Consider the following 119232-nt stretch of genomic DNA (forward strand, 5'->3'; position numbering starts at 1 on the left):
TTTGCCTCTACATCCAAGAAGTAATCTTAATGGTACGTTAGGGACAAAGTAGCATACTATGATTTTTTTTTTTTTTACAGTGTCAAGTACCTCCTTCGAATCTGCTTGATTTTTTTTTCACCCACCCATCACATCTGAAAATCATCTATTCTTGTCCTTATATATTACAAATAGAATTATTTTTTTTCTCCTCATTGAGGCATCAAAGACCCCTTTGCCTCTCCTATATTCAGTTTGGTATCGAACCCATTGGCCTGACTTAGGGGATAAATGCGGGACCATTTAAGCTTGAAAGGAATGGGAAAACAGATTGTTCTTATATGCCTCTATCTTTATCAATGTTACAAATGCTTTACACTCACATTTATTGATGTGGTGCAATAACTTCATGAATTGTTAATAAATGGGAGTAAGTCTTATATACTTCATATAAGCCAGTGTTTTTCAAACTTGGCAACTTTAAGATGTGCTAATTTCAACTCCAGGAATTCCTCAGCCAGCATGGTGGCTGGGGAATTCTGGGAGTTGAAGTCTACATATCTTAAAGTTGCCAAGTATGAACAACAATGACACAAGCTAATGTATTTGGTGTTTGAATTCTTGCAAGCATCTTGGAATATTAAACCAAGAAAAAAAATAATTATAGCTGTAAATATTTCAAATGGTTTATTCCAGATCTGTGTGCATGTGTGTGTCTGTGTGTGTGCATGTGTGCCTTCAAGGCAGTCTGTACTCCTTGTGACTACATTAACAAGTTCTTGCAGTTCTCTTGGCAAGATTTCAGAAGTGGTTTGCTATTGCTTGCTTCTTAGACAGACAGAACGACTGGCCAAAGGACATGCAACAGGCTTCATGCCTAAAACTGGACTAGAACTCATGCTTTTCAGGAGAAAGATAAATGTTATAAAAATAAATACCACATCAAAGGGCATGTGTGTATAAACACACATACCAATATAAACACATATATTTTGGACAGATGTAAATATCTTTAAGGTATGTACATATGTATCAGTTCTGCCATCCTTGGTGGGGGAGCACAAATGGGCAATAAACATGTATGGAGATGTGATGGGAAATAAGGAGGGGGGATGGATGGCAGCTTGACGAAGACCAGGGAGGCATGGAATCAGTTTGTGCCAGTACTCAAGGCCACGTGCCCTGAGAATGGAATGTGGATTGCCCCAGACATCTCAGTGATTCTCAAAACACCTATGTAATAATAATAATAATAATAATAAAAAAAATAATAATAATAAGTCTGGATAGTGGACGTGGCAGTGCCTGGAGACAGCAGAATAGAAGAGAAAGAACTGGAGAAGATAACAAAATACAAAGACCTACAAATAGAAATAGAAAGACTGTGGCAAAAGCAAGCAAGGGTAGTACCAATAGTCATAGGCTCCTTGGGCGCAATCCCAACTGGAGCACCACTTGAACACCATTGGCATTGACAAATTTGCTATTAGTCAATTGCAAAAGGCGGCCTTATAGGAACTGCTTCCATCCTGCGACGATATCTGTAATACCATCAAACATCCACATCTGCCTATCCCAGGTCCTGGGTAAGGACTCGATAGGTAGACAAAATGCCAAATCCAGTCTGAACATCTGGCTGACTGTGCGATGATTTAATAATAATAATAATAATAATAATAATAATAATAATAATAATAATAATATAAAGTTGGAAGGGACCTTGGAGGTCATCTAGTCCAACCCCCTGCTTGGGCAGGAAACCCTACACCATTTCGGACAAATGGCTGTCCAGTCTCTTCTTAAAAACTTCCAGTGTTGGAGCATTTACTGCTTCTGGAGGCAGCTGTTCCACTGATTAATTGTTCTCACTGTCAGGAAGTTTCTCCTTAGTTCTAGGTTGCTTCTCTCCTTGATTAGTTTCCACCCGTTGCTTCTTGTCCTGCCTTCAGGTGCTTTGGAAAATAGCTTAATTCCCTCTTCTTTATGGCAGCCCCTGAGATATTGGAATACTGCTATCATGTCCCCCCTTGTCCTTCTCTTCGTTAAACTAGACATACCCAATTCTAGCAACCGTTCCTTATATGTTTTAGCCTCCAGTCCCCTAATCATCTTTGTTGCTCTTCTCTGTACTCTTTCTAGAGTCTCAACATCTTTTTTACATCGTGGTGACCAAAACTGGATGCAGTATTCCAAGTGTGGCCTTACCAAGGCATTGAAGAGTGGTATTAATACTTCACGTGATCTTGATTCTATCCCTCTGTTAATGGAGCCTAGCACTGTGTTGGCCTTTTTGGCAGCTGCAGCACACTGCTGGCTCATATTTAAGTGATTGTCTACTAGGACTCCGAGGTCCCTCTCACAGTTACTACTAAGACGAACTGGTCATGAGGGGAGGGCTGGGATGAGGGGAAAAATTTGTAACTTTTCACACAGAAAACTTAGTTCTATCCTGACTTTATAGCAACTTTTAGTAAAAGAACCTATCACTTCACACAAATGGAGTCAATGGTCTTTCTTTCCTAAGGGATCTGACTGAGGCAGGTCTGACAATATGTATGTATGCATGCATGTATTTATTTATTTAATAGATTTATATCCCATCTTTGAGCAGTGTGGTGACTTACAGGTTATTATAGTATATCTAGCTTTACGTACTGAGAAATAATTGCAACATACTCTGAAATAAGTACTATTTTGATTCTTATTCTTATCTGCAATACACTATGAAAGCCTGCAGTAGACAAATTGCAGGTAAATCATTTTTTTAATTCATAGTCTCATAAGTATGTTAATATTTTAGAACAGCTTATTTCCTATTAAAATTTTAAACTATAATAGTTGAATTCTTGCAAAAACCATTTGAATTGTCTAAAACTGTAGAAAGGCAATATATTTAGCTTTTTGATTTCACAATTTCTTGTAGATATATTAGCAACATCTAAAACTCCAGAATGACTACTGACACTGATATTTATTTTGGACAATCCTAAATCAACAGTTTTCTTATAGATGAATAAACAGTATCATTTATTTGTAAGGATTTTGGAAAAAGAATTGTAATATCCCACAGTAACATATCAATGCTTGACGATCTTAAAGCATATTAAGTGTGTTTCTTATGATTTTAAGATGAACGTAACTGAGCGGTTAAAAAGGCTGGCAGTGAACTTCATGATGCTAGAAGCATGAAATAATGGGTGGCTGGATGGTAGGATAATTATATACATTATATGAGAGATGCTTACACCACAGCCATCTGAATTTTGTTTAAGCTTCCTAGCATTGTTTTGGGAAGAGATACAGTTTAGGGGTGTGAATGATTTTGGATCATTTACTAATTACATAGATAAAGAACTATGAGTTTATTGAGAATGGATGAACCAGAAAAGATGGAAAGACATTATAGACCAAGATATTCAATCTTGTGTCAGAAGCATCGAGGTGCTTCCAGGTTGAACGGATTAGCCAGTGACATCACCCTTGCCCAGTTGCAGGCTCCTTTCATGTCCCCAGCAGGAGCTGTAGGGAAGGATGAGAGCTCAACCCCACCCCATAGCTGATCTCTGGTCTTGAACGCGGTCTTGGTTAGCAAGACCGCGTCCTGTCCAACCACTCAAGTCGCCACACTCCTCTCTTGGGTTGATGACATATACAGTATTTACTGTCTACTTACAAGCTAGCCCTTATTATCAAGGTAGAAAAAAGATGGAACAAAGACCACTTGCTCTGTGGTTAATGTGTAATGCTTGCCTTTAAAACTTTTAATGTTTTATACGTATTTTGTCTCTTTTTTTCTTTTCTTTCCTTTCTTTTATTCTGCCTAGCAAACAAATCATGATAATAACAACAGCAATAAGTACTACTACTATTACTACTACTACTACTACTACTACTACTACTATACTATATCCACCAGATCTGGGTTGCAAAATAAAGACAGTCAGTAAGTGATAGTAAAGAGTTAGATTCTTCTGTATCTTTTTGCTACCACCTAATGGGCATCCTAATTTGTGCAGCTTAGTTTTGGTAGTTGTGAAGATTTTTTTTTTTTAATGATGGGGGAGGATGGGAGAGTTAAGGCTTTATTTATAAAACTGTAGGAAAAAATAGCAAATGGAACAAGAAAGAAAAGGGAAAAAAGAAGGCTGTACAACACTACATATATAGAAGTATATTTCTCATATACATACATAGATACATACTCTATAATGAATTGAGTATCATTTGAAAAGAGATTCCTAGTGTATGACCTTGTTTCTTTCTTTCTGGAGAAATCAATGCCACTTCTTGCAATGCTGTTGGTGTTGGGACCACATGAACCATAGCCACACGAAGGAGGCTATTATTCTCCTTTGCCAGGGACATTTTTCTTGGCTAGAAAAGTCCTTCATCTGGAGCTAACTGCATCAAAGCAAAACCAATAAAGACACTATCATAAAGCTAAGCTATCTTTTCATTGCTACTGACAACATTTTCACTAACATTATTGATGAGTGGGCAACTACAGATTTTGTCTGAGGTTTTTTTCTGCAAACACTTCAGGATGGTCTGAAAATGGGTTGAACAGAATGGAACATGTTGTACTCCAGTCAAGGACCCATTATGACCAGTGGGGTTTCTACAGTTTATGTCAATTACTGCCCTGTGACCTGATCAAGTGTTTGGTGGAAGCTTATATATATTGACTTTCTGTATATGTATCTGTTTTCTTTGCTTGAAGAATGGTATATAGAGTAGTTTATTATTGGCAAACAATTTCAAAACAATTTCCATAATGATGGTGTTCAGTGATATTTAGCAGTTGTGTTCCTCCAAGTCAGGCATGTGTCTTTAATTCACAAAAGCACAGTGCAAGAAAATCGGATACAGAAGAATTTAACAAAGTGTTATATATGCTATAGATTACATTTCTAGATCCTGAAATCCTGGATCATAACAGCTATTTTAACCAGAATAATGTTTTAGGTTTACAAAAATACCCCAACATTTGCCTATATGACATAATGTCTAATATAATCAGTTTTTCATTGTTCATATTATGGCAGCATACAAATTGATTGACAGGCAATGCAGGTGAGATTATTTCAAGGAGGTATATACTGCAACAAATAAATAAATTTCAAAACTTGGGGGGATGGAAGCAGAGAATATATAACTTTCAGCCATATTTCTGGGCAGCACCTTCCATGACTTCAGCAACAAAATAATGCCCTAATTAACAGGGGCAGGTAAGAACAGGGGCAACACTCAGGCAGGCAGAGGGGAAGAAAAGGATAGCTTGTATTTCTTACAGCAGCCATCTGCCCATCCCACTGTCATAAGGACAACCACTTCTCCAGACAATGCCTATGAGACACGCCCATCAGAGATTATACAGCAGATTCTTAGGAATTCAGATTTGAGAGGGAGGATGAGGATGAGGATATGCAGGGGGTCTGCATACTAGGGCAGTTATCTGTATATGTTATGATACAATCTGATTCTTCACATTCAATGAGCTTGGGCAGTTCCCTCAAAGTACCCTAAGAAGTATAGATCTTTCGCTATTTGTCTGGTGTCAATTATATAGGACTACTGTATCTTGGCTGTTAAATCTGAGTGACAAATAGACAGTAGCCTAGAGATGCAGAAAACACCAATTCTTTTCTATCTTATGTTATCTCATAAATTTTGCAGTGGAGATATAGCTACACTATAAACATGGCTGCTCAGCTGATACTTAACAAATACAGCCTTCAAATGTTCTAAGTAGAGCATACTGGACAGCCATAGCAATGACAGTCTTAGAGGATATATTACAATTAATTCACTAAAGTAAATGTCTGCCCTGTTATGTTAATGCCTGCAAAATGTCATAAGCTGTTTTCAAATTCTGGAGTTTTACCTTTGTCCACCCTACTCAGCCCCATCTTTATGCATTTGTGCAGATACAGCACATGGGGTACTTATGTGTCTGCTCTACTATGATCTACAGTACTGTATCTCATTTAACTCTGTACCCTTTTAATTCAACTCTGTCGTAAGACTTGAGGGTCCCAAACCAGCCAGACCAGCCTTTAAGGAAGTAGCTGACTGTAAAAGTTCAAATAGAAATGTAAATAAATTCAACAATGGCTAGTCCAAGGCATTGTCTCACAATACACACACATACAAACGCCCTACTGTGTGTTTATTTCCCTCCTCATCTCCTCCTTTCCTATGGCCAGGAACTCACTGGCTTGAAAGCTGAGAGCCGTGGGACAGTCTGGCTCCAGATGGATCATTTGCTTAAGTTGACCATAAAATTGTCTCTGTTTCAAAGGACGCCATTGTGTCGCTGGAGGCAGCCGAGCCTATTCCAGCTGTTTGGCAAGAGGATGGAAAGGCCATGTGAGATGCCAAGGCAGGCCTCCCCAGAGAGTAACCATGCTTCAAATTCCTCCTTGAAGCCTGTGGCATGGATATGTCCTCTGAAAAGAACAATTGGTATCACCACAGAATGAGAAAGAGCTCTTACTGCTTTGATAGGATAATCATTTGAACAGTTCCTTCATTCCTGTAGCGGGCCTTGCTCTTTAACAAAGGCTCTGGAAAGATGCCGAGGCCTCCCAGTTTCCTCGGTTGGTGGTTTGGGACTCGGTCTGTCTGCAGCCAGCCCAGGGCTCTGACCAGAAATGGCTTCTGCCGTTTGAGCAGAAGGATAAAGGATTATTATAGTCAGCACTGAGGTGGTCTAGGCTAAATAAGGTAGTGGATGATTTTGCCAATTTGCTCTACTAAGAGAAAGCAAACAAACCAAGACAGAATTCCTACACAAAAGCTTCTGTGGTCTTGCATACTTCTTTTTATTTCCATCTTTTATGTTCTTATAGAATTTGGTTTTGCTTTCATAATGGGTTTGGAAATGGTAGGTTTCTCCCATCTTTAGAGACGTTGCCATGACTTCCTATTACTCTGGTCCTTCCTCCCAAGTAAATCCTGTCCTAGTGGATGGAATAAGCTCTTTGCTCACACAGCTACTCTTTTTCTTGGCTACTTAGCATTTCACAGCTTTTTTCCTATCAAGAGTAACTCAGAAGTATTTTTTAGGAATAGTACAGAATTCTTCCTTGATGGGATGCTGCCATCTGTTTTCATTATGAAGGTGAACCAAGGTGAACCAGGATATCTTTATTTTTTTATTGTATCCTTTTGAGTTTGTAGCTTATGGGGACAAACACGAGTTCTGAATTTTATTCTCATCTGGTATTCAGGGATTATGCCTAAACAGCAGATTAGTCCATATTTTAATTCAAATATAATTTAAACTTAGATTATTTTTAGATGACCAGGAACTCTGCTACAATAAGTGGCACTATTGAAATCTCTTGCAGTGCAGAACTTTATTAACCCTCACACATACTTGTCACCAAATCACAATCAAAAATAGATTATTTTAATGTGCCTCACCAAGCAAACATGACCCTCCACTCCGTACTTTCTGGACACCTTTACTATTTAACAAACCAAAAGTTTTCTTATCTGCCAATTTCTAACTATGTGAATTTCAACTCTCAGAATTCCCCTGCCAGCATAACCTTTGCTGAGCATTCTGGGAGTTGGAAGTCCATAATATGGTTGTTGCAGCAGTTTGGGAAGACTGCCCTAGAGAGGCAGTCTTATATACGCCCAAACCAAATCAGAAATTTACATGATGATTTTTGTTCAGCTCATTTTATTTATAAAAGAGGTAAAGAATGATTTGCACTCCATTTCCATGAAAGGCTTCAAAGTCACATTACAATTTTGATGCAGTCAAAATCATTACAATCACAACACTCCAAAAAAAGCAAGGCATCAGTTGCATTGACCTAACTTAGCCTGGGCAGCAATTGAAGAAGCATGTTGCTGACTTGACAGTCTCAACTGAAGCAGTCAGTGTGGCTTATGCTCAGTATGCACATCCATTATTGCAGCCTCTTTAAAAAGAATTAAATAATACAACTTTCCCCACAAAAAACACAGCACTAGGTCCTTGCTGGTCTTTTTACTGGCCAGTAAAAAACCATATTTGAAACTCTTTGAATTGCTATTTGCACAATGCGGTCCTACACTTTGTTGCATTCTTAAGCAGAATAATACAAGCAGAAGCAGCTTTACAAGAGCAACATTTTTCCCATAATCTTAACCATATAATTAATAATCATATAATCAAACTCTGATCAGGAAAATCATGTTTATAAGTTGCATCCTGTGTTGCATGCACGTTTTTACCAAAGATCTAAATCTGCGTATAAGTGAATAATTTTTTTTTTTTAAAATAATCACTCAAAATTGTTCCAGCAATAAATCTGGGCTGCAAAGTCCAAGAGGCAAAGAAGTTATTGGGCCATAAACTGCAATTAACCATGAGCAACTTGTCTTTGTCCTTAATTGGCTGCAAGAAGGAGCAGACTCCTGGCCAAATTGCAACCACGAACCAAGCATTACTCAGAAGAAGCCCTGTAGAGGAGACAACCAAGCAAAGTAAAAGCAAAAACAAGATGGAGCTCTTCGAATACAGCACAATTATTGTTTTCAGTTGTTTTGAGGGCAGTGTTCTCTTGTGGGACTATAATCCAAAAATGTGTGGTAGTCTTGGGAAAATTGTAATATTTGGTAGATGTGCCAGTGCTATCATCTTCCATATCCACCAGCTTCTTCCCTATTCCTTCCTGGCCAGGACAAAGAATTTTCATTCCTCTCCCTGTTGGAGAAGGGCACCAGTTCTTAGTTCGGCTTTCCAGCCAAATCTGTGAAGGGGCAAGGGGCTGATTTAGAAATCTTGCGTCATCTAAAGCCGTGGTGCATTCAGCAGAGCTACTGAGCATGTTAGATCTAAGTGTGTAATTCTAAGAGAGGTCCTCCTCCAGCCTTTCTTCAAACACAACAGTAAATTGATTACTCAGCAACAGGTGTATTTATTTACCAGTACTGCCTCAGTTAATATGTTTATGCTTGTGGTTATATATTAATAAAGCAGCAGGCACTTAAACTGAATCCCATCCCTAGTATTGTGGGCAACCCCTTACCTGGCCGAAAAGGCAGGTTAATGTGCATTCAGTAGCAATTTGCAGTTGTTTTGCTGCCTTTAGTCCAATAGTAAGTCATTCCTTCTAGTGTCCGTAGTTAAGGCTAACAGCTAGGTTACAGCAATTCTGACAATCATTAGATAATGCCACAAAGTTATTTTCTATATGTCTTTGCTCTCTGGATTCTAATAGCCCAGATTTGGTAATCCTATCTAAAAGAATTGAAGAGGTATCTGACCAATATAAACAGATGTTGAAATTGTGTGAGATTCTTGTATGGTTTGAATGGAATTATGTGAATTTTTTATATGGTTTTGTTGATTAGATGCTAGTTAGTAATGCCATGTAGGATTTACAAACTTTGCCATCTCCAGAAAAAAAAAAAATCCAAGGAAGACTGTTTAGGAGTTCTTGACTGGAAATCAAATCAGTGTACATAAATGGGCAGAAGCATAAAAACTGATTATCTTTTGTGCTCCATCACTAGATGGCAGCAAGAGTACCACTTTCCGAAATAATATTTCGGTACTGCACCTCATTCTGAGATACTAAAAGTGGATTTGCCTGGTTTTCATAGTGTATGATGTGATTGTGATTGAAGATGGTGAATGTAGCAAACAGATGCCTTTTGTCTGCCCCTTCCAAAAGTTGTTTGCTTTGTCGTGTATTGAAGGAATTTTATTAATTTGGTACACTGACAATTGACTGTAGAGAAAAAATACTAATGAACTATTAACTGCCTGCATTCCCAAATAATGAAAACTAAAATACTTCTTGCTATCTTCCTCCCCACCATTTCAAATTTAATTTATTACTGTTATGTTAGAGCGTGCACAATCTTATTGTGCAAGGTAACCCAGGAGTAAACACAGTAAACAGTGGTCTATATTAAATGGTGGTTTATCTTACACTATCTAAATATCATACACCAGGAACAATATACATACAGGTGCTAATACAGCAGGATCCAACAAACCACAGTTACAGCAGGAAATGGAAGAGAGAGAACACATCAGCAGAGCCTTCCCTTTATACAAAGGCTCTTAAAATGATACAGACCTTGCTGAGTCATTCCCATCATTACATCTTAAATCTTACATTTCATAAGCTGGTTAGCTGTTAAATCAATACCTTGACATGTTATTATATTTATTGTTGCAATGCTTTATGGCTTTTAATGTTTCCAAGCTGCCCAGAGATGCCTTGAGGTGAGATGATGGCAAATAAGTCTAATAAATAAATTGAAAAGTTCACAGATAAAAGTTTGTCTATAGATCCAACTACAACTTTATTTACTTTTCCTGTTTCTGGAGTCAACCATTGCATCTATCATAACTCTTGACTTTTCTCTACATACTGATGGCCTGCTGGAACTGGCCTTGCAAGTAATACATTAGAGCTGAGGATTATTTTTTAACTATGTGACTCTGGAATAAAGCTGAGAGGCAACAGCTCATGGAGTTCAAATGTATCTGGGGTTAGCGTTTCTATTTTTCCTTTATCAATAGATGTTCAGCTTCTATTGCTATTTGTCTGGAGAAAGTAAATTTTGCAAGAGGAGGAACACAGTATCAATAGCTATTTTATTCTTCCTAACTTCTTTCACGGGTATAGGAGACCTCTTCTTATGGTATCTAGCAGCTTATGCTAATCTATTGCTGCTTCAGGTTGACAAGCTAACATGGACTATAGCAGGTATTGTAAATAACTGTGGTAAATTGCTCTTGTTTTGTAATGCTTTATTCAGTCTCCAGAAGTACATGCAAGTCATCAACATGTTTGACTTCTAAATGATAAGGAAATTCTTGGTTGGTACCATACAATATTTTGTGTTTGTGTAAGACTGAAGCTTATCGTTAACCAGTTTGAAGAGACAACATCCAACAACATCCACTCACAGAATAGACAGAAATTCTGAGGTGGTGTGCAATACACTGGTTCCAACAGAAGCACTGAAATAAAAATTCAGAGAGGCATACTACTTCCCAGATGTTTCCTTATGATAACTAGCAAAAACCAAGTATTATTGTCCCAACTTACGCTTGATTAGTCCAGTGTTATGAAGCTTTCAGAGAAATTCCCCAGTTGACAAAAACTTATACCTGGATTTGTTTTTAATAAACTAGTCATAAAGCAGAAGAAACCCCAAATATGTAGACATTTTTATATATGATTCCTAGACATTGGGAAGGACAGCAGAATATTTATTTATTTGTATCCCGCCTTTATTATTTTTACAAATAACTTAAGGTGGTGTATTTATCCAACACACCTTTCTCTTCCTATTTTCCGCACAATAACAACCCTGTGAGATGGATTAACCTGAGAGACAGTGACTGCCCCAAAGTCACCCAGCTGGCTTTCATGGCTAAGATGGAACTTGAACTCACAATCTCCCACTTTCTAGCCTGCTGCCTTAACCAATAGACCAAACTGTCTCTCACAGTGGCCCTCACTAGCAATCATCTTTCTTCCTCTAAGAGTGGCAGAATCCTAAAAGATGGCGCTTGGCATATGGAACCGAGTGAAAGACATACTTTACACTATCCTACCGGTTAGTTGTCGGAGCAGTAATTGTTGCAGGGAATCATTGGTCTATCCTCAGCCCTTTGAAATTGGCAGAGGTGAATATGATCACAGGACGGGGGGGGGGCTCCAAGCAGTGGTAGGGTGGAAGAGCTCTTTTGAAATAAAAAGCGATTTAGGGCCAAAATACTGGATCCAGATAAGGTGTAAAATGAATGTCAAGGGATATCTATGGGCTATGCACCATTTAAAGGCTGCAAGAATTTTATTTTAGAATGTACAGTTATTCCTTCATAGCTATTTCTGGTTTTTGTGATCCTTTTTTGACTTAAACTTGAATATATCCAGACACAGTCCCTTACATCTCTGTGTGAATGTTACTTCCAACCTCACCATCTAATGAAGCCTGAATGCTGCCTCTGCTATTTCATGTGATTTGGAATGAAAAAAAGAATATACTTTGTCCAAGGCAAGAGATGAAAGCCTTGGCCCCTTAAATGTTTCTTGGAGATCTCATTCTCTGGCCGAACTCTAGCGTACAAGGCAAAATCTTTAGTGTGCAACTTTCTGGCTACTGCCTGCACCACTGTTTTCATATGTCTCTTTCCCCGGTACTCAGGAAGAATATAGCCGTGTGTCAGGCATCCAAGAGCATCACTTAGGCTCCAGGCAACCAGCTGCCCTTTCTGATCTAGGAGACAAGCATTTGGGAAGTTCTCAACCAGACTCCTTAGGTAGCGCAGGCTCTGATCGTTGCCTCCAAATTCATAGGTGTCATTGAGTTGGGCTGCATGGGATGGGTTGAGCATTCCCAAGTGGAAGGGGTCACTTTTCAACCTGAAAGGAAAGAGCAGGTGGCAGTGAAGACAGAACAAAAGGAGGGCATCCCACCATGTTGGAAAAAAGCTTTGCTCACACCCAAAGCTAAAACACTGATAGGATATTTCAAGGAGAATCATGGTCTCAGAGTTACTCAGTAGCGGAAGAATGAAAACCCCAGTTACTCTGAAATATCCCCTTAACAGTCTCTTGAAATGCAATAATCAATTTTAGGATCCTTTTGTGTTTTGTTTTACTTTAAATATCATTAATATTTCCAAAGCCATTTTCTTTTGGAGAAGCCAATTGAGCAGTTACATTTAGGGAATTCTTCCAACTCTCTGTTAACTGTTGTCCATTCCACATCTTCCAAGTTGGCAGCAAAACAGGGAGCTTATTTGTAAACCTGTCTCTTTTTTACAAATAGGACAAACAACATATTCCTAGCTTACTACAGCAGATAGGAATTAGTTATGGAAATACCAGAGGTCCTTGGTTTCATTACTGAATTGCAGAACATTGCATGGAATCAAATCCATTTAACAGATCCCCGAAACTGTCCCTCAGAAAGAGAGCACGATCACTCACTCGTTCTGACATAACGTGGCTGCATCTGGGTGCAGTGCTGCCTGGTAGAAATAGGGCTCCATGTGGACAGGTCTAGCCTCTGCCATGACTTTCACAGCATGATAGAGACCATCCTGAAGACCTGCATAGAATAGAAATATCATAGGAAAACAGCCTGAGAGTCAGAATGAAATGTTAACTTCTCTCTCCTCCTAATCTCTAAAACTGGGTGGCACAGAGACATTTCCCAGTCAGAGGAAAATGGTGGGGCTGAATAGAATAGAATAGAATAGAATCAGAGTTGGAAGGAACCCTGTAGGTCATCTAGTCCAACCCCCTGTCTAAGCAGGAGACACTACTCCATTTCTGACAAGTGGCAGTCCTGTCTCTTCTTGAAAGCGTCCAGTGATGAAGCACCAATAACATCTGAGGCAGTCTGCTCCACTGGTTGATTGTTCTCAGTGTCAGAAAATTTCTTCTTATTTCCAGGTTGAATTTCTCCTTGGTCAGTTTCCATTCGTTATTCCTTGTCTGGCCTTCAGGTGCTTTGGAAAATGGGTTGACCCCCTCCTCTCTGTGACAGCCCCTCAAATATTGGAACACTGCTTTCATGTCTCCCCTGGTCTTTCTCTTCATTAGACTAGCCATGCCCAGTTCCTGTAACCGTTCTTCATAATATGTAGCAAGGAATGGCCCACTAGGACAAATGTCTTCTATCATGGCAAACTCTAGATTGAATTATCTGGAATTATAAAATAAAAGAGCACAAGGATTTTGCATGATGCAGAACTTCTGAGTTTAAAGGCCAAATAGCAGTTCTACTGGTTCCTCTGTAGATTTTATGTATCAGGCCAAAAGGAAGGTGACATATTCAGGATTATTAATTCTATGCATCATTTGATTTTCTTCTATGTTATGTAGTTAGCTATTAAAAAAGACATTGGTCTAAAGAACATTGAGAATAGGGTTTGTATCTCTCATAAGGCAATGTGACTGATGCTTTGACTGGTAATTTCACTTCAATTATAGAGGTAAAATGCATTTATATTGATTTTTGCAAAAATTAAGACAAATTTCTTAATGATTTAATCTGTTCATCTGCTTGCATTGACACCATTAAACTCAGTGGATCCCATAATTCTGGTGGATAGCTCCAAGGTTCCATAGCATGTAAAGCAAAATATAAAGAAGTTTTTCCCTTCTGTGATTCTCCTGTTGAAAACATTAATTGCAAAGTTACTCAATTTATAATTATTTTAAATGATAACTGAGACTATTTTCTAAGCCATATGTTTAATTTTTCATACTGTGAATGTTTCTCTACGTGTGTGTATGCATGAATGTATGTATAAACACATACACAGAGAGAGAGAGAGAGCGAGAGAGAGAGCGAGAGAGAGAGACACACAGAGAGAGAAAGACAGAGAGAAACAGTGAGAGAGAAATAGAGAGATTTGTAGATATTTATTTAATCCAATTTTGGGACTGCCCAATTCCTAAATAACTCTGGGTGGCTTGCAAATAAATAAAAAAAACAGGATAGCTGACCAGAAAAACAAGCACTCTGTCTTAAACTAAACAAAACTAAGCTAAACTAAACGGAGTTCCACAACTATGTTATCCTGAGAGTTGGGAGAACAGCCAGGCTTTTAGCACTTTCCAAAATCTCTGAAGGTGGAGAAGAAATTGCCAGAGCCCAGGCCTTGCCTTGTAGCTGGAAAGCTTTGTCCCAATCTACAGCATCTTTGTTTTCTAGGAGCCTCCTACAGGCATCTTCCTCCCGGTAGAAAGCAGCATGGAGGTTGGCATAATAATCCCTGTTGTCCTTCACCACCTGCAGGAAGTGGCACAGAGACACTCAGGGCACTGGGGATAGAGCAGATGGCAGAGATCATGCAGAGGAGTTGGTGAGGTCAGGTTAACTTGAAAGAGGGATATAAAAAAAACAAGGAAAAGGAAAAGTGCTACAGCACCTCCTAAATGGTTTTTGTGCCCTAGAGATATCTATGTTTCTTTTTTTTTTCCCCTCCAATTTTTTGATAGGACGCTGTGGGAAAAACCCGTTGTGTTGTAATTTCTTACCTCTTTCCGTGGTCGGGTAAGAACAACTTTAAATTCTGGCCAAGAGTCCACCACGACTTCGTGCTGAGCTGGGTTTCCACGGTTGATGTGCATCACTGCCCCACAGACCTTAAATTAAAAAGAGGACCGGGAAGATCCAGTCTGGAAGAGATTCTGCCGTTCCTGTCATAGCAAAGATTTTCCGTAGCAGGAGAAATCAGCAAAGAGAGATTCTCTTGCTTCTGCTGTTGCAGGTGCACTTATATTTTGGACATTATTGGCTTTGCATTTGCAGATGTGACTAAAGGAAAAGTAGACTTGAACGTGAAATAACTGCATGGCTGGTATCAGATGTTATTACGCATTTAGAAAAAAACATGCAGTTTTTTTTTCCAAATTCACAGTAAATGGGGAAACAATCAGCTCTTACTGTATATTCACTTTGAGAGAAGAGAGTACTAAATAGGTGATTACCAGCAGCGTTTCGGGGAGGCCCTTTCGCAACACACTCTCCAGCAGCTGCAGCTTGGAAGAGCAGGTCAGGATCAGCATGGCTGGTCAGGTAGGTCCCGGTAAAATGTCCTTTGGTGAGCAAATCTGAAGGGAGCAAAGAGGCAGAATTGCATCAATTGTTTATGAACCAACTTGCCTGCTTGCTGGAGACTTAGCAAATGTGCTGAAAGGGTGATGCAGACTGTGAACTTTCAGGGGGAAAAAAAGTCTTCTTGATCAAATATGGACTGAACAAATCCCGAGTTAGACAGTATGTGAGCTGGAACGCACCCTGCCCAACCTTCAGTCAGAGTATGTGATATCCTTGAAGATATTTATAGCTTAGCTCCTTTAATCATTCTTCATAGGAAATGGTTTCCAGATCCCTCCCCAGCCTAGGAGTTCTCCTCTGACCCTGGTTCTCCTCCTTCTTTTAAAAAGCAATGCCCTGAATCTGTCACGGACCTTCAAGGGCACCCTAGTCTGTGTAGGATATAACAGGACTCTTTTCTCCTATATGCTGGATACATTGGTTCCCTTTTAGGCAGCCCAGTCCTCTACTGGCTTTCTGGGTGCTGCATCCCAGTGTTTGCTCTTATCTATCCCATTACCTGCTTGGCCTCCTAGATCTTTTTCATGATCTCTGCTGTCATGCCAAACTTTCCCAATCCTCTGTCCGTGTGTTTCATTTTTCCCACTAGAGATAGGACCTTACATTTGTCCCAGATGAATAACCATCTTGTTAGATTTGGCAAGGTTAGATTGAGAGAGAGAGAGAGAGAGAGAGAGAGAGAGAGAGAGAGAGAGAGAGAGAGAGAGAGAGAGAGAGAGAGAGAGAGAATAGTAGATAGATAGATAGATAGACAGACAGACAGACAGACAGACAGATAGATAGCAAGATAGTGAGAGAGATAGAGATAGAAATAGAGATAGACAAACAGGATATTAAGAAAATATCAACCAATACAAGTTTATATAAAATAAGAAAAAAATAAAAAAATTAAAGAGAAAGCTAAAAGTGCAGGAAAGGGAAAAATAAAAGAAGGAAAGAAAAGGAAAGGAAAGGAGGAAGGAAGGAAGAAAAAGAAAGAAAGAAAGAAAGAAAGAAAGAAAGAAAGAAAGAAAGAAAGAAAGAAAGAAAGCTTCCAATTAATGCTGTTTCTCTAGTTAATGCAGTCAATTTGGCCATCTCAGCAAATTCCATCAGCTTCATCATCCATTCCTCCATTGTGGGTAAAGTTAAAACTTTTCATCTTTGTGCTTATAATAGTCTTGCTGCAGTCGTATATAAAAACAAGGTTCCATAATTTTTTTTCTAGCTGCTTATCCATCAATTTCAAAAGAAAATTCTTTGATTTTAATTGTAGATGAGTTTTTTAAATCTTCTGTGTGTAATTGAGTCTAAAATTTTCTGGGTTTTTTACATGACCACCAAACATGATAAAATATCTCATTTACATTTCCAACCTATGTTTGAAGAACGTTTATACAAATTAGCCAATTTTTCTGGTGATCTGTATCAAAAAGGTATAAAATTATACATCATCTTTATCAAAAAAATCTTTTAAGACTATACAAATCATAAATCCTCTCTCACTGATGGATCTCCCACTGATCCATATATGTATATAACATTCCAAACAAGATGTGCTGACATCTTAGAACCAGAACTTCTGAACAGACTTGTGCTTGTGTTTTAGCTGATTCGCATGCTATACTGCCGCTTTGATCAGATGTATCTTTTTTTTTTCAACATTGAAAATATATGCAGAATAGGGTAGATTACCTTGACAGAGATTGGGTATTTGGGAGACTGAAATTTCTATGCACAAACTAGGTATCTCTGTCAGTTTTTTGTCATTTTATCAGTGTTGCATTTTTCCCTTTTCCTTCCGAAGTTAGTCGGGCATAAAATCTGAGAGGTTTTGTTGCATCTAAGGACTAAGCTAGATATCTGCAGGAATTGCTAGCTTCATCTAAGAGACAAGTTGTTGTGATGCAAAATTGTATCACCACATAGATTTCTCCTACCAACCATTTTTGGAAGACTTTTGGGAATGTCTAGATACTAGAATTCTGTGCAAGTGAAATAAATAATTAAATTAGAATATGATGTTGCTTCCCTGCAATAAAATTACCAATAACAATGTTTACTCACTACTAACTCAACTTTTTTTAAGCACTTGAAAAGGCAAATGAAACATTTCAATTTAAAAACCTATAAGGCAGCGATCTTTTCAAATAATGATGAAAAATTCAGGAGTTTCACAAAATGAGATCATAGTGATTCTAGGAACATTATTCTTTTGTTATTAAGGAGATTTTAAAAAATATTTTAATATTTAATATTTTAATGATAATTTTTCAATATAGTAAAATTGTTATACCATTTTTGTTATGTTTTGCCCTCACAATAATTTGTATCTGAATGCTGGAATTCAAGTATTCCTGCATGTTCATTCAGCCGGAGTAATTTTAAAGTCATGGGTAAATTTATGCAAAATTCCAGACAATTAGTTGAATTTATTAATGGGAATAAAACTTGCTGTTAACCAGTCTGTAGATACAATAATTGCATCTTGCACCATGACATGAGACATGATAACAAAATCTTTAATATGAGACAATATCCTAGTAAATGTGTAGATTACGGTCAACACTGATAGTTGCACTTTCAGAAGCTGGTGGGAGCAATAATGGCTTTAGAGATTCACTGACCTATTTTATTCTCTGTCTTTGAAGCAGGCAGAAGTGAAGATGATTGTAGGATGGAAGACTCAGAGTAGTGATGGGGTATGCTCCCGCATATAAAAAAGATTCAGTGCCAAAGTGCTAGAGACTGATACAGTAAAATGTATGCTTAGAGGAAGCTATGGGAAATGTATTATTTAAAGCAGTGATGGCAAACCTACGACATACCATTTTGGGAGACGTTCATTCACCAATACCTGACTACTATTCTTGAAAGCATGTCCCATTCTTGTATGATTTTTGGAAGCCGTGGACGCCTCATGAGAACAGGGTATGCTTTTGTGAGGCCTACAAACATTTAATGAGAATGGGGCGTACTTGTCAACCATCCTACAGAGTTCATTCACCAAATAAAGACTCCTGGACCAGTTTCATTTTCCAAGAGTACAATTTACTGAGCTGTCATGGATACAGAAGTAGCAATGCTAATTTCTAGCAGGTTCCCGTGCAAACAGCATAATTAAACATCCTCTTCCCCCCCCCCCCGTTGTCCCACAGTCACTTTATTTCCTCCAATCTATTATGTTCATTTTGTTTGGATAATGGACTTGGCTTTCCCAGCTGATTCAATTTGAGGTGTTGGCATAGCTGGAAGCTTCCAGTTGGCTCTCTTGCATTCCTTTGGTCCCATCCCAATACCTCCCTTACATTCCAATCATTCACTCCCTCTGTTGCTTCCTATCTGGCTGTGAGCGAGGTTTGCACTGCGAGCTGTGCTTCAGCCATGACAGTAGTTTTGCATTGTTTTCAGAGGTGGCAGAAGCCACAGAGGTTTATTCTCTGAAGCCTCTTCAAGAACAAAGGCCTCAGGTTAGCTGCATGGGCCTGTCAAAAGAAAGAGAGCAGCATCTGAAGGTAAACGGAATATGGCAGGCCCAGGTAAGTCCTGGGTCACTGGGGCAAGCACACCGTTCTCTAAGGCTTGAAATACTTTGGGGAATGGTGCAAGGTGACCATTTTCACTGGCAGCAATGGTGATAGGGTTGAGGCTGAGGTTCAGGCTCTACTTCCAGCCAGCATTGGCTGCCATTGAGTGCTGCCGTTCAGGGTGGCCTAGATGGAGGAGGGAATACAGAATTGTTCCTCTTTTGTTGGTGGGAAGGTGACACACCAGCAGAATCAAGTTAGGCACTTTCCAAATGTTTGACATACTGAGCTCAAAAGGTTCGCCATCACTGTTTCCAAGAGTTCTGTTTTAGAATGCACATTCACTGAGATCCGTTCTTGGTTCTTGTGATTCTTTTCAGATTTAATCTTGAATATATACAAAGAGGCAGTCCCTTAAATCTAAGGTTCAAATTTACTCCCAACCTCTTAGTCTAATGAAGCCAGCAGTGGTGCTACTGATTCAAGGAGGAAAAATGCACTAGGCTATTTCATGTGATTTGGAGTGAATAAAAGAACGTGTTTTATCAAAGGCAAGAGCTCAAAGCCCTGACTAAATAAAAATTTCTTGGAGGCCTTGTTCTCTGGCAGAACTCCCCCATATGCGACAAAGTCCTTAGCATGCAACTTTCTGGCTAGTGCCTGAAATACTGTTTTCATATGACCCTTTTCCCGATATTTGGGAAGGGTATAGGCATGTGTCATACTCCCAATGGCATCACTTAGGCACCAGGCAACTGGCTGGCTTTCCTCATCTAAGAGACAAGCATTTGGGAAGTTCTCGGTCAGGCTTCTGAGATAGCGCAGGCTCCAATCGTTGCTTGCAAAAGCCCAGGTGTCATTGAGCAGGGCTGCATGAGATGGGCTGAGGGTCCCCAGGTGGAGGGGCTCACTTCTGAGCCTGAAAGGAAAGAGAAGGTAGTCGTGAAGGTGGAGCAAAAGGAGAACATCCCACCATAATGGAAAAAAATCTTTGCTCATTCCCAGGAAGACTAAAAGTCTAATTGGATATTTCAAGAGAATCTCACTTATTCTGAAATATCCCCGTAACAGTTTCCTGAAAGTGCAGCCATCTATTGGGGATCCTGTTTTTTGGTTTAAATCATAATTTATGCTTTTGGAGAACCCAATGGAGCAGTTGTATTCAGTGAATTTTTCCAAGTCTAATAATATTGTCCTTTCCACGTCTTCCAATTTGGCAAAAAATAATAAATTCCGCACTATAACCACTGGGGCCGTATATGTAAATCTATCTCTCTTTTACATATAGCAGAAACAACATCTTGCTCTTGGTTGTCTTGACTTGGATGTTTTTTAATGTTCGTAACTGTTTTTACTCTTTTTACTGTTTTAAAATGTTTTTACATTTTTAATTGTAATATATTTTGTAAACCATAAGCCACTCAGAGTCATTGACTGAGATGGGCTGCCATAGAAATTGAAAACAAACAAACAAACAAAATAAAACATACTCCTAGTTTTCTACAGAGGATATGATTAGTTATAATTTAAAGCTGCCAGAAGTCCTTGGTTTCATTATTGAATTCCAAGTAATTGAATGGAATCGAATCCATTTAACAGATTTCCAAACAGTTCCCTCAGAAAGAGCACGATCACTCACTGGTTCTGACAAAACGAGGCTGCGTCTGGGTGCAGTGTTGCCTGGTAGAAATAGGGCTCCATGTGGACACGTCTAGCCTCTGCCATGACTTTCACAGCATGATAAAGACCATCCTGAAGACCTGCATAGAATAGAAATATGACAGGAAAACAGCCTGAGGTTCAGAGTGTAATATTATCTTTTCTCTGCTCCTAATTCTCTGCAACTGGGTGGCACAGAGACATTTCCCCAGACACAAAGAAATGTTGGTGGTGGCTGGAATGGGGTGTGGCATAAGGCTATAAATTTCTTCAGGGTTTTTTTTGTCATAGAATGCCCAGTACGGAGTTCCGGCACCTTTTTTGCATGGAAGGCGGGTTGTATGACATGTGTGAGTTAATAATAATAATAGTAATAAAGTTGGAAGGGACCTTGGAGGTCATCTAGTCCAACCTCCTGCTCAAGCAGGAAACCCTACACCATTTCGGACAAATGGCTGTCCAGTCTCTTCTTAAAAACTTCCAGTGTTGGAGCATTTACTGCTTCTGGAGGCAGGTTGTTCCACTGATTAATTGTTCTCACTGTCAGGAAGTTTCTCCTTAGTTCTAGGTTGCTTCTCTCCTTGATTAGTTTCCACCCGTTGCTTCTTGTCCTGCCTTCAGGTGCTTTGGAAAATAGCTTAATTCCCTCTTCTTTATGGCAGCCCCTGAGATATTGGAATACTGCTATCATGTCCCCCCTTGTCCTTCTCTTCGTTAAACTAGACATACCCAATTCTAGCAACCGTTCCTTATATGTTTTAGCCTCCAGTCCCCTAATCATCTTTGTTGCTCTTCTCTGTACTCTTTCTAGAGTCTCAACATCTTTTTTACATCGTGGTGACCAAAACTGGATGCAATATTCCAAATGTGGCCTTACCAAGGCATTGTAGAGTGGTATTAATACTTCACGTGAATTAATACTTCATGTGGCACCTTTTTTTTTTTAACAAAAAAAGCACTGAATTTCCTGTCTTTGGTTACAGTTGGGGGAACAACCAGGTTTTTAACACTTTTCACAATCTCCTAAGGATGGAGAAGAAATTGCCAGAGCCCAGGCCTTGCCTTGCAGCTGGAAGGCTTTGTCCCAATCTACGGCATCTTTGTTTTCCAGGAGCCTCCTACAGGCATCTTCCTCCCGATAGAAAGCAGCATGGAGGTTGGCATAATAATCCCTGTTGTCCTTCACCACCTGCAGGAAGTGGCACAGAGACACTCAGGGCACTGGGGATAGAGCAGATGGCAGAGATCATGCAGAGGAGTTGGTGAGGTCAGGCTAACTTGAAAGAGGGATATAAAAAAAACAAGGAAAAGGAAAAGTGCTACAGCACCTCCTAAATGGTTTTTGTGCCCTAGAGATATCTATGTTTCTTTTTTTTTTCCTCCAATTTTTTGATAGGACGCTGTGGGAAAACCCCATTGTGTTGTAATTTCTTACCTCCTTCTGTGGTCGGGTAAGAACAACTTTAAATTCTGGCCAAGAGTCCACCACGACTTCGTGCTGAGCTGGGTTTCCACGGTTGATGTGCATCACTGCCCCACAGACCTTAAATTAAAAAGAGGGACAGGAAGATCTAGTCCAGGAGATATTCTGCTTTTTCTCTTATGTAATGCATGAAAAGGTTTGGATAGGAGTGGATCTGGGTACAGAAGTGAGCTGTCTCTGATTGGCTGAATCAGAAGCCACCCAAAGCCTTTTGAGGGCCAAATGCTAAGATGGGCGAGTTGTAGGAATTCACTGTCTTACTGAAAGGCCAAGTGGTTTTTGGATTTTCTGTAACGGGAAAAATTAGCAAAGAGAGATTCTCCTGCTTCTGCTGTTGCTGGTGCACTTATATTTTGGACATTATTGGCTTTGCATTTGCAAATGTGACTAAAGGAAAAGTAGACTTGAACGTGAAATAACTGCATGGCTGGTATCAAATTTAGAAATTTAACAGATGCGGTTTTTTCCAAATTCACAGTAAACAGGGAAACAATCGGCTCTTACTGTATATTCACATTGAGAGAAGAGGAGCAACTAAATAGGTGATTACCAGCAGCGTTTCAGGGAGGCCCTTTCGTAATACACTCTCCAGCAGCTGCAACTTGGAAGAGCAGGTCAGGATCAGCATGGCTGGCCAGGTAGAAGGTGCCCCGCAGGTCCCAGAAAAATGTCTTCTGGTGAGCAAACCTGAAGAGAGCAAAGAGGCAGAATTGCATCAATTGTTTATGAACCAACTTGCCTGCCTGCTGGAGACCAAGAAGATGTGCTCAAAAGGTCTCTGTCAGTGATGCAGATTCTGAACTCAGAAAATGCCTTTGTGGTCAAATAATGGTTGAACGGATCATGAGACATATAATTATATAGTGTGTGAACTGGAAAGAACTCTGCCCTAGCTTTGATTAAAAAAAGATCATACTCTATGTGAAAGCCTTGCAATATTTATAGCTTAGCTCCTTTAATCATTTCTCAGGGTTAATGTTTTCCAGACCCCTCCCCAGTCCAGGAGGTCTTCTCTGAACTCTCTCCCATTTCTCCCTCCTCCTTTTAAAAAAAAACAGTGTCCAGAACCTCAAGTGCAGCCTTGTCATTGCAGGATATAATGGAATGGTTTTCTTCTATGCGTTGGGCACATTGATTCCTTTTTAGGAGTCCAAACCTCCATTGGCTTGTCTGGGTGTTGCATCCCAGCATTTGCTTATGTCCAGCCAGTTGTCTGTTTGGTCCCCTAGATCAGGGGTGCCCAACCCCTGCTCTGTGGACCAGTACCGGGCACTCTCCGGTTCACAGAAAAACTTTTCTCCATGGTACTGGTCCCTGGTGCCCAAAAATTTGAGGACCTCTGCCCTAGATCCTTGTCACAAGCTGTGCTGCTGTGCCAGGCTTTCCCTGTCCTCTGCCCATGTGTTTCATTTTTCCCATCAGAGATAGGACCTTACATTTGTCATGGATGAATAACAATCCTCTTAGATTTGACAGGGTTTCAGCTTTTTTTTCCATGTAATATTGAACTGTGATTTTTGTCCTGTGATTCGCTATTGAACCACCTCCTAGTTCATGTCCTTAAAAAAAAAAATCTGACCAATATCTTCCTCCTCCCCTCACCTTGCACCCTCTCAATCATTGATCAATTTGTTAACTAGGGCTGGCTCTGAGAATCCATTTGAAATTTCCTTTAATGTTGATGCAGAGGAGAAGGCCGACTTCAATTATGAAGAGATTCAGAGTGCGGATGACACCATTACTGCTTGGCTATCCAGTCAATCCATCTTTTATTCCTGAAAAATGAATCATTAATAAGATAGTACCTTTGTCCTCTGTACTGGAGGCCTGGAAAAAAGAATGGGCATAATTGAGCTGGCAAATAATTTTGCCTTGTTTCAATCTGGTTATAAACCAGAGGAAAATAGAGCTCAAACACTTTGGCTTATTTTTCTATGACCAATGATCACAACCCATCTTTTCACTTAGCTTCTACTATACAGAGAGTTCTTAACGTACAACCACAATTGAGTCCAAAATTTATGTTGCCAAGCAAGACATTTGTTAAGTGAGTTTTGCCCCATTTTATAACATTTCCTGCCACAGTTGTTAAACGAATCACTGCAGTTACTAAGTTAGTAACATGGTTGTTCAGTGTAACTGGCTTCTCCCTTGACTTTGCTTGGGAGAAGTTTGCAAAAGGGATCACCTGACCCCTGGACACTGCAACATCATAAATATGACTCAGTTGTCAAGCAGCTGAATTTTGATCACGTGACCCCAGGTGCAATTGTCATAAATATGAAAAACAATCGTAAGTCACTTTTTCCTGTGCTGTTGTAACTTCGAACGATCACTAAATGGATGGTTGTAAGTCAAGGATGATCTATATATTTTTTTTTTACTATAATGTTTTTCACAAGCTAGAGTGGCTGTGACTGAATAGAAAGACAGAAAGCCATTTTGAATAGCAATGTTTAATAATAAGTAATCATATCTGCTAATGAATTTGTCCCCAATTACTTCTTAGAATACTGTATGTGGCATCCAAGATGCACTCCTTAGTTCTCAGATGTTCTTTTTGTACAGAATATATTATGATTGGAATAGAGGTGATTTGGTCATTCCTTTCACCGTATTTTGGGGATCAGGAAAACCTCTTGGACCAGTTTTCAAGGTTAACCCCCTCCCCCCCCCCGTATTTAGGACAAATGTGAATCATTCCTTGTGATAATGTCTATTTTTCAACTAAAGAAGTTTGATTTAAGTATATTCCCTCAATACATGTACATTGCCTTGTGCAGCAGGGGATTTTGGTCTAGGATTACAAAATTTAGTATTTTCCCCATTCATAGTGTGACAAAGAAGTATTATATTAGTTAAATGTGTAAACTACAGAGGAAGCAATTCCAAAGCAACAACTCTTGTTATCATTTTAGCCATTGTCTATCCATTGCAGAATGAAGGCTTCTTCTACATGTTTCCAACCAGTACGGTCCTGAGCTTTCCTTTGCCAATTGGGCCCGCAATACTTGCAGATGTCGTTGCTCCATCTTGTTTTAAGTCTCTTTTGTGGATGCTTTTTATCAAGTAAGATCCATTCTATGACTGCCATGGTCCATCTGCCATCAGTTCTTCTTATTATGTGACCAGCCCATTTCTATTTCAATTGTCTTACTCTCTTGATGATATAGTATACTTTCGTTTGTCCCCTAATCCATGTGCGGGTCCTTCTATCTTGTCTTGTGATGCCGAGCATGTATCTTTCCATGGCTCTTTGCACTACTCATAGCTTTTATATTTATTGTGAGGTTAGTGTCCATGTTTTGCTGGCATATGTTAGGACAGGTAACACGACTGATCGAAAACTTTTCTTTTCAGGCATAGGAGGACGTTGTTCTTGAAAATTACACTTAACTTGTCGAATGCCTGCCAACCACATTTAACATGCCATTCAATTTTGTTTTTTGTATCGCCTTCCATTGAGATCCGTTGGCCAAGGTATGTGCAGTGGTCTATTATGCCTAGTTCTTCTCCAGATATATAAAAAATTATAAATAAATTGTGAATTTATTAAACATAACTTGGCTCTTTTTCAGGTTTATTTTTAAGCCAAATGGTTCTTCTGCTTTGTTCAATTCTTCTATATGTCTTTGTAACTCTTATGGATCTTGTGAGAAGAGAACAACATCATCTGCAAATCTTAAGTGATTTAAATATGCGCCATTGATTTTTATTCCATCTTTTATCCAGCCTAATTTGCAAAATACTTCTTCAAAGCAGGCTGAGAAAAGGATAGATGTTATTGTATCAGCTTGTCGTATACCTCATTCTATGTTGATTTCCACTTTAAGATCATTAAGGCAAATTGTCACTATTGTTTTTTTATATTTTGACTGTGGTAAGTTTATGTAAGCAGTGTCTATGCCTTGGTTGAGCAATGCATTGATTATTGCTTGCTGGAATACTGAGTCAAATACCTTTCCGTAGTCAATGAAAGCCATGCACTTCTAATTCTGTTTTAGCAAAAAAAAACTCAGGCCTTTGGTGAAGAAGGATGAACCAGTCAGAAAGACAATCCACTCTTTCTTATCTCTCTTCTGCAGCTGAATTTGGTAATTAGCCAGAACAAGTCAGACTCAGAGAGAAATGGCAACAGCAGCGCACATTCTGAGGGTTGGAGCAGAGCTGACATGTACAACATTTGGGCTATCAAATCTAGGTACAAACTCTAAGTGACCACTGGGAACAGCAAAGGCCTTTTTGATATAGGTTTGCACCATGCTTCATATGCTGACTGGTGTGTTCATCCACCGCCTAATGTCTAGATTCCTCACAGAAGTGGCCTTTTGAAAAAATGTGGGTCTGATTTTGTTCCCTATGCTCATAGGTCCCCAGGTGGTAGCAACCCCTACTTTACTGTATTTATCTACCAAAAGATGAGCTGCTTAGAAATTACCTTTGGTTGGCTGAGAAGATAATTCTTTTTTAAATGACAGCACTAAGTATCATTTTTAGGAGCTTTGGTGGTGCAGTCATTAGAATGCAGTATTGCAGGCTAACTCTATTCACTGCCAGGAGTTTGATTCTGACCCACTCAAGGTTGACTCATCCTTCCATCCTTCTGAAGTTGGTTAAATGAGGACCCAGATTGTTGGGGGCAATATGCTGACATTGTAAACCACACACAGAGTTCTGTAAAGCACCACAGGGCAGTATATAAATCTAAGTGCTATTGCTATTTGTCAGATCTGCATATATTTCAAAGAGCCTGTACTGTAGATCTTAATAACAAAGTCCAGTATCTTCTTCCCTACCAAAAGACAGGCAGATAACAAGCAAAGATCAGGGTTTGGAATCGAGTCCTGAAGCATTGCATTTTTCAAATGTGACAGTGGGAATAGCATTGGCAATGTCAAGAGAATTTCCTGAAGGTCAGTCCCACTAGAGCAGGGGTGTCAAACTGCCGGCCCACAGGCCAGATACATCATGCCGAAACCGCACCCACCCCATTGCCGGCAATGGAAAAAGTCGCGATACATTGCGACACATTACATGACATTGCGAGTTTGATACCCCTGCACTACAGCCTCTTTCAGGAGTTAACACCTGATGAAACAGGGCCTAAAGAGCTATGGACAAATAGAGTTAATTTGGGAAAGGTAGCAGCTGTTGCACTGAATGGATTTGTGTAAGTCATAACATGAAATCCAGAGAGCAAATAAAGTCAGGGAATATTCCTAGATCATGATCCTGCTCTTTGTGTGGAATGCAATCTCTTATGAAACACAGAAATAAATTTAAAGCCCGAACTTTATATTGATCCAAAGCAGCTTTTTTTTGTAAGAATTTTATTTTAGTTTGCGCCTCTTCGTGCAGAATATTATAACCAATATAGCACACCAAGGTATTGACTACCTGCTCAGGAGTACAAACAGGAAAAGAACTGAATCTGGCCAGCAGTTGATACCTTCCCAAAGGGCCTCCAACAGCTATAGGAAGCCTATAGAGAACTTGGGAATGAGATAGAATTCAAATCCTAAATATTATCTTAAATCAACGAATGAGACATTAAAGAATAGGCCTGGCCACCAAACCAACATTGGCTGAAGACAATCAAAGAAATTTCAGAGAAATATTCTTCATAAGCCTGATCCTCCCCGGGGATCTGGGAGATGTCCAATAGTTACAAATAGCATGTAAGTATCTCTCAGAGTTCAGGGAGCAGGTGACAAAAATCTGGTTAAACCAAGGAAAATAGCCTCTCTCCTCACTCTGTTCTGCTAACTGGTGTAATGAAAGCACAGGTAGCTCAGCTCAGATAATTTCTGATATCCTCCCTTTTCCATCACAGTCTGCATATTGTTATTATCTAATACAACAAAACCATATATAGGATAACCAGCATTATAGGCCTGCATAGAAAGCGCCTTAGCTGTTATAGTAAAATATCCCTTTCCACGGAATGATGGGAGGGTGTACCCATTTGTTTGTGTGCCAAAAAGATTCATCATCGACCAGCTGACAAGGTGACCCTCCTGGTTCAGAATGCCAGTACTGGGGAAATGCTGTATCATTTTGGCCAGATACCTGCGGCTTTGTTCATTGCCCCCATAGGCCCAGTTTTCATTCACTAGATCAACATTGGAACTATTCAAGGAGGAAAGTCTGAAGCCGGGCTCAAGCCTGGAAAAGGGGAAAGGCAAAAAGAACAAAATCAAAGAGATGAGAACAGAAAATTAAACTGTTAGTTTATCTATTAAGTCCAGAAGTGGGACACGATGGCCCTTTTATGACTTGCTGGCTCAGGAATTCTAGGAGTTGAAGTCCACAGGTCATAAAGAGGTCATCTTTCCCCACTTTTTAGTCCAAAACTGGCCAGCCAGACAAGTGTGAACTGTTCCCAGAAAGGATAGCGGCTTACCCTGATAATTCTGTTTCTGTAAAAATGCAGACTCATGAATTGATTCCATTTTTCTCTATGAAAGTGCAGAATTCTATTTTTGGTTACCATATTGCTTTTTTAAAAAATGCGACCCATGATGATGGGAAAGCATTTCCAGTGTCTCATGTATTATAAAGCAATAAAGAATAAGATGCAAATATTCCATTTTTATGAAATGGGAGTTTCAGATAGTCTTTCCCCACTTATAACAGAATAGAATAGTACAGTTGGAAGGGATATTGGAAGTCTTCTAGTCCAGGGGTCTACCACCTTGACAGCTTTAAGACTTGTGGACTTCAACTCCCAGAATTCCTCAGCCAGCACAGAGGAATTCTGGGAACTGAAGTCCACAAGTCTTAAATTTGTCAAGGTGGCAGACCCCTGTTCTAATCTAACCCATGCTCAGGCAGGAGACCCTATACCAGGGGAAGGCAAGCTTGGCTCTTTTATGACTTGTGGACTTCAACTTCCAGAATTCCTGAGCCACGAGTCATAAAAGAGCCAAGGTTGCCTACCCCTGCCCTATACCATTTCAGACAAATGGTTATCTGATCTCTTCTTAAAAACTCCCCACGTTGGAACATCCACAAATTCTGGCGGCAAGTTGTTCCACTGGTTAATTGTTCTAACTGCCAGGAAACTTCACCATCTACAAATTTAGCACAATACTGTTATTAAGCAATTTTGTTCCTAGAGGAATCACAAAGCCAAATGCCCAGATTGTGTTTGAAGTTTGACACAACCTCTTCTGCTCCAGCTTTCTCCTTCTCTTACTAAAACCTACTTGGTCTTAGTCCTAAAGTCTACAAAAAAAATGAGAAACCTAAAATAGGTTTGCCCCACAGGCCATACTAACTAAGCTTTGGATAGGCAAAAAATAAAAATTAAAATGAAACGAGGACATGTAATTCTGTATCATGGTCTTTGCTAATGGATAATCTTTCACTTTGCGAAATTTGCAATCAGTCTACAAAACGTACTGATTCTGTATTACAGTGCTTGAAACTGCTAATCAGATTTGTTTTAGCATTATTGTATTCCACATCCCATTTTCTCTAATATTCTGCCTTTGGAAAGGCAAGCATTCAAAAAGGGCCATCATGTCTGTTACTGGTTTTACTGTTTTTTTCCTGTTTTCTAGGCAGGCTTCCTGTTACATTTCTCCTCCTCTGTGACTTTGTCTCTCTGTCCCTGGAGGAATCAATGTGTCGTATACGAATCCTGTTGATTTTGGCACCTGACTGACCCATAAGCAACGTGATTGCAGATTTCAAGGATGTACAGCACCCATTTCTGTGGGAGCCTGATCATTAACAAAATCTTCAGAATGCCTTAACAGTTCTGCATCAGGCCTCAACATTATAACAGTGGTGACGGCCAACAGGGTGGTCACTCACCTACCAGTGTGCAATTTATTTGGATCAGAAAGTTCATAGAGGAAGTGAGGAACTACAGATAACTCTTTTTGTTTAGCAGCTGCTGCATCCTGAGTAGCTTCGGGGATCCCTTCTTGAGTCCCTGGAAAAATAATAAAGCATTCATTTGCCAGGGAAAGACTGTGTGCACAAGTTGGAAGTACAAACCGGCAAGATATCAGAGTTGTACATGACCCCCGGACATTGCAACTGTCATAAATATGAGTCAGTTGCCAAGCATCTGAATTTTGATAACACGACCCATGTCTACAATGGTTGTAAATGTGAAAAGCCTACTTAGATTTTCACACATGGCTTCTCCATTTTGGCTTTCTTTTTGTAAAAATAAATGATGACATGGTGTAATACCTTATGCGTTGTTGTTCACCTGAGGTTGTATTTACCTACTTTTAAGAACTGCTAAAGACCAGATTATTTTTTACTATGTTTTGACAGGTAAAACCATAGGACTCTAAGAGCGTGTACTTTCTTTTTCACATGACTGTAGTCTGGATCAATCCAAACTATCATTCCTGTAGTTTACTCTAGATGTGGGTCATGTTTAATCTGAGAGTCATACAACCTGCTGAGATCAATTCAGTTCACATTGGGAGAGGAATAGGCAAAGAATTAAAACTACATCAAGAAAATATTGCCAGAAGGTGACAACATCATTGTACACTTAGTGGTTGGAATAATGTGAGAAGGGAACATGCAGTTATTATCTTCTTTTGGGGGGGGGGCTTCAGTGGTTAGAATGTTTGAGCCATTTTCATTCTGATGCCACTGCATATATACTGTAATAGAAAACCTATCGATACAATGCCTTTTCTTCACTCCTTCAAAAAGGACCATTACCAAAGAGATGGAAGGTGTGGGCCCAGTTCACAGCATCTGTATCCTTTACAAGCCTCCGATACGCATCCAGATCCTGATAAAATGCTGCATACGCATTGGCATATTGATCTGAGGGATCTGTGGCAATCTAGAAGAAAGGCATGGAGCTTATATATAATCTTCTGATTCACCTCTTCCTCATATCTCTCACATCAACTATTTGCCAAGCAATTTTTTTTAATGTGGAGATGAAATGATAGGAATAACTTCATTAATGTAATGCCTTCTTTTTTGGAAAGGCCGAAATGGTCTCATCCAAAAAAGCAGCAGTACCTTAAATTATCCATTAGAGGCTGGCTATGGACTCCTAGATATTCCTTCCTTCTTCCTTTGCTTTCCTTTCCTTTCCTTTGCTTTCCTTTCCTTTCCTTTCCTTTCCTCCCTGCCCCCCTCCATCAGAACCGACAAGGCTGTTTATTACCTCTTTGCCTGGTCTGGTGAGGACAACTTTGAACTCTGGCCAGGAATCCACAATCACCTCGTGACCAATTGGATTCCCCCGATTTATGTTCATGACTGCTCCATGGACCTGTCAAGAATCAAGTGTCAGTGTAGTTACGGGAGTGATCTGAGATCAATGTGGGAAGAAAAGTAGAGTAGCATTAATTTAGATTTGCTGCAATAACTTTCACCTAATGTTCTTCCACTCCCCCTTCCCCACATGTTGACGATGTTCCAGAATTACTTCTTTCTGTTGCTGAATAAGATTAAGGAATTTCAACCGTTATACAGAAAAATGCAGATTTGCCCTGCAACTCTCCATTCACCAGAGATCTATGCTCATTAGGCACATCTAGCTGAATCTTTCTTTTATATCTTTTATTTTATATCTTTATGATTCTACAACATATGGTATATTACATGGATCATGTTTTAGATATAGGCATTTTCAAGGAATTGTTTCTTGCCATTATTGGTAAAAAAAAGCAAATAATAATAATAATATACTTTATTCATCCTGAGTGCCAAATATTAAATTCTAGAAAATGAGGTTATTGTCAAGAATCTACGCCCACGTTTTAGTAAATGTTTCAGAATTACCACAAGTGTCTGAGGGAGACTCTTCCTCAGCATTCCCTCCAACAAGCGCAGTTTGTAAGGACAGGAAAGGACCAACATAGTTTTGGGGATTGAAGCTGATGGGTAGAACAAAGACATAGTAAATACCTGAATGAGAGTCCACTTCCCCATACCTTCCTGTCACTCCCAAACTGGAATGCTCTCTATCTCAACAAAACAACAAATTTATCCAAGATCCCTGTCAAGAGAAGGCACAAAACAATGCAGCTTCTCCACTTCCCACTGTAACTTTCCTTCCCTTTCAGCTCACATTTCAACATAACCCAGGACTTTCCTTTAGGAATTACCAATATTGCTCACCTTAGCAAGCCAGGTTTTTGTCAGGGCAGTTCCACAATTTCTCTCTTCCTATTTCAGTCTTCTGTCCAGTCTGGTCTTTTTAATACTTGCTTTGCTGTCGAGATCAGATTTATACTACAGCAGATTAACTATTAACAAATACTGTATGGATGTAGAGGTTTCTGATGAAGAGTTGTTAAAGGTTGCTCAGTAATAATTGGCCAACTCTCTGAACCCCAGGACAGGTTTCTTCATAAGTGGGATGATGATGGCATTGTAAGTAGCAGAAGCTTCTCAGGTTACAAGTTCAGGTCACACAAACAGACCAGGGTAGCAGATGTGCTTAAGCTGGAACAGAAAATATAAGCAAAATACTTTGTGTTCAAGTTTCCAGAAGTATGCATGTCTTAACATTCATATGAGAAACAGCTACAATGATTCTTCAATAAAAATAAGAAAAAGGACAAGTAATTTTAAAACCCAGGGTCATCCATTAAAGGTCAACAGAGGGACATGCAGGTTAGGTAAAAAGAAGATTGTTTTTACTGGTTGTCACAGAGGATGTTCCAATAGCTATTGTGTGAAGTGAGTAATTAATTGTATTTAGCTGATTTTTATTTTCTAGATATGCATTTATTTGGATACATTTTAGGGTTGTGCAAATCCTTAGAAAGACGTGCTTTGGAACAAGCAGGAGGCCCAAAGCATTCCATTTTTAATATAAAAGCTTATTTCTTTCAAGCTTACCTGTCAAAGCTGCTCCCTGCCAGCCTTGGTAGTGTATTTGCGTACTGTGTGCACACACATGCAAAGAAAACAGGGAGCAACTTCTGAAGTAGCCAAGTGAAGCACACCCTGACAACGAAGTTCCATGCAATACTTCGCTCAATGAATGTTCTCCTGGACATCAGATTTTATTTAATCTGTTCTGTTCCATTGGAATAAGCACAATCTTGAATTTTTAATGCCTTTCTAGAGAATGACCTGCTTTGAGATAATGGGGAATAGGGAATATGAAAAATAGATTCTGGTAGAAATCTAATTCATGTGGAAAGCTCTAATAAGGAGGATCTTGCCATAGACAACGTGTGACCCATTAGGCCATCCTTTCAGAGATAGTTGCTTAATTAAATAAAGAAGCAGAATGACTGCAGAAGAGCAAAAAAAAATATTGGACATATCAATTATGTTCCACCATAATGGTTTCAAGGCAGCAAGAACCTATCACTGCCAAGATGAAGTAGTAAACAATTGTAGATTGCACATTTTTATAAAAATCCAGGCATTTGCTCAAATCCATCTTCATCCTTAGGCATATTTTTGCCGCATTGCTTTATGGAGAACAGAAAATAAATTTCACTTTTCATATTTACAAAGCAAAACTGAATTTAGTTTTTATACTAGAAGTCAAGGAAAAGCCAAATATAATAGATTTATTTAGTGATAGATAACTCTCAGAAAATGAAGCTGCAACATCAGGATGTAGCAAATCTTACCCACGAGGAATGCCAAATGCCTTGCATTTTAGGAGGAACAAAAAAAGACCTCAACTGAAAAGCAGTTCAGTACTTGGGGGCATATCATCATTTTCCTAGCTAAAAGTCTAAGATAGTTTTAAGGCAGAAGAGTCAGAAAGTCATTCAAAAGAAGGAAGTGTGATATGGATGGATAATTTTTAATAATTTTCATATACGCTCAGTGATGGGATTCAAATATGTGAACAATAGGTTCTCTGTATGAATGCCGCTTCCGGAAGTCCATTCTGGGCCTGGACAACAAACAATTAGCTACCAGTTCTGCCAAAGTGGTGTGAATTGGCTGAATCCTACCACTGCATACGCTGTATATTAGGCAAGGACATCACATTACCTCACCCAGCACATTTTGAGATGACCTAGTAGTGGCAACACCTCTGAACTCTAAAACTAAGCACAATTGGATCTGGTCAGAAAACTCCAGGAAATATTATGGCCAAAGACTAGGAAAAGGGCAACAGCAAACCATTTCTGTATTGTTGCCCTGAAGGCACATGGCATGAGAGTATCAGACTCAGATTTGTGCCTTTGAGCCTGGGCTATAGATCCTGCAGGGATATAGAATTGGTACAGCTAGTTTTAGCCAGAGAAACCCCATTTTGTTGAAAAACCTTCATTTTGCTCTAGATGTTTTACTTTTGAGGGCCTCTCATTCTTGGGCTTCCTATCCTAAAATTTCTGGAAAGCTAGTGATATCCTTATCAAAGAGCTGGAAGCAGGCCAACAGCTTATTCAGGGTTAACTTCCCCTTTCCTGTTGTAGATAAATTAGCTAAAACGTTTTGCACATTTAATTACTCACCTTATCAGTTAGGGACAGGAGGGACAGAGCTGCAAAATTTTAGCAATGAACCCAGTCTATGGGAAAGTCACTCTCTACCAGGGGAATGAATACTTTTTGTCACTTGTTGCCTATTGCTTGATCATGTGCCCTTGTTTTCCAAAAGTGTATAAAAACTGTGCTAATTTGGATATTGAGGGTTTTTGATTTGTGGTATAGTCCAAGAGCACACCTTTTTGCCCTGTACACAATAAACGAAGTCAGGCCTTGTGTGATAATTAGCTACTTCACACCAGGGAAAAAACAAATTCTCATTTAGTTGGGCCAATCTATGGTTTGGCCAACAGGGCAACATTTTTGGAAGTAGCAATATCAAACCACTCTTGGGCTAAGAGAAAGTGACTGGCCCAAGATCACTCAGCTGGCTTTGCCCCTGAGACGAAACTACAAATTATAGTCCCTCAATTTCTAGCCTGGTGCCTTAACCGCTACACCAAACTAGCTCTGAATAATCATTTTTAATAAAGTTAATTATGGACGTAAACTTTCAGTGATTTTTGAATTTAATGCCTGAAAGACCTCTCTCTTTCTTTCGTAGTAGGTGCCCCTTTCCACAGATCTCTCAGAGCAACTAGCATCTTTTATAAAAGGAAGCTGCGATAAGTCTCCGTTTGGGAAATTTCCCTGGCATCAGCAGAGGCCTTCCTTCCCGTTCCTTCCAAGGCAAAACGAAAGCAGCTCCGCCATTGGCTGAGCCAAAGCAACAGTAACTATACGCCAACCCGGACTATTCCGGGTTGTCGGGCGACAAGCTTCTAAGCTAGGCCGCCCTATCCGATCCTGCGTTCACACGAGACGTTCCGGGCACGGCTTGGGCTCTGCGCGAGTCGTGAGGACGGCGACCGCCGCATTTCCCCGGGTTGGTTTCTCTTTCTCTTTCCCCAGTAGGAGAAAGCAGGAAAAAGGCGCCCAAATCGGGGAGGGGGAATCTAATTTCTCCTCGATGTTGCTTTTCTCTCCCTCGAGGAAGGGGGCGAGCGAGAAGTTGGATGGATCCGGGTCGTCTGGGAATAAAACCGAAGTAAAGCCTTTTTCTGGGCGGGAGGCGGGGAGGAAGAGCAGGTGATGGGGAGCGAAGACGCGGATGAAAGTGGGGGCGATCGGCCCATCTGCCTTTTTCCATCCTTCGCGTGGGATTTGTCTGCATTGTATGCTGGGGTTTGAGGGGCATACCGCTTATTTTCTCCCCCGCCCGAGGGAGAAGAAGACTTGGCGCTGCCCACGTCTCCCAGCCTTAATCTGGCAGTGCCAGGGCTTCGTTGAGGTGGTTATAAGGTGGGGGGGGGGGCGGAAGCCTTCCCCGCTGAAGAGGTGGGGAGTCGCTCTTGCAGATGGGAATGAGACCGGGAACCTCTGCTCGAAAGCGGGCAGTTGGGGGTGAAGCGCAGAGGCTTCTCGCCGATTCAGGAATTGGCGGGAGGGCGCTAGTCTAAGCGTGTCTGCTTCTCCTTTCACTTCATTGGGAGCAGCCGGGAGATGCTCGGGACTTCACATGGAGCTATGGACAGGAAGCGACTCATCACCGATTCTTTCCAAGTGGTGAAAAAGAAACGAGGCAGGAAAGAAAGAAAAGAGGCTCAGAGCCCACCGCAGGGTAAGCACTTCTATGGGCTCTTCCCCCATCTCGCCTTTTTAGGTTCCATCTCCTTCCCCTGCTTGGGCCTTTGGAATGGCCTGGTGTTGTGGTGAGCCCAAAGAGACTTCTTCTCCTAGCATTTGGCTCTGCCAACCCCGTTAGGAGAGCTTCAACAAATCAGTAATGTTGCAGAATTCCAGTTCCAAAGTGGGAAAGCATGTTTGTTCTGGAGAGACACAGCGGATTGGGGAGGATTTATTTTTCTTTCGTTTTGTACCTGACATCCTGGAGGATGCCTCACCCGGCTAAATGTATTCAATTTCTATAGCTGCCGATCTCAAACAATGGACTCTACACAGTGAACAGTAATAAAATAATTAAAAGCACTTATATAGTACAAAATTAAATATATGTAGCAGCTGAGAAAATATATTATAGATGTCAGTAGTCAGGAAATGGGGCCCTTTACACACTTGGGAGCCCAGGTACAAAGCCAGGTCTTTGGCGCCTTACTACAGGCCAACAGTGTTAGGGTCATCCTCAACTCTTAAGGAGAGTATTCTGGAGGGCAGGGACTTTGGCAGAGAAGGCAGGTCTCCTAGTCCCCATCAACCAACGTTCCTTGGTTGACAGGGCCCTTAGCAAATTACAACTCCAAGCTAGTTCCGTTATTAAAAATAGAATAGTCACTCCAACATTCCCAACAGCTTCTGTGGAAACCTACATTTTTCTAGAATGTAGAGAGGATTAGGCCCTTGGCCAGTTCTTGGATAGCTCCAAAAGTGGGCAAGAGTTCATGCAGTTTTTGAGACCATATTTACCTCTGTTCTTGGTGGCCTGAAAAATGTTGGATGCTGCTTTGAGAGAAGATTTTGCAGTTTGTACAATAGAAACTGATACATATTGTACATACATACATACATACAATCTGGATAGTTATGAAATTCCATCTCCCATCTACTTTAGGCATGCGTAATAGGAAGCCCCCATGTTTAGCAATATTTTAATGATATTAATGCAATTCAGATCTTATTTGGACACCCCCCCCCTGCCCTGTATGAAAGTGGGGGAATTTGGGGAATTGACAACCACACATCTTAAAGTTGCCAAATTTGAGAAACACTGGTATAGATGGAGAGATGCAAACAGTATGGCTTTTGCCATTTAGATTTTGGAATTGGCTAAAGAGGTGGTAACACAATTGGTTAAGTGCCACCCTAAGCCCTTTATGCAAGGAAAAATACCAGCACTCCACCTATTAACGCTAATGGGTTGATTGCTTCTCAGACTTAGTTCAAGCAGAATCTCACCTACAAGATACTGCACCATCCGATCAGCTGGAAATACTGAAGCAGTTTGATCTCAGCTGGCAGTATGGTCCCTGCACTGGTAAGATTGTCTAGTTATCTATTGAAACAAAAGTCCATCTTGTAAAATAAGTAGATGTTTGCCTTTTCTTTGCTGTTGTTTCCTTACTGCCAAATTTTAAAATATAACCTTATTTTACACACTGTAAAGAAATGGTTCATCATATTGTGTTGCAGATGCATTGGATATTTGCAGTAGATCAGCAATTATTATTCCCAATTATTTATTGACACAATACAGCATTGATTTAATAATTATTGGCCAGGAGATAAGTCCACTAAAATTAAATAGCCACTCAATCCATATCTACATATTTTATGTTATTATCTTCCCTCCAAACCAAATAACTTTATTAATAAATTGTTATTATGCACATGCACTTAAATTGATGTAAATAATGACTTTATGTTGGTTGTCTGGACTGCTATAGAAACAGCAGTCTGATATTTGGAGGTGAAGTGCAACTAGAATTCTGTTGCATCCAAAATTTGCTGGATGGCATTTTGTAAAATTGAGGCTTTACTGTAGCAGCAACAAAATAACTACCCTACCCACTAAATTTACACTGTATAAATTAAGAGCAGTTGGACAAAAATTGATTGGATATTTATCAGAAAGAATTGTGTATATTCTATTGTGACCCAGAAAACAAGTTAATGTCTTCTTTACTTAGTTTTGAATGATGGATCCAAGTATTAAATAGAGCTTGCAAGTCAGAAATATATACACTTGTACTGTAAAATATCATGCATGATGATAATGCCAGACAAACAATAGTAACATAGAAAAAGGGAACTCATAAATCATCCTCAAGCTCTCATAACTACAGTTGTCTCAGCTAAACTGATTAGGAAGCTTCCTGCAGATATTACATTCTTGAATCGCTTTCTTCTGCTGACAGGAATTACCCGTATGCAGCGCTGGGAACGAGCCAAATTCTTAGGACTCAATCCCCCTACAACTGTGTGGGATTTGCTCCTGAAGTATAATAAGGACCCTTTTGTTATGAATAGGTCAGTATATTATGTTTCTACACTTTTCAATCCCTTGGGTTTTTTTTTTCAAAACCTATCAGTCAGAAAGAACAACATTATGAAAAATAATCATTAGGTTAAATTCTGGTGCTACATTTGTGTGAATAGGCTGTAACTACCTCTCTAAAGAGAAGACTCAAAATACATTCTAGAAAAGTGAGATACAGTATAAGATAAACCGGAAGAAAAATTCCAGCCGTTCACATTGAGAATATAGAATTTATGCAGGAACATTCTTTCCTTGAAGCTCAGGTATCTGTGGCTTGTATGATAGTAGAGTTGTTAGTAACGAAGACATATGCTGACCATGAGAAGAATATCAGTTTAGGATCAGCAAGGATAGAAGCCAGAACAAAGGCGGTACTTCAAGTATATCTTTTCTTCAAGACAATGTCTGTCACAAGCAATGTGAAATGTATTGGAGTAAGGAAGCTTAATTCCTTCCGTATTTATAGCCTTAACATTTATAGCCATGTACTTAACAGTAGTGAAGGAAAACCTATGATACACATGTCAAAGATGACATGCCACATTTTGGGTGACAAACTAGCATCACCAACATTCGTCAACAACTGTTCTTGAAAGCATGCTTCATACTTTTTGGAGCACAATTTTTGGAGCTTGTGGGGGCTGCATGAAAATGGGTGTGTTCTTGTGCAGCCACCGAACCCTCCAAAAATGAGTTTGTTTTCATTGTATTTCATTTTTGTAATTATTTAATGTTTCTTTATATAATACATAGCACCACGATCGGACTATATTTTTTTTTAAATAAATAAATATATACAGAATTGTTTCTCTTTTGTTGGGGGGAGGGGAAATGACACACCAGCAGAGTCAAGTTAGGCATTTTCCTAATTTTTGATACACCGAGCCCAAAAGGTTCACCATCACTGCTTTAGAACTATATTTTACAAAGCTAAAATGAGAGTAACAACGGAGCCTTTCATCCAAATACCGATTGGCTCCTAACTTTCCTAGCTGCTTCAGTGCTGTAGGAGTAAGTACACTGTCACCACTCAACATTAAGGAGACGATGACAAATTCAAGAAGTCCCAGATATGGTCTCCCTTTGCTTCCCTTCCGTGAGTTCATTCCTCTCCTCCTCGGCTTTGGCCAAGAACGTGCTAGCTTTGAAAGTTGAGAGCTGTGGGACAAGAGCGGACTCCGGATGGAATGTTTGCGTAAGTTGACCATTAAATAGTGTCTGCCACAAAGGATGCTGTTGTGCCACAGAAGACAGCCCAGCCCATTCCAGCTGCTTGGTAAGGGGATGGAGTGGCCATGTGAAAAATCAACCCAGTCCTCCCCTGACAGTAATGGTGCTCTGAATTTCTTTCTTGTAGCTTGTGGCATGAATATGCCCTCTGAAAAGAGCAACTGTTGCTACCTGAGGCTGTGAAAGAGCCCCTGCCATTATGTCACCATAATCATTTGGATGATTCCACCATTCCTGTAGAAAATGCTGCTTTGCAGTGGTGGTAAGGTTCTTATGAGGTGAGGAGGCCTTCTAGCTGATCTCCACTTGTGACTTTGGCCTCAACTTTTAGAAATGATCAATAAGAACTACATCAAAGCTGACATATACCAGTACTATCACACCAGGCCAAGTTCAGTATGGAATTGCAATCTGCCTTGTATTTTTCATGTTTCATTCAATTTTGAACCTAGTTTGATTTGGATAAGTGCTTGTGTACTTTAAGAGGTGCTGAAAGGCATAACAATTATGTCATCAGCATTTTTTGTCTCTGCATTATGAGCCACTTTTTTAAAAAATCAAGCTGTCTTTAGTAAAATTGCATCCCAAGTAAAAGCTTTGTGTTGGTTCCATAGTTTAAGGTTGTGGGGGACATCTTTAGTAAACATATAACATGCTGTAGTTAAAAGCTAGAGCTATTGAACTAAAGCTATAGGTAACTGAAGGTTCAGCTGGTGTCAGCATTGCCAAAATAAAACTAAAATCTGATTATTTGCTCAGATTCCTTAATTCTTAGTAATTATTTTGTTTTTAGTTTAATGTCGCTTTTTATCAGATTGACTGGTTTTATGGGTTGTACATATCCTGATATTTATATATCAAATCTTTCAAAATAATAAAACGCACTTTCTTGTACAATTTTTCACTCTTCTTCCTGGGACTGAGGAGGGGAAACAACAGTTTCAACCTTCCAAAGATATTATAATGAACTAGATAGAATTTCAGCATCACAAGAGCATACTGCCTGTACCATGAGCTATCAAACAACAGCATTTAATCTGTATCTGCAGAAGCACCAATGGACTGATATATTATAATCATTTCCCCAAAGTATTCTATTTCACCTAAATGCATAAAAAAACTTGATTAAAGTAATGGATAGGCCAATGGAAGGCATACCTGATAAGATAAATGGAGACAGGAGCTGAAAATTACAGAAACTATGTTTGATAAAATCATGATAAGACAGTCCTTTGTTTAAAACCTGTAACATAAGGGATAATTTAAAAATGCCTTTAATAATATATAACAATGTGATGCTGATTGTGTAGGTGTCTATATGTATTTATATAGAAATAATAGTGAAATATCAAGAAAATAACAAAAGGGAAAAGATAAAACTAAAAATACAAGTTTGGCATAAAAAAAAAAACAAGTTGCATCAGAGATGTAACTGAGACAAAGATAGCCTCTGAAATTACGAAATAAATTGTAATCATAAGACATCTGTAGTGGTTCATTAAAACTTCGTAAAACTGAAGAAATTTTCAGCTAGGAAAATCCAAGGCGACTGGAAAAAATTAAAACCTTGTTAGTATTTGTAGCCAAGGTAGGCAACAATTTACCTGCCTGCCCATCTATCATTTGGCAAGAGTTCAAAAGCGGTTGCCACTTCTCGCTTCTTAGGGCTGAGAGAGTGAGTGGACTGGCCCAAGAACACCCAATTGGTTTCAGACTTAATGCAGAATTAGAACTGAGTCTCCCAGTTTCTAGCCTGATGTCTTAACCACTACACCAGGGGTAGGCAACCTTGGCTTTTTTTATGACTCATGGACTTCAACTCCCAGAATTCCTGAGCCAGCATGGTTGAGTTGAAGTCCACGAGTCATAAAAAAGCCAAGGTTGCCTACCCCTTCACTACACCAAACTGGCGGTGATATCTTAAATTCCTCCTCCAAACATGAATGAAGGAGAATACAAATGGGCTACAGATCATATGACAACATGTATTAAAGAACAAGGAATATTTCAGTTCGTAATGAATTTTGCATATTTCTGCTTCCACAAAAATGTTGGACAATGGAATGTTATATTTTCACTAAATCTCTAAATCAACGGTTGTCTTTTTAAAATCAGTTTTCACTTTAGACCTGAGCATCACTTTGAGATGGTGGTAGATGTCCTAATGCCTATAAGCACCACATTGCCAATCCCTGCACCATACAATTATGCAATAGATATGGTCAATTTATTGTTCAGTTTTCACTTTTTATCAATATCAGCTGGCTTAAAGGCAGGAACAATTATAAGGACATAAGACTAATTTGCATGCTATCAGATAGAATAGATACCAACAGAATCTGAATACTTTGCTATGCGATGTCCTGATGTATGCTCTCTACAATGTCTTTACACTTTACACCAAGATGTAACTCCTTTAATCAAATGAGTATATTCCTTAAGGGAAGTTGTCTCCCATTTGATAATTTCACATAGAGGCAGCAGCATTGTGAAACGTTGTCCCTGGTAATGGATTCGGTATGCCATTATCTTCGAGAACATTTATTATTGAAACATTTATATAAAAAAGCTGTGCTACAAGACAGTATTTTAGAAAAGTTCCCTACACTTCCCAGGTATCTGAATTGCTGTATGGAAAGCATTAGTTGTAGTGTGTAAAATAATTAGGCAATAGTTGTATTTTCAGAACTAAGCAAAACTCTCCTTTGAACAAAGGGCACAGGATTGCACTGAAAATAACTCTGCTTCATCAAGTGATTGCTTTATTAAGAACCTGCTCATGTTCTTCAGAGGTTAGATATTTAGTTTTGATCTAAATATCGAGATATGATCTTTGGAGGTAGACAACCCCAAAGTAAACATCTTTGCTGGAAACCAGGTTCCATCCTCCTTAAGAAATTCAGGGCATGTCCAGAAAACGGTAGCTCTGCATAAAATGTCTGATCAGGAATGAAAGAGGTAAATTAGGCAAAGTGTATGTCAGCAACCATCCATGTGAAGCCTGCAATCAGCCTGTAGGACACCCAGTTTTTCAAGGCACGACCAGACCGGCAAGCAGGACGGTAGTCCATGAGTTATGACCAACATTTCCATCGCTAAGTGAGACAATTGTTAATTGAGTTTTGCCCCTTTTATAACCTTTCTTGGCACAGTTGAATGAATCACTGCAGTCCTTAAATTAGTAACAACAGCTGTTAAGTGAAGCTGACTTCCCCATTGACTTTGCTTGTCAAGTTGAAAAAAGGTAACCCTATGACCCTGGGACACTGCAACCCTCATAAATAGGAGTCAGCTGCCAAGTGGCTGAATGTTGATCACATGACCATTGGGATGCTGCAATGGTCATGCGAAAAATGATCATCGTAACTTTGCTCATTAAACAGATGGTTGTAAGTCAAGGACTACCTGTAATTAAGCACTCACATCAGGGACTGCCAGCCATAAACTTTCACATTTTGTGAGAAACTGAATCACGTTAAGTATCCTTACTGCCCCCTGGTGGGAAAACTGTGGAAATGGAGACCCACACTCTTCCCAGTTCTATAAAAATCTTGAAAGCCATGCCTGATGACTCCTTTCTACAATTGTAACTCCATACCTTGTCCAGTTCCCTCTACTCTTCCACTGTTCTGCCATGATAACCAGCACCAAAGGTGGTCCCCAGAGATTCCCTGCTGTGGAATAGCTAGCACCAATATTGTTACAATGTCCTTATTTCCATGATGAAGGGATTTCCTGAGTTAGAGGTTCTTATTCTGGATTCCTAGCAACCTCTGGGGGAAGGAAGCCAGATTTTCGTCCTAGTTGTTGCTCTTGCTCTGTGGAGAAGATACTGCCCGTAGAGCTTGTCCAGGCAGATGGCTTGGCTGAGTCAATATGGATGTGATTTTGCTCAGCTGCAGAAGAGAGCCAGAGATAGCTACAAAAAGGAAAAATAAACAAAAAACCCCAAAGTATTAATAAGAAATTAAGCTAGGTGCCTTTTCCTAATCCCTAGAAATGTGATCCTTGTGACTTGAGATGGAACAAAAGCCATAAGTAATATATGCTTTCCTTGCATAGCCATTATCTTGTGATAATTCTTGCCTTTCCTCTGCTCCAAATCTAGACATGGTTGTGCAGTTTTCATTCTCCTATTTTACACTTACATTTTGAGCTACATATTATGCTAGCAAAATCACAATAGGCAAGTTATAGAATTAAGATAAATCTTCCAATTCCTCCTTTCATTTTTTTCATGTCATACTAAGAAGAATTTAAAAAAACGTACATGGCTGCCTATCTCACATAATAACCCAAGGTGGTTCATAACAATCAATTAAAAAAAAACAATTGGCTGAAATAAAAGCAGAACAACCTTCACACTAGGGGCCAGAACAACCAAATATTTGACCACCTGACTCAACCCCACCCTAGCCCAATGATTGAAAGAGCCGCATCTTCATAGTCTTCTGAAGGCTAAAAGGGCAGGGGTAGCGCTTAAGATGCTATGTTTATTTCATGCTCTGAAGCAAAGGTACTCAAAGTCCTGTCTTAGATCAAGACCCACATAGGACCCTGGAATATTTCCTAGGTACTCGTTTGAAAAAAATCTGCCTGGACTCTTCAGCTTTCCTCACAATTCTAATTCGTCCTACCCAACTGTCAAACCATACCAGGGCGCAAGATGGGTAATGTGCAGTGCTGCTCCAACCAGTTCATCACTGATTGGCAGAAATCCTTGATGCTGCCCGTGTTCACCATTCTGGTATAGCTCTCAAACAGTGGCTTAATTATAATACTGAACTGCAAGTTGAAAAGAGTTAAGGATTCATTATAATCAACTTTTCTCATTTTAAATGTTGCTGAGGCAAATACATCAGATTTTATGCCCCCAATTTGTTCCTTTGCAGTAACCAAATAAACCCCACTTTGTTAGTTCCTAATGGATACAATCCAAAAACGCCAGTCCTCTAATGTGCGCTGACGTACATATTCTTCATAGAGTTCAGAAGCCTGATTTGATTGTGGAGGTAATACAGGAGCTCCACTAGGTGGAAGTTGGCGCTGGAATTTACTGCAAAAGAAAAGAAAAGAAAAAGTACAACTCAACAATATAAATTTCCTTTACTCAGATCAAGGGATAGCTCAACCATTCAGACCTACTATTCAACTTACTCAATGGCAGTGCTCAACTCTTCAATTTCTCCACGCAGTCTTTCTACCATTTCCTGATTTTGTCGGCGTTCTTGCTGTAGTCTTCCTACATATGCCACACTTTTCTGCAAGAGCAGCGCTTTGCTGAGCTGAGAATACATAAGGTTGAAGAGAACAAGGGAAGACAATTCCAAGAGGATCACAGGAGAAATGGGAAAGACAAAATAAATACTAACCTTCTTTCTTACAGGGAAAAGATATGTACCTTAGTGCTGGTTTGATCAGATCCTGACAGTACTAGACTGGCAAGAGTGTTAAAGCCTGAGCTAATGATCATACGACGGGCACAGTCAGCAGAAGTAAAACTTGATCGGCAGCTTCCCTGCAAGGGACAATTACATTCTGACAATTCTTAGCTTTGCAATTCATTCAGTTGGGATACACAAGATAAACCATTGTTTTTGATCTGCAGAAGACACATGGTACGGGAGGGTGGGATATGTGGGTGGAATCAGATGAGATTAATATATTTATTTAGTCAAAAAGAAGATGACTGAATTTAAGACAATTATCTTCACCCCAGGTGATTATAAATAATATTGCCACTTCCACTACCATATTCTAACTGATTCTGATACTCTTCAGATTTAAAAAACAACTTAGAAGAAATACGATCTTCCTTTCATATACAGTAGTGATCTTCTTACCTGAACAGGATTATGTTTGTATTTTTCCTGGTGACTACACAGATTCTTCTCCTTGACTATCTTCTGGTTTGAGGAACCTGGAACAATTTCCAAAATATAGGGGTAAATGGGCTTATATCCTGTTTTCATCAAAATATAATATATAGACTAAAGTAGAGGAATAAATGAGACAGAATATGTGAAATGACTCCATGCCTAGCATGTTTACCAATATCAAGCAAGGCAGCAGCTGAGACAGGCACTGGTGAAGGCTCCTTTGTAATGGAGACTGACCTCAGTAGGACATCAGCTGAGAGATTTGAGTTGCCACAAATCTGTGGGAGATGATAAAAAAAAGAGTTATCTGATAGGGATCAAAAGAAATTATGAAGAATAAATTGTGCATATCAATCCAAGAAGACATAAATTAGGCTATTTATTGAAAGGCCTCCAGCACAGAAGGTGGCAAAATCATCTTACCCTTTTCAGAAGATGATAAAAGAGAACATCCTTACCTGAGCAGATTTTGTAACTGGAGTGAGGGCCAGTGGGACAGGACCTAGAAATGAAAGAAAGAGGGGTTTTTTCCCCTCATTTCTGTTTCCAAGATGTCTCTATGGATCCCCATTAGAAATCTTGGCCGACTAATAAGCCCTACCAGGAAAAGAACACTGAATTCTCCAGTAAACTACATTAGTTAGTTAGCGAGCCAGTCTTCTCAAGTAAATCCCACTTACCTTATCTAGAAATTAAAGCCACCAGCTGCTACTTAAAATGATGGGTATCACACTCAGAATGGCAACTAATATCAAAAATCCAAGTAAACCAGGCCATGTCACAACCATTGTCTAAAATGTTGGTTTGTATTACTCAGCTTGAAAACTATTCCTTAGAGTCTATCCATAGCTGTACATTTAATAACTGCAGAGTAGAAAAAGGAGTTCCAGAATTAAATTTTTGCCTTTGTTATTTTTTTAGTAGAATATGCACACTGAATACGAGTATGAGCTTTGCATTTCAATTAGCACATTTCACTATTACTTCAATTTGGGAATTAAGGAAATCTTTTTAAAAAGTGATTATGTAGATCTTAAAATTTCTGAATGGACTTTAAATGGTTCAGTCTGTTTCATGCAAAAATAAATTGGAAAAACATAACCAAGAAAAGCAGTGTTGGACAGCCTACAGCTGTCATGCTTTTACATTAAGTAACTTCTAAAATTGTAATCGAAAACAATCTGCTCTTTCTTTTATACATATACATTTATATGTATACTGTGTTCTTAAATTTACATTTAAACTAAAATAGAAAAACCAATAAAGAGCTCTTAACACCCATTATTTATGACTACAGACTAAAATCCTAAATCTACTGAAGCCAATGCTCCCTGAGCTACAGATTATTACATAATCTTCTAGTAGTGCAAATACAAAAAAACGTTTATATACTTCTAAAGCTCTTGTGTCTGTAACATTTAACTGGATGAAATTGTGCACCATAGGGCAAAACCTTTTCAATCAAGATTCCTCAAAAAGAGCTAACATAGAATGCGTTCAAAATCTGGAACCCATGATTCCCGTGAAATTGAAGTTTGGCAAATTTTATAAAACATGACATGAAAATTATTATAAAGTAATTTATGATAGGGGTCCCCAATCCCCGGTGGACCAGTACTGGGCTGCGGCATGTCCACCCAAACAAGCAAAGCCCCATCCGTGGGATGCAGGCAGCACATAAACCCACGCACTCTCCAGTCCGTGGAAAAACCTTTCTCCACGAAACCGGTCCCTGGTGCCCAAAAGGTTGGGGACCTCTGGTTTATGACATATTACAAAATATCATAAAACATTTCATGTGGTCAACTGCACAGGAAATGTTTGATTGTGCTATACAGTTCAACATGGGGCTACTTTCGGGGCAGATGCATCTCTGAATATCTCCCTGAATTTTTAAGAACTTTTCCAGTACATTAAAAACTCTGCCATTGTTGAAAGCATTGATGTATCTGATAAGGAAATATTTTCTGAAACAATGACAACAATGGGTTGTCTAGAATTCTATAAATCAGTGGTTCTCAAACTTTTTAATGCCGCGACCCCAACCGGTCGTAAGTTGAGGACTACCCAACCAGTTGTAAGTAGAGGACTACCCAACCGGTTGTAAGTCGAGGACTTTCCCTGCCCGGGAGCGCTGTGCATGCGTGGTGCTGCCCCGTGCCGGCCGAGGCGTAGCTGGCAAACAGCAGAGACGGCGCAGGTCGACCACCGGCTGGCCCAGCCCAAGGGAGGTAAGGCACCCGCCGGGCCCCACGCGCGCCAGCAACCCTCCCTGCGCCTGCTGGCCTCCCACCTCCCACCCCGGCCTCTTTTACTTTTACTTACATTTTTAGTAGTTGCTCAGCAGGGAGGGGTGGAAACTTCCAGACAGCTCGCCTTCGCTGCAGACAACTTGCAGCACCTTTTGCAGAATGGGACTTTTGGCAGGCTCAGCAGGGCAGAGACAGCCTGGACAATTCCTATTGGCTTTTGAAAGCCAATAGAATTAGACTCTATTCAAGAGAGTCTATTCTATTGGCTTTCAAAAGCCAATAGAATAAAAGGGAGTAGCACAGCCAAGGAAAAGGGGAAAAAAATGGCGGACTGCATTGTTTGGTGACCCCCGTGAAATGGTCGTTCGACCCCAAATGGGGTCCTGACCCACAGGTTGAGAACCACTGCTATAAATGTATGTTTCATTCTCCTTTTGTTTGAATTAATTGATAAGAACAAAACTAACTTCTCTAGTTATGAAAATGAGGTACACCAAAACATATAGCTAGAAAGACTTTTAAAAATGTAAATCTTTTCCAAGCTTCATCAATGTTAGCAAAGATGAAGAAGTTCAACTGATGATAGTCTGAAAAATCAAATGTCTACCCAGGAGTGCTCACGTGTGTCAAAAAAGGCAAGATGGCAACTATGTCCTTGTGATTGAAGTCCTGCTACTATGTTATATGCATTGCACCTTGACCTGTTTAAAAAGGGATAGGGCACTAACTGAATGGTTGTGGCCAGAATTTTTTTTTTTTGCTGTTTCCGCCCCCCCCCCCAAATACCTAGTGACTGCTGTAAAACTAAGGTAAGTGCACAATTCCCAGTATTACTTAAAATACAAAAAGCAGAAGTCCAAAGAAAGCTTAACTACACTCAGCCCCATTTCTCCTCTCTATGAAGCCCAGTTTAGGAGTACGTACCAGTTGTAGGTAGTGGAGTGAAGGAAGCCTGGGGTGTTGCTGGCTGATGATGAGTAGGAGAAGGTGCTGGAGCAATCCGCTGAAGCTGCCTGACCCCTCCACCCTTGGATGAGGAACCACAGTTTGGCATAACAAAAGGTTCCCCAGAAGGGGATGGCAAGGTCTTTTCCAATCCAGTGTTAGTAACAACAGAAAATACAAATGTGGTTTGTGGCTGAAGATGCAAGATAGGAGGGGCAGGTGGAGGGCTGATCCTTGGTGGAGAGGTGGGGAAGAATGGCAAGAAGATCTGCTGTCCAGTCAAAGGTGTAGGCAGCTCTACATCCAGAATTGGGTCTCCCAATGGTGGGAGCTCCTTAGCATGAGAGGCAACAGAAGGCAAATCGGAGGCGTCCTGGTGTAAGGCAGTAGCATCTGGCAGAGGTGCAGGAACCTAGGGAAGGTTAAGGAAATGTCAGCTCTTATACAGAAAATTTTTTAAGGAAGGGTGGGAGGGAAAGATAAATTACAGGTAGACCTTGCTTAATGACCATTCAAATTAACAATGGCCTTGGAAAAGGTGCTTTATAGCCTGTAAAGCACTTCTGAACACACACACACACACACACACACACACACACACACACACACACACACACACACCGTGGTCATGTGATGACATTCTGGGTGCTTTGCAACTTATTCATACTTATCACTGGTTACCCAGTGTCCTGCAATCAGAAAATCAATGGGAAAGCCAACAGGGAAAGTTGCAAGCTGCTGTTTCCACCTGCTGAGAGGACTTAAGTGAGATGTCACATGATTGCTTCGCTCAATGAACACGATCCCAATATTCCCAACTGTTAAGCGATCTCCAAAGGGAGAGGCAGGGAGACAGGATTTTAATACGTAAAAGCTCCCTGCTTCTCAGTGCTTGTGCATGGATTTTAATATGCTAAAATCTTTGTTTCCCTGCCTGTAATTTCTGATTCAAATTCGTAAATAGGCACAGCACACTCTTTGTAGTAATTGTAGTAGCTATAAAAATAATAATAATAAATTATATATTTATTATTATTATAATAAAACATAATAATAAATTATATATATATTTTTATGTATGGTTTAGTCTACCTTATACAGAAATATACTAGAGAAATATAATCCAGAAAATCAAATAATGGGTTGAAACAGTTATCTGAGCATTGGGCTGGGCTGGGCTGGGCTGGGCTGGGCTATACTTTTCAAATTGCAGTTTTCACTCCCTGTAACGTTAAGTGTCTTCTAACAGAAAATAATAATCCTTCCCACTTTATGTATATGGAACTAAGTGCTACTGTAGCTACTGTAATAAGTGACTGGATATACTGCTTCTCCTTACCTGGAATATAGGCTGAGGACGACAAGAAGTAATAAATTCTGTGAAAAGAAAGTAGCATAAATAACATGGAGGAGTCAATGAGTAACAAAAATGAGGATTGGCTGATAAACTCAATCAATTAAGCAAATAACCATTAGGATTTTTTCTCAGTTAGTGATATTTAAAAACAATCATAGACAGGAAGATAATATGGGGTTGCAACCTGAGGAAAGAAAAAGCAACTTATAAATTTTGCCAGATTACATCATATAATAGTTATCACAGATAGAAATTAAATAAGTGTGTGTGTGTGTGTGTGTTGTGTGTCCCTGCACACATATGCAGGGACTAGATCAGTGGTTCTCAACCTGTGGGTCGGGACCCCATTTGGGGTCGAACGACCATTTCACGGGGGTCGCCAAACAAGGCTGTCCGCCATTTTTTTCCCCTTTTCTTTGGCCATGCCCCTGGCACCCGGTGATGTATAAGTGGTTGGGGATCACCACAACATGGGGAACTATATTATGGGGTCGCGGCATTAGAAAGGTTGAGAACCACTGGACTAGATAGATTGTAGAATGCAAGTCGTCATATATCTACACATTAATCTTCATCCAAGTATATCTGATAGTAAACATATTAACATTAGTCACAATCTTTAAATTTTAATAGGAAGAATGGACCAATTTTCATAACGGGAGTATCGTATCGTGGTATTACTTTTTCCAAATTTCCATAAAGTGGACAATAGTGATTTGCATTAGATTTTAAATTATTAGCATTAGATTCTGAATTGTAGATGGAAACAACTCTATTCAGATTACCTTTTCTGATACTGTTTGTTGAAATAGATAAAATGTAAAGTCAATCTCATGTTGAGCTTGATTCCTGATGACTACATAGACAGATCTATCTTGTTTGCTTGGTAGCAATATGGAAATGGTTTCCAGGATGTTTTTCAACCTTCCAGTCTAGTCTATAGCTCCAATATTCCTTGGTGGTCTCCTATCCAAGTACCAGCCAAAAAGCCAGAACAGAAATGGAAGAAGAAGCATGACTGAATGTCTATAGATCATGAATGATGAAAGGAGATCATAGCCAGGCAGCCTTTTAAATAGTCTTGACAAAGGTAAGGAAACAAATGAAAGAAAAAGACAGACAGAAGGAAAGACCAATTTAGGCTCCAGGACCATAGTAGTAGAATACTGTACAGCACATTCACCAGAGAAACAGTGGTTGATCAATGGTTAGTACAAGATGGAACATGTATATTAACTAAATCAAAAGCTGTCATCCAAGGTTCAACTAGTGAATATTCGGTGCTTTATGCTTTTTCACTTTTCACTCCGAGTTGACTAATTGAATTAATTCCTCTATTGATTTATTAATCCTGCTATGAAAACCCATTTGCAGAAACAGATGGATCAAGTGGGATTAAATTCGAGTGCTACAATATAAAATATATTCATCTGGGATTCAGACGAGACATTGGTGCTGTTTTCTAGCATAACCCTTTCAATTTCTATTCTCCCTGGTTTCCGCCTACCCACTCAATCAAGAAACTGATTTTCCTCCATCTTTTATTTTTATTTATTCTGCAAAACACAAATGTTTTTGTCAAGTCTGTTGTTCCTTCAGCCTTGAGCATAGATGTTATATTAAAAGAGAACCTCAGCACTTATGAGAGTGAAATCACCACTATTATATAGGATGCTGAAAAAGGTTTATTTTCATTTATTCACTTACAGTAACAGATTGGCACACTTGTAGAATCTTAGCAGGAGGGAGGATTTTGTCCGAGCAAAACTCTGCTCTTATTTCTTGCAACTTAGGCTATCTGTGTTCATTAGCTATACCTCTGAGCCAATGTACAGTAATCAATGGTTCTAATACTATTTACTGTTGAGGTCAAAAACCAACCTTTCATAATCTGGGGATTAATTTGAGGCTTTTGAAAATAAGTCAGTAATCTCATTTTCTCCCAAAGCATGAGATTTAGATACTTTGCATTTTGAGATTGTAAAAACATTTTCCCACTGAAATAGACATTAAATAATGGAAACAGATCCGGGGAGTCCAGCAACAAATTCCCATGCTGTACACTTTCTGGAATACATATGTGAAATTTTTAAAAACATAGCCTTGAACTGACCCTAGGAAACTATGCAAAGCTCATTTAAAAAATATACATATTTTGTCTATAGGGTGCTCCACCAGATCACATAATTCAACTTAGTTATATAAAATTGGGGAATTTCTGTTACCCTGAATAGGATCCAAAGTGTTCACAAATTCTTCTCCAAAATTGGGGTGAAGTTGGGTCAGAGTAGGCTGGATCATGTCAGCATTACCCTGGTGAGCTGAAGACATAAAATAAGGAGTGCTACAATTCACTATTCATTTTAGTTATTTATTAAACTAATTTATATCATCACTGAACTCACAACACGGTGACGCTGGGCAGCTTACAGCATTAAAAATCCACAATGTAAAACTCTTAAAATGCCACCTTCTCCGCCACGACAACAACCAATACAATTACTCTAGCCACTTGACAATCCATACAATTAGTCTAGTCACTGGCCACTCCATAGCAGTCTGAGGCTCCCAGGCTCCCTGACAGAACCTTGTCTTCAGGGTCTTCCAGAAAGGTGAGAGGACTATTTTATCTCTGGGGGAATGACATTCCATAGAGAGAGGGCCACCACCGAGGCAACCCTTTTTCTTGGTTCCACCAGATGTACTTCCCTAATTAATAGATGGGACCTGCAACATACCCTGCTTCCTGTTCTGGTAGACCAGGCAGATATAATTGGGGAGATGCAGTCTTTCAAATAAACTGGCTCCAAGCTCTGTATGGCTTTAAAGGTTATAAGCAGCACCTTGAATTGAACCCAGAAGCAAATTGGCAAACAATGCAGATCCTGTAAGACATGATGCATGCATGAATCTAGGCTTGTGTAAAACTATGTGAGCTGCCACATTTTGAACCAAGAAGCTTCTGGATACTCTTCAAGAGCAGCCCTTGTAGACTGCATTACAATAGTCCAAACAGGATCTGGGTGACTCTGTGAAGGGCATTTTGGTCCCAGAATGGGCGTTAACTGGTACACAAGGAACAGGCTCTCCTGGCCACTACTGCCACTTCCTCAAGCAGGGGTTGCTAGTCCAGGAGCACTCCAGATTATGCACCAGGTTTGTCCGGGGCAGCGCTGACTCCATTCTTGACGATAGATGATAATTCTCCAAAACCCAAGGAGCCCCAAACCCAAAGCCACTCCATCTTGCCAAGGTTCAATTTTGGCCTGTTGTTCCCCATCCCTACCTCAACAGCCTCCAGGGACCAGGAAAGGGTAGTTGCAGCATATAACTCAACAAAGGCAGAGAGGTACAACGGACTATTATCATCGTTTTGATTATATCTTTCCCCTTGGTAATGGATGACTTCCCTCAATGGTTTCATGAAGATGTTAAACAGGAGCAGAGAGAGCACTGATCCTTGCATTATCTTTGCAAAACTGGGGCTAAGGATTGGACCTCTTGCTCTCAATCAACACCAACTGAAAATGACCTGGGAGAAAGGAAGTGAACTCAGACAACACAATGCCCCCTACTCCCAACCTCTGAAGCCATTCCAGAAGAATATCATGGTCAATGATATAGAAAGCCACTCAAGAGATCATGTAGAACAGGGATGGAAGTACTACACTCATCCTGCTCTCGCCAGATAAACCAATGACATTTGTGTCCCATATTTGGGCCTGAATCCTTATTGAAGAGGATCCAGATACTGTTTCATGCTGGATCCTCTGGAGGTGCCACTTGATCACCTTCTCAACAACTTTCCCCCAAAAGGGAAGGTTGGAGAGAAGACAAAAATTTATAGCTAAATTTACAACTTTTATAGCTAAATAGCATGTACCATACACAGTCTTTACAAGTCAGCAACTAACTCCTATATGGAAGCCCTTGGAAAGCTCTCTGCACTTGGGCATAAGGAAAAAGTTTCACTACAAAACCATTGTATAAAGGGCGTAAAGTGACTTCTCACCAAGACCACGTAAATTGGGACCACCATAAGGGTTGCGGCTGGAGACCATGGTGTCCAGAAGTACATCCAGATCATGTAAGGGATCAAGCTCCATAGGTCCTCCACTTGCTGTTTCATTGCTGAATTCTACCTCCGAAACTGCATCAGACACCTCCTGCACAAAATAGGGAGGGAAACCGCATATGTTCCAGCAAAGGATTGAGGAAGTGGAAGCCTGGAATACTCAATGGTTGTTATTCTAAGTATTCCAGTTTCAGACTCTGCCACAGGGAGAAGGGAATAGGGACAGGGAATCTTTGAATATTAAAATAGCACCTGACTAGGATCACAGATTGGTTTGTCAAACTTCTTCTGCTCCTAAAACAAAAAGACAGGATGGTTTGGATTAGAACACGTTTCTGAGATATTCACTAGCAAAGGAAATTTTAATTTATTCATTAAAAGAAATACAAAGCATTAGAGAACCTTGTAAGCAACCGTAAATATTAATGATTATTGTATATCTTATTCAAATGGCAAAAAGTCAAAAGTATGAATTACTTCAGATGGAGAAAAAGTCTTTGGTCTCAGGTACCTGACAAACTCAGATAAAAGATAAAAGAGCCCCTCTCTGAGGAAGATGGATAGTTTAGAAATATGAAATATAAATAAAATATAAAAATAAAAGGATAATCATCTGGTATATCTAATACTAGGTCCCATGATTGGGAACTGCAATAATAAAATTTCTCAGTTATGAAAAGCTACTAAAAATTCTAGCCAAACACACTATACAAAATGCCTATAAATGTTGGTGAAAATGTGCAGAAATTCTGTAGAGGCACTTGCATAGAGCCCTTTTGTCCTCATCATGTTTTAAATCTTGTACACGCAAGCAGAATATGTACAGAGGGTTAAATTGTTTTAGGATAGAATTAGACTCTTGTTTGCCACAGCACCAACACAGAGGACAGCAAGATAAAGAATATCATCTGGAGATGGAAGATTTCAATACAGTACTATATTCCCGCTATTTTATCACACTAATATTATGTGTTATTCAAAAGGCTTTACTTGCTTGAGAAGAAACTTACCCGAATATGGAAGAATGTCCTCCATTTATGATATTCCCTAATAACAACCCCAACCTGGCGTTTCCAATACTTTCCTTCCATGATGACAGCCTAACAAATAAATAAAGATATAGAAGTTAAATAAAAATAAAAGTAAAGAAATAGAATCTGGTATTTATGGAATAGAATATTTATAGTTCAGTATTGGAGTGTAGGGTCCATATTGCTCTCTGAGGTTGGTGATTTTCTTGCAGATGTTCCTTTACCAAACTAGGTAACATCATCATTGTACTGCTGCTGCTGCTGCTGCTGATGACGACGACAACAACAACAACAACAATAATAATAATAATGTCATAAAAGCCTTAATCACCTCAGGCTTGCGATGCTGATCTATGTCACTACACTCTAGGGGAGTCACAAAACTGCACACAGGATTCTGCCTCTTCTCCACATCTGTGTACAAAATGAAACAGAAACAGAACTCTGAATGCAATTGCCACTTCAGAGGCAGACAAATGTATTTTTTGACTGACTGACTGACTGACTGAAAGCTACCACAAATTGTACATTCACAAACAGGAAGGCAATGTTCATGGGCTTTACAACCAGACAGAACAGACTATGTGATGTTCAGCAGTACATGCTATTACTTGCAGCTCATAATAGTGCACAGAAAATAGTCTTTCGCTACAGAATTCATCAAGAACATAGACTTCTTACGGAAAGAAGATGCCTTGGGAATAAACTTCTGAATTTACCCTGTTCCAGTACTCACACTGTAGATACCATGCCCTCCAAATAGCATTATTGAGCCGAATCTTGTCACGCTGCAGCAATTTCAGCCCCTTGAAGGTTTTCCATTTGGGAGATACAATTTTTCCACTAAAAATAAAAAAGAATCCAATGAAACTTCGGTAACATCTGGTATATCTGGATTAAGGAAACACTAAATAAGTCAAGCTAAAAATGATCAAGAAAGAAAAATGAACAGGAATACTAGCTCAAAGACTTGACAATATAGATACAAATATTCCTACATTGTGCCGATAAAAGGAGAAAATAAAAGAATTCAAAATAGAGTAATAAAATTAATACAATTATTTATCTTTTTCGAAGACTGGCTAATGTGCAAGGTTTCTTTGAAACCTAGTATCTGATCTCTGGTTTCCCTTCCCCATTAGATTTTAGGGCAAACTTAAGGAGATGGATGAACAGGCACACAACAGCAGATTAATTCATGCAGAAAATATCCAGAGACAATTAACTGTAAGTAACTATGCTGGTCTCAAGATCAACTTTGTGACTATTGAATTAATCTTAAAACAACAATATATCATACACTTTTTTTAAGCAAAATGCATAATACATTTTAGCCACTCTGTAAAATACCATATAGCTAATACAATAATTTGTATATGTGTTTACCTTTATCTTATTTTAACTAACTGCTATTGTAGAATTCCAGGTGTAATGTAGTGAGTAATGGATAAGTATTTCTAGCCATATATATATATATACACACACACACTATGAGGACATTCCAAAACACACACAACAGAATGATTTGTGATGTGTTATCAATATTTCCAAATGAAAAAAAGTATTTATTTCTAATATAAATCAATTTTTAAATAATAATATGTTGAAAACTTTTTAGCAGTCGTGTACTGTAGATTACATTCTAACTATTTAATCTCACTAATTGTGCCACTCAAAAAAAATTATTGCTGGAAGTAATTAAAGGTCAATTTTCCCTCAAGAACTGAAAATGAAGCTAGTGGTCTGAATACTATTGATCAAGAGCAACACAACTTGATATCCTATCTTTATGAAAGTCATGTGATTGAACATAAACAAGCAATGTGAAGATTCATGTGCCCAGTGCAACATATCCTGACCAAAACCACTTTAAGTCTGGCATTTACTGAATAACTGTTCCGAAATCAAAGGACAGGTTGCTGTCTTGAGTATTTCCAAATTGAGTTTATAGATGCTTCTAGCCAAAGGTCTAAAATTGGTAATCAAAAGATATGTGATACTATCAGAAGTGTATTTTTGTTTTTCAACATTTTTGGGGTAGCAAGAAAAGTATGAAATATCAGGGAGACAGAGGAGATTTAAAAGTGGAAGAAGCTATTACCTCTCCTTTCTTCATAAAGCATTACGAAAGAGACAAAAATGAATGCACAATAGAAGCCTTGTACCAAAGCATTCAGAATCCTTTTTCTCCTTCGTTCCCCAACAATTCTTTGGACCAAGTCTAATCTAAGAATGGAGAACGCCAGTCTAAAACTCAGCTGGCAGATTAATCATCAATAGTTTTCCAATAAATAATACTGTTACAAAGGGCAATTATAAAAGATACTTTATCAACTGATTATATAAGCTCATATTACCAGTTTTATCCAGCAAGCTCAGGCACATAACAAATCAAGCTTACAACGAAACTACTGATCGGTAAACAGGTTTCTTCATTTAAACATATACATACTTTTTGCCCTGAAGTTTAATTCAAATGGCACGTTAGAAAATCACTTTTCTACCTCTCATGATTTTTGAGGCAATCCAGAACAGGTCGCACCTTTGCTCTAACTCTTAAAGTTGCTTCTAAGAGCCTTTATTTCAACTTGTGAAATGTCTGTGCTTTGTTCTGAAGTACTCTACACTCATATGGGATATTAACAGAGACGTCGAGCCTCCCTATTTGTGCGCAGGTTCTAGTGTAAGGAAGAAACAATGAAAAAGTCTCATTTGAGTCCAGGGTTTTAACTTAACATGGCCAGCCCCATTGTTAATTAGGGTAGAGCGTCTAGTGGTCTAAGGCAGTGTTTCCCAAACTTGACAATTTTAAGGCATGAGGGCTTCAACTCCCAGAATTCCACAGCCAGCAATGCTGGCTGTGGAATTCTGGGAGTTGAAGTCCACATGCCTTAAAATTGTCAAGTTTGGGAAACACTGGTCTAAGGCAACTTGGAAGGAAGGTATGTTGTCAAATACAACTTCAAAAACTCTTGAAGATTCAGATCTTGATTTCGGAAGCTCTGCAGCAATCCACATTCGTTGGGCCAGTCTTCTTGGCACTTTCCCTCCTGCCTGTCTTTTATAGCCAGGAACCACCAAGCGGGGCCCGCCTCCCTTCGTCCTTTGCTCACCGGGCCCTCCTCACCTGTAGGCCAGGGTCATGCATTCGAAGAGCTTGGTGAGGGAGGCGTCGATATTGAGCGCGCCGCTGCTGCGCGGCCCGTAGCGGTAGATCTGACAGGTGCCTTCGTTCACCGTGTCGAAGTCGTAGGGAGCCCTAAAACCAGGCTGGGCCGCACCTTCGGCTTTCCCCGCCGCAGCCTTCCCTAACGCCCCGGGTCCTCTGACTCGCTCGGCCGCGCAGCTTTGCAGGCCTAAACGAACGGCTCGCTCGGCCGAGCTGATGGCCTCTTCGGAACCGAGATCTGGATCGGGGTCCGACTCGGCGTGGGGTTCCGAGACCATGAAGTGGCCACTGTGGATTATTTGGGAGCGGGACATCGCTGCTGCTCCGGCGGCGCTCTTCCTTGTCCGGCTCCACTGAGAACATCGCTAGCGAGCCCAGAGTAACGCTACGGTCACCATGGCAACAAAGGACCCCCCCTCGAACTGGAACGGGGTAACTTCGGCTGCCAGAGCGCGGGGGGACTAAAGGAGAAGGGACCCTACCGAAGGACCGCCCGACGTCGGGCCCTACCGCAGGCTCCCATAGCAACAAGGGTATTCTGCGCATGTGTCCCTCAGTCGCACAGCATGACGGTTATTGTAGTTGTTTCAACATTCCTCAAGAGGGCATACCTCGCGTTCATGCGGTGGGATCAAGTGACAACTTTAAACTTTTAAAAAAATTATTAAGCTTGTTATGCCTCAGTTAAAAAAATTCTCTGCATTTTTAAGAGGAAGTGGGTTTAATGATGCAACGCTTGTACCCGAAATTAATAAAACACAAAGCCAGCTGGATAACTTTGGGCCAGTCAGTTTCAGCCTAATCCACCTCACAGGGCTGTTGTAGGGAAAATAGGTGTATTAGATATGTTATCTGTCTAAATTCACACAAGCACAATAACTTACTACTACATCTAGGTAAACAGTGAGATAATTGAAATGACCTGAATGATATTTGACATATACATGACGTCTTTCTCCTGTCCTGGCCATTTTTTACGAATAGCATCACTGTCTGATTTGGTGGCAGCAGTGCCTCAGATAGAAGGTCCTTACAGAAAGTGGTAAGGACAGCTGAGAAGATCATAGGAAGCTCGCCACCTGGTATTCAGGATGCTGCTTATAAGTGCTATGTACTTAAGAGTTCAAAGCCTTGTTAGCAACCCTACACACCCACTTCACGGTCTGTTTCTGTTGCTCTCCTCTGGGAGGTTTCTAAGTATTTCCAGGAGGACTACCAGATTTTGTAACAGCTTTGTTCCCTATGCCATCCATCTGGTAAACTTTCAAAATCATTTTTCTCTCCGTGTACATTTATATATCCAAACTAGACTGCATTGTTTCTCTGTGTCATAGAATATATGTAGGTATATGGCTATATGCAATTTTTTGGGTCATATTTATATAGTGCAATTGGAGGTGGTGACCCCCAGAGAGCCGAATGCAACAACATTTCATTTTAATGTATCAATTAGTGTACATTTAAAGTGACTATAGACAATATTCTGTTCTGTTCTATGCTATGCTATGCTATGCTATGCTATGCTATGCTATATCATTGGAATTGAAAATTGCCTCTACCCCACTGTAATGTAAATGGCAAATTACACTGGAGAACTATCATAAATCACAGGCTGTTAAACGCAAAAGTTTTCCAATGATGTGACTCTGGAATAACAACTTTTAAAGCATTTAAAAATTATTAAATGTGATTTATATGAAATAAGAGCTGAATAGTAACAAATATATATTAACTAAATAGTAAAGAACTGTATCAACTGATGCTTATTTTTGCTTCTGAATAAATGTTCTGGCACCATGCCTCGTCTGGTTTCTGTGGGCAGCTAATGCTTTTACGTGGGAGAGTTTTGCTTGTGACTTCTACCAGAAAGTTCCCACTCCAGGAATGAAGTTGATTATTGTACAAATGTGTCTGTACTTATCAGCAGGCATAAGGGCACAACCCAATAGTGAAGTCACAAGTTGCAAACAAGATTCCAAAACAAGTTGCAATAATGGAGCACAGGTATTAAAATATTTACTTTTTTTTCTTCCACAGATGTTTTAGTTCATGGTCATTCATTACAGATACAATGAAATCAATTCCTCCTTGAACTCATCACAAGTGATATTGAGTTAGATAAATGTATTAACAGATCCAGTTGTTAACTTTGATCGCATAGAAAATCAGGCCTGAAGAACTTTGCTTCACTAATAAGCCTGAGCAAACTTAATCTCGTTAACTGTTGTGAAGAACCCAATACTTGCTTCATGGTCTGTTAGTTGTCGGTTGCTTTTGTTGCTGTTTGTCCCATGGGTTGTGTTTTCACTTACAGGCTGAATTCTTGTAACATGCTCACCCATGGTTTGTTGTAACTATGTTTTCTTGAACAAACCTATATTGTGAGATTGGAGATCACATATCAGGTGAAGCCAAACTAGACAAAGCATGGTCTAGTATGAAGTATGAACACAGCCCCAGAAGAAAAAAATGAGAGCAACCCAGCTAGTTTTTGTCAATTCGCAAAGCCCCAGGAGTGGACAGCATTACCTTGAGGATGAAAAGCTATTCTCTTTCCCTGTTACTTTGGTTAGGATTTGGTTAGGATTAGGAACAGAGATATGCTCCAAAAGAAGACATACAACCAGAGATTACCAAGTGGAAAATGGATGAACTTTATTTTCAGGCTGTGTGAAGCTGGCAATGGCACAGTAACTGTAAGTACACAAAAGTAAAAAGTAGTTCATTCCCCACTTGGATCACAGTGAGAGGATTCAGTCTTAAACCTTCTCTGCAAAACAACCTTTGGCCTATCTGGAGGCCTCATGTCTGACTACAATTTCCACTATTGTGCTGGGTGAGGATGACCAGAATTCCAGTCCATAAATCTAAAAAATATCAGATTGGGGAAGAACAGAATACGAAGGCAGTCAAAGCAAATTAAAGGAACGAACAGCCCTGCCATTTGAAACTTAAAATCATGACATCTTCAGGACTCTTAGAACATCTGTAATACCTAAAAATGGGAGTAAACCCAAAAGCAACACTGGTCTTTTCCACACCCATACTACCATTTCCTATAGAAAGGAGAAGAAATGCACTTGGAAAGCAGCTGTGGTCTCTTGAAGAGTAGAGAATTTCTCTCCCCTGAGGCAGTGTACAAAAAATGTATTTCCTCAGGCTGAATATCACAAATGTATCTTCAATCTTGGGACTCCATGAAATCCTTTGCTTACTGAGAGTACAAAGGGGGAAAGGTCTTCAGACTGAATTGGGGTCCATGTCAACACTGGCCTGGCGCACAACCTGTCGAGACCTGGAACATGGCAAGGAAGATGGCAATTGGAGCTTCTTGGAAATTTCAGGATTCATCTGTCCCTCAAACTCCTTGGTCCGACTCACCACCAGGGCAGCATCAGCCAGCTGAGCCACTGAGAGGCGGTGCTGCAAGGGGGGCCTGCGCCCACATGAGCCAGACCCTTCCATGTGCCGAACAGCTTTATGCACCTTGCCTGGTGCTGGATGGTATGAGAGCTGTTTGCAAGGCTGAGCATGGACTTTGGAACCTCTGCTACGGCCCCTTCGCCCTGGCCTCTGTCCATGTGCCCGCTGGTCTCCTGGTAGAGACAATTTTGCTGTTACTGGCTTTTCATTTTCCTTACTTTGGGATGACGGTTCACAGATCTTCCTTTCAGCATGAAGAAACACCTGCTGAGAGAGGAAGAGGTCACTCATTTGCACATCACCAACTATATTGGATTCTCTTTTATTTACCTTGGCTTTACTTTGGCCATGTCATGCATGCAAATTCACTGGAAAAGTCAATGCTAGGAATGGTTAGTGGATCAAGAAGAAGGGGCAAGCAAAGAACTCACTGGCTTGATACCATCAAAGCTGATACAAAGATGAACATCCAACAATTGAAAGAAGCTGTGCTTGATAGGATAGAATGGAGAGGACTTGCCTATAAAGTCACCAAGAGTAGGACATGATTGAATGGTTAAAACTGTTACTTCCTCCATCACTTAACTTCCACTTTCCATTGTACTTAGTTAACATCTCTATGTGACGGGATTGGAACAGTTATATTTTAGGGACAAAACATTGGGCAGCTACAGCTAAGGCTTGCATGCTTTTACTCTCTCTTAAAAGCATCTAGCTGAATAATTTTACACTTAAACTTTTTTAGGTCTGGCTGCCCCATCTCCATTCTTTTTGCTCTAATCTTTTCCCTGATCTGCCTTATTAGACTAATGCAACTCTCTGCCCCAGAAATGTCACCTATCTTCATTTATGCAGTGATTTGAAACTTTCAGGAATCTGGATAGCAAATTATCATACACAACCCTTAGTAAGAGAGAGTCTTTCATTAACTTAGATTCTAGTTCTGACAGTCCAATCTGTAGCAGAACCTAGGTCCTGTATTTCAGATTTTGGAAGATGAATTTAAATTTAATTCCTGACAAGGTGCTTGCTCAGTTGAGGTCATAGTCAGGTTTGCTTTGAATTGTGTCTCACATTTTACTAGTTTTAATACAAAAGAGATTATACTTTCCCCTTATAGGAGGACACTACCCTTGGGGGGAAAATGGACCCAGAAGATTTATATTTCAATATCAGTATCAACATTACAAGTAGCCCTTGGTTAATGATAATAATTAGGAATGGAAAGTCAGTTGCCATAGTTGTTAGGCACAAGGTCATATGATTGCCATTTGAAATCTCCAGCCAGCTTCCCCATTAACTTTTATTTGTTGGAAGACGGCAGTGAAGGTTGCAAATCGCAATCACAGGATCGTAGGGATGCTGTGGTGGCCACAACTTTGAGGATCATCTGTAAGTCTCCTGATTCAGTGTTGTAACTTACAAATGGTTGCTGAACCATCGGTCATTAACTGAGGACCACCTGTAGTGAACATCATCTTCTTAATAGTATTATTTATTGTTTTACCCTACTGTTTTTCAATGTAATTGTACTTCCTATTGTGCAGCACTTCAAGATTTTTTTTTATTGGAAACCATTGTAATAAATAAATTATAAATATCCAAAGTCAGTTTTACCCCCTTCTTGTATTCTAGGTCAGGGCTTTTCAACCTTTTCATCCATTGTACCACTTTTAGGATATGGCAATATCCAAGTACTACCGGTCGCCTAGCAAGGTGTCAAAAACTTGATGACCAAAAAAAAAAAAAAAAAGGAAAAAAGTGATAAAGTACAGGTAGTCCTCAACTTACAACAGTTCGCTTAGTGACTGTTCGAAGTTGCAATGGCACTGAAAAAAGTTCCCCCCAAGCCACAGCCGAGCAAGACACCTGCCTGCCCACCCGGTGGCGCTCTTCCTCCTGTCCAAGGTTTTCATTGTGAGCATTTCTGTTGAGGATTGGCAGAGGGGGTGGGTGGGGGGTGTTTGGTTTTTATTCCCCCGTCTGCTGGGTGGTTGCAACAGGTTTTGGTCACTTCACATGACCCTGGGACACTGTGAACGTCATAAATATGAATCAGTTGCCAAGCATCTGAATGTAAATCACAAGACCCTGGAGGTGCTCAACATTCCAGCTGATCAGCGCTTCTGGGCTCAGCAGAAGCACCAGGATCAGTGCTGCTTTCCAGCTGATTGGTGCTTCTTCAGGGCTCAGCAGAAGCACCTGGATCAGCGCCAAGCTCCAGCTGGAACCTGGCGCTGATCCTGGCACTTCCACTGAGCCCTGACAGCCCTGAAGAAGCACCAATCAGCTGGAAAGCAGCACTGATCCTGACGTTTCCGCTGAGCCCTGACAGCCCTGCAGCTCCAGTCATCTCTCGTTCAGGCTTATGCGGTTCTGCCACCGGTTCAGCTCATTCCCCTCCCCCGCTACCACTTTTCTAGGATGGTCGCATACCACCTGCTAGGTGCCAATGTACCATAGGTGGCACCATACCACTGGTTGAAAAGCCCTGTTCTAGGTTATAAACAGTCTCTTTTCTGCTCTCACTCCTGCTCAGGTACCTTTTCACAATTCCATACCTCTTCCTCAGGTGTGTCTCCTGTCACAGAGGTGTGTTCTGGGCTATCCATCTCACTGATGCTGCGCATAATTGCATAAAGGTTAATGCGTTCCCGTCGGAGTATGGCTGGCTTCTCAGGTACTTTCATGGAAGCCAGGTGTCTCCGTACCTCCTCAGCTCCTGAATCATCTGATGCCCCGGGTTCTTCTGTTGCCTGAGGAATGAGCTGAGGGCTGACTATGGGGGGCAGGGGCTGACTGGGATTCTGAGAAGGCTCATGCAAAGGACGAAAACAATACTGGGGAATTGTTATTGGCACTTCTGGTTCTTCATCTGAGCTCAGAGTCTCGTACTCCAAGCTTCCAGAATGATCACTGCTGGCATCGCTTATATCAGAAGAACCTCCTGAGGGAGCATCTCCCGCCTTTTGTTCCCACAGGCTGCTGTGACGGCTGCATAGAGACATAAGAGGGGTATGACATTATGGGATGTAAAGAGTAACAGGGTTCCTGTTACTTAACATCAAAATATACAACATTAAAAGAAGATAACTATGAAAGACTACTGAAACAAATAAAAGTAGATTTGGAAAAGTGGGAAAATCTGCAATTGTCACTGTTAGGAAGAATAGCGACTGTGAAGATGAACATCTTACCGAAACTACTTTTCCTATTTCAAACAGCTCCTGTTAAACTGGCAAGAAATTCTTTGATGATTTAAATGCAACAATATTGAGATTTATATGGCAAGGGAAGAAAGCACGAATTATAACTAAATTGTTACAAGAAACAAAAGACAGAGGGGGTTTTGGACTTCCAGATTAGAGACTTTATTACCAAGCAGCCATCTTGCTTTGGCTTAAAGAATGGATTACTCTGAGAAATAAACAACTCCTTTATTTAGAGGGACACGATCTGCAATTGGGTTGGCACGCGTTTCTGTGGTATGAAAAAAATAAAGTACACAAATATTTTCAAAATCACGCCATAAGGAATGTATTGTTCTCAGAGTGGGAGAGAATTAAACACAAAATCTACACTAAAATACCTGAATAGTTTTCAACAATGGAAGCGTTTGCTTACCCAATTTTAATTAACTATGACAAACTTGTTACTTATAAAGACATTTTGGACAAGGACGGAAAACTTAAAGACAGGCAAGATCTTCAACAACAAGGGATCGATTTAACATGGGTCTTATTTGCAAATTCAAACAAGATATGAAAAAGATGTAAAACCAATGGGATTTTACAAAGAACAGATACAATGTGACAAAATACTTTTGAAAACAGATGAAAACCTGATTAAGAAATTTTATAAATTTCTTTTAACTGGAAGATGGAAGAAGAACAAGTAAAAGAAACAATGATAGTGTGGGCAATTTTGGGGGGGATATTCTATAGACTTAGAAGATTGGCAAAAGCTTTGGGATAGAAATATTAAACTTACTAAAGCAGCTTCATACAAAGAGAATTGATATAAAAGAGTAATAGGGTTCCTTCTTGTGTGTAGCAGATTGACAATGGCAGGTGAGTAAGGAATCCCTTACTATCTTTCATAAAGAGCTAAATAATATATGAACCTATAATAAAATCACAGGAAATAACTGTAAAATAAATTTGCCACTGCTTGATTGCTCCTTCCAAAAGTACCTTTTTTAGCTTCTCCCCAATGAAATTTCCTCAAAATCCATACACATGGGAGGGAACAGAATAATTAGCACCCTATTTGTAAAGTCCTATTCAGGCAAATTTTTCATTTCCAAAGGCTACCATTTTGCAGATTTGCCTTTAAAATGGTACAAGACAGGAGAACTGATTTTACTAGAAAGATTGGATCAGGCAACTGGATATCGTTCCACATCCTTTGTCCTTTATATATGTACCAGCCCATCAATAATGTCCTCTTCCCTTCCAATTACCTGGCATCCAGCATGCCCTGGTAAAGTTCCAGCTGTCTCATGAAGCCTGGATTGGGGTGAACAATTGGTCGCCGTTCTCGCACATGACCAAGAGCCCGTTCCAATGACCAACCATATTCCTTCATGGCATAGGCAATCACTGTGGAGCCAGACCGGCTCACTCCCATTTTGCAGTGCACCAATACCCGAGAGCCTTGGGTCCTGTGAGGGAGAGTCATGAGCATAAGCAGAGTTGCCACAACATCCAGAACAGATAAGGACTTTCAGGTTCTTGGTTGACTCTCTTAGGCACAGATAATTATATTATGATAATGACCTCAGAAATACATAATGCTTAGTATAGCTTTGGAAAGGAATCTGGTTATTCCAGAGATTGTTCCCACCAAGGATGGTGAACTTGAGTCAGGAATCCTTGTTTTTTAAACTAGTGGCTCTGACAAATTAGGCAAGGATTATCTATCTCTTGATCTCATACATAATTCCTTGTGGTTTGTGTCAAAAACTGTCTCTGCAAAACTGGACTCAGAGATCCACAACTAGCTCTTTGCCCACATCAGTTCTGAATAAAACAGGGAGATGTGCTCAGCCTCTGTCAAAGAGAAGAGTGAATAAAGAGGCAAAAGGAGAAATTCTTTCCAGTTTTGTAGATCCTTTTAAATAGTTACTGAAATGCAATATATGCATACATAGCATTTCACAGGAGATGTTTCTTATGAAACTCTTTCTTACCGTATATTCCGGCATATAAGACGACCCGGCGTATAAGACAACCCCCGTCTTCGGTGCTGAGTCGCATGCCCAGAAAGTCATCTTATACGCCGGAAACTACGTAATTTCCGGCGTATAAAACGACTCGGCGTATAAGACGACCCCCGACTTCAGCGCCGATTTTACCGCTTGCGAAAGTCATCTTATACGCCGGAAAGTACGGTAATTGAATCATTCCATACAAACACTAAAGCCTGCTTCTGTGTACAGAGTGTTATTAACTGGACTAGGGCAAAATTAAACTCTTTACAATACATGCTAGTTCAATCATGTTTGTGTATGACAATTATCTTGATGCTCAATTCTCACCGAACATCTGAAATGAAACTGTGGGTCTCCTTCCAGTATGGCAGTAGTTGTGAGGCCTCTTCATCATAGAGACGCACATTCATGTAAGTGAAATGCTCTGGAAAGAAGTTGTCAATCTCACGAGTCACATTGAGGATATGGCTGACTCTAAAGATACGCAAGAAATCAAGTGAGCTTTCCCAATCCACTCTCCTAAGGAGACTGTTAACCACTGCTATCTACCTAATTTTAGCAGTGTTTTCTATCTCAATTTACCCAGCCTTATCCTCTGTCCTAAATTTTCCTCCTGCAATTACTTGGTGTCTCAGGATGGAACTTAAACCAAAAGTTGAAAGTACTTCCAACAAGTCTGACCTGAGGCATGGTAAATAGCTATCTCAAAGTCCATGGATGAACTTCTAGCATTGTTCTCTGAGCAACAACTTAAAAAGATTACAAACCTGTTTTTTTGGAGCTCCTCAAGGTTGGCTGCATTCCATTCAGAGCCCTGGCAGAACAATACAAGGCACACAACTCACTCACATTTTCTGTAAACTGTTAACAAATTTATGTGCATTATGGACTTCTTGTAGCGGTACATTCAGAACCTAACTATACATTAAGCAAAGTCAGTGCTACAAGCCCTCCTACTCTGTACATTTCAGGATAGAAGAAAGTACACTTTTTCATGCTATTCTATATGAGAAAATATAGGTTAAAAAGTGTCACAAAGCCCCTTTAAGTTCTATTTAAATGTGCAGGGAATAATTTGCTGCATTTTGGAGATCACTTATTCACCAATCATCCACCCAAAATGTATGAATGCCATTTGCAATTGCCATTTTGTTGAGGTGTGTGTGTGTGCGCGCGCATATATGTGTGTGCATATTTAAAAATGATTCAGAAAGCACCTTTTTAAAGCAGAGGTATCTTTTTTCAGATTTCATACAAGCCTGAAAACTTATTTCTTAAAAAAAAAACACTAAAGGTACAGTTGTTTTAATACATCAATTTTTACATGTATTTTGCATTTTTTTCAGATTAATGTAGAAATCTGAAAGACACAACTGCTTTAAAATGATTCTGCACTCTACTCCCATATGTTCCAAAGTAACTCTACTGGTCATTTCTGAAGCATGCACAGGCCTCATCCATACGTTATGTGACTTCCTGAAATAAGTATACATCTACCAAAGCAATTCTAAGTATATATTCTCAGAACAGAGCACCATTGAGTTCACCAGGGTATACAGAGTAAGATAATCATATCCAGCTTTTTCCTAAATGAAGCAGTTTCCAATTTCCCCAGAGGCAACTCCACTGTAGATCAAACAGGTCCCAATTTTTCCCTTTTTCTGTCAAACCTTCGGCAGCCCACTCAACAGAATACAGTATTATATCTGAGCTTCATTTAATGACATTAAAGAGAACAGTACATAGTGTCAGAAATGGGGTATCTTTCATTTTTAGCACTCAGCTAATCCCTCAGCTAATTAAGGTACGAGATCTGTTCAGACTTTTGCTAAGTCTGTGTGGAATTGTTGAAGACACTATTCTGGGGTGAGGATCTGAATCTCCTTCAAGATCAGAATCTACCATAGCATTCACATTATTAAAAAAACTGTATTGTCCTATTTCCCTACTTACCATATATTCTGGCGTACAGGGCAACCCGGCGTATAAGACGACCCCCATCTTTGTCGCCGAGCCGCATTCCTAGAACGTCGTCTTATATGCCGGAAACTACCAGTATTTCCAGCGTATAAGACGACTTGGTGTATAAGACGACCCCCGTCTTTGGCGCCGATTTTAGTGCTTGCGGAAGTCGCCTTATACATCGGCATATACGGTATTACAGTCTTCAGTTCTGCTACAGCAAATAGCAGAGGACAGATCATGTAGAATTCAGCTAGTCATGTTTAGGGGCAGAGGGAAGCTTGTTATTTCAAGGCTCAGGGCAGACATAAGATTTGCTTCGATTTCACCCCCAAAGGACATTAATCTTCAGGAGGAAGAAATTGTGCTATTTATGCTACCACAAATGTCTACATAGCCACTGGACTAAATGTTAGTAATACCAAGTACTGTTTCCCCCCAAAAAGACCTATCCTGAAAATAAGCCCTAGCTTTTTACGAGTGTGCCTAATATAAGCCCTACCCAAAAATAAGCCCTAGGAAGACCCCGCCTACTCTGCCCCACTGTCTGGTTGCATGAGGTGATGCGAGGCAATGGGGGAGGGGATGGAGCTGCTCCATGTGCCCCACACCTGCTTACCTCAGGGTGCCCGCAGCCAGGCCTCCCACACCCTGACACCAGCCTCACCTCTTAGAAATCCAGGCCTAAACAATACAGGGACAGAGGGACAGATAGGGCAAAGGTGTTTCACCAGATTTATTAAAAAAAAAAAAAGATAGGCAGTGATTCGCTTTCTTCCACACAGGAACTCGCAGAGCTGCGGCCCAGGTTTCTTCAGCGGGCTGAGTGCAGTGCTCCAGCCCTTTGTACAGAAATCACACCCAAAGGCAGCCTCCTGAAGTGGCCCCTGCTTCTTCTCACTTACAGCTGGTAGCTGGATGGGTTTTCTTCTGTCCTTCCTGCTGGCTTGGACGAAGAAGGGGCTGCTTCAGGAGGCTGTCTGTGAGTGTGGTTTGAAAACTGGTTGGGTTTTCTTCCTTCCTTCCTTCGCAGTTTGTATGTGACGAACTCCCCAATGAGGCCCATTCCAAAATTACTAGATTTTCCGAATTCCAAATCAAACATTAGCCATGTTAACTGGAGTTTTGGGAACTGGAGTTCAGTTGGGATGGCTGATTTCTATGATACTTTTAACAGAGGCCTGTCCCCAACTCCCAGGCCGCTGACTGGCACTGCCCTGTGGTGAGCCAGAAACTGGGCCATGCAAACGAGCAAAGCCCTATCCGTGCACATGCAAGATGGAGGCAGTACACAAAACCATGCGCCCTGTAGTCCGTGGAAAACCTCTCTCCACAGAACCGGTCCCTGGAGCAAAAAAGGTTGGGGGCCACTAGAAGATATTGCTTCCTTGGGGAGTAATGCTATTAGGTGCCAGTAAGATACCTATCAGTCCTGTACGGTAGTACAGAAAAAGAAACCAATGTCATATATGTCTAAGACTACTTTTATTGGAATAGCTATAGAATCTTGAAAGTTTGAATGTGATCCTGTCCTCCCTCACTTTATCTTCATGTAAATTAGAGAGGGGCCTGAGATATTTACTTAGATTAGTTTCTCAGAATGGAGTTAATCTGTGCTTGTCTAGTCATTACCCTGGTAGCTGATTTTCCTCCAGTCCTTCAAGGCTGTTCCTTATGCCCTACATATCACCAACTGAGAGGCACCAATTGTAATCCTTGGGATCCTTGACCACTAGAAGGCTGACATCAGGGTTTTCCTCTTGTTTTTTCTTACCAAATAGAGGTAGTCAAAGATCTTAGAAGGCCTATCCATCTGTGCCATGATAAGTAACATTTCGTTGTCAATAAACTCCTTGTAATTTTTCAGACTACAGCCAACCCGCTGCTCCAGTTCTGTACGAATCTGTGGAAGAAGATGACTGATGTTATCTTCCACTTGTCCTTTTTCCTAATCACATCCCCCTACTCACTATCCTGTCATACAGATTCTGACTTCCCAGATACTCCCCAATCTTCCCCAATCTTTTTTCTTCCTATTAAACATTTTCATATTTCTTGTGCTCATAGTCCCATCTATTCACATACTTTGTCATTCCTGTTTTCCCCCACACCCCCATCACCTCCTATTCCAAGGTCCTCTGGTCCCAACATCCCACCTCCTTGGAGGTGATGCTCTCCAGGTCAGTGGTGCCCATCACCTCACGCAGCTTGGCCCGGATCATCCGCTCTGTCACGTCCTGTGCTGTCGGCCTGAGGCACAGAGATGGAGGGTCGGCAAAGCTCTCGGCCCACCGACTCTGTTCCCAACACCATCACTTCAGGTTTCCCACATAGATACCTGTTCCCCTACCCCTCAGCTGCAGGGATATAAGTCTAATATTATCTTGAGCCTTAACATTTCCTTATAGCAATTTATTCCTTTAGACCTAAAAAAAATGCCACAGGATTAATAATGGGATTTGAATAACATCTCCCACCCCCACTGGAATCTTCCAGTCTAGGTTATTGGGCTGGTCTTCAGAGGCAAGACTCAAGAATGGGGCATGGTAACACACTAGGCTGACTAGAATGGCTGTCCAAAAGTTGCCTGGGCTTGGGATTAGCGTACTGTGTGAAATCCTTCTAGGAACCCTCACAAATCCACTGAAAGCCTACAATTAACTCCAGGGGGAAAGGAGGCATCACTGACTGGTCTGAGAAGATGGAGGGAGACGTGGGTCGCACAGATTCCAGGTCAGACATGGCTAGCCACTCATTAATGCAGCTCTGGTCAGAATTCACAGCCTTCTGATACCACTCGGTCCAGGTCAATACACCCCCTCCAGGAAAATAGTTGTTGGAGACTGCTTCGCTGCATGCTTTGTGCAGCACTTGCAGTGCTGACCTGAGAGCAGAGAGAGCAATTAGAACCTGAGAATATTAAGTCATATTTAAAAGTGTTCAGGGAAGGAGAGATCACATCCAAGAGCCACCATAACTTGTAGCAGTTACCATCCATTTCATTTTTCAGATACAGTTATTGACTATAGGGCAACTGAATATATTTGCAATGCGGTATAAGCACCATAAAATAACCTTAATTTTTTAAAATTTAAATAAATATGATTGACAGCTAACAGAACTCCAAATTTTCCTTTTACATTTTAAGCTACTGCTGCCATTAGAAAAATGAAATAGATCTTTCTTTTCTTCACAGCAGCAATAATAGTTTCAGTATCTTTCCCAATATTCATTTATTGCCTTCTATGAATATCTTAAACATTATTCATCCAATCAAGAGCCTTACTCACCACATTGTCTGGACAGAGATAGGCTTAAAGATCCGTGTTTGTCCCCCAGATGTCACACTGAAGCCCCTAAGAAAGAATGGGAGAGTCAACTTTTAAGTAACTGTGTACTCCAGGAAGAAGGCAGATATCTGGAATGTTGTAAAGAAGAATACAAGAGTTTGGACAGTTGCATAACTGGCTTGAAATATCCCAGAATATTAGACTTCATTTTTAGCTTTAAAAAAATGGACATTTCCCCCAACACAGAGAAAATTAAACTGGGCTATGTCTGCTTTTTGGAATAGTAACAGTATTAATCCATGATTTCTACAAATAGATTCTACCAGTTAAAGTTATTATGTCGCTCCTACCTCCCCTGCTCTCTAAATTGTGTAGTTGTTCTATAGGCCAGTTTGGAAAATCTGGTTTTGAAGAGTGACACATGAGTGCTAAGGATAAATAACTCAAGAATAATCCTAGAGAATCTTGGTTTATATATATAAAATCTTTTTAACTATAAAGGATTTTATAGAAGCAAGCAACCAAGATTAAATTAATGGAATTATATTGGGATGTGGCAAGAACAGGTGAGCACACAACTTTGTATTGGGGCATAAAGTGAGAGTGTTCATTCACAAAGCTACTCCAATGGGGAAGGAAAATATTGAAAGCACTGTCTCCATGAGGTTCTTTTACTGTGTCTTGGCAGTAAGGCTGCTTCCTGGACACAGCTGAACGTGGGAAAGTTTTAGGAAAGCAAGTGATGGGTTCCCTGCTGTTCTGTTCTCTCCCTCTTCTTTGCATTGCCACCAATCACTTCTCTGAACGTGGGAGGGATGGCTTTCTAAAAAGTTATGAACAGATCAATATTTCTGGACCTAGAATTTTGAAAAGGACATTCTATGATTTCAAGCTCTCCTACCTATTGCATGAGTGGTGGGATCATTTCTCCCAGTTGTATCAACCTGTCCCATTAGATCTGGCAAGAGAAGTATGCCCCCTCCATTAGAAAGTGCTATCTAGCTGGACCCTGGAAGTGTAATAGTATGAGGGATTGACCTTGGGAGACAGGAGAGAAAGCAACCAGCATGTAAAAGATATCTCAGTTCACAGAAGGAGAGGAGAGGCCACAGGAAGCCTTTGATGAGGGACCCTCCCTAGTTTTCTGGAGAAAAGGAGGAGAGAAATACTTTCAGTTTTGCAAGGTTCTGTTAAACCTTACAACAAAGCTAGAGTTAGTAGTACTGATTGTATTTCTTGTCTGGACTACCTTGCAAGATTTACAGAACAAGAGCCTTTTCTGTTGTGGGGCCTAATTGTTAGAACATCATCCCCCTAGAAATCAGATTCACACGATCCTGCTAACCTTTTGCAAGGACTTAAAGCAGAGGTCTTCAAACCTGGCCCTTTTATGACTTGTAGACTTCAACTCCCAGAATTCCTTAGCCAAGCACGCTGGCTGAAGAATTCTGGGAGTTGAAGTCCACAAGTCATAAAAGGGCCAGGTTTGAAGACTCCTGACTTAAAGGGCTTGGTTTTGTCATTGAACCTGGAACCCTGGCAGACTGGGTAAGTCATTTCTTGGTTGTGTTAACTGTTATAATTATAATTAGTGCTGGTGTGGGTTTTTTTTTCTTGATTGCTCTTTATGTTATTTATTTCATTATATCATTTTTATTGTTTTAGATATTGTCAGCTACCCAGAGTCATGTATATGAGATGAGTGGCCATGTAAAACAATTAAAGAAATCTGCTGCTTTTAATCCCGCCACACTCACATATTCTTCCTCCGTTTATGTTATTGTGGTTTATATATTCTCATGGCTACTACTATATTAAATTTTAAGCTGTAAATCTATTTGGGCAGGAGCTTTTTAAAATTTTATTTTTTAAAAGGGCCATGCATAATGATTGTGATATGTTGCTGTTTTGAGAATGGTAACAAATATAATAAAATGCGGGTATAGCAGAAGTAGCTTCTGGAAAGATACAGTTGTTTGGGGGGGGGGGCAGAGAAAATGAGATAACTTGCCCTGTAATATTAAAATACAAGCTACGTTAACTTTTATACTTGCTTCCGGTGTTCATGATGTAAGAACAAAAGGCCATTGCGTTATAACATCACATTTCATCAGTTTTTTGGAGGGGATGTTATTGTGACTTGCAGCAGAAGGGAAGGATCTTTAAAAAAGGAGCAGATGGAAGAGAATACAGTACAGAAATGGTTAGTTCCATAAGATAAAAAGGGAAGGATCTAACCTAGAAGCAAATGAAATCTCCTAGTGGTTTAGAATATACTTTATGCCACTTCTATTTGTAAAAGTAGAGAGGACATCGCCTATTTATTCCATGTGAACACTTGTGACATAAAAATAAAACCAGACACACTTAGTATGATTTTTCATTGTCCCAGTCTATTTATGTATGCAAAGCAAGCTCCTAATAGAATAGGGGTGTCAAACTCGCAACGTCAGGTGATGCATCGCAACTTTTCCCCCATTGCATGATGCATCCAGACCACAGGCTGGCAATTTGACACTCCTGTGATAGCTTAAAATAAACCAAAAACTGCAATATATGGAACAGTAAAAAGGAATATGAGTGATCTTACCCATCGCCATCAAGGAAAACCTGTGTGTCACTCCAAAGTGGAAGCACCATACCCAGTGTGCAGGTAGCCAAGCTGATTGAGAAAGAGAGAGAGAAAGAATTAGAGAGCCTCTAAAACAGGGGTGTCAAACTCGCAACGTCACATGACGTGTCGCGATGTATCGTGACTTTTTCCCCATTGCCGATAATGGGGTAGGCGTGGTTTCAGCGTGACGCATCCAGCCCGAAGGTCAGCAGTTTGACACCCCTGCTCTAAACAAGCATTATACGGCGTGTTTGCTTTGGAGACTAGTTTCTTTGGCTCTTATCTGTGTCCTTTCCTAAACTTGCAATCATTTGATAAATACTGTAAAAATAAATATATTATCAGCAATTTTTCAGTCAAACAGATGTTTCATAGCAGAGAGACTATATTTTATTATGCAGGCAGGAAATATTTGTGGTGACTAAGAAGAAAACACAAAACATTTTTATTTTGCTTCTTGATTTTAAATTCTGCTGTGGCAAACTTCACTTGTTTCCACCTGAAGTCATAAATGAAAGTTCTGGGAGAACTCACTTTGGAAAAACAGTAGAGAGAAAGAGAAAAAAAAAATCTCTACGAACTGCCAAACTGGTTTGACCAGGGAATAAAATATATATAGCAGGTTACAAATGCATGAGGTAAAGAACAGCTGCAAAACTAAGGCAGTTTTAATGAAGGTTTTTACGTTTATGAAGAGAACAAAGGGATTATGAACAGGACCACAGATGCATTTGTTTACTTCTAATAATAGCACCAAATTCCAAGTATGACTCCTAGCTGTTTACCCAAAACAGTAAAATGCAAGTTCAGTAAAAGAATTAAACTGCATTACAATAATTACCCTCTGGCACCCCTTCACAATGGTGATAATTACAATGACCTATTGAAGTCCCTGTGGAATGATAATGTTCCTAAATTACATCAGGTGGCTGCCAATTGAACCCTAGGAGAGGGTACTCCAGAAAATAGGGTCTGCAACAGAGAAACCTTACCTCCAGGTTTCCCCTCAACAACCTCCTGTACTTAGAGGGCTTTGAATATCCATCCTTGGAATGTGCAGTCAGGCTAGATCAGTTGTAGATTGAAGACCTGATTCTAGAGATATCTAGAAGTCATGTAGTCCTTTAAAAAAATACCATGGTGTTCTATGGCCACAATGGTTTCACTTCCCAGCATACAGGCCACTTCGTTTTATATCAATTGCATTTTAGTTTTCTGCATAGGTTTCCGTGGCAGCCCAAGTAAAGTACTTTGCAGCCATTTAGGTTATGTTCTATTTATCAATCCACATTGTTAAATTTTGCTTTTGAATATGATTTAAAGTAAACACTCAAGAATTAATACTCTCTTTTCTTCCATTTTTCCACAAATCATTATTTAGAAAGTGGTACTGTGGCATGACAGGATAACATGCTAAATTGGAATAAATGGGTTGACTGGAAGTAGACAAGCAAGAACATCCGACTCCCAGTTCATTCTAACAAATCAAAAAGTTAACTTGCAGAGTAATTTAGGTATGCGGGTCTGGTTAATAGGGTCAAATACATTTTGCTTTCCAGAACATTTTCTGTCGTTACCAGTCATTACTGAAAAATTGATAAGAGGACCTCAGATTAGTGAGAGATCAACCAATGGATTCCCAAGGCAGATAAAACTGCAGCCTCAGTTGCAGGTGGAGCTGAGTTAATCCACTGCATTAGCCAACGTTCACTGAGAAAACCAGAATGGATGAAATCCCAGAATTAAGGTTTATAAATCATGGTTCATCCACATGCTGAGACGAAACTAAAGTGTGGTGTGTGTTACTAGGATGTGAGAACCTATTTCTCAGTACAACCCCTCTCATGTTCCTGGTACCACCACACCCTTGCCACCTCACCTTTCATCAGGGAAGTCTACCCCTAAAAGCACCATCTCGTTCTTGCTCTCCCTCTCTGTGGCTGAGACCACCACCAAGTATCGGATTCTATGAGCTCGCGCTGACTCCAGTCTCACAGCCTGCAAGGAAGAAAACACACTAGTCTTGCATGTTTGTCTTCTGGTCACTTACATATGTACATCAATATAATGTCCACCAAGAAAATATGTGGTGCTGCCTATAGATCCAGGAGAAAGATTTTGTTCAGAAGCAAAAGGAAGCTACTAGGAGCCCTGAGTCTTGATCACACTTCATGTTAATGCTTACATTAAAACTAATGTGATTTATGCTAAATCATGGTTAGCAACACATATGTATAGAATCTAGCTAGTCCTAGAAGAAAAGAAGAACCTCATTCCTTCTTGACGGCTATTGGCTCAATTTCCAGTCAGAAAAGAAGCAGTTTTGAGAACTTAAAAAAAATATATCTAAAAAAAGAAGCATGTTTGCAAGTAAGCTGAAGTGAGCTTTGTATTGCATTTGTTGTTTATAAACTCATTTCCAAAAAGTATAACTCTTACCTGGTAAAATCATACTATATCAAGATTTAAATTTAAAAAGTCAGATTATGGTACAGAACTGAAGTTTGCAATTCACCTTAGTTTTCATCTTTAAGAAATTTTGTTTCTTTTTTAAGTTAAGAGGCTTGGAATTTTAAAGTACATTCACACAATACATTATACTGATTAAAGTGCGTGAACAAGCTAGTTTTAATATTTTACCCCCATTTGAGTGATTCCTTAATAGCCTTCTGTGGCTAAGCTTCTAAAATGCTGAATATCTGCAAGGCATTTAATATGATTAGTATAGTAAAGGCTTGTTTTAATTATTAATCTCATACAGCAGTGATGGCGAACCTTTTAGAGGCCGAGTGCCCAAACCACAACCCAAAATCCACTTTTTTATCGCAAAGTGCCAGGGCATTGTGGTGCCCTCAGGAGGGCCATGGAAGTGTGGCCCACTGGGTGGGTGTGGCTGGGGTGGGCGTGGCCACATCGATGCTGCTCATGGAGGGGGGGCGCCTGTGGGGGCCAGGCAGGGATGGGGGAGATCCAGGGGGTCTCTGGCGGGTGGGGTGGTGGGCAGGAGGCCCAGCATAGATGGGGAGACATGCAATCCTAGCTGGAACTGGGGGGCCGTGGTGTCGATGGGGATCCGATTTTCCCTGCTCATGGTGGCCTTTGGCTTGCTGGGTGTGGGCATGTTCTACCATCTCTACTCAAGCTCGCTAGCTGGCTGCTTCACCTCCTTTGTGCTGGGTGCAGCTTCTGCCCCAGGCGGCAGCAGCAGCCTAATGGACCTGCGTAAGCTGCTGGCAGCGGCGGCACGTGTGCCCACAGAGAGGGCTCCGAGTGCCACCTCTGGCACGCGTACCATAGGTTCGCCACTGTCATACAGACAAGGAAAGGTGAATTCTATCAATTCCTTAGAAATATTATTTAACTTTTAAATAATATTTATTACTGTATGTTATACTTTTCTCTCCAGTCTGACTATTGATATCTTGTGCAAATACTGATAATCAGGCGACAATCACACTCTGCAGTTGCTCCTAGTCACACATCAAAAATGGATAGGGCCAAGGTCTATTTGGGGACAGTGTCAGAAATCTTAGGGGATGAAATGGCCCCCCAAATATCTGCATCTTCAGAAAACAAACACGAAATGAATATTTTTAAGTCCCCTTTGAGGAATCACTACCAAGTTAGTATGAAGTGTGATTCCAGCCTAGATTTTACAAACCCTTTGGTCACAGGGTCCACGCTATCAGATGACATGGGAAACCAGCAGCTTGGCAAAGACTCTTAAGCTAGATATGGAAGCACTGGACAAAAGCTTTGGAGCTCTTGAACCGAAAGGACCCCCAACAGATGTTCATTCACATTTTGACTCATTTTTCACTTGGCAAGAGGAAATCCACAATACAAAATCAACCGATGTTCAGAGTGATGTGTCCACTATAACTTTTTTTTCTAACTGAATAACCCTTGGCAAGCTTTCAAAAGGAGTCAGAACACAACTTGATAGCATTGCCTGAAAGAAATTGTTCCAGATGCTTGGAGGCTGCTATGACTCATTCTCTAGGAAGAAAGAAAAAAAAAGTTATTTAAGCCCATCTGGAAATCTCCCAGCAGAGGCCTCAGAGACAAAACTTGGATCAGGTTCAGCAGAGACGCCAGCTCTGGCTGCCCGCCGGAGAGACGAAGAGCCCCACAGGCCATAAATGGGGAAGTGGCTGAGCTCCTGGCTGAATGTCTGAAATACAAATTCCTAAAGGGGAGGAATTCTTCCCCACCCCACCCGAAGGACAATGAGGGCCTGACGAGAGAGTCCCAGAAGGTGGACAGGGCTGAGTTCATTTCTCACAAGACTGCCAAGTAGCATCAGTTTTGGTTTTGTATCACAACAGGAGATAGGAAAAATCAGGCTATTTCAGGTCATGAACAAGTAGTAATATGAAGAAGGAAGCAACTTGGAAAATCTGAATCAGCCTGGGAAACAATCTGGGTTCTCCAGAATTTCTCTTGAGGGAATAAACTTGTGTCTCCTGCAATTTGCAGGAGGCAACTTACATGATTGAATGGGGGGGGGGAGAGAGCAAAACAGAGAACATGAGAACAAAATTCTTCTGCATTTTTCTAAATGGAGTTAATTCTAGCCACCCTGGAGGTGCATTTAGCTACAGTATATGAAATCTCACCTGCAATTTGAGTGATAATGGTTCAGACGCAGGTTTTATTGCATTACGGAAAAGCAGACCAGTGGTAAACCACTAATCTTTTATAAAAAACAAAAAATGCTTCCACAGAACAAAGTCGCTTCTTCCATTACTAATTGCTGTATTAGCTATCATGTTAAAAATTGGGGAAATGTTCCTTGCTATGTCACAGAGAAAAGCTGAGCATCCTGGGTATTGAAGGAGGCTCAGTAGGGAAAGAACCTCTTTGTTCCTTAAACAAGATAGGTCAGGGAAGACCTTATTGGCTTCCTAGTTTAATTTCATTGGCAAAGTGATCTGGTCTGACAAGAATTCCAGATCTTTACTAATCAGACAGCAAAATGCAGAATTGGAATCAGAAACGTCGCTGGAGTATGAAGTTGTAGAAAGAAATGTGGGGAGACATACTGCCTAGACTTCTGGCTTCTTGAGACTCAAGTAGCAATGCCTTTCCTGTCTCTATCTTTTGTCTAGTTGTTTGTATCCCTTCTTCCAGTTATTAGCAATCTTACCAGCTGGATAGTGTCTTCTGGCCGGAGCAGCCCCACCATTTGCTGTAAGTGCAGTTCTTGCTGCCCAGGTATAGCATCTTCACTTTTATGTGTTTGGTCAAGAGGGGTTGCTGGACCCTCCTGGACTGCTTCCAACTTGTCTTCTTCTGGCAGGAGTAGAGCAGCTCCCTTGACCATGACAAAGCTGTGGCTGAAGAAGAAAAGGTGGGAAAAAAGAGGCTCATGTTGAAAGACCTGCTTAGGCCATGCCCTAGTTGGAGAATGGGGAGAGTGGGGCTTTCAGGGAGAAGGGAAGTTTAGAAATGTGAAAAATAAGTAAGTAAGTAAGTAAGTAAGTAAGTAAAGGAAGGGAAGGGAAGGGAAGGAAGGAAGGAAGGAAGGAAGGAAGGAAGGAAGGAAGGAAGGAAGGAAGGAAGGAAGGCCTGGCACAGCCAATAGCGTATCACAAAGGACCAAGCTGAACATGTCTTGTCAGCAGGGGAACAAACAAAATGGTGAAGGTCGGCTGGCATGGCAGAGTACAGGGCAGTGAGGGCGACTGAACTGGGGCTTTCTGAGACTTCGGGGGGGGGGGAGCTGCCTTGTACTATGTTATTAGAACTTCTTGGGTGTTTGGTGCTCCCCTGGCATAGCACCGTTTTGCTGCACTGTGGAGGCTTCTCAGGCATTTGGTGCTGGAGTGGGTGGGAGGCTGCTTTTCAGGTGTTTAACATTTCCTGGGGTGTGGCCCATTTTTCACTATGCTGCTGGACCAGGCTGCAGCAGCTAATGCTCCCAGGGATGGCTGTGGCTTCTTTCCCTGTCCTCCCTGCACTTGCACCATGGCGTAGCACCCCCAATTCATGCACAACCTGTGCTTGACCTCCCCAAGACACCCTGGCACTCCTTCCCTTGGACTCCATCTGCTTAACAACCTGCCATTCTCACTTAACAATGGCTGCCAGGAATGCCAGGATTTTGGTCACTAAGCAAAGTAGTTACATGATGCCTCATTTAATGACTGCTTCATTTAGCAACCAAAATACTTGTGCCAATTGTAATAATAAGTCAAAGGCTGCCTGTAATCAGTCAGCTATTTTGTACAGAGGAAAATGAATAAAAACTCTGCTGGCTTGAAACATTAACCTCCATGAATGAGAATTTAAAACAACAGTTAGTTTTGACATTAAAATAAATCCAAAACAAAAACAAATCGTTTTCCCTCTAAGGAATATATTAAAAAGTCCAAACATAATGATGAAGACTGAAGGAGCCATATTAAATACCTATGTATTGTTTAGTTTTAGATTGTATTATTTGACATTTCTTAAAGTTATCCAAGGGGTTATGGTACAAACCACCCTCACTTTTGGGGCATTTATATTTCTATAAAAGTGTGTGGGGAAAGACAAATAAAGGAAAAGGATTAAAGGGCTTCCTACAGTGACACACAGGAACGTGGGCAACTATACCTCTACATCTTTTTAAAAGCAGAGCTATTTGGAAATGTAGATTTAGAATAAAGAAGCAACATTAGTCTAAATGGTTTCATTTTTTCACTGATCAACTCCTACAAGAAAAATAGTCTATTTGAAAAATAATAAATATTGCTTCAGAGCGGGAGGGATAATTTCATTCTATTTTGATTAGGGATCTTTCTCTGACACTGTTAGAAATTGAATATATATTTCCATATATATAAATTGGGAGGATATTTTATCCTACTTTCTATACTTGTCTCTAAGAGTTTTTTTTCATAGTATATGTTTCAGTAATCAATATGCAACTATCACACTTCTGCAGCACAAAATGAAGAATTTTCCCTATGAGATAAATCTTCAGTATGGATCTTATGAGAAACAACCTTCCTATAAAACCCTCTTTCTTCACAACATCTTGTATAAAAATCTTTTAAAACCTAATTTTATTACAAAGAAGAAAGGCAAGGGAGCAAGCAAACTACATTCAAGGCATTAATCTCCAGCATTATTTTTATATCCAAAAACTTCTTGGCTCCATAAATATTTTAGAAATAATGTGGGTGATTGGTACCCAGTCTCTCTTTGGCAGTGTGTTATCTAACCTGAAAAAGAGACAAGGGAAGGTACATAGCATTAGAGGGTAAGAAGTAGAGATGGCAGATAGAGTTCTGATAAATGAGTATTTTGTACATTTAATCAACCAACCAACCAATAGATACCTGGTTATGTACTCCATGGCAGCCATTTTATGAATTGGCAAGCATGTCCCTAGCAGCCATTTTGTCAAAGTGTCCATTATATGCTCTCAAATATACAACTGATCATCAATCCAAAAGAATGGGGAGGCCTATCACAATGTTGCATTCCTGATTAGAACAAATATGATTCTGGCTCCAATATGCTTATGATCAGAATTCGGACTTTTAATTCCATGAATGGTATTTGTCTTTAGCAAATTGGATATACCCTTTCCACAGCAATTTGAAACAATCTGTTCTATTTTTAAAAAAATCTCAGATGGTTGCACATTCTTCCAATCTTTCTTTTTTTAGTGCTGGTATACTCCTGACAAAGAATAGCAAATTACTCAGCTCCTAAACAAGCATTTCAGGAACATTCATACAGTATATGCTTATTTCTCCATTTCTTCACTATGCAGCTTAAGAATTGAAACCATTTCTTTAAAGTTTCAAAAAGAACCTGTCTATCTCCATCTTCTAGGAGTATGTGTGTTTTGTTTTTTTTCTAGCATGTTCAACTGTTGCTGGTGGAGGCAGCAGTTAAATTTGTATGATTAAAAAAAGTATGAAAATTTTCAAGGGCAGGGCCTGGAGGACCTTTAGTTAATCTATAATCTTTTAAAAAATGATTATATAAAGAATATTAGGAACAATGACGACAGTACTTACCGTCGCTGCAATTGTCTTCTCCTGGGAACATCTTCATCCTGCAAGGGATTTCCATGTTGATTAGCATTTCTCTCCAGATTACAATGCTTGCTATTAAAAGAAGTGCTGCCTTTTCACATCTAACATCAATAGCCTTCACTTGGTCCCTTCTCCCAAAACTTTTCAGAAACTGTGGCATATAAACAGAAGCTCTGAATTCTAATTCAATAACCACAGGAATCACAAGAGGTTGACTTTCACTTAAAACTTTAATAAGTCTCTTGATCTTTCTAGAATGTGGGACATGACAAAATCCTAACATAAACTAACATATAAACATGGCTCATTAAACGTTTAACTATGCAACTATTTCTGCGATTGGCTTTGGCATAGGAAAACTTGACATGACATAATGTTCCTATTCCTAATACCTCTGCAGAAGCAGATACTTTTGGGAATTTTGTTCATCTAGAATCCTGAACATTCACAGAACTTCCATTACAGAACTCTGGTCCCCCAATCTATGGCCTGTCTCTTAGATCATTTGCTCTGCTTGTTCAGCTAGGCATGGGGAAAGGAGGGAGGAAGGAAAGCATGTTGGCCATGGCAGCAACAAATGCCACCCTTTGGGAAATCTTGCTAAGCATCTCTCTGTACTATTTCACAGCAACACTAGTATGTTCCCAATTTATGCTGTCATGAAAAGAGCTTGAAACTTACTTTAAAAAAGAACAAACCTCAAACGCAAATTTCTCTCTTTCCAATCAGTTCTACACTTTCATGATACAGGTCCATGGAATATTTCCAAGCTTTCTTAATTAAATAAATAGAGCATTTGAAGTAGCTATTTGTATATGGGAGGCTTCAAATCCAGCTCATTTTATGGTGAACCAATATGAAAAAACAACTATGCATTGGAAGTAAGAAACCATTTCTTTGAAAGACAGCACACATTTTAAAATAAATATAATAAGACATTTCAAAAGATTGTTTTCCTATCTTGAAACTCTCCATCATTAAAAGGAAGGAAGAAGGATGATTAAATTTCAGTTCAGAGCACAAAACTGCTATATTAATTTTTGCTTTGGGTCCAAATAACGGTTCATTTTACAGAAAAGATATTGTCTTATAATTGTGGCTTTCATAGCTTTGCTAATTCTTACTCTGTATCAATGGCTGGAACACATGCTCTTTCATAAAATTGCAGGCCAAGGTGCCCCCATTCCCAAGTAATGAGACCTATATGTTAAGTTGCATGATGTAACAGATAAATGTTATTCTTTAGAATTCTAGTAACACTTTCTTTAAATCGAGACTATTGCATATGTATTATTTTTGCAATGTCTACAACAGCCCTATATACGACTATTGCACATGGTGAGGCAGAGGCTGAATAGTTTGCCCAAGGCTAGGTAATGAGATTCCAGTTATGTGACATTACTCTTACAAAAAAACTTTCTGGCTCATGCTCCTAGATACTATTCTAGTTCTCATTATTCTCCACCAGCCAAAGATGTTTTTGCTCCTGTGAAGTCAAATGCTTCCAATTAGGCAATGTTAGACTAGCATTTAACAACCTTCCTGGTTTTGTAAGTAGCAAAAGCAAATCAAGCACCAGGTAACCTCCAACATCTGGCTAATGTTCTATAACTACCCTGGCAGGCCCCAAGTTTTATACTCTTTCTTTCTGTGCCATAGTTTCACAACAGCAGAGATTCTTCCAAAGGTTTGGAAATAGATATGCAGAGACCAGTTGGGCACTCTTCCCTTATTTGTCTCTCATTTCCTTTTCAGGATTCCTAGATTGGCCTTGAATTCCAGCTCTTGCATAATCTTATCTATGTGCTTCCCATTTGGTTGGCAATTTCCTGTGACATTTCTAAGCACCAGGGAAAAACAGCAAACAAACAGCATTTGTGCCACTTCTTAATTGTCAGTTCTTTGCACAATGTCTAATTACACTTGAAACTCAAGATCATCCCACAGACTGCCAGGCTTGAGATGTGAGTTTAGGCACAGATGCTCTGGTGCAAGAAGCCTAAGGCTCTGTACCCAACACTGGTATAATGGACTGGAAAGTCTTTCTCTTTCAGGCCATTATGCAAGAGATAATTCTGCAGTACTCCTTGGTCTCTGAGTTGCAGTCTGCCAGGAGCTGACAGGAAGTAGTATGTTGTGAAACTTACTGACAAGCAACTCTTAGTGCCTACTTCTCCCACAGAAACTTGGGCTGTTGAAAACTGATTAGAGAAAATAGTATATTAATGAGAATGAGAGGAAAGAATGGCCACAATTTGACAGGTTTCCTAAACTACTTCCATACAAGGGGAGGATAGAAATGCAGCAGTCTAGGAAGAAGAGAAGGGAAGCACCTTTCAACAAACCACTACTAAAGAGATCTGTGGACATATTATAAATTGTATTGTTACAGCTAAATCACTTCCTTGTTTTTGTTTTGACCCCTGAAATCAAGAGGACTGGAGCTCAAATCAACTGGCTTCCAGCAGCTGGATTGCTCAGGAGGCCTCTGATCCTGAGCAATCCCAGTGCAAGGCAGAGGCCAAGGCTATTCCTCCAGCACATGTCCAGAGAGTGTCCCCATACATCTGATCACCCAGAATAATTTCCACTACTCTATTCTGTATTCTATACTATAGACACGGATGGCATAGATCTTTTCCAATGCTATTTTTAACATTTTAAGATGGCATTTTAATGTTAAAGAAATTGAAGCTGTAGCCAATATTTTTTTAAAAAAAACAACAAAACACCCTTTTGCCACTTTTTGGCTTTTGTAAAGCAAAATGGATGCTTGTACAGCAATGCTGTTAAGGGGATGATTGCATCTATCTTCCATACTGCCAGTGGGAGAGTGGACCCATGGGGAGCCAGGAGGAAAGACTTTGCCTAGAGTGTGGCAAAGCTCCCCCTCTCCCAGATCCATCAGTGTGCTTCTTCTCTACATGCACAGTATGGGGGGGGGGGGAGGCCTGCTAAAATCGCCTGATAATCTCTCCCCTGACTCTTCCCCTTCAAATTTTGTTTTCTCTGTCCTTCTTCCGAGAACTGCCCTTAAGGGAACTTCAAGTACACGTTTTATTTTTTTCACGAGCAAGATGGTGAACTCTGAGGCCACTCTCTGCAAAACCCTGCTCACAGTTTGTAATGAGCGATAAGACAGATGGAAGCCAAATACATTCGGGGAAGGGGCCCAGGTGGGACAGGCGCCCAAACATCCTCGGTCGCCCATCGCAGAAAGGAGGGACGGGGACAGGACGCTGAGCGTCCTCAGAGGAAAGCGTGTCTGAAAGGAGGGTCGGCCGCAGGATCAGAACAGAATGCAGGACTGTACCATCTTCAAGAGTCCTGTCCAGCGTGAAAGGCAAGGGTCGTTTGGGGGGCTCACCTTGCAGCCGGTGGGGGTCGAGTGGCCACTTCCCGATGGGGATCGACATACAGTAACCAGCGCCATGCGCGGACGAACTCCTGCGCCTTTCCTCTGCTCCGGGGGAGAGTGAGACGGTGCCACTCGGAGCCAGCGCAACGCCGCCGCAAACCGTCTGCAGGGGGAGGGAGTAGCGGGCCACTCATTCACTCATCCCAGGGTGGGAGCCTGCCAACCGTAAACTTTCTGCTCCTTCGTCCAGCCACTCCGACAAACAAGCGCACGGATATCGTCTGCAAAGCAATACCGAGTACATCCTTTCGGGGGTGGCTCTTAAAGGAACAGGCCCGAGTGGCGAAAGACCAGCGGCGGGGGAGGAGGAGGTGCCAAACCGTGGCAACTACGGGAACTCGCTTCCCAAAGCAAGCCTCTCTCCGCCGTCCCGTTCTCCTAATCTTGGGCCAGGGCTTAGTCTCGCCACTGTTACAGAAAGCCGGACTCTTCATACTGTTAACTGAAAGGGGAGGATCTGGAATATCTATCGATTACCTTTCCGCTATATACCTGGCGTATATACTTGACGCGATCTCCCGCGGGTGGATGGGGGAGGTTTTTCTAAAGCTCACCAGAACCATTGCAGTATTGGCAAAAATTTGCAGCTGAAAAGAACGAGCAATCTTGTAAGAGGCTCTAGCTGTTACCGGTCTGTCTTTCAGGGGAGTTCTCCCTTCCCACCCCCCCTCCGCCGCGGAATTGCTAAGGCTTATCTAACCGATACTGAGGAAGAAACTATACTGTTCCTTTAATATGAAAAAAGGAAAAGTTCCCTGTCTAAACTTGAAGTGGTGGTGGTGGTGGTGTGAGCATTTATCCTGCTCCTGGATTTTGAAATTTTACTACTGGCACTTATCCCAGACTTAAAATAGAGAAATCTCTGGAGTCTGGCTTGTTATAACTATAGCCATCTAGGTCTTGCTGCATTGTTCATGTTACTACTACAATGACTCAGCAGGTGATTTTTTAAAAAAGTCTGAGTAGTTTGAAAAACACAGCATCATCTCTTTTTTTTCCAGCCAGCAAGACCAGTGAATTCAGCTGCTGTTGCCAACTAGGACCCTCCTGAAATTCAGCAGACTTTCTCACAAGATCCTAGTGAGCTGTAAAGAATGGTGCCATGGGGGCAGAACTCAGAGCATCAGGAAAATTAAGTAAAAGCATCTTCAAAGGCAGTAGGGCTGGTTTACCAAATTAATATAAAAGAGCATAAATCACTATCAAGAGACTTCCTCTATATGATATGATCAGAGTTGAAAATCACCCAATTGCATCACTGACCACAAACACCAGTGAGACGCCAGCAGATACTGATATGACATGCTGTGATCAAAGAACAAGTCAAATGCTGAAATTCACAAGTCTCTTGGCAGTCATCTTGTCTGTCCCTTTACAACAGGCCCATGTTTCGGTCTACAGTATTTACCACAACAAATAATTTTAAGGCTCCAAGAGTTAGTTTATTGTGATAAGCATATCACGAGCTGATCATCACATCTCATTATTGGGAGTACAGTATTGGTGGTGTTTTTTTTGTATAATGTAATGAATCAATTCTTGAACATTTTGAAATAACTTGGCTTGCATTCTGACTTGATTTGGGCATTTGGGGCAAATACTGTACCTGATGGTAATGCCTAACCAACCGTAGCTGATCTCAAAAACTAAAGAAGGTTGAACTTGGACAGAAATGTAGCAAAAATGCTAAGGCTGGAAATTGAAAAACATCCCAGAAGATGGAAGTAGGAAAATCCCTTTATATTATGGCCCAAAAACCTACATAGTCCATAGAATTATTGGGAATTGAGCTTGACTTGAAGGACACTGTAACAATATTGCATTTTCTCTATTTCTCTGGACATAGCTTGCTTGAAAAAGTGGGGAATGAGGGCAGAAAGTTTCATACAGTGCATGACATACTAGCTGCATCTGCAAACGGTTTTCAGTCAGAATAAATAGGATCTCCAGGTTCAGGTAAGTCTTAATATTGGAACTCTGTTCAGAATCATTCCTTGCTCCTCCAGTCCAGTCAGTTATAAAAAGTGACAACACACCTCATAACACAGTATTAACCTCTTAAAATTATTGAGGCAAAATAAAGCCACCTTCCATTTAATGTACCAAGTGAGCATTATGACTAGCAGTTCTAATGTTTCAGAGAAGAACTTGGATTGTCCAGGGATTATACATTTTTCAAAATATGCACCTCACATATCTGAACAAAATCAGATGCTGTGGAACCTCTTCCAAACCTTCCTAAACAAAGGAAAATCAAGTAGAAAGGCTATATAAAATAAACACAATTAATGGTTATTGCAATTTTAGTAATATTAGAAGTATTTTAAAAGCTATTTGACAGGCTTTTATCACATAGCCACCAAGGTTTTGTCACACAAATTACATTTCTGTGAATGACCACTAGGGGGGACATGTAAGGCAGGAAATTAGAATAGCAAAATCTTGTTTTGTATTACTGTAGTAGTAAGTAATGATGCCAAGAGTTGAACACTGGTCAGATAAAAAGATTTCAGAGTTCCAATTATTCACAGAACAAAGTAATTTGAACAAACTTCAAATTCTGTGAGTCAATAAGTCATATATGCCAGCCAAGAAGAGGATAAGGGAAAGGCTTCAGGAAATACAGAAGCAGATCAAGACAAGAGCAAGGAAGCAAAAAAGAAAAATGCAGAGTGAGCAAATATCCAGAGAAAGAGGAACCGACAAAAGAATTACGGGGGGTGGAGGTTTAAGAGAGAGAAAACACAGGGAATTAAGGCAAAGAAATGTTTAATCCAAATATGAACCATATTCTAGGGCAGCCTTCGACCTATTGCTTCCTAAATGTGCCTACTATCCTTCAATGAAGGCAGAGTACAATTGTGGTAGTCTGAATTAAGGGGACAGGGAAAGAAAAATGCAAGGAAGCTGCTCAATAAACAGTGTGGCTAAAGTAAATGTAATAAACTAAGGTGTGTCCTAAAAAGCAACGCCTCAAGATAAGTGACTGCTTTAAATGGAAGAAAATGCAATTTTGGGGGGGGGGGAGGAGTTTGATAAAACTCCTCTCAATCTCAATATGTGTTGCTAATCCTTGATCTGGAAATTCTGCTATTTATTGCTTCTATTATCACCATAGCCTTGTATGTAAAAGGAAGATGGGAAACTAAGAAGGCACATATGCTAAGCATTTCATATAATAAATTAAAATAATCAAATATATTGACTGCAAGTTTTGATTCTATAAGAAATAGGATCATTTCCCGTTGTTTGACTGAGCTCATAAAAATGAAAGGTTATCAAACGTACGGACTCTAGCATTTGGCTTGCTAGAAATGTTGCACAGACCTTAATTCTTTGTGAACCATCCACTAATTCCTTCTTAAGACATGCTACCACAACATGATCATTCAAACTACAAATGGATTTTTTTTTTTGAGTAAACAAATCAGCTTGTTCAGTAATTTAAATATGATCACAAGTACCAAGAATGGAGCCTCACTTTGCCTTTGTATGAGAGCCACACAAACTGTGTTAAAGATAGTTGAAACTGAAGAACGCTACCAAAAGCAGATGCTGGTTTCATGTTTTTTTTTTATTTAGTATTCCTGCTGCCCAGAGCTCCCTGTGCCTGGTCCCCAGACAACAGGAGAAAACTGCTCAAGAGTGGACCCAGCTCTTCCCTTTAGACCCACTGGGTTCAGATTTTAAAAAAGCACACACCTCCGTTCCCTTTCTAGTATATATCTTCAAAGATATAAATAAAATAAATTAAACACCGGAGGAGGGGAGAGCAGCAGCTCATGATGAGGAAGGGGAGAAAAAAAGACAGGAATGAATATTATTTATCAAGCTGCAGTCTTGATTTCAGTCTTGCTGCAAATATCAATGCATTGAGCTCCTGGTTCCCACCCCCTCCGTTGCCCGAATCCCCAAGAGGCCAAAACCCATGCAAAGACAGAAGCTGCAACAGCACACTTCTAGCAACCTCAGAAAAGCCGACAAGCCCATCTGAAAAAGAGAAACATCTTCTTTGATTATTTTCCATTCTTTCCTATCAGTTGCTGCCCCTTTTGTCTTACTCTCCTTCTCTGTGCTGTAGAAAACAATTCCTCCATGAAGGATAAAGCGGTTAAAAAAAATTACAAGAAATAATATTAAAGGACGGAACCAGGTGAACCACAGGAAATGCAGAAGGTTCTGTCTTCTCATCTCCAGCCTGACCCCAACAGGAAAGGGGGCAAAGCATGGAAACCCAACCCAACCCAAAATACAGTGGCAGCAAGGAGAATTAGGCTGGGTGGGTGTGAGGCTTGAGCAAGGCTGAGGGACCCTTTGCTAGCAGGCTGGGATGCTACTTCTCTGTCAGAGAGAGCTGGAGGATGCGTTGCAGCTCCTCATCTTCTTCACGGCATTGGCGCTCCCGTTCTTCCTGCTCCCTGGATGACAGCTCCATGGCCAAACGCAGCTGCTCATCAAAGCTGGGGTAAGGTGGAGGCAAGGCTGAGGAACCGCTTCCATTGGTGCTGAGTGCTGGGTTGCCCTCAGGAGCAGGCACGTCATTGCCACCTCCAGACTCCACAGGGCCTAGGCCTGGCCCTGACTGAAGGAACATGCTTTCTTGGATGGCCCTGAGAAGGAAGAGAGAATTTGTTGCAAGAATGAGAGAGAGACAGAGACAGAGAGACATCAGTTACTCTTCTGCTTGTTCAATAGGTGAACTTCAGCCCCCCCTTACTTAAAGGCCTTCAAACATATATTTGCCCATATTCTCGTGTTAGCATTCTGATTGTCTGGCCCAATCTAGAGTTTCTCCTTGCTCATACAACAATTACAAAAGAGCCTCTGGCTGCCAGTACAAACAGAGCAGTGGGTCAGCTTTTGGTTCAAGCTGTTTGCGCCGATAATATACTCTCTATGCTGACAACAACCTTCTGAATTTCCTACATTTCCTAGGTAATGACGGAGCAACATTTTTGTCCTTGTAATAAACTCGTGTTCGCACTATGGGTCACTGCCTGAGGACAGATACTCTTTATTACCTCCCATTACACAAGGCTCTTGTCCCACTACTTCCAAATCAGAATGTGATTCATTTAATCAAGCACTTAAAACACAATCGTTAATGGGACATCTCACACTGAATTGGTTCTGTTTATCACAGAATAGGTGTAACTTAAACAGTCATAGCAACATCTGGATATCCAGAGAGACAGCTGTGGACTGGGAAGAAGTTTATTATCTGTCTGCCTTTGCTTATCTGTACCTACCATCTATTCAGATCAGTGGTTCTCAACCTTTTTAATGCCGCGACCCCCAACCGGTCGTAAGTCGAGGACTACTCAACCGGTCGTAAGTCGAGGACTACTCAACTGGTGCAGCACCGTTTGCAGAATGGGACTTTTGGCGGGCTCAGCAGGGCAGAGACAGCCTGGACAATTCCTATTGGCTTTTGAAAGCCAATAGAATTAGACTCTATTCAAGAGAGTCTATTCTATTGGCTTTCAAAAGCCAATAGAATAAAAGGGAGTAGCACAGCTAAGGAAAAGGGGGGAAAAATGGCGGACTGCGTTGTTTGGCGACCCCCGTGAAATGGTTGTTCGACCCCAAATGGGGTCCCGACCCACAGATTGAGAACCACTGATTCAGATGCTATTGTTGAGACTGCAGCTGCTTTCTCAAATATCTTGGTTTGCAAATATGTTGCAATTACATTTTTCAGAATTCTTTATCTTAGGTGAAAGACAGCATACTGGAAATACTGTACAGATAATCCTCAACTTACAACAGTCCATTTAGTGACCATTCAAAGTTACAACAGCATTGAAAAAAGTGACTCATGACTGTTTTTTACACTTACGACTATTGCACCATACCTATGATCAGGCAATCAAAATTCAGATGCTTGGCAGCTGACTCTTAGTTATGACAGTTGCAGTGTCCTGGGATTGTGATCACCTTTTGCAACTTTCTGACAAGCAAAGTCAATGGGGAAGCCAGATTTACTTAACAGCTGTGTTAGTAACTTAACAACTGTAGCTATTCACTTAATAACTGTGGCAAGACAGGTCGTAAAATGGAGCAAAATTCACTTAACTGTCTCCCTTAGCAACAGAAATTTTGGGCTCAACTGTGCTCATTAGTCAAGGACTACCTATATAGGAACAAAAGAAGTGGGACTTGTAGAATAACTTGTGAGCATTAACAATTTTGTACAAAGGCTTTTTATAAAATATACTATTTGCTTCAACGCGTGGATCAAAACGCCTGAAACCTGGAAGTTTCAGTTCAAGCACAGGCTACTCCAAATTAGTGGAACTGTTCTAGCACAGAATTTTTGTGCAACACCAGAAAGGAGCAGCTGATAAAAATAGAGATAATACAGCACAACAAAAAATAAACATTCTGAGGAAATTAAAAATTATCTGGCCTTGAAAAGACACAAACTAATTCAATAGGTAAATCTTCCAGGGAGAGGGCACTGAGCTGATGGCACCATCATTACCAACAAGGCTTTTTCCCAGGTGCTACCCACCTTATTTTGCATGGTATAGCAACCAGAAAATGGCTTTAATCCATGGGCATGCCCATGCTAGGATAGGCGCAAAAGCTTTACTATTTATGTTCAGAAATAAATTGGAAGCCTCTGAAGTTTTTAATCATTGACACAATATATGCCAGAACCTGGGTCCATTCTGCAGCTGAGCAGGCATTATTTGGAATGAATGGCAGTTTGTGAAGCCCTGCCTTGTGTAATACATAAAATACTTACGTTTTACTCTCCTAGGTTGGGGAATTTCCATAAATATACAATGGAAACCACATAGGCCTTCCACAACAGTCTGAACGATAGGGGCAATTGCAAATTGAATAATTTGATTTGAAATAGGCTAAATACTATCTCTAGGCATATAAAAGTAGATGTATCTGTTTCTTTTTTTTTTGGATGAGATAAAGTGGAGCATTTAAATCATCAAATAAACCGTGTCTATTTCTTTCTATAGCTTTTCATGGGGTTGCTGCAAAACTGTAAGATTCACAGCTCTTGGACTTGCCTAAATTGCTATTTACTGCATTTTTCCAAAGCACTCCTGGATGCCTTTGGGAGTGTTCATGTCTATTTTCTTAAGCTGCAGTAGTTTGCTGCTGAAGTAATTCCCAGAATAATTCCAGGAAGGAATGGCAAAAGATGATAGCTTTTTCTTTGCCATAAACTTTCATCAGTCATTTAGAGGTCACTGAACGGCATGCAATAATGGTAGAGAAAGCCCACCATTTCCTATTAAGTGCATTTAAACTCAAAAAATTTGGAAGACAACAATGGGCTTGTGACACTGCTGTGCAGAAACTGCTGCAAAATGAATACTGGACACATCCAGGGTGGATATGCATTTTTTCCCCCACAGGTAAAATGATGAACTAGCAAAGCAACAGGACTAATACAAATTAATACCTCCTCATTAACAAACCACCTGTTTTGCATTTAAATTCACTGTGTTAAATCTGCTGATGAATTTACAAGTCAGTGATTTCATACTAGATTCTTTTGAACTGGCTTGCTGAAAAATGGTAAATTTAAGATCTCTTAGTTTAACGAGTGGGCTATGCAGTGCATTAAAGCATGGTTTAAGTTATGATTTACTGAACAAATCATAATTGTGTCATTTGTAAATTAAGCTAAACACTAAACAAAACCAAAACTTATTCAAAAGTTAATCAATGGCCTATAACAAGCACTTGCTGTTTATATTTGTTATTTTTTTGGGAATATTTGTGTTTTATAAGCTTTGATTACGTTGTAATGTATTTTATTAATCTTTTTATAATTTGCTTCAGCTATTTTAAGAATAGAAGGTGCAATGGCTCAGTTGTTAAAGAGGCTGAACTTATCAGCCGGGGTGCTGACAGACCAGGTTTGAGACCTGAGCGCCACGCAATGGGGTGACCTCCCATTCTTGACCCAGTTCCTGCCCACCAAGCAGTTCGAAAGCATGCAAATGCGAGTAGATTAATAGGTGCGGTTTCAGTGGGAAGGTAACAGCATTTCCATATGCCTTTGGCGTATGCTGGCCACGTGACCAAGAAATTGTCTTCGGACAAGGCTGGGTCCCTTGGCCAAAAAAATGGAGATGAGCACTGTGCTCTATAGTTGGAGGGAAAGCTTTTACCTTACTTTAAGAATATGCATATTCTTAAAATTCATATAATTTTGATTATATTTTAATGTATTTTATTATTGCTATAATTTACTTCATTAGCTTAGTTAAGAACATGCATGGGGAAACCTGCAGTACTCATGAATAAGCAAGCACAATTTTGTGGGTGTATTTTAGCACATGAAATTCTTAGCTTATCCACATATATTCTGAATATGAGCCACAAATTCAACAAATTAAAAACAATGCAAATCAGAAAAATCAGACGTGCACATTCAGTCAATGGAGTTCTTTGTTGGTAACTACAACAGGCCCCCACTGTCACCTCTTACTGTATTTGCTTTCAGTAAAATGAGACAAATTTTTAAGGGTTAAATAAAAGGAACAGCTTCTAAGACCATGATCAGTTCTGCAGTACATAAACATAATTTTAAGAAGTGTTCCAGGGAAAAGCAAGCTGTTCTCCTGTAAAATATTTCTATACTAACCACAAAAAAGATACAGTAGAAAATTTCATTCTCAACAAACAACAAACATACCTCGTTTAATAAATCTGCCAGAAACAGAAATAAAATACTAACTAAAATAATGATTAGATTCACACATTCCAATATATTATATTATTTATTAAATTTGTTTGCTGCCCATCTCATTGCAAGTTGGCTTAGTTGTGATTTTATGTGAACCCAATTATTACTGTGTAATCTGTGGTTTATAACCATAGAAGCCAGAAATATGTTTCAAAATGATATAAATACTGAAGATTTTAAAAAGCTGAGGGTATCTTGTATTAAAAATACAAAACTTTTTAAAAGTTTTTTTTTCAAAGAAAAATGAAACAGTGACTTAAAATAGCAATGTTTCTTATCTCTTTTTCCTAAGAGCATTTATTCTCTTTCCATTGCCGTTTTTCAATTGCTTCTCTATCTACAAAATTTCAAGCCTGTGATGCCAGGTTAAATGTAACCTAAATGTCGGAAATGTCAACCCATGTACAGCAGTTTCTTAAAAAAGAAAAAAAACTTTTCAAAAGACTATAAGAATTTGATTATACACATGATTGTAATATAACATTTTCTAATTTAAAATATAGTGTTTATTCATATGTCATGAATTCAGACTGTATTGGGCACAGAAAAAATGTTCTATTGTCAGCAACTGCTGCACTGAAAAGACACTGAGTAATCAATATTAAAACTTTCTAATAAATTAAAATATATTCCTACAAAGCAGCTAGAAGCAGGTATTTTTCAAGAAGGAGTCTTTTTAAAGTGTTTTTTTTATATAGCCTGACCATGGCAAAGATAGCATGCCTTTTTCTCCCATTTACAGACTAAATGTATTTTTAAGACTCACTCCTAAAATATGTGTAATAATTAAAAAGAAAGTGTGATTCTTATTTCAGGCCTAAGAATTTTATCTGTAAGCAAATATATGAAATTATTTAGGGTACAAATTATCATTTAAGAAAAAAACCAGTCACAGTTCAACTGTCAACATTAGATTTCTCTTGAAACCAAACCAAATTACATAGTCGTGTTAGTGGCACCCCAGAAGCCAGAAATGAGTTGATGAACAAAATCTCAAATAGCTGGGAAAGAGGTTTCCATGCCCTGCATAGTTCTTCTCCCTTCCCATAACTGGCAAAAGAAACTAAATAAATATATGCAATTTTTTTTTTGCTTTAAACTATATAATTATGCAGCAAAGGTGGAGAACTTAAACTAGGAGGGTAACATGCAACTGTCTTAATTTATGCAGTTCCTGGCACTTTCTCACCACCAATTCCTGTTCTTCTAATAGCAGCCACTGTTTCCATCACAATAAAAAAGAAACAGTCTGGCAGGATAGCTAGATATTGTATGTGAATGGATGGTGTGTATTTTACACAAATACTCACCGTTCCAATTGTAGTTCCTCATCATAGGTTGGTGGATTGGATGCTGGTCGTGTGTTGGTCAGAGCTTCCCAGATGGTAACCTAATAAAACATACGGAATGAAGAAGTAAAAATAAAAAAGAGATTCAACAGGTATCACCCAGTAGTAGATAACAATTGGAAACTTGTGAGGTAATTAATTAATTAACTAATTGGTCCTGTAACTTGTTGAATAGTCTGAGATCTGTTTAGCTTTAGGTTCCCCCATCCCTGATCCCTAATAAGGATAAAAATCACCAATAAGACTAAATTTAAGCCCCCAAAGCTATATCTAAAGTTGTCAACAAAGAATGATCTCCAGTAAGTGACAACACCGGAGGTTTTATTTGCTATGTTGTCCTCCTACTTTTGTCTTGTACCCAGTGGTGGGATTCAGCCGGTTCGGACCAGTTCAGTACAACCGGTAGCTAATTTCTTTTGAGTTCGGAGAACCGGTTGACATGCAGCAAAAACACCACCCCCTCCTGCCCCCGATCGGACCAATGCGACACCTTCTTTCCAACTCCGACGCAGTCCTCCGTTACTTCCTTTGCCGCCATGAGTAGTCCCACAAACAAAAGAAGTTTATGGGACTAAAAAAAAAAGTTCAATCAATTCCAACTTTGCAAGATTTTTTTTTTCATGATAAGTTGGATTTGATTGATTGAACTTTTTTTTTTTTTTTTTAGTCCCACAACTTTTGTTTCTGGGACTGCACATGGCAGCAGAGGAAGTGATGGAGGAGCTGGAAAGAAGGTTAGAAAACAAATGGTTTGGGAAGTGAGGGCATCTGGGCGGTGGTGAGTAGGGCAAGATCTCTAACTCCGTAGCGGCAGAGAAATGCTTTCCAGCTCCAGCGCTCTAACTGCCATTCGGGGGCTTTGTGGGCAGAGCTGTGAAGAGGACTTGGAAGGGGAGTGAAAGGGAAGAGGATGGATGGGCAGGTGAGGGGGGATCTACCGAAGCCGTCTGGAGGAGAAGACAAAATGCAGCCCCTGCCTCGCCTGCCGCCAGCAGTTCAGAGAAGCCGCCTCTGAACTAGCTGGCTGGCCAGTCAACAGCTGAGGAGGTACTGAAGTGAGTCGTGCCTGGGAAAAGGAGAGCATGTGAGGCTGGGACGGGGGGGGGGAAGGAAACCAGCCGTGCTAGGATGTATCCGGCCACGTGGGACTTTGGCGAGTTAGCAGGTGGCTGGTTGAAGAGACGGTTGCTGTTCTGCCTGCTTTATTACACGGCAAGCTATTAACAGGCAGCCCGCTCTATTTCATTTAAAAAAAAATTTAAATAGGGTTTTTTTAACAAAATGGAGCACGCTGCGTGTTAATAGCCTGCCTTGTAATAAAGCAGGCAGAACCCCGACTGTCCCTCTCTTTAGCCACCCGCTCTCTAACTTTGGTTCCATAGGAAGAAGGCAGATATCAAATGGCGACTTATTATTTTTTCTCCAACTGCCTATGTCTGGTGTTAGAACTGATAGCTTTCAGGAAAACCATGTGGTCGAGGAAAGTACCACTTGTAATCAAATCATAAGAGGCGCTGCCCTGCATCATGGCGAACCAGCCACAGAGCCCTATCAGTGTGGGTGGAGACAGCCCTGGGACAGCAGAAAAGGAGCCCTCGCCCGGCACGGGCCCTGTCTGCTCGGCAGCTCTGATGGGGGCAGCTGCTGCTGCTGCTGCTGCTCTGAGCTTCTTGCCCTGCCAGCCACGCAGAGGCAGAGGGGCAATCCCTGCATTGCCTGCCTGGCTGGCAGCAGCTCTGGAAGCAAAGCTGTGCCGCTCGTCCTTGTGCTGGTGAGGGCAGTGGCTGATGGGGGTCCCAGCAGATGCTGTGGTGTGGGAGATGGCATGCTGCCGGCCGGGCCTGGCGATGCAGGGATCGCTGCCACCTCCTCCTCCTGCTTCTCTGCGTGGCCGGCAAATGGTGCGCTGTGATGCCGGGCAACGCATGGGGCTGGGAAGGAGGCGGCGGCAGTGGCGATCCCTGCATCACCAGGCCCAGCCAGCAGCATGCTGTCTCCCTTCCACAGTGCAGCATCTGCTGGGATGGCGGTGGCGAGGGGCTACGAGATGTGGAGCGGAAGCAGCAAGGGGTGGGTGTGTGCCAGAGCCCACTCCCCCCACCTCCATCAGCGCAAGGATGGACGGCACAACTTTGCTTTTGGAGCTGCTGCCGATCAAGCCTGGCGATGCAGTGATCACTGCCTCCACCTCCTGCTTGCCTGTGTGGCTGGCTGGTTGAAGGGCTCAGAGCAGCAGCTGCTGCCCCCATCAGAGCTGCCGAGCGGATGGAGCCCAGGCTGGGTGAGGGCCCACTTCTGGCTGTCCCGGGGCTGTCTCCACCTGCGCTGATGGGGCTGCGCTGAGGAAGGGAGATGGTGGTTGCTCTGATTCCCCCCCCTGCTGGCAGCTCCCCCTCCAGCCCCCTGCCTGGCGCTCCTTCTATGCAATCCTACCTGACCGCGATATGGATGACAGGTTCAGCCAGTGGGGGCATGGCTTTCCCTGGTGGAGGCGTCCCAACCCTCCCGCCCCCCCCCAACCGTACCCTCCTGCCCTCCCCAGCTGGGACCTCCAGCAATTCCGTAACAGGGAGCTCCTACCCCCCCCCACACTGGAACCTCCTGCCCCCATCTGAGCCAACCCCCCAAGTAGCCCACCCTGACCAAGGTGGAGGGAAGACGAGGCAGAGAACCGGTTGTTAAATTATTTGAAACCCACCACTGCTTGTACCACACAACCTTCTTAGACCACAGAGCCTGTTTTGAAGAACCAGATTTTCTGCTAAATGAATACAAGCCTTTCCCACCACAATCCAGTTGCTGCCCTCCCAATCACCTGATCTGTCTCTGTGCCAGCATCCAGGAGACTCTGTTGAATGGCAAATTGGAGTAGGTCATCGTCCTCATCCCTCATGGGCTCTGTACGGCCCGCACCCAACATTGTGTAGCCTTGGGGCACCTCAAATACAGATGGATCCACCTCACAGGGGAAAGGGTACACTAGGGGCAAGGAGAATAACATAACAATAATTACAACAGAGACTGGGAAAATAGCAACAGCAATAGCAATAGCAACATAAAACCAAAGGCATATCTAGACAGCATATCTGTTTTGACCATCATCAGTTAGAAGCCATTGGAAGACTTACAAATAGAATGTAAGTACAATGGCTCTGTCTGTTTACTGCCTGGAATGAAAGGCATATTAATATAGAGTCACTGTGACTCCATAGTAGTACCATATCCACCATTAAGTTGTCTATGTTGTGTGGACGTTGTCTAAAATTGTGCTCAAATATCATACAGTTTGAATAGGCTTAACTATGTCCTGTGTTAATTAATCAACCAAGCATCTAATCTCTGCTTACTTCCCTATAATTACAATAAAGTTCTTGTTTGATCAAACCACATACTCTCAAGAATTAAAGCAAATACACTAAATCTTCCCAGGTGAACCAAGATATAACAGGTTGACAAAAAGCTGGCAGAACTCAAATTTCTCAAAACAATGGATAGGGAAAATGCAAGACTAAATTAGTGTGATCTATTATTATGCCAGAGTAATAACAACAGCAAAAATCTAAAATGAAAGCAATAACCAGAAATTGTTTCACAAGCTCCATGCATCAGGCCTGGGTAGGCAAGTAGAGCTTCACATTGCACAGAAAAGTTTGGACAAATTCTGTGCAGAATTCTTCTAGATAGCATTTTCTGAGGTGAAAGAGAGAAAATCAATTGAGAATTCATGATTCCAGTTGCTGCTATTAGGGCCAGTATTGATCTTTGCTAGGAATACTCTGCTAGAGTAAGTAAGTGGATGATGGACAAGAACAACACAGTCTTAAGTGTCATTCTTTTAACTAGGCTTTTCCAGGGCAAGCAATCTTTCCATAGCTATTCCGTGATAAATATATTTTTTATCGTTTTGGGAAGCAATGGTCACACCATGTTACCACACAAGTGGGCAAGGCATAGATTTTCGGGAGGTTCCTTTGGGGCCTGAGTTGTATTTTAGACAAATAAAATTTGTTTGGAACTTGAGATGAATGTTCACCTTTCGTTTGATGAAAAACATTGGCATAATTTCTGAGGTGATATGGGAGTTATAGAAGCAGAGCCTAGGACCCATTTGCTGTTTATGGGATGCAGATTGTTTTATCCTTTCCTCTAACTATTACTTCTTCAAATAACTCAGTATGGACTGTTGGACCTACTTCTTCCAGCTCCAAAAGCTTCTTTCCTCTTTCTCTTTATCCAGTTTTACCAAAGTTTACATCAACTGAAGCCATAGAAGTACTAGGCATAATTTTGACAGAGCTGTGCCTATCTTAAGCCTTTGATCTTACCTTTAGTATTGCTGGCTGCCTCTGCCCCAGCACTTGGTTCCTCGCTGCTGCCAGGAGACTGGGTAGGAGTACAGATCCGCACTGAGCTTAGTGGCTCATCACTGCCACACAAATTACTGAAAGTGATCCGGGCATTGAGCACATGGAAGAGAGGGATCTCTGAAAATGACAGGGAAAACTTACAGAAAAGGGAAAGAAAAGAATGAAAGGATGGGAACTATTTATTTTCAGGTCTCTTGCTGTTTTCATACAGAACCCATCAAAACATTATTAATAAGAATATAATGATATAAAAAAGTCCTGAACCTGGACTGGACCAAAAGCCATCTAGAGTAGCCAGCATTCTACTCCTACAATGATTAACTAAATGCTTCTATAGATTAGGTGTGCAATAGTGCCCTCCATTTTCTGTTTCTCAGTACCTCAGTACCTAAATATCAGCAACCACTCATCTACTATTACATCCAAGTCTGCCATACATCATTCCTGCCTTACTCCTGCTGCTACCTGCTCTCCCTGCCACATTTTGTCTACTAGTTCCACATTACAACGGTTAGCACCATCACTTGCCACTCCCATTTTCAGCCAGTCTGTTTTGCATCTCTCTCACCGATTTTAACTGGGAAGCCAGGAGGTAACTTGAGGGTGATGAAATCACGTAACTTGGCAAAGTGAGCATTGCTGATCGCCATCAGATCAATGATAGGTGTCACCTGCTCCACCAGGGAGAGGGGATGGTCCTCACAGAGCCACAGAGTGGCCTTGAACCTAGCAAATAAGAAACAAGTCAGTTTCTAGAACTTCCCTTTCCTCCACCTTAGCACACCCAAAAACTAGCCCTCGTGCTCACCCTTATGGATTTTCATTTTGAAACCCCAAAAGCATCAATGCTAGCCTTCGTGTCCTGAGCCTCCCACTGTAACAGTGCTGCACTATCGTCCCCACCTGCACTCACCTCTGAACTTTGTTGGACATCTCAACAGGGCGGCCAATATTACGGGATTCCAAGTTGAAGTTGGGGTCAAAGTATTCCTCAGGGGTAATAGATGTTGGGTTTGTGGGACTGGCTGACTGCAGCACAGGGGCCTGAAAAATGGGGAGCAGGATCTATTCTAAGTAAAGGATTCTAGCAATAATTGTAAATGCCATGTAAATACCAAGTCTCACTCCCCACCAGTCCCACCACACTGGTCCAGCAGAAGTCTCTTGTTGCTGCCCTCCTTCCCCTTTAGTTCCTCATGCCGATGCCTCAGCTAGCGCCCTTTTCCTTCTGCAGGAAAAGAACCTGACTTTGCTACATACCCCATTCTGGGCAGCATGCTGCTGGGCGATTCCTAGGAAGGACTGGAATGGAGTCTTGGAGCCTGCATAGTGAGGAAAGGACATCCAGAAGAGTAAGTCCTATGTTTCTTCTCAAAGAAGCACTTCAGCTCCAATTGCTTATTTGTATCAGATGTTTATATTGTTTCTTTAAAACATTTCTGTCTTATCTGTTTGCTACAGCATTCAAGGTGGCACGCAGCACAGAACTGTGCTTTTGATATTAAAATAAACATCCTGATTAACTAAACATTTGCGGAAAAAAACATTTAGCAGTAGCCACAGCCCTTGAAGAGAGGACAACATACTACAGAAAATGTCTCTTTTATTTCTACTAAAATGAGCACCATCTCCCTAAGTGAACACTTTTTAACATTAAGGTGCAAGAGTTACATGAGACTGCAAATGAAATGTGAAACGAGGCTCCTCCAACCTCCAAATATTAGCCTGGCTCCCGGCCACCCTTTCTTAGTTTAGACCCTTAACAACAGCAGACCCCTGTGGAAAGAAACAAAACCAATTGGCCTGCCTGGTCTCCAGCTAAGTTGTCCCCTTATGCAAATCTTAAAACTATTCTATTATGTGGAACAACTATTTGCCTTTAATTTGTATTTCCCTATTGAAAAAAGAGATGAGAGATATAAACATAATTCAAAATAATAATAATAATAATTGCATAATACATTGAAACTTGGGAGTCTTTTCTTCATTGCTGCACAAGTGTCATGGGAAAAGCTTCAGGTCACAAAATGCTTATGTGAGTCCCAGTAATGTATCTGATTGTAATTTGCTCTTCTTTTTTTTAATATAAGCCCTACTACTACAGTACAGGATATAAGAGCAAATGTTCACTGCTCACCTGGTTTTTTTTTTTTAAGCTATTTAATACATTTAGAAGCTTCCCAATAGACCCAAAAAAACGATTCTTAGTTGTTTACACTTAAAATAAGAAAGCAGTAAAGAAGAACTCAAGCATCTGGATAGATTAAGTAACAACCAATCACCCAGGACTCTTCAAACAAGGTCTAGAAGAATAGTCAGGTTTTTAAGAACTTGTAGAATGACATCAGAGAGGGAGGTAAACAAACCACTGGGAAGGTATAATTCCAGAAAGTAGACGCTGCAATAGAGAAGGCATGCCTCTGTCAGATGGCATTGCTTGATCAAGAATTCCTGAAGTACACCAACTCTACCAGATCTTACCAAATGGGTAAAACAATGGGAGATAAGTGATCTTTATATAATATGGACCTATGCCATGAAAAGCTTTTCAGGTGATCAGTAATCAATACAGCTCATGACACAATAGTTATCACTTGGGCATTTCAAAGCATGCCCAACACTGTCTCCTCCCACTACTTGTTCAGGACTATTTGTAGCTTCCGAGTGCTGTTTGGGGCAACCCCAAGTAGGGTGCATGGCAATAGTTCAATATTTGCCTGGCCTTCCTAACTATACTCTTTCTTTACAACAACCAGTATCTTATAAAATGTCAAAAGAACTTGTCCTATACTGCCCACTCCTAGTAGTGGGCAAGACTATTTGCTTATCTATCTTACCTTTCCTCCCAGAAGTTAAATGTCCTTGCTCATTTATTTTACAGTAATTAAGAACTTGGTTGCAAGGACTGCTAAGATAAGGAGTAGGACAGGTGAATGCAGGAAAGTAAATACCATACATAATTGTGGATAAACCTAACTACAGGCAAGTCAATCCTAGAAATTTCAACCAAAATACCATTAAAAATGTGCCACCCGCAGATAAGCCACTCCTCCAGTTTTTAACTGCAATGGCAGACAGGAAACTGCAAACTGTTATGTCATCTTTTATAAAACCATGTGATTTAAAGGCTGTGACAGTCTTTAAAAATTCTGAGCTCTGGTCTGCAGAGAAGCCAGATCTAATTTTGGGGTATTTTTGAAACCTAACGTTCTCAGCTTATCCATGAATATATATCGTATACTTTCTTCAGAGCTGGTTGGTATTTTCCCTGAGCATAGAAAAGAATGATGAAGTTTAGAGAGTGCAATGTACTCATCTCTTTTTACTGGTATAATCATTTACCCTTTGTTTTAAAAGATGCTACATTTAGGTTTTCAAGTAGGTTTTTCATTATTCTAAAGCCACAAAGACCAACGTCTATAATCTTATAATTCAGAAATCTTTTTTCCTATTCTCTTTTCTAGTTTTCCCCTCCATCCTCACCCCTTTTATAAACTATTTATCACAAGTAATTGAGACATAAAGTTCATCAGGTTATTTACTATCTCTCAGTTCAATCTATCTCATAGGGATGGAGAGATATAACACAGGCCATAGCAGTGCTTTACTCAGTTTCTGGGATGTAAAGAAAAAGATACACATAATAAGTAAGTAAATGAAATATAAATATTCCATGCCAAATCTGCTGAGGACAAAACAACAGAGATCAAAGAATAACTACTACAAAAAGAAAATGACCAACTGGAACTACCATGAGGACAAATTATTTACAGCATAATAGATGGTTAAGTCAACATGGGTCCAAAATTGAAAACAGTTCATGTGTGTTATACCTTTGTTGCGTGTTTTGTCCTGGTCAGACAGGTGCTCAGTACGTGTTTTGGTAATAAGCTCCACATTGCTGGCACTGTAAACCTGGGGAAGCACAAGATTTTTGCTAATTACAAATACAGATGATAAGCTAAATCTTGACATTTATACTGGATAATTATGCAAAGAAGGTAGAGAATTGTACCTTGGCTTCGTAACCACTGATTACTTCCATTTTCTCCGAGCGCCAGCCCCAGATGCCAGACTTGTTCCTGAACAGAAAGATACTCCTGAGTCAAATATGACAATGGCCCAAATTTGCACATAGAATGGTTCCTATTTCAGTCTAAATTCTAAACTCTGTGATGCTGAAATTCGTGTGATCTCACAAGGAATAAAATTGTCATTCTATGTTCTCATAGGGCAGTGGTTCTCAACCTTTCTAATGCCGCGACCCCATAATACAGTTCCCCATGTTGTGGTGACCCCCAACCACTTATACATCACCAGGTGCCAGGGACGTGGCCAAAGAAAAGGGGGAAAAAATGGTGGACAGCCTTGTTTGGCGACCCCCGTGAAATGGTCGTTTGACCCCAAATGGGGTCCCGACCCACAGGTTGAGAACCACTGTCATAGGGCACCCAGTGTCAAACAGACCCCCTCCTTTATCTGGGCGAACCGGAGTCAGCTTTGTTAGTACTCTAGCTGTTTGCGTGCAAGCCCAGACTTGCACATCAAAAGCTGGATCACTGTCAGAACTCATGTGCAAACATCTGGGGTTTTGACTCTGGGTACAAATCACCTTAATTGTGCACCCAAAGCCAGAGCCCTGTCAGACCATGTTCCTGCTCTGCCTTTTGGTACAAACCTAGCACAGCTGGATTGTTAGTTTTCTTCAAGGGGTTTGAGGTTATACAAAACCTTTATTTGAACTGCACTTCTCTTCCTGTTTCTGGAGGATCTATGCTACCAGGACAAGCTTCTTCGTGGGCATTCTTTTTCATGACATTTGGATAGGGATGGCTCGCTGCCTTCCTTCGCATACGGGAATGTACTGCTCTCCTCCTGGCCAAGTTTTCCAGAATTGCTGAGACATCATTGCTGCTGCATCTCAGCTCTGCCCACTTTTCTCAAAGTGACCATTGTCTCATACCCTGAACAGTGGCTGCGCAGTACAAGGAAATTGCAAGTGACCTTGGCTTTCTCTTCCACCCTTTTCTTCCCCCTTCCCAATCCAGCCAGGATGGATGCATGGAAGCTGCTGGGGAGCAGACAGAACCCGAAAGGCCAGACTAGAAAACACGTTGAGAGTTCAGCAAGGATGCCTTACAGCTGGCCAATGAAGATTCAGAGATGCCTCTGGAGCAGGGACATATGGAGGTAGCAAATCCTGAGGTCATCCTTGATAGCATGAGTTCTATCAGTTATACTATTTTTGTTGTACAAGTCTGGATTGCAAATAAAGCTGGATCACTGCCAATCCATGCATTACTCTGCCTGGATAAGCAGACAGTCAGTTCATACTACCAGGGTGGGACCAAATAACTCAGGAATGATGTGACCCATAGTTTGAGAATCCCTTACCTAAAAGTATTAATTTCATTAAATGCTGTTCATGCACAAATAGATAGGCAAACATGCTTATATTTTGCCCTTAAAAGCTTTAATTAAGGAGACTATGGTAAGTGGTGGTTTCCAGAGCAAGTATTTTCTTGTGTGAGGAAACCTGATCTTCCAGTAACCAGACCAAAGGAAAAAGAAGGGTTTTGAACTGTATTTTGTCGTAATAAACTTCAAGCCATTTCAAATGTAAGGCTTCCTGAAAAAACTATTTTGTGCTCAAAGAATCAGAGAAACTCTCTTTCCATCTTGAGTCTCACTTCAATTTTGATCTCCTTGGCTCCCTCATACGGTGTAAGAATATCAAGCAGCTTACAGGATCAAAGCAAAAGCTTCTGTAGTCTTTCCTGCTTTTTGCTCCCCAACAATTGCCATGCAGGGTCACTATGTTCCTGCTCCTCCCGCACAATCCTGCATATAAAGGCACTGATAGTACCGGTGTACAATACATTCCCTTTCGTTTGCCAAAGCTCACCGCTCGAAGGCAATATTCTTGGTATCAAGGTGGGTGGAGACAATAGGAGACGTGAGGCGGCTGGCAACATGTTCCTCCGAAGGCTGCATGGCAGCCAGCATCAGCTCGGGCTCATGCAAGGCTAGTGACAATGTCTCAGTGTACACAACCTGCTTGTCATGGTCAACTTCCATTACCACAGCATTCTCATCTAAATAACAGGAGGAGAAAGAGGATGAAAATGCAACACTGGAATTAAAATCCCAAAGGTGCTTTTTCACAAGGTAGCTGGACTTCCTTGTTTTCCTTTGAAGACGTTTTGCTTCTCATCCAAGAAGCTGTTTCAGTTCTGTTGGAAGAAAAACACTTTCTACCAAAAGCACACACTGAGTACACACCCATCTCCCGAGAAAGGGATATTCTGACCTTCGCCTTTAAAGATGTAGCTGCGCCGGCCCCGCTGCCAGGTCATATGCTCAAAGCCCAGTAAGGTAGTGTCCACCCGCAGGTTTTCACCCCGCTTCCATACGCGATACACATCACTTGGACATATCTTGGAGACAAGAGGCACTGCAGAGAGAGAGAAAGAGAATAAACAGAGGCATAAGGATCATTACCTGGAACTATTAAATAATGAGTCACATTTGTACAAGTCTGTTCTTCCATGAAGGAATTATAGCCTCTGTAAAGTAGGATAAGATGAGACAGCAACATGTCTAAGAGTGAACAACAAATTTAACAGGTCCCTGAGGCATCTGTGTGAGACCTTCCCAACCTTCCAAATTATCACTTAAAAACTCTGGAGCACTAGTTGTGTTATCACATGTTAAAACCGCCTGGATAGACTGCCCATGGAAGAAGCCACTAAATTGACTGTAGAACAAGAGGCAGAATTCCTTTTTCACAAAACAAAGAGTTAGTCCCCGTGCTCTGCCAATGATGCACTTTTTGAAAGTTAGTGGTAATGATAATGACCAAACACGGAAATCTCATTCCTTAGTTCAAATATTTCTCTGCAACGCCATCTTCTCCTGCCATCTTTTCTATCTTGTATTCATCTTTTCTCTTTATTCACTGAATTGGACATCTGAAGTACTGACTTACCCCAGCTGGTAAACTCCCACTTCATTTCCACATAGAAGTCAGGGGCCTGAGGAAATGGAAAACTAGTTCACTACAAACCAGAAGTAAGATCAGTACAAACAAGACAAGGGACAGAAGATACAACATCTATATGTTTTTCCTCTGAAATATTCAGGGCTTTAACACTATATGACAAATCTTTTGTCAGTGGGAGTATAATATGCAATTAGGTTTAGTAATTAGCAAGGCCAAGAGTGTTTCAAAAGATATTGAAGAAGAAAGGATTAAAAAGATCAGTGTTGATGTTTTCAGGATTCCCAGCAATTCTGAAATCCTGAAAGTGTGCTGTTCAAATATATTTCCTACAAATTAATATGGCAAAGAAACAGTTACGTTATATTACTGTACTTACTTTGGACAGAAAAAAGGATGTTAATGATGCTAACTGCAAGTAGTCCTTGACTTACAAGGGGTTACTTAACAATTATTCAGTTATGATGGACTTGAAAAAGGTTACTTACAACAGGTCCTCAACATTACAACTGTCACATCACCCCTGCAGTCACACAACTGCATTTTGTGCACTTGGCAACTGACTCATGTTTATGGCCAGATGCAGCATCCCAGGATCATGTGGTTGTGTATTGTAATGTTTTTGGCTATTTTCCAGCAAAAAGCAACAGTGTCTATCGGATAAGCTGGATTCAGACTTACAACTATGCGATTAGCTTAATAATTGCAATGACTTACATAACGGCCATCATAAAAACAAGTCCGGTCATATGGTGACTCAACACAACTGCAACAACTTACAACCAAAATCCCAGGCTCCATTGTAGTCATAGATTGAGGACTACTTGTATCTAGACTATTATTTTTTTTAACCAAATGCAACCAGATCTTTGGAATAACAGAAGAACAATCCACAAAAACTTTTCATTTAGATTTCTCTAGATGTATGCTCTTCCAACGTGCAAGATTACATCTCTCATAATACAAGTCAACATGTTTCCCTGAGAGGCACCAAAGTGAGAAAACTGCATAAGAAGTTGTTGGACAAGGTTTAATTTCCTCCTCTTCACAACTTTTGTCAAGATATTTGACAAAGCCAGAGGATGGATATCTCAAAATAAATATTTGCAGACCCCAAAAGAGAATGGAAAATACTCCAATTCATCTGGAAGATTATATTAATACATACTCTACGTAGTTTGTTGAGTAATTCTGGAATGCCAGCCAGTCGCCGTGTGGCACGCTGGTAATCACGATATTGGAGTACCAACTGTACCATCTCTGGATCTCCAGTGCTTACAGCCTCTTGAAGGACTAGATGCCAGGGAAAGAGTGTAAGGAAACAGTAAATATCTAGCTTCTTGGATCCTCCTTCTGTTTCATCATGCCATACCTTATCTCTAACCCCAGATGAATTTTATCTCTATTCTCACATCCAGTTAGCAGAATCAGATTCAACCTCTTGAACTATCTGTATCTGTATTCTATATCTATCAAAATGAAATGTCTAACTGCCAGAAAAACTAGAATTGTGCTCATTTATGTCAACAATGCAAGGTTCTGGGCATGTTAGCAGAAAGAGTGGGAAAGGTAATACCAAGAAAAATGCATAAAGTTGCAAGCCTACTCTTTTATCTGCAACTTAAATATTCCATTAGTAGAAGGCAACAACTAAACTGACATAAAACACAGGAAATCATGAGGAAACGCCTTTTTGGTAAATCTCACAAAGAAATCTGCTGAAGTATGAAGATGTCCTTGCTAAATAACCCTTGTTAAAGATGTAAATCAGCATTAGATGGCTTGGCAAGAATGTTTCACCAAGTGTATTTGGTTAATCATTTTTCTTCTTAAAAGAGAAGTTTAAATTTTCTCAGGAGGTTTCAATATGAACATAATTCCATCAAATGCTGATTTATATCATGGTGTTTCAGGAAACACTTTAACTATGTATTATTATTATTATTATTATTTGCATAGTTTTTGTTTTAATGTTTTTTCTTCACAGATTTGCTTTTTTATATCTTACAGATAATTTTTAAAATTCAAATTAAAACATACAGTGATTAACAACTAGACATACAAATAGTCCTTGACTTACAATAGTTTGTTTAGTGACCGTTTGAAGTTACAAAAGCACTGAAAAAAGTGACTTATGATCCTTTTTCACACTTATGACTATTGCAGCATCCCCATAGTCAAGTGATCAAAATTCAGAGGCTTGGCAACTGACTCAAATTTATGATGGTTGCAGTGTCCCAGGATCACATGATCACCTTTTGCAACCTTTGCTTTGCAAGCAAAGCCAATGGGGAAACCAGATTCACTTTACTAACGTGTTACTAACTTAACAACTGCAGCGATTCACTTAACAACTATGGCAGGAAAGGTCACAAAATGCGGCAAAATTCACTTAACAATTGTCTCACTTAACAACGGAAATTTTGGCCTCAATTGTGGTAGTAAGTCATGGACCACCTATGATCTATTGGCAGTCTTAAAACAGATACACAATAAGAAACATTTATGGCCACCTCATAGAGACATTTGGATAAGCTTGTCCTTTGCCAGAAACAAGTGTGAAAGATAAGGAGTTGACCAGAGGCTAGAAGGAAGTGAGATTTTGCTGTCTCATGAGAAAACAATGGTTTCCATCCTTCACTGTCTATTCCTTACAGCAGATCCGATGTCACAAGTCCTTAATTTTTCAATAGTTTTGCCTTCCTCTGTCCAACTGTCAATCTTTTCCAATTTTCTACCTTTCCTTGCCTACCATATAAGAAATTATTTTATTTTAAAAACAAATCCTTGAGCCCATTTTATCCATTTGATTCACTCCCACACTCCCCATTTGATAATCTGTCCAAAAATATTTTAAATGTTCTAGACTAGGAAGCTTGCATACCTAACAAACAAAAAACCTAATAGTTTTTCACACTGTTAAGCAGGCTTTTTAAAAATTCATGCAAACTAACAATCTTTTGCCACCGAAGCCAGGAAGTAAAGGAGGGAGGCCTCTAGTTCCTCTAGCTATACAGGCTTTCATCTATGTCCTACCTGTCCAGCCACTGGCATTCTCCTGACCCACACTGGCATTGTGTCGCAGCAGCACACGGGCAGATTCCAAGTTTCCGAGGGACACTGCCAATTCCAGAGGTGTCCGGCCACGTGGGTCAAGCATTTCAATATCATGCTGTAAGAGAATCAGAGGATTAATGATCTGGATAAGAAATATTTTCCAGGTAAAACAAGCATGGTGTTTAACATCAACTACAAGCTCAATTAATTTTCAGTGCTGGGATTCAATCTTGAGAATGGCCTTGTCCAAATATCTTCTGTTAAAGAATGTAATTTAGCCAGCACTTGTTCTTAGATACTGTTCTTCTTTATCTCTAAGGCCATCCAGGATTAGATATAATTCATATAGTTAACTGAACTGACACAAAGGTCAATAATAGAAATTCTAATACAGTTTTATCCACTAGCTGAAGGACTGAAGAACCAATATTGCTGTTTAATGTAAATTAGAGCATACAGTGGTATTTCAGTCCATGAATTGGTTTGTAATCCAGTACTGGTAGTAAATTCTGACTTCCTGATGAAAGAGTCTTGCAGTGTTATCTTCCAGAGTTTCATTATTGTAAGGGTAGCCATTCACATCAACAATATTTCTTTCCTTCTGATAAAAGGGGCTAAGATCAGCCCAATTGGATTTGCTTTTTAGTGGCAGAAGGTATACACCACAATGCCCACTTACATAATAAATAAAAAAATAAGAAAAATGAAAGAAAACCATGTTTTTGAGCAATGTAGTTAAGATTATTTAGAGGAGGCTAATTTAATAAGCATCCACCCTACATAATCTAACAGCTACTAGCACTGAAGCAAGGAATTATAGGTTTTTTTAAATCAGTTGATTGTAACTCACTAGTGGGAAAATATGACAGGGAGAAAGTGTAGAATTATAGAGGTGGAAGATACTTGAGAAATAATCTATTCTAGACTTCTTTCAATGAAGTTGCAACTATTGTAACTCTGAGAATCTGTTCTCAAGAGCAGCTTAAAAATGAATGTTGAGGGAGTAGAAACTCTTGTTCCCTGGTATAAATTTTTCAGAGATATTTGACTCACTAATAGATGAACCTCAGATTACCAATTAAATTCAAAGGGAATATGCATGTTGAACAACCACTAAATACCTCACATCTATTTTACGTAGGATGGATGGAAGAAAGCAAGCAAAAAAGGAACGAAAAAACAAAGGAAAAGAAAGGAGACTTGCTCAAAAGACCTCATCAATTTTACCCCAAATCATTTGCCATTTATAAACTTGTTACTCTCTCCTGACCTAGTATTCCCAATATGGTATGCTATGCTCTTTTACAAGCTCTTCTTCAGAATTTCCACATTTGTAGAGATAGGGAGAAAAAAAACCAAGGACAAACAGGATGCAGTAATTGCGTTTAGCACCATATTTGTAAACTTCCAGAAGTATCTGGATGGCTAGATGATTCAAAGTTTTTATTATTTTTCCAAAATTCACTTTCCCGATGCTCCAAATAATTTCCTCTTTTTCTTTCAGAAAAACAACGAGTAAGATTTTTTTGCTTTCTGAAGTTATCATCATTTCACAGCTCAGACCTTTTAAAACTCAAATGAACTGATCCCCATTTTGCCTCAGTTCCAAAACAATTATCAGACAAGATAGCCCAGGTGTTCTGGTGGCACTGTTCTCCTTGTTTTAACCTCCAGGTAGAAAAGCAAATATATAAAATCGGCTGAAATCCGATAAACTACCAATCTGAGATTGTCTATCTCTATCCTTTTTTTGTAACACAAGTGCCCATTCAATGCATGATGATAATCTGCAGGACAAGCAGGAAGTGAAATCTGCAAAGCATTTTTGACAATATTAAACAGTGCACTGGAGAAAGTACAAATAGGCACAGGCTCAAATAGCCTATACTAAAAAAGTAGTAAAAGGAAGATTTTCAACAGTATGAAATCTTTTAGTATGAAATCTAAAACAGTAAGAAACCTTACAGAATCTTTTAGAGTCATCCATCCATCCTTGGGTAGTGTACATATAATAGTAATAATGACCATAATGGCAACTATGGTTGACTATCACTGTTAAGTCCTAGAGCGAAGTCTTAATTTTATTTGTTTAAGTGTAGAAATGGTCAAAGAAGGAACCAGGGTCAGCTGAGTTCACATATGCTTAAGTTTAATAATATTTTATCTTTTCCCAAAATGGTGGCCATTTGTACAATGTGTCCTGAATAAGAAGCTGAAATGGGAAGGAGAATAGGAAAAGCTTGCCCTCCATACCAGAGAATGTTATAATCATGGCAGAGGCATGTATGTCAACTTCATGTGATCCTTAGCAAGATTTGCCCTCATATCCCGTCTGGGGGAAGCTGCAGAATAAATATGACTGAAGGCACGCTAGATTGTGGGATTTCAAGCAGAGTGCCAAAAAAGAGGAATACTCTATTCTTCGAAGTGTCTATTGTTAAGGTAGGTCTAGAATGTGGGGATTTCCAAATGAAATGTGGCTTGATCTATGTATCCTCAAACTACTACTTGGGTTGTAAGGGGAGGAAGGAAACAGAGTTCTGAGACAGGAGAGAAATAATGGAGATGCAGCACCAGGGTTACCCCGAGACTGAGGAAAAGAGTGATTCCCAACTACTGTGGTATCTGGAAACATTCGTCGGACACTTTTCAATCCAGTAAGGGGGAGAGGGAAATTCATTAGAAGCAGGTTCCAAGGGATGCAAGTGAAATCTAGATTAGGAGTAGCCATCTCAGGATTAGGGCCAGAGCACAGGCCTCGTTCATTGCCCCTTCCCCTGACAGCGAGAGGATGAAATGGGAAAGCAGAAGCTCGGGACTCTCTCCATCACGTCCCCGCTCGCTGCGCCCCTCAGCTCGGGCTGAGAGGGAAGGCAGGCTGGACTGGGCGGCAGGGCAGAAAAACAGACGTCCCGGGCTGGGGAGGGGGCTCCGCGTACCTGTCCCTTGCGCAGCTCGCTGTCCAGCGCCTGGTGCCGGTTGTGCCAGACGAGCAGGTGCAGAGGGAAGGCGTCTGCGATGCGGGCCATCCCGTCACCATGTCCCCGCGCTTGGCCGGGTCTCCGCTCCGGTCCCTCTCTGCCCGAGGCCTTCCCGGGTGACGGCTACCCAGCCAGCACCAGCTCCCGTCCTGCTCGCCTCTGCGTTGGGCCCGCTGCGGTGGCTGAGGCGCTGCCGAGAGGCGAGGCGAGGGAGGGGCGCCGCGCAGCCTGGCCGGGGTGCGCTGCGGCTCCCGAGGTCGACCCAGAGCCAGAGAGCGGTGGGTTGGGAAGAAGGGGCGGGCCTCCGAGGCGCAGGGAGGAGACAGCGGTCGGGGTGCGGAAACCTGGCCCAGCCTGGGCACTTTTCCGGCCTGGCTCTCAGCGCCAGCCCACGCGAGAGGAAGGCGCTCGCTCGGAGGGTTTGGGCGGCAGCGGCACCTCGTGCGTCACCGCCGCCTGCAACTGGAGGGACCGGGCAGCGCAGCAGGCGCAGACCTTAGAGGCTGCTAATGGCCGGGGGTGTCCCTGCCTCCCGGTTCGCCTCCCTACGCGGCAGAATGAAAAAGAAACGGCGCAGCGCTGGTGGATTCGCTTGCTGCGGGGCGGGTGGGCGGCGAGTCCTTTTCCTTCCTGACTGCAAATGCATGGATTTTGCAGGAGAAATAAGCATTTTTCAGGGTCGTTTTATTTACCGCAGCGTTTTATTCTATGCCAGAGGGGAACGGCTCCAGAGGGGAACGGCTTCGTCAAGGATCACAGGGATCCAAAAAAAGGGGCATTTGAGCATGGGCAGAATGCCTTTCCTTTAGCAGAGATTACAGTACGGTTTGCAGAGTGTGAGTTCTAACCAGCTGTGTAACTAATAGTCATATTTATATATTCCAACAATGCTAAGTAGATACTTCATTATTTTTTTTTTAAAAAAAAATAACGTTTGTATTGTTCAAATATCTGGGATGGGGATTCCTCTTACCATGTAATCCTGTCCTTGTTTATTAGATTTGAACCACCTTCCCTAGTTTAGGGTCATACCTAGGCAAAATGAGCTTGACTGACCTTAGTTAAACTTACCCCTCCTAAGCAGACTCTACTAGGATTTCAGGGCAGTCTTCCAAAAATGAATTGCAAAAGTTCTTTCATTTTACTTCCAAATGGCTTTTCAAGGATCAGGTTTTCTTATCCAACGCCTGTTCACTCTCTGAGTCTCCCAGACACTACAGATCAGATACTACATGCCTGTCTGAAGGGCTGCCCTAATCCAACTTCATCAAACAGTTGTGTTTGTTGATTAAAGGGACAGGAAAATTGGCACCAAGTAAACTTGAAAAGAATTGGCTTCTTCCTTTGGGAAAGGCCTCCCATGACTAGGCCTCAAAAAATGTAGCAAAGGAAGTGAAGAGGCGGCGCTGTAAAAGAGCAAGGAGAAAATACATTAGGCTAAGAAAGCCTTTTTTTTTTTTTTTTTTTTAGAGAGATCACCAGGAATCCTCATTTAAGCAGCGTGCTCTTCAACTAATAAAAAATATAACTCAGGATTTTTTGAGAACCAAATTTATTTTTTTTTCATTTTTTGCAAGGAGTCGCTCTTGTGTTCATTTTATTAGGCACTTATGTTGACTTTCAACTGTGCTTTTACACCGCAGTACATTTCTGCCTAATTCATACCTGTATTTATCTCCAGTAAGACCACTTCTGAAAAGAAAACCCCTTTAAGTCTGGCCCAGCCTGAATTCTGTTGTGTTTTTTGCCAATTTATGGGATATGGCTGTTTTTAGGAAAAGCAACAACAAAAATCTTGGGGTACATTTACACTTTACTGATTATGGACTACATTTTCATGAAATGAATTCAACTACATCAGATGCCTGGTGTTGTATTTTATTATATATACATATATATATATATATATATATATATATATATATATATATATATATATATATATATATATATATATATCTTTTATTTTATTATATACACACACACACATACACACACACACACACACACATTAAAAGATAGCCCTGAGATACTGATCATAATAGCACAAGAATAGGGATAAAACGCCAGATCCATAGAAGCAGGGGTCTACCACGCTAGACAGGACCAGAGGTACAGACTATGCAGACAGGTCTCAGAGACAGCCCAACACATAACACCAGAGTGTAAGATGCAGGCAGAAATAGCATACATGGAATAGCACAATAGGTAGCTGAGCCTGTGTACAGGAACATCTACATAGTGCATGGGCTAGACCCTCCCAAGTCTAAATGGGAGATTCCACTGAAGGTTTTGGAGAATAAGAGGGCTAATATGCTGTGGGACTTCCACATCCAGATAGATGGGCACTAACCAATCAATCAGACACTGATAGTAGACAAGGACCAGAAGATTGCGGTGGTGATAGATGTAACAGTGCCAAATGACAACATCAGGAAGGAGTATGAGAAGCTGGAGAAGTACTGGGTCCTGAAGGAAGAATTTGAGAGGATGGAGAAAATAAAAGGCCAAAGTAGTCCCAGTGTTGGTAGGAGTGCTTAGCCATTCCTAAGCTGGCAGAATGGCTCCAATAGATCCCAGTAACAACATTAGAGCTCTCTGTCCTAAAGAGTGCAGTACTAGGAACAGCTAAGATATTATGTAGAACAAACTCCCCAAGTCTGTAGCAGAGGATCTGAGATTGAAGAAGACAGACCACCCATAGGGGCGAGGATTTTTTTAATGTATGCATGTACACGTATACACACACACACACACACACACACACACACACACACACACTTTTAATCCAGAAAGTGCAACTTTGTAAATATATGTTGGTTGCAAACACCCAAATTTTGATCATGCAACTGTGGGAATTATTGCAACAGTACATACATGTGAGGACTGGTTCTAAGTTACTTTTTTCAGTGCTGCTGTAACTTCAAATGGCCACTAAATGAATGATTGTAAGTTAAGGACTTTGTGTACTATTATATCTAGATTCTATGCAAAACCCAAGTATTAGCAAGTTGACAAGAATTCATTCCAGTAGCAGTTACAATTTTTAAAATTTACTCATAATAGGATTTTAAATTTGTACTTTGGGGTTTTGGTATGTTTCCTTTTATAATTCCTGATTAGAAGTGGAGGAAAATGTAACCAAATTGCTTGCTTACACAAAATGTAAGATAGGATCAATAAACAGAACTAAATTTGCTGATAAATTCTACTTAATCTATTCCTGGTGAAATACCCTTTGTAAAGTTATTTTGCTAAAGCATAGCAACTTGTGTGTTAGCAGAAGCATTTTGTCACCGGTTTCAGAATATTGCTTTTCTTAATGTAAGAAATAGTGTTTATTCTTTTGCACAAGCCTAACTTCTAATTTGTCCTCTGGGGACAAGCAGAACCTTATTGGCCAATGATGGCATACAGACATTGCAATACTGTACTGTATAGGCTCAGCCCTACCATTGTGCAGAAGGAAGCAACTATTTTGGGTGGTAGGGGCTAGGAAACAACTATGGGAAGATAAGAGGATGGGACTGGCTAGTTTGTAACCTACCTTGAGTCCCTGTTCAGCTATTCTGTGCATTATATTCTACCACCACTACTAAGATTTGAGGGGTTGTAATATGGAAGAAAGATACACCATTTTGTTTGTTGTCATAGGCAAGCTTAAATATTTCTCATGATACAACCACTGATCAGTGATATGTTCATTTGCCACTGACATGTCAAAGACAAATTAAACTAACAACTTTATTAAACTTGCATGCCTCTCAAACTCAACAGATTGAAAAAACAGGACCGTTAGATGGCAGCGAAGAGAATCATAAAATTCTTTCTTGTCATCTAATGACCTAACAAGACAGGCAAAACATTCTCAGAAGACGAGAACCAAATTTGATTTCATTAGTTTTTAAAAAGGAATAACTTTATTGCCTGAATGAAAAAAAAATAACTTCAATGATTTCAATATCTGGCTGGCGATTTATATAAGCAGGCAAATGAACTCCCAGTATGCAGCTGGCATTATTAGATGTTGATAGTGTTAGCTGGGTGGAACTGAGGACAGAATTGATGTATTTAAGGATGAATGAAGGATTTATATATTTTTATAGGGAGAGCATATGCACCTAGGATTTATAAAAACAAAAGTGGCGTACTTTTTCCTCCCAAATGTTATTAACTGAAGTTACAAATTTTGCTAAACCAAAACTTGTTTTCCCCAATTACAGTGGTCTAGTTCAGAGTTCCCCAACCTTTCTGGCTTGGCAGACCAGCGGGAGGGAGAGAGGATGGTTCTACGTGAGTGGTGAGCAAGCGCACATGCAGCTCCATTTGTACATTCACACAAATATAGTGTGTGTGCATGCGCTTTCCCACTGCTCACGCAAGCAAGAATGGGCATGTGTTCGCCCACCACTTCTGCTGCCTGGCTCCGAACGTTCAAGGCCCTATAGTGAAATGCAGCCCAGGAATTGGGGACCCCCTGGTCAAGTTCACAAACACTATGTCAAAACCCAACAAACCACATTTTGCCAAAGTATACTGGATAAACCAGCTTATTGACTACTATAACTGTAATACCAAATTAATATATAAAGATGCCATTGTGTCTAGTTTTCTCAGCAATGTTATAGAAGTCCTTTGCCTTGGGGGAGAGGCTGGTCTTCCCAGTATAATCCTGAAATTCTTAGGATTCTTAGGATCTTCCATCCAAGAGCTGATCAAAGCTACATAGCTAAAATACCATGGGCTGGTATTTTATTGGAAATCCCTTAGAACCACATATTTGAGATAGGTGGCTACATATATCAAATAATATAAATAAGTAAACAAATAAACAACTACGTTGCTACTTGCTGGGGCATTCCTGGCATATTTATATGAATATATCCATGCAGATTTTCTTGCACGATATAAAAATGGCTTGCCACTGCTTTTTTCTAAGGTATTTTTTCCCAACTGTTATCTAGCTGGGTGTTAAGGCCACTGCTTCTTAAAATACTGAAGCAAATAGGCCACCAGACTTTTGATTACAGGGATGAGAAATTATTACCTTAATTAATATTCCAAACAGGGGTATCATCTCCCATTTTCTACACTATCTTGAAGGCCTCCCTTCCTGTCTAGTAGGGGAGAAGCCTGTAGGGTTAGAGGCAGTAAAAGATAATGCTTCTCTCAGCAGCATCTGTAATAAGA

The 119232-nt window shown here is 40.5% G+C and overlaps 7 protein-coding genes across 16 annotated transcripts; 1 reads left to right on the top strand and 6 right to left on the bottom strand.

Moving 5' to 3' along the window:
* Positions 1 to 11322: 11322 nt before the first annotated feature.
* On the bottom strand, positions 11323 to 15789 carry LOC120306951 (glycine N-acyltransferase-like protein 3). The gene is made up of 5 exons (XM_039341037.1): positions 15456 to 15789; positions 15003 to 15110; positions 14628 to 14754; positions 12942 to 13062; positions 11323 to 12371 (listed from the first exon to the last, which is right to left on the bottom strand). The coding sequence occupies exons 1-5, from the start codon at positions 15531 to 15533 to the stop codon at positions 11957 to 11959; spliced, it is 849 nt and encodes a 282-aa protein (XP_039196971.1). The 5' UTR covers positions 15534 to 15789; the 3' UTR covers positions 11323 to 11956.
* A 2924-nt stretch (positions 15790 to 18713) lies between these two features.
* POLD4 (DNA polymerase delta 4, accessory subunit) lies at positions 18714 to 40794 on the top strand. 5 transcript variants are annotated; one of them, XM_039341047.1, is made up of 7 exons: positions 18714 to 19103; positions 25594 to 25713; positions 35242 to 35562; positions 36173 to 36297; positions 37567 to 37668; positions 38549 to 38660; positions 39663 to 40021. In XM_039341047.1, exons 4-7 carry the CDS (start codon positions 36180 to 36182, stop codon positions 39823 to 39825), a joined length of 495 nt encoding a protein of 164 aa, XP_039196981.1. In that variant the 5' UTR covers positions 18714 to 19103; positions 25594 to 25713; positions 35242 to 35562; positions 36173 to 36179; the 3' UTR covers positions 39826 to 40021. The 5 variants fall into 5 exon arrangements, with proteins under 5 accessions (XP_039196981.1, XP_039196980.1, XP_039196982.1 ...); XM_039341046.1 differs by lacking the exon at positions 25594 to 25713; XM_039341048.1 differs by lacking the exon at positions 25594 to 25713 and having other exon boundaries at positions 18714 to 19079.
* On the bottom strand, positions 19097 to 24326 carry LOC120306953 (glycine N-acyltransferase-like protein 3). Its single transcript, XM_039341042.1, has 5 exons — positions 22784 to 24326; positions 22186 to 22293; positions 21813 to 21939; positions 20731 to 20851; positions 19097 to 20010 (listed from the first exon to the last, which is right to left on the bottom strand). The coding sequence occupies exons 1-5, from the start codon at positions 22859 to 22861 to the stop codon at positions 19596 to 19598; spliced, it is 849 nt and encodes a 282-aa protein (XP_039196976.1). The 5' UTR covers positions 22862 to 24326; the 3' UTR covers positions 19097 to 19595.
* LOC120306954 (glycine N-acyltransferase-like protein 3) lies at positions 27547 to 35235 on the bottom strand. Of its 2 annotated transcripts, XM_039341044.1 has the most exons (7): positions 34665 to 35235; positions 32350 to 32676; positions 32011 to 32105; positions 31391 to 31498; positions 30931 to 31057; positions 30055 to 30175; positions 27547 to 28398 (listed from the first exon to the last, which is right to left on the bottom strand). In XM_039341044.1, exons 3-7 carry the CDS (start codon positions 32086 to 32088, stop codon positions 27996 to 27998), a joined length of 837 nt encoding a protein of 278 aa, XP_039196978.1. In that variant the 5' UTR covers positions 32089 to 32105; positions 32350 to 32676; positions 34665 to 35235; the 3' UTR covers positions 27547 to 27995. The 2 variants fall into 2 exon arrangements, with proteins under 2 accessions (XP_039196978.1, XP_039196977.1); XM_039341043.1 differs by having other exon boundaries at positions 32350 to 35235.
* A 2325-nt stretch (positions 40795 to 43119) lies between the features above and the next one.
* LOC120306952 (MLX-interacting protein-like) lies at positions 43120 to 60395 on the bottom strand. 3 transcript variants are annotated; one of them, XM_039341038.1, is made up of 17 exons: positions 58567 to 60394; positions 56176 to 56282; positions 55771 to 55853; positions 55419 to 55508; positions 54661 to 54702; positions 54346 to 54499; positions 52559 to 52654; positions 50316 to 50353; positions 48956 to 49388; positions 46238 to 46281; positions 45952 to 46057; positions 45744 to 45820; positions 45302 to 45418; positions 45058 to 45185; positions 44833 to 44956; positions 44556 to 44685; positions 43120 to 43819 (listed from the first exon to the last, which is right to left on the bottom strand). In XM_039341038.1, the coding sequence occupies exons 1-17, from the start codon at positions 58920 to 58922 to the stop codon at positions 43701 to 43703; spliced, it is 2244 nt and encodes a 747-aa protein (XP_039196972.1). In that variant the 5' UTR covers positions 58923 to 60394; the 3' UTR covers positions 43120 to 43700. The 3 variants fall into 3 exon arrangements, with proteins under 3 accessions (XP_039196972.1, XP_039196973.1, XP_039196974.1); XM_039341039.1 differs by lacking the exon at positions 45302 to 45418 and having other exon boundaries at positions 58567 to 60395; XM_039341040.1 differs by lacking the exon at positions 44556 to 44685 and having other exon boundaries at positions 44872 to 44956.
* An 843-nt stretch (positions 60396 to 61238) lies between these two features.
* SSH3 (slingshot protein phosphatase 3) lies at positions 61239 to 87833 on the bottom strand. 2 transcript variants are annotated; one of them, XM_039341050.1, is made up of 15 exons: positions 87056 to 87833; positions 86513 to 86784; positions 83128 to 83165; positions 80259 to 80448; positions 76989 to 77107; positions 75086 to 75157; positions 72496 to 72561; positions 71895 to 72089; positions 71362 to 71455; positions 70980 to 71108; positions 68011 to 68057; positions 67571 to 67717; positions 66494 to 66694; positions 64593 to 65025; positions 61239 to 62298 (listed from the first exon to the last, which is right to left on the bottom strand). In XM_039341050.1, exons 2-15 carry the CDS (start codon positions 86576 to 86578, stop codon positions 61849 to 61851), a joined length of 2247 nt encoding a protein of 748 aa, XP_039196984.1. In that variant the 5' UTR covers positions 86579 to 86784; positions 87056 to 87833; the 3' UTR covers positions 61239 to 61848. The 2 variants fall into 2 exon arrangements, with proteins under 2 accessions (XP_039196984.1, XP_039196986.1); XM_039341052.1 differs by having other exon boundaries at positions 61239 to 62295; positions 86513 to 87833.
* Positions 87834 to 89981: 2148 nt separating this feature from the next.
* On the bottom strand, positions 89982 to 114432 carry ANKRD13D (ankyrin repeat domain 13D). 2 transcript variants are annotated; one of them, XM_039341055.1, is made up of 15 exons: positions 114001 to 114429; positions 111041 to 111176; positions 109173 to 109297; positions 107993 to 108038; positions 107315 to 107458; positions 106910 to 107099; positions 105020 to 105086; positions 104838 to 104919; positions 102265 to 102326; positions 101918 to 102048; positions 101573 to 101730; positions 100963 to 101121; positions 99453 to 99616; positions 96599 to 96678; positions 89982 to 91173 (listed from the first exon to the last, which is right to left on the bottom strand). In XM_039341055.1, the coding sequence occupies exons 1-15, from the start codon at positions 114088 to 114090 to the stop codon at positions 90897 to 90899; spliced, it is 1911 nt and encodes a 636-aa protein (XP_039196989.1). In that variant the 5' UTR covers positions 114091 to 114429; the 3' UTR covers positions 89982 to 90896. The 2 variants fall into 2 exon arrangements, with proteins under 2 accessions (XP_039196989.1, XP_039196990.1); XM_039341056.1 differs by lacking the exon at positions 109173 to 109297 and having other exon boundaries at positions 114001 to 114432.
* Between the last annotated feature and the right edge of the window lie 4800 nt (positions 114433 to 119232).

The sequence above is a fragment of the Crotalus tigris genome, unplaced genomic scaffold (genome assembly GCF_016545835.1).
Source record: "Crotalus tigris isolate CLP2741 ecotype Arizona unplaced genomic scaffold, ASM1654583v1 scf7180000017764.6130737, whole genome shotgun sequence".
NCBI lineage: Eukaryota > Metazoa > Chordata > Lepidosauria > Squamata > Viperidae > Crotalus > Crotalus tigris.

Bases quoted from the DNA above. Each gene is read 5' to 3' on its own strand.
- LOC120306951 (XM_039341037.1), bottom strand. From the start codon at position 15,533: ATGCTGATCCTGACCTGCTCTTCCAAGCTGCAGCTGCTGGAGAGTGTG. The intron at 13,063-14,627 runs GCAAGGCCTGGG...TATTCTATGCAG, and splicing joins CAAAGCTTTCCAGCTACAAG to GTCTTCAGGATGGTCTCTAT. The intron at 12,372-12,941 runs GTGAGTGATCGT...CTTTCCTTTCAG, and splicing joins GCCACGTTATGTCAGAACGA to GTTGAAAAGTGACCCCTTCC.
- LOC120306953 (XM_039341042.1), bottom strand. From the start codon at position 22,861: ATGCTGATCCTGACCTGCTCTTCCAAGTTGCAGCTGCTGGAGAGTGTA. The intron at 21,940-22,185 runs GTAAGAAATTAC...CACTTCCTGCAG, and splicing joins TTACCCGACCACAGAAGGAG to GTGGTGAAGGACAACAGGGA. The intron at 20,852-21,812 runs GCAAGGCCTGGG...TATTCTATGCAG, and splicing joins CAAAGCCTTCCAGCTGCAAG to GTCTTCAGGATGGTCTTTAT.
- LOC120306954 (XM_039341044.1), bottom strand. From the start codon at position 32,088: ATGTTGGTCCTTTCCTGTCCTTACAAACTGCGCTTGTTGGAGGGAATG. The intron at 31,499-32,010 runs GTAATTCTGAAA...GATTCTTGACAG, and splicing joins GTCTCCCTCAGACACTTGTG to GTCCATGGAGCAGTCATGAA. The intron at 30,176-30,930 runs GTAATGGTCCTT...TTATTTTTCCAG, and splicing joins CCACACCTTCCATCTCTTTG to GGACTCAAGAAGGGATCCCC.
- POLD4 (XM_039341045.1), top strand. From the start codon at position 35,693: ATGGATCCGGGTCGTCTGGGAATAAAACCGAA. The intron at 35,725-36,172 runs GTAAAGCCTTTT...CATTGGGAGCAG, and splicing joins CGTCTGGGAATAAAACCGAA to CCGGGAGATGCTCGGGACTT. The intron at 38,661-39,662 runs GTCAGTATATTA...TAACTTTCCTAG, and splicing joins GACCCTTTTGTTATGAATAG to CTGCTTCAGTGCTGTAGGAG.
- LOC120306952 (XM_039341038.1), bottom strand. From the start codon at position 58,922: ATGTCCCGCTCCCAAATAATCCACAGTGGCCACTTCATGGTCTCGGAA. The intron at 52,655-54,345 runs GTGAGAAGTCAC...TTATGTCTTCAG, and splicing joins TCCCAATTTACGTGGTCTTG to CTCACCAGGGTAATGCTGAC. The intron at 44,686-44,832 runs GTATCCATTAGG...TTCAACTTGCAG, and splicing joins AGGACTGGCGTTTTTGGATT to TTCAGTATTATAATTAAGCC.
- SSH3 (XM_039341050.1), bottom strand. From the start codon at position 86,578: ATGGCGCTGGTTACTGTATGTCGATCCCCATCGGGAAGTGGCCACTCG. The intron at 72,562-75,085 runs GTAAGATCACTC...ATTCTTTCTTAG, and splicing joins GTTTTCCTTGATGGCGATGG to GGGCTTCAGTGTGACATCTG. The intron at 65,026-66,493 runs GTAATTGGAAGG...GTCTCTATGCAG, and splicing joins CAGGGCATGCTGGATGCCAG to CCGTCACAGCAGCCTGTGGG.
- ANKRD13D (XM_039341055.1), bottom strand. From the start codon at position 114,090: ATGGCCCGCATCGCAGACGCCTTCCCTCTGCACCTGCTCGTCTGGCAC. The intron at 111,177-114,000 runs GTACGCGGAGCC...ATTCTCTTACAG, and splicing joins GCGAGCTGCGCAAGGGACAG to CATGATATTGAAATGCTTGA. The intron at 96,679-99,452 runs GTGATTGGGAGG...ATGTTTTATTAG, and splicing joins CTGGCACAGAGACAGATCAG to GTTACCATCTGGGAAGCTCT.